The sequence below is a fragment of the Borostomias antarcticus genome (assembly GCF_949987555.1).
Source record: "Borostomias antarcticus genome assembly, chromosome: 23".
Classification (NCBI taxonomy): Eukaryota; Metazoa; Chordata; class Actinopteri; order Stomiiformes; family Stomiidae; genus Borostomias; species Borostomias antarcticus.
In genome coordinates, this window is record NC_140256.1 from 2796612 (window position 1) to 2938005 (window position 141394).

Genomic DNA, 141394 nt, shown 5'->3' on the forward strand with positions numbered 1-141394 from the left:
GATCCCACATGTTTGCACACTTATACATCTGAACTAGCTGTTTACACCTGGCATTAAAATGCATCTCATATCCAGATTGTATCTAGATATGGTTTAACCTGATTACAGTACATTTACATCGGTGTATTATCATATCTCGATAAAATCTAAATGTGAGACACATTTTAGTGCGAGGTGTAAATGTGTCTCTAGTGAAATCCCATTGAGATCAGATCTGTCGAGCTCAAACAACCGAACGCCACATTGGTTTATCATTGCTGTATGTGGATTGAAAACGTATTTGCATTTACACTTGTGTTCAATGTGGTCATGTGTCCCTGATCACCTCCGAAGGTGGTTTGGCTAATCAGATCACAATCCGTCTTCAAAATGTTTTTGAGTGCGTTTACACCTGTAGCCTACTTTAATGTGGTTTAGCACTATCTGCTTGCAATATCACCTAAAACACATTTTAATGCCAGGTGTAAATGTCAAATGTGTCAAATGGGTAAACGTGAACAAACATTTGGCAGCCTAAACTTCCTGTCACAAATCGGATTAGGCTGTTTTAAGAAATGTTTAGGTTTACAGAACTGAAACATCGCCTTCAAATTGTTCTGCGCAAAGTGCTACCTATGATATGCTATGTGACTTTGACCTGTCATGTTGAATTTTAAAGCTCAACGAGATAACTTTTTTACAGTTTAATATTCGCCTTTACTTGCTATTAGTTATGAATTGGCCATAGCAAGACCCCCAAAATCATTTTCGTGACATGAGACTGCATGAGACCCTGTGAATGTATTATTTTATAATTTGGGTGTACTGGCTAGTACACTGGCGGGAAATCTCGTGGTGGAAACGGAAGTGACGTGTTTTGCGTGTCAAAATATCAGGAAGACAACAAACACTTCGCCCCGCGAATTTATCTACATGCACATAAAAGAAAGAAGACCGGTATTTACCTGCATTGAAGCCATCCTTCCAGAAAGTCCATTGAAGTAGCTACAATCTTCCAATCTAGTGTGTCATTACAGCGAGTGAGTGGGGATTGTGGAATGTGTGGTTCTTAAAACGCAGTGCCGATTTCATCACGACCAGAGGGGGCGCCAAAGTGCCGAGTGATCTCATGCAGCTTTAATGTTTTCACCGCAGGAATGCTGAAGTGCGCATATAAGCCTAATTGACATTATGTTCATCAGTTTGGTGGTGAATGCCCACCCTTTACCATGAACCATGCGCAGGTGAATGAGCTTCTTTAATTAGGCCTACTGTAGCCTAGGCTATATCAATTTACCTCCACGAATCATTATTTCACATTTATTGTGTTGTTGGCATCGATAATGACTATGTTCATTATAAGACAGAGGCACAAGTAGTCTTTTTCTATTGTAAGGACTTTGTTTTTCAATAACCTTCAGGGGAAATGAGGACAGATATTAAAAGCATGTCCCTCTCCCCCGTCGTGCCCGGGTTGTTCCTCTGGATCCAAGCCGGCGCAGTCAGGTTGAAGGTTGATATTTGCTGCTGGTGGCCCGTGTGACACGGCTGAACCTCGGCCGCTTTTGGTAATAAAGATCAGAGCGAAAATAGTAGCGACTCTTTTGGTAATGCTCTCTGTGTGAACCTGTTGAGCAGGGACAGCGCAACCAGAGGACATCGAGCAAGAGGTTCTTTAATGTAGCCTAGCCTATAGACGCCTACTCATCCACTGGATATGGAACAAGATATGGATTAAAAGAGTCACATTGAACAATTAGCCTAATTCAATTTTGAAGCCAAGTCCATTTTATTTATATTCCATATAGACCTATTATATAGGCTAAAGGTATATATATGGAATGCGTCCAGCAGTCTACGGTTAGCCCACCTAGAGTTGGGGAAGGAAAGGAATAACAATAGGATTGTCCTTGTTTTTGTAGTCTGATCTCAATAGGAGTGAAGTTTATTCGTTTTCGAATCGCTAGTACTACCATAAGGGATTTCACATTTTCAAATGTAAAAGTAAATAGTCTACTGCTAATATGTTGGTCAGATTATTCTTAGTTTATGATGGCCCCGGTTTTTAATAACCACAAACTCATCGAATTCATCTGGATATGAGATTAGTCTGCTCCAGTTTGTGAAAAGTGTCTTAGCGTTAGCCTAATGTAAGTAAATCATCGATTTGGTTTACAATAAACACATCGTGGTGAATGTTTACGAATCTCTTTTGTTGTTATCTAACATACTGGGGAAAAGGTGTAACCGTAAAATGCCTTATTCGGTGACAGAAGCAACTCCCGCTTTCATCTTCCACCTGTCTGGTCCTCACATGCGCAGGGCGTGGTGTGACGCGCAGGAGTCCCCGACGCTGATTGGTTGGGGAGGACGATCCCTTTTGCCACTCCATTACATCCGTTAGGCTATATAACCTCCTGCTTGTTCTAACAGGGAAAAGGGACTTTTTGGAACTGACTATTCTACTAAATTATTCTGCAACTCGTATCTGGTAAGATTGCATTTCTATATTTGTATGGCTGTGTCTGAAAACAAATAATTATCATTCTGTACATGTCCATTTGTTTCAATATTGTTAAGTTTTGTGAGGTTTTTTATAGTTCTTATTATTATCATCATCATCATCATCATCATCATTTAACCTTCATTTCACCCAGGGAGCCTATTGAGACCAAAGTCTCATTGCCAGTGTTGCCCTGGTTACAAAGCAAAGCATAGGCCTATACAAAAACATCATGTCAATACAAAATAAATATTTAAAAAGCATACATTTACACATTAAAACAGACGAAACTGATAAACAATGTTCACACACTCTCCGTCAGCAACTGAACAGAAATACATAGTAATGCAGTTCCTCTAAATCGTCTTGCCTATAGGCGACAGAGTTATCGTTCCGCTGTTGCATCATATCTGCATAGTGGACAGGGATGGCATGTACAGTACTGTGTGTTTACGTAATACTAGTGTGTGATCCTGACTACTAGTGTGTGATCCTGACCAATAGTGTGTGTTCTTGTGTGTTCTTGACTACTAGTGTGTGTTCTTTACTACTAGTGTGTGTTCTTGACTACTAGTGTGTGTTCTTGTGTGTTCTTGACTATTAGTGTGTGTTCTTGTGTGTTCTTGACTACTAGTGTGTGTTCTTGTGTGTTCTTGTTTGTTCTTGACTAATAGTGTGTGTTCTTGTGTGTTCTTGACTACTAGTGTGTGTTCTTGTTTGTTCTTGACTACTAGTGTGTGTTCTTGTGTGTTCTTGACTACTAGTGTGTTCTTGTGTGTTCCTGACTACTAGTGTGTGTTCTTGACTACTAGTGTGTGTTCTTAAGTGAGCTCTAATCAGTCCCTGTGCTTGTGGGTCCTGTAGATGAAGACTCAGGGAACTCTTCACGTGGCCACCCCAGTGAGGGAGAGCCTTGCCCTGACCAAAGTGGCCGGCACCTCTATCTACCTGAAGCTGGACTCATCCCAGCCCACAGGCTCCTTCAAGATCAGAGGGATCGGACACCTTTGCAAGACAGTGAGTGGACGAGCAAGGATAAGAGAGCGGGGTTGGAGGGTATCTGAATTAAAACGGGCGGACAGGGTGACTTTGCTTGTTCTCTATGTGACTGATTATGTTTGTGATTATGGTTTTGCGTCTATTGCATGTCTACTGTATGTCTACTGTATGTTACGTCCACTGTATTATGTCCATTATGTCTATGCTACGCACAGCTTGGAGATCCCTAAAAATTATTTCACTGCATGTCATACCTTGTATCTCTATGCATGTGACGAATAAATTAACTTGAACTTGAACTTGTTTTTTAGGGGTCCTGTAGTAGTAATAGGGTCAGAGGGAGGCAGAGGGAGCGGGGGAGGGGCTATCCCAGTATGTTCCAAATAGAACCAGATCAGACTAGTTTGAGGGGGCCGTTCCCCTGTCTGGTCTACTGGGCACGGAGATCTCCTGGTGGGTCTATTTATGAGGGGACCAGTGGTGTGGGGGTCCGGTGAGTCACATGCTGTTTGTTTTCTTGCAGTGGGCTGAGAGAGGCTGTGAGAGATTCGTCTGCTGCTCAGGTGAGCAGCCAATCAGAGAGACTTTGAAGACTTTTTGAAGACAATACTCAAATACATCCTGTATACGCATTTAGTCATAGCACACGCATAATGATGTTATGCAACCTGACAATTTTGCTTTTGAACAACATGGGATCAAATCTCAAGCACTTTCCAGGCTGGAATGTTTCGTTTGGGGCTGTGTTTGCAAGCTAATGATGACGTGTTCAATGTTTTTGTCACGCAGGTGGAAATGCTGGAATGGCAGCTGCCTATTCTGCCCGTCAGCTTGGAGTACCTGCCACCATCGTAGTGCCCAGTGTTACCCCTAATGCAACAGTGGAGAGGCTAAAAGACGAGGGGGCCAACGTGATCATCCATGGCAAGGTCAGCTTGTTGATTAGATATTATTTATTTGGGGGCAATTAACCAACAGTATTATACATACAAAATGATGCAAAACACAGCACAGGTACATGGCATCACATTAATTCAAACAAGGAGGTAGAAACATTGGGTCACTCATGCTTACGAGTCAATGGACAGAAAAATCGACTATGCCATTCGGTGCATTTGAAATACATACTGTACCTAGTTTTAATGAAAATTTAAATCTATTTCAGGCGCTTAATGAAAGTATTGAGTACGGCCAGCAGCTGGTGGCAAACAACTCCGGATGGATTTTCATCTCCCCCTTTGATGACCCTCTCATCTGGTGAGTGTTTGTACTGTATCCTGTCCTGACTGTCACTGAAACACTGATAGCATATCAGCTCACTTTTATTGTCACATCTTGTACTCTGGGGCGTGTGTTCTAGCCAGAATGAGAAAGTCTTGAGTCTGTCCGAGAAGAGACATTGTAAAATACAGTAGGTGATAAGATAGACTACGTGTTATATCACAGGAAGTTCAACTTGGAGATTACTTTTGCTGTACAACATTGCTTGTTATGCAAATTTCAGATAATGAAGTGCGTGCGTATGAGGTCGCAGTGATAACTCAGTCAAGTAAAGGATATCTTGGCGCCATTTTGTGTTAGTGAAGGAGGAGAGATTTCAGACAGGCTATTTTAATCCCTCCCTGAGGCTTAGAGTCACAGCCAAGCACCAATTACACAAATCAGCTCGATACGCATACTTGCTATAAGCGCTATTATGAATGACTTAACAGCCTGGTTTAAAGCACGTTTATCTCTATTCATAACACAGTTCACAATAAATACTTGAAAGTACAACATATCCTTCGGGATTCCACTATAATCATGGTGTCAAGGCTCAGGGCTTCATGAACTCACTTGCTGTGTGTGTGCGTGTGTGTGCGTGTGTGTGTGTGTGTGTGTGTGTGTGTGTGTGTGTGTGTGTGTGTGTGTGTGTGTGCGTGTGTGTGTGTGTGTGTGTGTGTAGGGAGGGTCACACGTCTCTAGTGAGGGAGCTGGAGTCCGAGCTGAGGGAGAAGCCCGGGGCGGTGGTGCTGTCGGTGGGGGGCGGCGGCCTCCTGAACGGCGTGGTCGAGGGTCTGCGCCGCGCCGGCTGGGAGGACGTCCCCATCGTCGCCATGGAAACCGTGGGCGCGCACAGCCTCAACGCCGCCATGAAGGCCGGGAAGCTGGTCACGTTGCCCAAGATCACCAGGTCAGAGGTCGCCGGGATTCTCCCTTCAACCCCCGAATGACCGGAAGCACCGCACACGCCGAGATTTTTTTTTTTTTTCTTGAATTCCCATAATATTCCCGTGATATTCCCACAGCAACAGCGAAGTGACATCATCACTTTTCCTCTCTGCAGTATTGCCACAACCTTGGGTCTGACAAGAGTGTCGGCGCAGACGCTGAAACTGGTCGGCGAACACACCGTTTATTCGGAGCTGGTGACCGACCAGGAGGCTGTGAAAGCTGTCGAACGCTTCGTTGGTGAGTAGCCTTTCACACACACGACAGAGGGTCGCCCAGATCAGACGCGTCCACAGGCGTCCCCCTCGTCCGAGCTGACCCCCCTCCCCCTCTCTCTCCTCCACCCGCAGATGACGAGAAGATCCTGGTGGAGCCGGCGTGTGGCGCCGCCCTGGCGGCCGTGTACTGTAACCTCATCAGCCGGCTGCAGAAGGAGGACAAGCTGGCGAAGGACCTGGGCCCCGTGGTCATCGTGGTCTGTGGCGGCAACAACATCAGCATGGACCAGCTATGGAGGCTGAAAAAGCAGCTGGGCATGTCCAGCTAGGCGGACGACTGTGGACCCTGCTCGCCTTCTCCAACCCTCCATTCCTCTAGCACCCTGAGGGGTCTTCTTCTAGCTCCTTACCCAGCTGTGATGTCTGCGAAGACATCAGGACAGGAGTCATGGACCCCCTGGGGCCAAATCATTCCAGAATGTGCCAGACTGTTCCAGACAACAGACTCCTGAACTCTGAGGCTTTCTGAGTGACTGTGGTGGAACAGCCTGTGGATGTATTGATAGCCTTAATATAGACGCTGCTCTGGCAGTAGTAGTAGTTTTTGAAAAGACGTTAATAAGTGATTTATGTCTTTGTGGAAATGAAATAGAGGTGTAAAGTTGTTTGTTTTTAGCTTGTTTTATGTTCATGTAAAAATATACCATTGGCGGTATTTTATTTACCCGCTTTTGTACTGTACCATATGATCTGTGTTTATAGAATAAATTATATTTATTTTCCTTGACTAAATTATTTTTATTTTCCTTGACTGTCAATCCACATCACATTGGAACATAATAGCTCCTGGTAACTTCTCAAAGGGGTAATTAATCGAAAATCCAGTCAGAAAATCTGTTAAATCATCATAATTCGTTTCTGTATCAAACACACAATTTACCTCTATTATGGGGGGATTTAGTCATATCTGGTGGCAGGCAGTTAAAAACAAAAACCAGAAAAGTGCTTTCATGATGCAGCAATACTCCACAGTAAGCAGGTCTACAGATGTTCTGCTGTTGCCACTAAAACCCCAGTAAACTGTCCAGCCAAGCATACACATTATTGAAAGTTGGTTCAAATCTCTGAAGTTATTACATTTACAAGGTCATTCAACCAATTAGAATGGAGTTCTTCTGTAATGTACTGAACAGAAGGCAGAGTATAAAACAACCTCATGGTTAACTGTTTGAATGATAAGAATTCAACGGCAGTTTCTAATACCATTGGTTTTAGAGACTTCATTTTTATTTTCAAGTAGGTAAGTATTTTCCGTTCAGTGCCTGTTTCAGGTGATATTGTGGGACAAAGTCTCCCTCTCACTGCTTCACTATCTACAGTACAATACAGCGTCAAATATGATGCAACACAAACCATGTTCCTGCCTGAAGTATCCCAATCGTTGAACCCTTTTGTGACATAACTGTTGACCCCAACAGTGTTGAGCTGGTGCTTTTCCCATCACAATAAAGCGTTGTGTTTGGAAGTAAACAACAGCTCTTGTTTTCCTCATCTTATCTGAGTCGGTGCCAAAGATGAGGAGCCGTGTCAATAGGTCAATGTCAACATAGGGGGACGCTGAACATCTTAGACGCACAAACATACTTTACTTCAGCCATATAATTGGCTGGTTGTTGAGGGCTGTGACCCATTTTTGCACTCTGATTGGCTGACAGGTCATTAACACGGAGAAGCCATTCTCTGGAAGAGATTAGTCAGCAAAGGCCCACTGACAGCGCCTTTAAAGAGATTAGTCAGCAAAGGCCCACTGACAGCGCCTTTAATGACACCATGGACAATCCCCAGCAAAGGCCCACTGACAACGCCTTTAAAGACACCATGGACAATCCCCAAGCACAGAATTCCCCACATGGCTGCCCAGTATAAACGTAGCCTGGTCTTATATACCTGTAAAGCAAGCAAGAGAGACACAAGGTCCTTTTATGTGTGTAGCAGGTTACTGTGGATGTTCTACCAGTCTGTGGTAGCAGAACACTGTTCTTTCCTGTGGCCTGCTGGAGAGGCAACACCAGGGCTGCGTTCAAATTCAGCGAACATAGAGAACGTTTGCGAACGTTAGCGAACTATTTTACAACGTTTGCTAACAGAAGCTAACAGTCTGGAGAGGTAGTTCGCCAGTAACGGAACGAGGATCACAATGGACCCAGGCTTACTGGAGATGTGCTCCCATGGGGATTGTTGCGTTTATGCCTAATACATCCATGGTTTATGCGAACTATTTGGGACGTTCATTAAAAGCCGTTCAAATGTGACCGTTTGGAGAAAACACGTTTGCGACGAACGTTCGCCTCTGTTATCTGAATTTGAACGCAGCCCTGGGCTGGGGACACAAACAAGCTGGTGAGGAGGGCCGGCTCTGTTGTGGGTCAACAACTGGACAGCCTGGAGGCTGTGGTGGAGAGGAGGATGAGGGTGGAGAGGAGGATGAGGGACAAACTGAAGTCTGTCCTGGACGACCCCTCCCATCCCCTCCATGATGAGCTGTGGCGGATGGGGAGCACCTTCAGCCACAGGCTCCTCCCACCCACAGGCTCCTCCCACCCAGGTGCAACACGGAGCGGTTCAGGTGATCCTTTGTGTCAGCGGCCATCAGACTCTATAACTGAGTGTTCCTGTGTGTTGTGAATGTGTGTATGTACATTTAAGTATGATTATACAAATATCTATAGACTGTATATATATATATAGTGTATACTGTATGTATGCATGTATGTATCCTATATCTAAGGTTATAGTATTTTTTTGTTCTTGTAATTTTCCTTGTAATTTAATTGTATCTATTATGTATACAGTATTATATATATATATTCTCTATCTATTCCGCTGTACTTTTTCCACTGCTGAAACCCCAAATTCCCCCCTCTGGGATTAAAGTATCTTATCATGTTGTCTTATCATGTTGTTTAGTGGGGAGTATGTGTGTGTGTGTGTGTGTGTGTGTGTGTGTGTGTGTGTGGGAGGGTAAATCCAGCTGGAACTGGCCTGGCCCGGCACACGCTGCCCCGAGGTGTCAGGTTCTGTGATGCAACACGTCTAGGGGTCTTACATAAAGAAGCGTGTCCCTGGGAGGGAAGCCAGCGTCATTCACCGTGATCAACCTCCAGAGCACAAGCAAGCATCCGCTGAAACCCTGCACCCCCGCGCTGTCCTCCGATCACCCAGGTGATCAACCGGTGCCTCTAGTCAAGCCATACCCCCCCCCCCCCCTTGTACACAAGACTGCTGTAATTACAATCCCTCTAAAAAAAAGCCTAGCCTCGATCCAGACGTTTGGGCAAATGACAAGCTCCAACCTCCCCTTTCTCTTCGATGTGTTGGGGAAAACAGTTGCAGCGCAGCTCCAAGAACGTCTCGGCCTCAATAACCTCTTTGAAGACGGCTAGGATGAACCTGGCTTGACCCCCGGTTCAGGCGTGGAAAACAACAATCATGAGTTTGATGGAACTATAGAGATGGAGGATGGCAGGGTGCCAGCCTGGACTTTTGGACTGCCCCTACACCATCCCAGAGTCCGTTGACCCCCCCCCACCTCTCCGTTTTGTTTGTTTGTTTTGTTTTCATGTTTGTGTTATGTCTGTGTCTTATTTATTTTCTGTCAGATTCTGGTATTGTCTGTATTGTACTGTTCGGTTGTGTTTATTGTGATCTTAACAGAAAATTAAATATTTGGATCACAAAAAAAACAACCTCTGAGAAGAAATTCCAGTCTGGTTTCCGACCGGCCCACAACACTGAAATGGCACAAGGGTCACAAATGACCTTCTGATGGTGGCTGATGCTGGTTCCAACCTGCCTCCAGCCTGGTTCATACACTCAGTGTACACACAGACACTGCTGCGTTCAAATGAGTCACTCAAATAGATCGAGTCCTTGTGGTTTCAACTCTCCAACTGGGGAAATGGGAGAGGCAAGCACACCCGAAACACACAATGACTAGCAAAAATGTGTGTGACCAAAATAACATTGGTGACATGCGAAGGGATGTTGGTTAAAATAAAAGAATCAAAACCTGTAAAAATGTGATCAAACAGAAAAATGTACAAGACAATCAGCTACACACACATCACGCTTACATCAAGACATTTTTTTATTGTGACAGAAATCTCAAATGCCATCTCATTGTTTACCTCTGTATAATCCATTTTAGATGTGTTAATTGTGATGTGCAGAGGTAAGACAGTAAAAGTTAAGTTAATGCAACCATAAATAATTGTAATAAATATCAAGTAAATGTACATCACGCATGTTCTCATTGCAACACGTCTTTGTATGGATATGTCCTTTTATGATCTCCTCTACTCCTCCAAAAGAGGCAGGAACAGAGAGAGAGAGAGCGAGAGCATCCTTGTTAGCAGCGGTATACCCCTTAAAAAAAACAAAAACTCAACTAAATTGGCAAGCAGTTCAACCATTCCATCAATCTCAAATGTTTCGGTGGCTTTTGTTGTGTTCTTCAAGTCCCATCCAAGTAAAATGGCTGTTTCACTCACACAAGAAAATAGGTTTCACCATGAGTCAGAGATACAGTAGAATCCATCTGAGTTACAAGACATAAAGGTGATGTATTACTAGTCATTTCAAATCTTGTAAAAAATAAAAAATAAAAAAACAGCAAACTGGATATCCAATTGAGAATATCTTAGTTTGTGCGTTTTTTAATATTTTTCTTGGAAGATTAGTGCAGAACAAAACAAAACAATCCTTGGGTGAAATGAAATAGCAATTTAAAAAAACTGCCATCAAATATAACTCAGAATTCTATTTACATTTTTTGTGTCTTTGCACAGCTTTAACATTTTGGTTATGGGCAAAATAAACAAACAAAAATACAGCAGATCCTGCTCTTTCATGACAGGAAACCTATAAAAGGCAGAACTAAAGTGAATCGGACCCCCTGTTGTGTGGTATGTTTGTACGCGTGTGTGTGTGTGTGTGTGGTAGGGGGGATTCGTTGCACATTCAGTAGCAGTAGCACAAGCTGCGTGGGAGAGCGTTTCCCTCCCGTTTCACAAACCAACACGGCTTTCTCAAACCCAAAATGCCGGAGAGAGCAGATCTGGCAACCCGGCAGATCTGGCAACCCGGCAGGCCACACCTGACGACCAGGTAGAGCTAGTCTGGAAGCCAAGCTTCAGTCAACCTTGACCTTAGCATGCTGCCACGGCGACTGCAGTCTTTTTCAAAATAAAAAAAAAAGAGAGAAAATAACTTCACTTAATAGATTATTATTACTTTTTACATGACTTACATACCCTCTTTATAGACTTGAATAAAATATATTCAGTGTTTATATAGGCAGACAAGTTAATCTTGTCCATTCGCAGTCCATCTTTATAGGCAGCCACTACATAATGTCCTATACAGCACTTGTTCACATGTTTTGCCTGCTGAGAGCTGAAATTGGCAGCATCATCATGTTCCTCTCGGATACGAGGTGGACGTCCATCTAAGACCTCAGATAAACACATTCTCAGCCCACAATACCCAGGGGTCTCCTTTTCACACGTGGTGGGCCTCTCTCCTCTAGGAGGATGAGGCGCTCATGGTAAAGGCATGGTTCAGATCATCTCCTTAAGCAGGGGGGGTGGGAGGGAAGCAGACTGGAGACAGCCCGCTGAAAAAGATGGAGGTTTAGGGGTGAAAAGCAGATGACGAAATATGGGTCGGACTACTTTCACTTTCAGTATGTGCCGTCATTGTTCCCTCACACTGTGTGTGTGGTGTCACATCAATGCCACTCCAAAACTCAGTGCAACCAGAACAGACACCGTCATCAGTGTCGAGACAAGTGGGCGTAACCCCCCCCTCCCCCCCGCCCTAAATTAGCGCTAGCACTGAAAACATGAGGCAAACTCACTCATGAAATGCTCAACCTGCTCACAATGTAAATAAAACGAGGTACTCAACGCAAAACAGAAAATAAACCCCAATAACAAAAACCGTCTTGGGAGTAGTCTTGCCGGGGGGGGGGGGGGTCCCAGTCCCAGTGAGAGGTCCGGGAGAGGGGAGACGGAGGTGGTTTTGGGGGGGGGGGGGGGGGGGGGGTAAGGACATGACTTGATGATGAATAAATATGGAGTTTTGGAGCTGCAGACTCCCAAGCGGAGGTGAGCGTTGGCGCCCCCTAGCCGCTGAGCGGGTCCTCGCGGTAGTGGATGGCGTAGCGAAGCTTCTCCAGCATGGCGTCCAGGGAGGAGTACTGGGGCAGCTTCACCATGAACATGCACGTCTCCACGCGGATGTAGCGGGAGTCTGGTGAACCTGGCGAGCACACGGGTAGGGAGGCACATTGAGGAACTGGTTTAAGCCACGGAACTGGCCTAAGCTGGTTTGAACGTTTACTGGAAAATGTGTGTGTGTGTGTGGGGGGGGGGGCACAGCACTTAACAGCCCCCTGCCCCAAGCGTTGCAGCATGTGTGGAACAGGAGCAAACTGCGTACGTGTGTGTTGGTGTGTCAATTGCTGTGTGACTAATAAACGGATTTCATTTACGTTTAATTTCATTCACTTCCCCTTTCTCAGTGTTTCGTAACTATGAAACAGGGCTGCACATTTATGGGAATTAGTGGGAATACACTGGAAAACTGAATTTATTCCTGTCATTCCCATCACATTTCCAGTTTATTCGTGTGAATTCCCATTCATTCCCATAGGCTCTTTACTGTATCTCACCATGAAACAACTGACTTATTTACAGGCCAAGAAATGTAAAAACAGAAAACAAAATGTTGAATTAATGTCTGCCCAAGGTTGAGAAACAACACGAGCGAGGATGATAATCACCGTCAGTTTCTGTATCAACGGAAAACAACAAACAACAACCCTGGGCAAACAACAACAAAAGACAAACAACCCTGGGTGGCTCAGATACTTATCTGTCGCCCCCACACCGCGCTCGCACACACACACACACACACACACACACACACACACACACACACACACACACACACACACACACACACACACACACTCAAGCATCCCGTGTACCTGCGGCGCCGTCCGGGGGGGCGATCTTCATGGGGTAGGGGGGCACGTGCGCGGTGTCCGGCCCCCCGTCCTTGCAGGGGCAGGTGAAGGGGATGCGCTCCTGGTTGCAGGAGAACTTGATGAACTTGCAGAGCTCCTCCTGGGTGAACATCTCCAGGGCCGTCCAGAAGAACTCGATGTGCTGGTCCGTCTCCATCAGACCCACCTGGTACATGGTGTGGGCCTGCGGAGGGAACCGGGCCCAGAAGAGTGGGTGAAACCGGGCTTCACACTAGGAACTTCATTCCTCTAGACTGGGCTTCACTCTGGGACTAACTAGAGATTCATTCCTCTATGGGATTCACTCTGGGACTAACTAGAGATTCATTCCTCTATGAGCTTCACTCTGGGACTAACTAGAGATTCATTCCTCTATGGGCCTCACTCTGGGACTAACTAGAGATTCATTCCTCTATGAGCTTCACTCTGGGACTAACTAGAGATTCATTCCTCTATGGGCTTCACTCTGGGACTAACTAGAGATTCATTCCTCTATGGGCGTCACTCTGGGACTAACTAGAGATTCATTCCTCTAGACTGGGATTCACTCTGGGACTAACTAGAGATTCATTCCTCTATGGGCGTCACTCTGGGACTAACTAGAGATTCATTCCTCTAAGGGCGTCACTCTGGGACTAACTAGAGATTCATTCCTCTAGACTGGGCTTCACTCTGGGACTAACTAGAGATTCATTCCTCTAGACTGGGCCTCACTCTGGGACTAACTAGAGATTCATTCCTCTAGACTGGGCTTCACTCTGGGACTAACTAGAGATTCATTCCTCTAGACTGGGCTTCACTCTGGGACTAACTAGAGATTCATTCCTCTAGACTGGGCCTCACTCTGGGACTAACTAGAGATTCATTCCTCTAGACTGGGCCTCACTCTGGGACTAACTAGAGATTCATTCCTCTAGACTGGGCCTCACTCTGGGACTAACTAGAGATTCATTCCTCTATGGGCGTCACTCTGGGACTAACTAGAGATTCATTCCTCTATGGGCTTCACACTGGGACTAACTAGAGATTCATTCCTCTAGACTGGGCCTCACTCTGGGACTAACTAGAGATTCATTCCTCTATGGGCTTCACACTGGGACTAACTAGAGATTCATTCCTCTATGAGCTTCACTCTGGGACTAACTAGAGATTCATTCCCCTAGACTGGGCCTCACTCTGGGACTAACTAGAGATTCATTCCTCTAGACTGGGCCTCACTCTGGGACTAACTAGAGATTCATTCCTCTATGGGCCTCACTCTGGGACTAACTAGAGATTCATTCCTCTATGGGCGTCACTCTGGGACTAACTAGAGATTCATTCCTCTATGGGCTTCACTCTGGGACTAACTAGAGATTCATTCCTCTAGACTGGGCCTCACTCTGGGACTAACTAGAGATTCATTCCTCTATGGGCTTCACTCTGGGACTAACTAGAGATTCATTCCTCTATGGGCGTCACACTGGGACTAACTAGAGATTCATTCCTCTATGGGCGTCACACTGGGACTAACTAGAGATTCATTCCTCTATGGGCGTCACTCTGGGACTAACTAGAGATTCATTCCTCTATGGGCGTCACTCTGGGACTAACTAGAGATTCATTCCTCTATGGGCTTCACTCTGGGACTAACTAGAGATTCATTCCTCTATGGGCGTCACTCTGGGACTAACTAGAGATTCATTCCTCTAGACTGGGCCTCACTCTGGGACTAACTAGAGATTCATTCCTCTATGGGCCTCACTCTGGGACTAACTAGAGATTCATTCCTCTATGGGCCTCACTCTGGGACTAACTAGAGATTCATTCCCCTAGACTGGGCCTCACTCTGGGACTAACTAGAGATTCATTCCTCTAGACTGGGCTTCACTCTGGGACTAACTAGAGATTCATTCCCCTAGACTGGGCTTCACTCTGGGACTAACTAGAGATTCATTCCTCTAGACTGGGCTTCACTCTGGGACTAACTAGAGATTCATTCCTCTAGACTGGGGTTCACTCTGGGACTAACTAGAGATTCATTCCTCTATGGGCCTCACTCTGGGACTAACTAGAGATTCATTCCTCTATGGGCGTCACTCTGGGACTAACTAGAGATTCATTCCTCTAGACTGGGCCTCACTCTGGGACTAACTAGAGATTCATTCCTCTAGACTGGGATTCACTCTGGGACTAACTAGAGATTCATTCCTCTATGGGCCTCACTCTGGGACTAACTAGAGATTCATTCCTCTAGACTGAGCCTCACTCTGGGACTAACTAGAGATTCATTCCTCTATGGGCTTCACTCTGGGACTAACTAGAGATTCATTCCTCTAGACTGGGCCTCACTCTGGGACTAACTAGAGATTCATTCCTCTATGGGCGTCACTCTGGGACTAACTAGAGATTCATTCCTCTATGGGCTTCACTCTGGGACTAACTAGAGATTCATTCCTCTAGACTGGGCTTCACTCTGGGACTAACTAGAGATTCATTCCTCTATGGGCCTCACTCTGGGACTAACTAGAGATTCATTCCTCTATGGGCGTCACTCTGGGACTAACTAGAGATTCATTCCTCTATGGGCTTCACTCTGGGACTAACTAGAGATTCATTCCTCTAGACTGGGCCTCACTCTGGGACTAACTAGAGATTCATTCCTCTAGACTGGGCCTCACTCTGGGACTAACTAGAGATTCATTCCTCTATGGGCCTCACTCTGGGACTAACTAGAGATTCATTCCTCTAGACTGGGCCTCACTCTGGGACTAACTAGAGATTCATTCCTCTAGACTGGGCCTCACTCTGGGACTAACTAGAGATTCATTCCTCTATGGGCTTCACTCTGGGACTAACTAGAGACTCAGTCCCCTCGGCAAAGACAAATAGCACTGATTCGCAGTTGCTTCTTTGTAGTAAGTGTTGACCGTAAAACACAAAGTCTCCAACAAACACCTATTATAACAGCTGGGAGCCATGAAAGAGCTGTACAAACAAACGCTGGTCTATAACATGCAATACGTCACAAATTGCTAAATGTAACAAAACTGGAGAGACACACTCTCTTTCGGAGACACCTTGAACGTACTACTGACAACCACAGATGTCGCTGTGGTGTTACTATGGTGAACTTACATTGTATTACAACGTAGTCCGTCTTAAAGGTGCTCAGTTCGATTTTTTTCGGCCACTAGATGGGGCAGTGGTGCAGCGTATCAGATATAAACAAGTGGGCGTTTTCACTCCATAGGTGCCGTTCAGGGGGTGGGGCTCAGCGCCGGGCTGGCTTCACTCATGATAAAAATAAATTCTGCATTTTCTCCACAGGCACGACACCGTTGGCTATATTTTCTGTACAGATAGTTATGACTCCCCTGGACCTATTTATTGCATATATTGGATTTTATTTTTTTAATTTATTTTTTTACAAAAAGTGCAGTAAATCGACCAGAGCACCTTTAAGGTTGAAGAGTTGCATTAATGAGAATTACCTTGAGGAACTCCAGGTTGATATAGGGCAGGTAAGGTTGTAGAGTTGCATTAGTGTGAGTTACCTTGAGGAACTCCAGGTTGATGTAGGGCAGGCCGCAGGTGCGCAGCTCCACCTCTAGGGGGCTGAGCATGGTAAGCAGCTGCAGGGGGATGATGGAGCCCAGCCCCGCCCTCACCGCCGTCATGCACTCTGCGTTCTCCAGCTCCCTCAGACGCAGACCGCGCACCGCCCGGGCGTACACATCCTTATTCTCCCAGCTGGACACACACACACACGCACACACACGCACACGCACACACACACAGCCGCACACGCGCACACATGCACGCACGCACGCACGCACGCACGCACGCACACACACACACCCGTCAGTCGGTGTGTACACCAGAACTCATGAACGGAGGACGTCACAGGCGGTCCGTAGACAGGGTTGAAAGAAACACGACGGTGTGTGTGTGTGTGTGTACCTGACGCTGAGGTTCCGCCCCCCCTGGCATAGCTCCACCTCCTCCCCCGTCATGGTGATGTAGGTGAAGGTGCAGCAGGGCCGGCTTGGCGAATCAGGACTCTCTCCTGAGGTGTGCTGGGAGGAGATCTCCACACACAAGCCCTCCAGCTCCGCCTCCTCGCTCACCTGGGAGGCAGAGGTCAGGGGTCATCTCAGGGTCGGGAGGGGGGGGGGGCAAACAGGGGAGGGGAGGGGTGTGGAGAACGGTGCACCTCGCGTTCGTGTGATGGTGGGGTGGCGGAGTTAAGTGACATTTTTGGCGGGGTGGGGGTCCCTCTCTAACTACATGCCTGTGTGTCTGGGGGGGGTCTTACGTTCTCGAACTTCTTGACGTAGTTGTAGGTGAGCAGGTCGGCCTCCTGGAGGTCCTGCTCCGGGTCCAGCGCCTTGCCCACCAGGCCCTTCCAGAAGGAGCCCAGCAGGTCCAGGGGCAGCGGCACGTCCGCCCGGATGGCGATGCCCAGCAGCTGGCCGAAGAAGTGCAGCAGCTGCTCCTCGGCGTAGCTGATTGGACAGGGGGTCAGGATGTACTTCCCCTAGGGAGCACAACAAAAACAACATCAACAACTCGGTCATCTTTCATGGCCGCCACCGCCGACCGGCCGAGTTCTCTGCATCCTCTACGTTCAGAGCGTTGGAAACAGCCCCGTTCGTTTTCGTTCTCTCTCTCTCTCTCTCTCTCCCTCTCTCTCCCTCTCTCTCTCCCTCCCTCTCGCCTCCGAAAGTCTGGAGACGTCTCCGTTGAAAATCGTGGCTGGAACAGCGCTGAAAACCCACGCTACCAATCAGAGCCACTGCCTACATCTCCAATAGGGAGAAGGACCCGCCTTCCTGGAAATGATGTCCTCCAAACAAACTGGAGTGGAGAATCAAAACAAAACATTCACCGCCTCATTAGAAAGGACCGCCCTAAAGACTCTGAGGTCTTTTTTTCAATCTCTCAGATTGTTTCCACCCACTTTTAGCGACAAAACCCGGACGAATGTCTTCGGTCCCTAGCTGAGCGCGGCGTTTAGACACCGGCCCGTGAGTCCGTCTCCCTCGTTACCCCGGGGCAGACAGGCGGTGGAGAGACGGGCGGGCGTACCTTGTTGCGATTGGCCGCGGCGCTGGGGCAGGGCAGCAGCAGGGAGAGGGCGGAGCTCTGGAGTTCCTTACACACCTGCCACAGGAAGTGTCTGAACGAGCCACCTGGGGAGGACGCAGAGACGAAACCTGGTCTTACAAAACACAACATTCGGCTTCGGGTGGAAATAATAAAGGAGAATTTAGGATGTGTGTTTGGGGGAGGGAGGTGGGGGGGGGGGTACTAACTGGTGCCGTGGACCTCCTCCCCAGTGAAGCGGATGTTGAAGGCGTAGGTGGGGTCGCCCCCGCTGGCGAGCTTCACACACAGCTGGGACGACGGCACGCACGACAGCTGGCGCGCCGCCTGGCAGAAGTAGGTGTTCTCTGACGAGCGGATCTCTCCTAGAGGGGGGGGGGGGGGGGGGGCGGGGGGCACACACACAAAAAGAGGACACAGGAAACATACATTAATACACTTGACCCTGAAGTTAAGTAAGTAAGTTGAGAACTAAAGTTTCTCGGGCCTAGTGGCCCATAGGGCAGGAGCCAATCTCCTGTTTCTGTAGCGTGAGGCAGCTTGATGTACAAGTGCCCCCCCTGGACATGACGCTAGTATGTCACAGGGACTTACCCCCAATCCAACCCTTGATGCTGAGTGCCAAGCAGGGAGGCATCGGGTACCATTTTTATAGTATCGTTTTATGGTATGACTCGGCCAGGGATCGAACCCCCAACCTCCCAGTCTCAGGGCGGACACTTTAACCCTGGCCACTTCAGCTGACCCTGAAGTTGTATGGAAATAAATATCGACAGACGTATGGGGCATCGCACGCAGAGCTCAGGGCCTAAGGCGCGCCTACCTCCGACTATCTCCAGGGGGTCAAGGGTGATCTCGGGGGCGGCGTGGTCGGCCGTGCGCTGCACGGTGGCGTTCAGCACCCGGTTCATCACGGTCACCTTGGTGTCGTAGTAGACCAGGCCTGTACAGGGTGGAGGAAGGGGGTCAGGGGGAGGAGAGATGAGCAGGACTTTAGTTTTCATACAGTTACTACGCCCCACTTTAGCGACCCATGTGAGTTTTCTAACAGGTCAGCGCACTGATACAGCCCTCTGTAATGACCCATATACTGAGCACTAGGGCTGGGTTTAACAAATCGATTCGATTCTGAGTCGATTCTGAATCAAATGATTCAGAATCGATTCATGAATCCCAAAATCTATCTTTTATTTAATGAATGAATGAATAAATGAAGGTATGAATAGTTCATTAATTCATTCAATGATTCATTCATTCATTCATTTTTGGAAATCAGTATCGATACCCAGCCCTAGTATTGATGTGTTGCATAACTTGGCAGTCATGTAATTAAGGTTACAGCTAAAAAGAACAGGTTTTAGTAACACTAACCGAATCGATATCGAATCGAATCGTGATAATCGATTCTGAACCTTGTGAATCGGAATCGAATCGATTCTTGGAATTCGATGTGATACCCAGCCCTACTGAGCACGCTAACTGTGTGTGTTAGGGTTGCACATTTCAAGGAATTTCATTAATCCATAACTGTTAACCTTAACAAACAATAGTTGACTCATTGATAAGAACGTCCCACACTGGACTGCGCTTTGCTCGCTTCATTTTTGTGTCTTTCTTCCGCTGTGTCGTTGAAATTTCCCGGCATCCCAATTAGCCTTCACTACATGGCGGGGCGCCCTCATGTGCAGTCAGACCTTAAATCATGATTACATTTCACACAACTCCCGTTGATAACGTTCATTCAAAAAAAAAAAGAAGCTTGATTCCATTAATAAACAATTAATTGAGTAACCAAATTTTACTCAAGTAAATTCTTATCGGCAATTAACCGATAGTCGGTTAACTGTTAACATCCCTAGTGTGTCTTGAAGATGGGAGGCCCGTCTGTGGACCACTGCCCGTCCGTAACCCCCCTAATCAGGGCTGAGATGTGTCTGTGTCCGTGTCTGACCTTTGGCCTGGCAGAGCAGCGCGGCGATGCTGTTCTGGAAGGCGTGCGTCTGCCTCAGCTCCACCAGGGGGAGGAACAGGGTCTCCAGCGTGTTGTTCAGCGACTGCAGCAGGGCGAAGCGCAGCCGTAGACTCTCCACAGGCACGTCTGCGCAGGGGACACATCAGAGGGGGCAAATGAGTGTACACACACACGCGCACGCACGCACACACGCACGCACGCACACACACACACACACACACACAGTTGTCTGCCTGGGCTTAACCCTAAACCTAACCTTTTACCCCTAACCCTAATCATATCCCCTGTAAACTAAAATGAAAACCAAACGTTAAACCTAACCGTAAACATAACCTTTGACCCCTAACCCTAATTGTAACCCAAGCCCTAAACCCAAGCCCTAAACATTTGACCTAATTGTAACCCAAGCCCTAAACCCAAGCCCTAAACATTTGACCCTAAAATTAACCCTGCATTTGTGAACTCCATCCTTGTGTCCGCACAAGTGAGCATTTTTTTAGTTTTGACATTTGGTCCACTCCCGACAAGTATAGTACATGCATGCCTACACACCCACACACCCACACACACACACACACCCCCTCACACACACACACACACACACACATCTTGACAATGTTACCGCTACATATTTATTTTCGCAGACTCAAAGCCGCTCTCTCACACTCCTGCGCACGCGGCGGACGACCGCTCTTCCGGCGGGCTACGTACTGAGCAGACAGGTCACGCGGGGGTCGGCCGCGTCGCTGGGCTCCAGGTACACCTCGTGGGGGTGCAGTCTGGCGGGCGTGATGGCCAGGTGGCGACACAGTCGGTTGATGTACTGGACCAGGGCTACGTCCATCTCCAGACTCCACTTCCTGCAGGCTTTCTGCGCGTGCCGGGTGTCTATACAGGTACACCTGGACACACGGGTTGTCGGGGAGAAGAGAGACATTTTGTAGACATTTTGAGACAAACTAACGCCGTAAGATTTTAGGCGCTCATGAAATTCATCGGAGGTATCTGTGATAAGATGATGTCCAGGCTGGTCCACTCTGTTTCTGTTGGGCCAACTGGATCGCTGTTGACTCACTTGTATGATTACAGCATTGTCATGTCCTGAGCCTGGCTACAAACGTCATTATTAGTTGATGCAGATGGACAGGGTGTTCCTTGTCCTAGATGCAGTCATGAGTTCTGCATGCTCCGCTAGGAATGTTGACAACTTGTAGCTGGGTGTGGGGAAGAGGGGGAGGGCGGGGGGGGATTGGAGACGAAAGGCTCACCTTTCAAAGTGGAGGTCGTAACCGCAGGCTAGAATGGCTCTCCACACGCTACGGATGTCCTGCTTAGCACGGTCCACTGCAAACTTGTGGAAGCCTTCCAATGTCAGGTACTTCTCCTCTTGAACTGTGAAACAGTTACACAAGAGATCTAGATAAATACAATATCTCTTGTGTATATATGCACATACATGTATGTATGTGGATATATACACATATGTGGACATTTTTAAGGGACTGCTTAAGACCCACCTGTTCAAGCAGGCTTTTGGCCAGCTGTAACCGACTGTGTGTCGTTTTTACTCACTGTTTTCTAACTTCTAACTCTTTTTTGACCTGTGAAGCACTTTGTGACTCTGTGCTGTGAAAAGTGCTATATAAATAAAGTTTTACTTACTTAATTACTTATATATAAAGTATAATATTGCCAGAGTGCAAATTGAGCCGCACCTTCAAGCTTCTTGGCGGGAGATTTCTCTGTGTCTTTTTCATCAGGTCTGGTCTTCTCAGGAGACTTGGGCTTCAGGACGCTCTTCTTCTCGCTCAGCGCAGTCCTGGTAGGGACACGGGATTGGGGATGTTTGACATTTAGGCCGGATTCATAGTCGACGCAAACTACATAAGGGCAAGCTTCGTAAGGCCACGCAAGATCTCGTTGTCATGCCGAGATTTGTCACTTGACGCAAGCAATAGTGCAATTCCTTGCGTTTCTACAAAACAAAACACAGAACGCACGCTCTCGAGTCATGTTGGAGCTTGCGTTCACAACGTAGCTTGCGTTGTTTACGTCAACTATGAATCAGGCCTTATCCTCTTACCAATATTGACTCTTTTTGGTGTTTATTACTCACGTGTACTGGATTGTAATGTAATGATAGCTCCAATATATAAGAGGTTAATATGAGTGAATATTTCATTAAGAAGTTAAGTGTGGGAAGCAACCACAGGTTGGACCACCAACCACAAAAAACGATTTGAATGTCTTTGGCGAAAGCTGAGCCTGTTCTGGATAGTGAGTAGGTCGGGTTGACAGAAGAATGAGGAGGTGTTGGACGCTCCTCACCTGACACTGTTGAGGACGGACTTCTCCTTGGTTGGAGGCTTGGTGATGGGTCTCTTGGTGCTCACCACCTTGCCCTGGTGCTGCTCCTTGCCTGCCTTGCTGTACTTGTTCTTGTTGGGCTTGGGGGCGCCATATTTACGGAGAATCTGGAAAACATAATGTTGTTTTTTTTGCTATCTGTGTAATCTAACAGAGTTGTGGTCTTAAGAAACTTGTGTGTGTGTGTGTGTGTGTGGGGGGGGGGTTGTACCTGTGTGTGTGTGTGTGGGGGGGGGGGGGGATTGTACCTGTGTAAGGTGTGTGTGCGTGTGTGTGGAGGGGGGGGGGGGTTGTACCTGTGTAAGCTGTGTGTGTGTGTGGGAGGGGGTTGTACCTGTGTAAGCTGTGTGTGTGTGTTTGGGGGGGGGGGGGGGTTGTACCTGTGTAAGCTGTGTGTGTGGGGGAGGGGGGGGTTACCTGTGTAAGCTGGTCCTCCAGAACCTTCTTGGGGGGCCTCACGTTGGTGAAGAAGACGTGCAGCAGGTTGCCGGGCGTCTGCGAGTTGATCTGCTCCTTGCTGAGGTAAATGTCTGACACTTTGACAGGCTTGGCCGGCGTGAGACTCAGCATCTGCTCCGAGTGGACGCAGCTCTTGAAGATGTCTGTCAGCACGTCCCGCGCGCCCTGCACCAGCTTCTCCCCTGGGAACACGGAACCCCGGGCTTTAGTTCCTACTATCTCTCAACTTCAGTTCCTCTCAGTTCAGTTCAGAGGATCAGAGGGCAGTCAATTTAACGCGTATTAAATCAATGAATTATGCAAAAATGAACGCTACAGAGAGCAGGCAGCACATAATAAGTAGGCTCAGTCTAACTCAGACAAATTGACAAAATCGGTCGCAAAATGAATTGCTATGGACTGCAGGTCAATTGCTATGGTAGAAGACAGCAGATTACATACTCCAACGCAGCTACAAGCTGCCGTCAAGAGGCGCAATAGTTTTGAAAATCCACAGACGTATTGGCTCAGATTGGTTAATAGCCTTACACATAAGATATTATAAATAATAATTTAAAGCAATATTGACTTCTAAAACCACCTTTTGTAATGACTATTCAATTTACTCAGCTTTACTCATCTGCCACAATAATGTAATCTCTTTTAATTTAAATATATTTATTTGGAGGCTTATCCCAGCAAAAAATGATATATGCGATTAATTAGATTCATTAATTACAGATCATGTAATTACTTAGATAATTATTTAAATCCACTGACAGCCCATAGTAAAGACCTGGGGGAAAATAGACAACATAATGAACAAGCACACAGAGTGAGCCACCAACCTCTGATGGACTTATCCAGGAAGTAGTCCTCGAGGGCGGAGCTTCCTTGTGTATCAAAGAGGGATTGGTTGACACTGGAGGCTGTGAGGATCTCCTCATTGGTCAGCTCCATCAGCTCCTCCTCCCCCTCCAGGCTGGACAAGCCAATCAGATCGCTGCTGTTGAAAAGGCTGGCGCGGATCTTCTCCACTTTTGCCCGAGCGCGGACCTTATTTTCGGGGTACAAGCAACAACGAAAAAGACGTGACTCTGGGTCAATAATAGCTCAAGAGACGACACTAACACTTTCATGAGAACTCCATATCAACAACCATTAAAGCATTGCGTTATCTTTGAACGACACGATGATCTAACCCACCTCTATGACGGCGTAACCTTTGATTGGCCGCGACGCGACGGCGTTGCTGTCCAGGGAGGTGACGGTGTACATGGAGCCTCCGTCCGACACCGAGGCCGAGTCTGCGCTGTCCACCGGCTCCCCCAGGCTGCCCAGACTACCCAGGCTGCCCGTGCTACACAGGGAGATGTCCAGGCTCTCCTGGCTGGACACGGTGTGGGGGTCCGGCGGGCCCTGCTGCTGGGGGGAGGGGACCGCGTTGGCCGCCGCCGCCACGGGGGTGAGGGGCGGGGCAGCCGGCATCTCCTGGTCCACGGACAGCTCGCTGGCGGTGCGGGACACGCCCTGGGAAGAGCTGCAGATGGAGGTCTGGCTGGTGGAGGCCGAGGCGCTCACGCTCATGGCCGGGGTCACGCTGCTGGAGCTGTCGGGGCTGTCGTGGCACCCGCCGTTGGGGAAGGGGCGCTCGGGCTCGCGGGGCGCCTTCCCGTCCGGCGGGGCGGCGCCGCCCTTGGGCTTCTTGGGGTCCTCCTCCTGCAGGGGGATGAAGATCTCGTCTTTGAAGAGGCCGCCGTGGGCGTTGCACGCCCGGCGGATGGCGCCGCGCACCGCCGCCTCCTCCAGGTGCGTGGGGATGCCGGAGAGCACCAGCAGGCGGCTGTGGGCGGTGGGGCCCACCAGGGCCTGGCAGGCGTCGGTCACCGCGTCGCTGGTCACCCCCAGGCCCTGCGGGTCCTTGTTGGCCAGGTGGCGCAGGATCATGAGGAGGGTGAGACCGCGGTGGAACCACAGCATGTCCTCGGGCTTGCTGCCCGCCATGTTGAGCAGGGCGCTGTCGCTCTCGGACAGGCGGGCTCCGCCTCCGCCGCCGCCGCCGGAGCACCGCTTGCCCGAGACCGCCGCCACGGCCGCCGCCGCCGCGCGCTCACGCTTCATCTTCACCTTCTTGCGCTTGGAGAGCAGGCTGGGGCTCTGGGGGGTCTGGCCCGGCGAGGAAGACGAGGAGGAGGAGGAGTCGCTGAGGTTGGGGGCGCTGGTGGACGAGAGGGCGCCCACGCCCGAGCCGCCCACGTTGAGGGGGAGGGTGACCTCGGCCACGGCCAGGCACACCTCCATCAGCGCGTGGAAGTAGGTGGAGAAGCGGCTCTGGTCGGCGGCCAGGGCCAGGGCCACGCCCCCGGAGGAGGAGCCCCCGGTGCCGGCGCCTGCGGCCGCCCACCCCTGGGTCTCGCGGTCGTAGAGCTTGCGTAGCTCGGTCTGCAGGGCCATGAGGACGGCCAGGCAGGGGTTGAGCAGCAGGGCGATGGAGCTGGACAGGCCCGCCGGACTCTTGCGCTGCTCAAGATGGTGGATCTTGCGGAACAGCTCAGCCAGGAGGTGGAAGGTGAGCTCCTTGATGCAGGGGGCCAGATCTGTGGTCCAGAGCAGACCTCCTGGACCAGAACGGACCACAGAGAGTGTGTTAGATATATTAGACACTATATCACAGCGATGGATAGACATGTCTGAGGTAGGGCTGGGTATCGAGTCTAATTTCAAGAATCGATTCGATTCCGATTCACAAGGTTCAGAATCGATTATCACGAATCGATTCGATTCGATTCAATATCGATTCGGTTAGTGTTACTAAAACCTGTTTTTCAGCTGTAACCTTAATTACATGACGGCCAAGTTATGCAACACATCAATACTAGGGCTGGGTATCGATATTGATTTCCAAAAATGAATGAATGAATGAATCATTGAATGAATGAATGAATGAACTATTCATACCTTCATTTATTCATTCCTTCATTAAATAAAAGATCGATTTTGGGATTCATGAATCGATTCGGAATCATTTGATTCAGAATCGATTAATCGATTTTTTAAACCCAGCCCTAGTTTGAGGTGTGATACAGTACGTGAAACAGACAAGTGTAGCGTAGAGATGTGGTGTGAACATTTGATATGAGGTGTGAACATTTCACATCACGATTATAGTGACCCAAATTATCACAGTTATCAATATTATCGCGGTATTGTAAAAAAATACTGATAAACACACTGAAATCATTTCAAGTTAGATATTGAAAACCACTAATAAAATTAGCAGCACTATGCACTTTTTTTTTGCATAAACATTAAAATAGCGCGTCTTGGAGACTGCTGCTAACTTTGGTTGATGACAGTATTTACTGTGAGTTTTTCAGCGCAGAATTCAAACACGCTTTTAATTATCATTTTATCACAATTAATACAATCAAATGTTGTCCCGGTTTATGATCATAGCGGTTACCGCTGCGCCCCTAGCGTAGCGCCACCTACCCAGCAGCTCCACCACCTGCAGCAGCACGGACGAGGGCACGGTGTGGAGCTCCTCCTCCGAGCGCTCGCTGCTCTCGCCCAGCGTCCAGGTCAGCAGCTGCTCGGCGAACGCCACGGCCAGAGGGAACTCCAGCGGCAGGGAGTGCAACACCAGCACCGCGCCAGGAGGGGGCGACACCCCTGAGTGAGAGGAGAGCGGAACGAGGAAACAAAGTCCCATTTTGGTTCACATAATTGGTCATAGTGTTCACCTATTCAACGATGTATGCCAAACAAATTACAAAATTCTACTTTTGTTGTAATCTTATATCAAAGTATATCATTTCTTACTTCCTGGAAAACGGTAGGTCACGTGCAGTGACGACAACAGGTACTTTAGATTTTAGGCCAATAATCTTACGACATCCACCCGTCAATCAACGCTATCCTTCTATCGAATCTGTCTAAAGTTCTTAAAACCCGTCCACTTGTTCCAATCAAATTCCTCTAAACATATGTCCCACCCTCATAGCTTGTTTGCGTCGGAAATATGTCAAACTAAGTTGGAAGTTGGATGATCTCAAACGTCCGTTTAAGTGCGACTTTAATGTTTAAACATTTAAACTTAATTTTTTGTTTAAACATTAAACATTGTTTAATGTTTTGTCTGTTTGTTTCCTCAGGTCCACAGTGAGAGGACATCCTCACCTAGTTTGATGTGTATTTTGTCGGTGGGGATGATGACCGAGGGGTACTGGTTGGTGGTGGGGGGCAGGGTGAGGCCCGTGTTGGAGGGGGAGGCGTCCAGGGGGTAGCACACCGCCTCCATCAGGTTCAGCTGGCCGTTCCTTCGCACCTTGTGCCCAAGGCCGTACACCATGACCCGCGCCCACGGCGCCTTGTACAGGCTGGAACTAACGGAGGAGAGGAGAGAGAGCGCGAACGAGTGTGACAATGGCTCCAAAAATATCAACGGTGAGACATTTCCTGTTTGGTTTATCGGGAGAGAAAAGCAGCTGTAGAGACTTCGCCTCGAAGGGGGATGAGTCGTATTCAAACAAGCAGTTCCATGAATGAGTGACGCGCGTATAAAAATAATAACTCGCTTTATTGCCTTGAAATCATACATGAATCACTACGGCTACTGCCGTTGAAAATCTGTTTGCTCCCACCCATAAAGCTCATTTCCTGTTCCTTATATACCAAACATAGGACATCCATCCCAAACACAAGGGCAATAGGTGACATTTCAAATTAGGATGAAATTAGAAGCATGAGCAAATAGTAGGCCTAATCATCATATCAATAATCCGTCAAATCATTCATAATAGAAATTCATACATACTAGAAATGCATAATTAGTAATCAAATCAATAAATTCATAATCATATGCCACAATGCAATCAGTCAATATATGATAACTCAAAATGTATATCAGAAAATGAACATGAATATCATGCATGCCTAAATGTTTGACAGCAGCGCTAGGTGAACTCACTCTTTGCGGCAGCCCAGCTGACTCTCCTTGCAGGAGACGATCACGAACGCGGCGCCGGGGAAGTTGACGTCCATGCTGACCTTTGACTCCGACACCGGGAACTCCTCCGACGTGAACTGCTCTGGCGCGTTCTACACGACGGAACGAGACATGAGGTCACGATTAACCACTTTGCGAAGCGAGAGATTTTAGCAAATGGGGGAGATTATGCTGGACTATAGGACTATTGCCCCGTCACTCCGAGGCCCCTGCGGTCGATCGACACGGTCACGGCTCTTCTCTGTCCTGGCCCCGCAGTGGTGGAACGAACTGCCCACTGACGTCAGGACAGCAGACTCAATGCCCATCTTTCGTCACAGGCTCAAAACTCACCTCTTCAAGAAGTACAACAACAATCCTCCCTCTTAAGCACCTATTGTATTTTAGATTGCTATTCTTGCAGTTCTAGTTTATGCTCTTAGTCACTTGTTTTTAGAGAGAAGATGCACTTGTGAGTTCTGGTGAGTAGTAGTACATTGGCTTTTCCTACGTTAAATGCAATTATTGTGAGTCGCTTTGGATAAAAGCATCTGCTAATTAATGACTATAATGTAACGTAATGACTGCAAGGCGCCGGATGTGTCCGGTGGGCCGCGCTGACCTGTAGGAAGCAGCAGATCTGCTTGGTGAGGTCCAGCAGGCTCTCCTCCCCCTGGTGAAGGGCCCGGGTGATGGCCACGGTCAGCCACTCGCGGATGGGCTGGGCGTTCCCCTGGTAGAACAGGTCCGTGGGCGAACAGCTCTGGCCCTGCAGGTTGTGGAGGAGAGACTGGGCCAGCAGGATGGAGCTGGAGCTGATGGTGCCATCTAGAGGACGAACGAGGGAATGACATCCGACAGGATGGATTATTAGTGACGGGAGTACTGCGTCACGTCCATTCGTCACGATCCGGTTCGGAGGGAAATGTGCTGACCGGGAAGAGGCGGAGCTAGCAGCTGATTGGACAGCAGCTGCAGGTGCTCCAGGGTGATGTCCCGAATGGCTGGGATGTGGAAGAGACGGGTGAAGGTGTGGGGGCTCTTGGGGGCGAAGATGTTGAGGAGGGCCATGCGGCAGTAGAGCCGTGCCAGGGCGCTCTCACAGCGCAGGAGTTCCCTGAAACACAGCAGGGGGGGAGGGTGCTCTTACAGAGAATGGCCGGGTTTCACGATAAAGAACCTTCTTAAGGAACCCTTCTTAAGCAACCCTTTGTATGGGAGTTAAGAAGTACTTTGGAGTTAAGTGCTTCTTAACTCGTTCGGGAAACTAGGCCAATGTGTGTTCTTTTCTCTTCAAGAAGTACTCCAACAATCCTCCCTCCTAAGCACTATTTTATTGTATTGTGTTGTGTTGTACTTTAGATTGCTATTCTTGCACTTTGCCTTCAGCACTAGATTATGCTCTTAGTCACTTGTTTTAGAAAGAAGATGCACTTGTGAGTTCCGGCAAGTAGTAGTACATTGGCTTTTCCTACGTTAAATGCAATTATTGTTAGTCGCTTTGGATAAACATGTCTGCTAAATGACTGTAATGTAATGTAATGTAATGTAATGTAATGTAATATGTGTGTGTGTGTGGTTTGTCGGGCGGTGTTACCTGTGTATCTGGATGTTGCTGCTGTCTAGAGAGACCAGCCCGTTGGCGGCGGTCCTACGGGATCCGGCAGGTGGTCTCTCCAGCATCTCGATGGGATACCAGTATCGGACCAACACACCCTCGCTGCGCAGGTACGTCTCCACCTGGACCAGCTCGTTCACCTGGACACACACAAACAGGGAGGCGCGTCAGCAGCCGGAAACTACGGTCGCGTGACGTCGGAGAGCGAACGGTCGTGTGACGTCAGAGAACAAACAGTCGCGTGACGTCGGAGAGCGAACGGTCGCGTGACGTCGGAGAGCGAACGGTCGCGTGACGTCAGAGAGCGAACGGTCGCGTGACGTCGGAGAGCGAACGTCCTCCACTCACAGAGTCCACGTCCAGGACGACCCCGTGGAGGCCGAAGGTCTTCAGCATGCCCCGGATGGCGAACTTGGGCAGCGCCGTGCCCCCTGTGGTGCTGTTGGTGTTGTTGCTGTCAGGGCAGCGGATGACCACGGTCAAACCTGGACAGAAGACAGTGATGAAGATCACGCGGTTTTTAACAAAGTATTTTTGAGAAGCTCGCTGCATAATTGTGCATATTGACTCCGGCGACGGTAGTGAATGGAAGAGCAGGATACCTTTGCGGACTTTGTCGATGGTGAACTTGTTGGCTTCGTCCTTGATGTCCTCGATGGTGGGGAGGTAAAGGTCACGGGGAATGCCGCCATTTTCTTCATACAAGAACTCCACCGTCTGTCGGGCGATGTCAACCATGCCTACAGAAATACCAAAACAACCGTTTTGTTCAACGTCCATCCTTCCAGATTATAGTTTTTGAATGGTAAAATGAACTGCACTTATATAGCGCTTTTATCCAAAGCGCTTTACAATGAAGTCCTCTCATTCACCCATTCACACACACATTCACACCCCAATGGCGGCAGTTGCCATGCAAGGTGCTAACCTGCTCATTGGGAGCAATTTGAGGTTCAGTGTCTTGCCCAAGGACACTTTAACAGGTAGTCAGGAGGAGGCGAGATTCGAACCGCCGACCCTACGATCATTGGACGACCTGCTCTACCTCCTGAGCTATACAGCCGCCCCAACATACGTTGTTTGAGGTTTAAACTTTGTGTGTGAGGAGAACAGACACAAGAGACTGGATAACGGAACAGAACGGTCAAACTGACCCAGTTGCAGGGCGCCCTTGATCTGGTCCAGGCCGGACTTCCTCTCTGCCTCGTTCCGGAAGCGCCGGCGGATAGTGGGGAACACCTTGGTCTCCCAGGCCTTCACCAGCAGAGCATAGTGGTCCTCCTACAGACACGCACAGGTTGATGGGATACCAACAGAGAACCAACAGAGAACCAACAGAGAACCAACACAGAACACTAAACATATACGGAAAAAAAAAAAGTCCATTTGGTGTTTGTAAAGTTCCATAGTAGGTTCAGGTTCAGGTGACTTTATTTATACGCGTAGGTAGATTTGTTTTGCAGCAAAAGAGTCCGTCATCGTACATTTCACACATTTCGAAACAACAGATAGTAAACAAACATAAAACATAAAAAGTTCTCAAGGCTCCTCTCTCTCCCTAATCGCTCAACCTAAGGGGGGGAGAGAGAGGAGAGGAGGGGGATAGTAGGACCTCAAACCCCCGAGCTGAACCCTGCGCTCACCCTGGGGACGTCGTCGTCGTCTTCGTCGTCGCTCTCGTCGTCGGCGATGGGCGGGGGGTGGGGGTCGGGCCCCGAGGTGACCAGGGTCTCGTAGCTCAGCTCCACCTTGTAGTGGCAGGATGAGTCGCTGTTGTACTCTGTCCCGACAGGGGAGGACAAACAACAAAGCCAGTTCTTACAAACGTTACCAACTGGGACACACACAGACCCACACACACACCACACACAGACCCACACACACAGCGGGGAGGGAGAGCGTTAACCGTACGGGAAATACACGACAGAGGAGTGAATAACAACACACAACTACGACAACACAACACTAGAGACTGAGAGACATAAAGGGAAGCAGCTGTAGGCTGTGAGAGGCCCCTTCTTCTCTCAGCGATGGTTAAGAGTGGATGGAAGGTTCTAGAAATAGATACATACGTTGCTGGGCCACCGCGACGGCGGCGATCCGGCAGGGAGGCCCGTGGGAGCCCGAGTCGGACGCCACGCTTGCGCCGGCGTCGTTGTCGCTGTCGGACGCCATGGCGAAGGGGAGGGCCTCGAAGTTGGCGCTGATCTCCTCCGCCAGGTCGACGCACAGGTCGGCGGCGTTGCGGTGCGCCTGGCCCTCCGCGTACGCGAACGGCCGGCAGCCGAAGTTGGCGCGGATCTTGGTGTTCTGAAAGAAATACAAAAATAAAAAAGTGACCCCCCCCCCCACGTTATAGTTATAATTTCGGGTGTTTTCTCAACCTGTTGTAGAAACAACAACAACAACCAACAACCACAACAACCACAACAACAACCACAACAACCACAACAACAACAACAACAACAACCACCACAACAACCACCACCACCACCACCACCACCACAACAACAGTAGAATGACAGGAGCCCACCTTCTTCTGAATATGCACCAGAGGCCACATGCCCCCCGCGACGTCCTCCAGGAAGGGGCTGAGCCGCTGGCCGCAGTAGGTGAAGTAGACCCGCCCCTTAGGGGCCTGGCCAGGGGGAGGAGGCGTGCCTTCAGATCGCTCCCAGCCAATCCCAGCCACATCCCCTGTGGACAGGAAGAGAGCAGGGGGGCGCCGTAAGAGATACTCCGGCGTGCTCTCAACAATCTCCCTATTTCATTTAATTTAATTTCAATCCTTTATTTATCGTAAAGCACTGAGGTTTCCCTCGTTTACAGTGTTGACGAGTTCAAACAGATACACAAATAACAACAGAACGAATGCATTTAATAGCCTGGTTCCGAAACAGCCAGAAAAAAATGTCTAATGGAAGAACAGGAAGCAGGTGGTCTCGTGAACCCGGATCTGAGGTCGGTTTCCTGTCTCACCAGGAAGTAGCGCCACGTCGAGTCTCACGCTCTTCCACTGCAGCAGACTGGAGCCGTTATAGTGCACCGCCCTCCCGTTACTGACAGAGGGACCGGGAAAGACAGAGGACGGAGACGAGGAGGACAGGACGAAGGACAAGAGACAGAGAGATGGGGAGAGGTCAGCCAGAGACAGGGCAGAGGGAAACCTGGAAAGAGAGGACGTCTCCCAGCTGGGCGAACACGTACTTGTGGAAGAGGCAGGTGCCGACGGGGTTGGTCCAGGCCCCGTCTCTCTTCTCCGCCTCTGTGGCGAATCCGAAAGACACGATAGGACCGCTGTCGTCCTCAGAGTCTCCGTAGGAGACGACCTCGATCTCCCAGTAAAAGGAAGGAGCCTTGTGGGAGTAGGGTGAGAGAGCGCTTTAACATGGATGACGGTCGGTTTGGCGTTGTACCCTTTTAGCTTTACTTTCGTTTGAATCACACGTCTTAATAAAAGATTAATTCAACGCATCATGTTAAAGTCGCACAGAAACGAGAGATCATCTAACTTCCGTAGTTTGACGTATTTCCGACGCAAACAAGCTATGAGGGTGGGACATATGTTTAGAGGAATTTGATTGGAACATTGACAAGTGGGCGGGTTTTAAGAACTTTAGACAGATTCGATCGAAGGATACCGTTGATTGACGGGTGGATGTCGTGAGATTATTGGCCTAAAATATAAGGTACCTGTTGTCATCATTGCACGTGACCTACCGTTTTCCAGGAAGTAAGAAATTATATACTTTGATATAAGATTACAACAAAAGTAGAATTTTTTAATTTTTTTGGGCATACATCATTGAATAGGTGAACACTATGACCAATTATGTGAACCAAAATGGGACAGAATGCTTTTTTCATTTCAGTGCGACTTTAAGTTTGTTTCTGAGTTTCTGAGTGGCGATGGCGGTGACGGTGGAGCCCACCTGAACAGGCACGGGTGAGGTGGCGTAGATGAAGGTTCCCCTGGGGAGCCCCCCTCCAGCGCTGGGGTCGGCCTGGAAGGTCACGGAGGTCAGACGGGAGGAGAACATGCAGGCGCGCACCGGAGGGAACATTCTGGATGGACACCAGGTGATCTCCTTGGGCTGAGAGGAGGGAGGGGGGGGGGGCAGAGGGTTAGGACTTCCAACATCACAGGCATCTCCGAATCCCTTCCGACCCCTAGTCGACGGCCGCGCCTGGTTTCGGGAGAGGATGGGTGAGGATGAGGAGCGCGGGTCCACCCACCTGGCGCCGGTCCGTCTGAAGGGGAGGGGGCGGCGGGCGGGCGCAGTCTCGGTAGAGCATCCGGACCCTCTCACACTGGGCCTCCACCATGCCCAGGCGCTCACCTGCACCACAACCACAACACCAAGAAGAACAATCCATTCCATTCCCATTCACAAGGTTCAGAATCGATTATCACGATTCGATTCGATTCAATATCGATTCGGTTAGTGTTACTAAAACTTTTTATTTATTTTTATGGAACCTTAATTACATGACTGCCAAGTTATGCAACACATCAATACTAGGGCTGGGTATCGATACTGATTTCAAAAAGGCGCTATATCAATGTAATTTATTATTATTATTAGAGAGGCAGAGTGGCCTACGCCACTGGGAGAGGCTGGGAGAGAGGCTGGGAGAGAGGCTGGGAGAGAGAGGCTGGGAGAGAGAGGCTAGAAGAGAGAGGCTGGGAGAGAGGCTGGGAGAGAGAGGCTGGGAGAGAGAGGCTGGGAGAGAGAGGCTGGGAGAGAGAGGCTGGGAGAGAGAGGCTGGGAGAGAGAGGCTAGGAGAGAGAGGCTGGGAGAGAGAGGCTGGGAGAGAGGCTAGGAGAGAGAGGCTCGGAGAGAGAGGCTGGGAGAGAGAGGCTGGGAGAGAGAGGCTGGGAGAGAGAGGCTGGGAGAGAGGGGCTGGGAGAGAGGCTGGGAGAGAGAGGCTGGGAGAGAGAGGCTGGGGGAGAGAGGCTGGGAGAGAGGCTGGGAGAGAGGGGCTGGGAGAGAGGGGCTGGGAGAGAGGGGCTGGGAGAGAGAGGCTGGGAGAGAGGGGCTGGGAGAGAGAGGCTGGGAGAGAGAGGCTGGGAGAGAGGCTGGGAGAGAGAGGCTGGGAGAGAGAGGCTGGGAGAGAGAGGCTGGGAGAGAGAGGCTGGGAGAGAGAGGCTCACCAGGGCTGCACTCCTGGGCCACGAGGTTGAGCACCTCCACGGCGGCGGGGCACTGCTGGATGAACTCCTCGCAGAACGAGCTGTCCTCCAGCAGCTGAGCCATCACCAGACACGCCCTGCACAGAAACACACAGGCTACATGCTAACACGGACTAGCGTGAAGGAATAACACATACGATACACATACACGTTTAGAGACACCGGAAAACTAGTGCTGTCAATCGGTTAAAATATGTCATCGAGTTAATCACAATACTAGTATTTACTTGTATTTGGGGGAGGGGCGATAAAACAATGAGCCATACACGTATGTGTGATGTTAGAATAAAGAAATGCATGACAAAGTGGTTAGAACTATCAAAAGAGTACCCCCATCGGCCATAAGCCAGGCTGGACCTGGCCTGGTTTTTACCCAGCTTGCATCGGTGTAAAGACAGTAGCCAACATCACTGCAACGTGCACACAACTTCGGTTTTATCTCAACTTTGCAAGCGCGACGGCGCTAGAACTTGACGATATTCCCGTTCTCGGTAGTTATTCACCTGGTTCTGATTTCAGCCAGCAGGCGGACGGCAGCCATGACCGGACTGGAGCCGTCCCCGGATGCAGGGAGGGAGGTGTGGATGGAGAGACTGCCCTCTTGTGGCAGCAGCATGGACTGCACCGCCTGCACCACCTTCTCTGTGATGGACAGCTTGTAGAGCGGCAGGGCCTGGGAGAGACGCGCGGAGAGACACAGAGAGAGAGGAGCGCGTGAGGAGAGCCACGCCGCCATTATCAAAGCCCCGGGGCGGAGCTTAGGTTCAGCTAGACGTCGGCGACGCCCCTCACCTCAGAGCGTGGCGTGCAGAGGCGGGAGATGGGCACGGTTAGGATGTCGGAGGCCTTGCAGGCTCTCCTGTACTCGCAGGAGGGGAACTTCACCGTGGCGATGCCCTCCTGCTCGTTGATGGACATGACCACGCCCACGCTGCCCAGCACTCCTTTACCCACCACCTGGGGGCGCCAGAGGGAGCGTGAGAAGCATGACTTCCAGCACTGAGGCAAGGCAAGATTATTTGTATACAGTAGCACATTTCAGCAACAAGGCAATTCAAAGTGCTTTACATGAGACATTAAAAGCATCAGGACAAAGTGCAACACATAAAAGGTCATATAAAACGAAATATAAAAAAAAGGACATTTAAAACAAAATGCAGGAAAAATAAAATACAGGAATAAAAGTTACAGCGCAGTGTATGAATAAATAATTATTTAATTTAATAAAAAGCAGCGGCAAAAAGAAAAACCCTAAGTCCCACTTGGGGCTGTCTAGCGCATTTTACAGCGGCGGCGTGGTCGACGTCAGCCGGCTCCGTGCTCACCTGGACCTCGGAGCCGATCTTGATGGTCTCCTTGAAGCCGCCGAGGGCGCAGAGGGCGGCCACGGCCTGCCGGCCGATGGCCTGGAGCTTGGCCAGCTTCCTGCCGCTGCTGCTGCCGTTCTCCAGGATGCTCTCGGCGTACTTGCCCAGCTGGGGGATGAACATGAGCGCCCGCGACAGCACCTGACGCACGCACCGCAACCGGGGTTAAGATCCCAGATCTCGTTGTTAAATAAGAATAATCAATTTTATTTGTAACCCACTTTTCATTTAAAAATCTCAGAGTGCTACAGGGTTTAAAAGCATAGCATAACAAAACACAACTCAACAAAAAGAACACAGTTTTAACAGGGAAAGGCCTTTTTAAACGGTCGGTTTTTAGGCCTGCTTTAGAGTCCAGGCTCTGAGCCACCCTCAGCTGGGTGGGGGGGGTGGGGGGTGGGGGGGGTGGGGGGGGGGGGGGGGCTGGGCACCCCCCATGGTGCACAGCCTGGTGCTGGGAAACCGTCTTCTTGAAACCGTCTTCTTCACGCTGAATATCGTCGTCGGCATCGTTATGGTGAACAAAGCGGTGGTCTGGCGGGGGGGGGGGGGGGTCTCCCTTACCTTCTCGGCGGTACTCGTCCAGATCTGGGCCGTGTTGGACTCGGGCGCCGTGAGGAGGCTGTGCAGCAGGGCGATGACCTCGGCCGCCATGCTGTTGGCGACGTGGCCGCTGATGAAGGGCCTGATGGGGTCGGACCTGAGCAGAGGACAGAGAGAGAGACACAACGTCCTCGCGTCTGATTCACTTGGACTTAGGGATGTTAATAGTTAATCGACTATCGATTAATTGCCGTTAAGAATTTACTTGAGTAAGATTTGGTTACTCGATTAATTGCTTGTTAATGGAACAGAACTTTTTTTTTGGAACAAACGTTATCAACGGGAGTTGCGTGAAATGTAATCATGATTTAGGGTCTGACTGCACATGAGGGCGCCACGCCATGTAGTGGAGGCTAATTGGGATGCCGGGAAATTTCAACGACTGCCAAAGCGCAGTCTGGCGCGGGACGTTCTTATCAATTAATCGACTATCGTCTGTTAAGGTTAACAGTTATCGATTAATGAAACTCCTTGAAATTTGCAACCCTACTTGGACTGATTCAGAGGATGTCGAATTCAATAGTTTTCTTTGATACGTGCATTTTTTAACACAGCTCCTATGAAGCAATAAACTAATGAAGGATGTATAATACTGTAGTATCTACAGTTTAGCTAGGCCTGTAGGAGGGACATGAGGGGGAAGCGTTACCTCGCTAGCTCAGAGTTCCTGTCTCGACAAGCGGCCGTCTGAGCGGTCTTCTTCTTGTCTCCGGTGGTGACTCCCCCGGCGGCCTCCGGTGCCAGAGCCTCCACGGGAGGACCCACGCTCACGATCAGCCCGGACTGGGCCCACTTATTGGCTTTCCTGAGGGCGGCGGACGCCTCCTCGGTGATGACCTCACAGCAGCCACTCTGGCGTGGGAAGGAGGAGGAGTGGTTGAGTCAACAGGCCTAACAGGAATAGCCCTGCTGTTATCATCGGTGTTCTGACCCTAACACTTGAAACGGGCTCTGACCTTGGTCATGTCTCGGTCCATCTTCACCACCTTCTCCATGTTGGCGCCGGTACCGAGACGGAAGGGCCGTCCCTCTGAGCTGCTGCAGGTCAGCGGGGGGAGGAAGAGTGCCGGTGTCAAAAGGAAACATCCGGAAAGATTGACCCCCCAAAAGGAGGCGAGAAGGTGTGGAAGACAACGCGGTTGAGCCTTACCTGAGCAGCGGCTGTAGCACCTCGTGAGAGGACTGGTCCTCCCTCTTGTGGATGAAGATGGACAGCTTGCCGTCCACCGCCTCGCCCTCCTCGCCGGCTTCCTTGTCCGACTTCAGGGAGCCTTTGGGGCTGGCGCGCGCCAGGCCGGTGTCCGGCTCGGACGAGCTGGGGGACAGCAGGGTCTGGCAGCCTGGGACAGACACCAACGGGGGTGGGGGGGGGTTAACCAGAGTGCCAAAATGGGGGGGGCGCAGATCTCATGACCTCAGTGGTAGAGAGAGAGTCCAATGATCGTAGGGTCTAGGGGGAGTCTGGAGAGACTAGGGGGAGTCTGGAGAGACTAGGGGGAGTCTGGAGAGACTAGGGGGAGTCTGGAGAGAGACTAGGGGGAGTCTGGAGAGAGACTAGAGGGAGTCTGGAGAGAGACTAGGGGGAGTCTGGAGAGACTAGGGGGAGTCTGGAGAGAGACTAGGGGGAGTCTGGAGAGAGACTAGGGGGAGTCTGGAGAGAGACTAGGGGGAGTCTGGAGAGACTAGGGGGAGTCTGGAGAGAGACTAGGGGGAGTCTGGAGAGACTAGAGGGAGTCTGGAGAGACTAGGGGGAGTCTGGAGAGAGACTAGGGGGAGTCTGGAGAGACTAGGGGGAGTCTGGAGAGAGACTAGGGGGAGTCTGGAGAGTGTCCAGGAATTTACATCCAAACACCTTAAGCCTTTGTCTTTGTAATTTATCACCTCCCCCCAAGTCCCCTGCAAAACCCCAGTTTCAGTCTAATGTAAAACACCAACTCTCCCCCCTTTTGTAATTGTAAACACACTCTGCATAGCTCTGCCTCGCTCTTTTGTCCAAGTCAGAAAGGCCACACCTTGTCCTTCCTGCCCTGATTCAGACCTTTTGTTTTCTTTGTTTTCTCATGTCACATGTCTTTACTCTTGGCCACGCCTGCCATTCATGTACAATGCAGTAGCCAATCACATCCTGGAAACACTGTACCTTTGTTTGGACTGTACATAAGCCACAGCCAGAAGTGACTGACTTCACTTCTCTGACTTAACCACCCTTGCTGTGTTTTGCAGGAAGTCCTTGCGCAAGTATTGTGTTTCACAATAAATCAGACTTAACCTTTTGAGCGAATCTTGGTAAATCATTTTTACTAGAACAGTAATTTCCATAACAATTTGGCGACGGGGATGGGATCGGCTACTGTGAGGTTCGCCTGGAGTGAACAACGAAGGAAGCCAGACGTGCGGAGCAGTAGCGAGCTCTGGAAAATCTTCTCTCTTTGCGCCTATTGCATTGGTTCGGAGAAGTCCGCCTCGTTTGGTTTCACTCGGCTAAACTCACGGTACGTTGAAAAACGAATCCTTTTATGCTTGGTATTTGCCTTGGTTTCGTTTCAGATTGTGTTGTGGGTCTGGCGTATTGTTGAAAGCAAACTCCCCGGGGAAGGTGGTGGCGATAAGGCGTTGGTTTTAACAATGGCAATTTAGGATTGGTGATATTGCATTGTTCTCTGACTTCGTCCTTGTTTAGGCTACCGGGGGTTCTCTTCAGAAGAGGTGTAATTTTGGAATTGGGACTCGTTCCCTTACAGTTGATGTAGACTACAGTTTAGATTGTTTGTCGGCTCGGCTGTAGTTAAGAAGTGAGAGTGCACTTCTAGGATAACGTTTTGGGTTGCTTTAGTTCGATGTTCCAGAATTAGCACAGAAGGGAACCTGTTGAAGTTCGCAGATAGTGCGATTTCCACAGAATTGAAGTTCGCAGATAGTGCGATTTCCACAGGGTTGAAGTTCGCAGTGAGTGCGATTTCCACAGGGTTGAAGTTCGCAGTGAGTGCGATTTCCAAATGGGTTGAAGTTCGCAGTGAGTGCGATTTCCAAATGGGTTGAAGTTCGCAGTGAGTGCGATTACCAGCTAATCTCCGGAGTGTCTGTTTTTTGTCCCCGAACGGGGTTGTGTTGTCTTTATGTTTGTCTAAGCGCTATTTTTCGCCGGCTCAGTGGGATTTTTGATTGCATTTTTGAGCCTCGGCTCTTGATTGTATGTTTGTTACGCGCGCCATGGATCCAGGTAAAGTATTTTAAAGTATTTTTTGTACACTGTTAAATCGTAACTGCTAGATTTCCAGTAGGCTAGCTGGTTGCCTAGGAGACGCAGGAAAACACTGTCCCGGTGATCCCGCCCAAGCCAGAGGGACAACAAAGGACCAGTTGCTGGGTGAGTTAATTAGAATTTTAATGTGTCTTTGTTTCTTTCGAAATTGTATTCTTTCCCGCCGTGAGTTAACCATAAGGTTTCCTTTCATTGCTGTTTTGGGGTTTTGGGCTGCGTCGTGGTTATTTAGGGATTTGTTTCTTTAAATTTCCCCGCGCTGCCAAAGACAACTTCCGGGTCATACATGCAACATTTTGGGATCACCACTAGGTGTCCCTGTAACCCCGGCTACTAAAATATGCTAGAGGAGGTCACAGAATTCTACTGCTAAACGTGTCTAGCCTGAGGAGATTGTTGCGCTCAAGCATTATTCTGCGAGCGTTTGTTGGCAGATTTTCGTTATGTGCTAAAGCATTTTCGATTTCTTACATCCACATCTGACATTTTTTAGTGTTAAATTCTAAGATTCTAAGCAGCTAGAGGTGGTTGAGATGTCTAGGTTAAGGGAAAAGCCTGTTAATACTATAGACTGGTCTGTTTTTAAGATTTGGGAGAGAGTAGCACGAGAGCGGGTTTTTAGGTCAGGAAGGAAAGATAAGGAGATTCAGCAAACAGTCTCTCCGCCATTTCCCCAGCAGAATAACTCTGATTTAAAATTAGATTCCCCCCCCCCCTCGACTCGTTGCTCCGTGCTCACACCCAACCAGGCTGTTCTTCCCCATCTTCATGCTCCCGCCATTAGCCACGCCCCTTCTCTCATTTCTCCGCTTTCTACGAGGTATAAGGAAGATTTGGCTAGAGCTATATCTGAGGCTAAGGTTAATTTGGAACAACTGCAAATGGCTAGAGATAGTCTGGAGGGACCGCAAATACACGCGCCTCTGATACGCTGCCCAAACCCTGTTCCTCGCCCTTCACAAATAAATTATGCAGCTGGTTATGCGGCCTGGACTCCAGAGATTACGGTTTACAGACCCTGGCGCTCTGATGAACTACGTGAAATAGCTAAAACCTTGCCCGATCCAACCAAAGACATTGACGAGTTTGAAAATCTTTTTAACAGTTTAGTTCGTATGTATGAGCCTCACGCAGAGGAAATCGCCATGATCATGAGACAGTGCCTTGGGCTAAAATGGGTGGATGTGAAACATCCGTTTGACATTACATTGCCTTTTAATCATGCCGATTTTTCTGACCAAAACACTGCGCTGTTGAACAGAATCAAAACTCGATTCCCTAAAAAGATGGATTGGGACCGTATCACATATTGCAAACAAAATTCCGATCAACAGTTCGAGAAATTTTGGGAACGACTAGAATCAGTTTTCGCCGCACACAGTGGCATGGACAAAGCGAACGCCGATTATAAAAAGATTTTGAAACAACAATTGATGAATAACTCTCTCTCCTCTTTGTCCGACCAAGTTAGGTTGATGTGCCACACCTGGGAATCGACTTCTCTCGAAGAAGTTGTTGATCATTTCCGCTATGCGGAGCGTCTTCGTGATCACATTGAAGAGAGGGAGTTTTTTGATTAGTTAATTGTAAATGAAGCCAGTTCATTTTAGTGTCATTTTCTTTGCCTCATCTCTATTTTTATCCTGACTTCAGGAAATTTTTGCTTTCACCCTTAGGGGGTGTTGTTTTGTTGAGGCGAGAATATGGTTATTTTATTTTCATAAAATCGTGAGAGAAATGCTAGAGCCAAACCCAATTGCCTTGATCATGACTGGGGACTGGGCGTATTGAAGTCATTCTAACGCTGCCCCTGATGTCACTGTAGGCTACTGCAGACTGGCTCTAAATGACACTTGAACAGTCACCCTGTTTAAGTTTTCCTGACAGAATAACAACATTTTTTTCCCCAAAGCAGGAGCTTGCGCTTAACCATGTTTCTGAGTATCTCCTACAGACTGTTGAATAACCGTTCCTGACCAAAGAAGGGAACAGGGAGACCAGACCAGAGGACTCTCTTTTGCTCTTCTGTTTTGTCTCTGTTTGTCTCTCTCATCTGTGGATCCACAGACGGAGCACTTCATCAGCCTGTCCTGGAGGCGGGAGCGCCGAGGTGAGCCCTCCAGCAGCACGACCCGGGCCAGCCCTACGTGGAGCAGTACAGGGATGGACCGGGTTCAGTTCAAGAGCCTACATTTCTGACCTACAAGCATCTGCTCCACCTGCGGAGAAAAAGAAATGAAGGACTAAGTGCACATTTCCACCACCAAACTAACCTGTATCTAGGGCCTAATGACAAACCTGTACTACCTCGTTCATGTTTTCATTATGCTTTCAAACTAGCCCACGGGCCAGATCATGTTTCAAAAACAGGGGTGGCGGAGGATGTTAACAGATGTCTCCAACAGAGTGAGGACCGCCATTTCCTGAGGCTAAGGAGGGGTTCCTGCATCACATCTCTCCTGGGGGTTGGGTCCTGATCCGCGACCTGGGGCCGTCCCCACGCAGACGGCCGCCAGAATAGCTGAGAGAACTTCGACGCCGTTGCGTCCCAAACCAAGGAGCAGATGAGCAGCCTGAGAACAGGCCAGAAAACATGGAAGAGAAGAGATGTAGCGGGGTGAACCTACCCGTCAAAGAGATGTAGCGGGGTGAACCTACCCGTCAAAGAGATGTAGCGGGGTGAACCTACCCGTCAAAGAGATGTAGCGGGGTGAACCTACCCGTCAAAGAGATGTAGCGGGGTGAACCTACCCGTCAAAGATGGAACAATCAGGACCATGGCATTCTGGCCTGTGTGGAATAGCTGTCAAAAGTAGCAGAGGACGGTCCACCAGGGGATCGCAAACACCAGGAGATCAGAATGCAGCTGAACCAGAGGGCTCAGAGGCCAAAACCATGGGCCATCACACTGTCCTCTCCTCTGACGAGGAATCGGAGGAAAAATGACCTTGCTGGTCACCTCCTCACAAGATGCACCACACACGCACACACACCTGCACACACTAACATTGAACATAACTGATTTCAAGCAACGTGACATCGAAGTTGCGATCTAGAAGAGAAGACGCCTTGCATTCCCCAATGACATTCTATTGCCCAAAAGAGAAGTGCCACCTAAATGACTGTTGGGATACACTGTGAACAAGAGTGACCTTGACAGTCACCGCCACACTCTCCCCTCCTCTGATGAGCAATCGGAGACTGACCTTGCCGGTCACCTCCTCACAAGAGTGAATGAACTTTGAAATAATCTGAAAAATATCATATTTGTTTACAAGAGTTGCAATGATTGAAACATGAGTTGATAAATAAGTTTGGGTTTTTCCTCTAAATTGACCAAGAGGTTTTTTGCCCCTCTTACACTGGTAACCATTTTATCTTTTTTTTGCCTTGTTAAATCAAGTTTGTTTTTTGGTGAATGGTTGTCCACTCTTAGACTATAAATAGTATATAATCATGTCATTTTTTTATCTTGTTTCCTGTCAAATTTCTGAAGCAAGGGGTTTTAGGTGTGTGATTTTGCACGTTGAGAGGAAATAATTAAAGTTTCCACCTAGTTGAGAGATTATTTCCTTTCCACATGTATAGCATAGCTGCTGTGTTTGGATTTTATATTTTATTTTTGTGTGCCTGTTCAGGCACAAATGAGGGATTGTCCAGGAATTTACATCCAAACACCTTAAGCCTTTGTCTTTGTAATTTATCACCTCCCCCCAAGTCCCCTGCAAAACCCCAGTTTCAGTCTAATGTAAAACACCAACTCTCCCCCCTTTTGTAATTGTAAACACACTCTGCATAGCTCTGCCTCGCTCTTTTGTCCAAGTCAGAAAGGCCACACCTTGTCCTTCCTGCCCTGATTCAGACCTTTTGTTTTCTTTGTTTTCTCATGTCACATGTCTTTACTCTTGGCCACGCCTGCCATTCATGTACAATGCAGTAGCCAATCACATCCTGGAAACACTGTACCTTTGTTTGGACTGTACATAAGCCACAGCCAGAAGTGACTGACTTCACTTCTCTGACTTAACCACCCTTGCTGTGTTTTGCAGGAAGTCCTTGCGCAAGTATTGTGTTTCACAATAAATCAGACTTAACCTTTTGAGCGAATCTTGGTAAATCATTTTTACTAGAACAGTAATTTCCATAACAAGAGAGACTAGGGGGAGTCTGGAGAGAGACTAGGGGGAGTCTGGAGAGACTAGAGGGAGTCTGGAGAGACTAGGGGGAGTCTGGAGAGAGACTAGAGGGAGTCTGGAGAGACTAGGGAGAGTCTGGAGAGACTAGGGAGATCCTACCTGGCACTACGTAGTCGGCCAGCTTGGCCAGCAGCAGGGCGGCGATGCGGGAGGCGGGGTCGCTGGCGTCCTGCTGCTCTGCGTCCAGCGCGTTGATGGAGTAGCTCCAGGAGGGCAGCGCCACGTTGCCGCAGTCCTCCACGCTCATGAGGGGCAGGGCGGCGCGGCACAGCTGCAGGATGATCAGCACCAGCTTGGGGGACGGACGCTGGTCCAGCAGCAGTGACAGGAGCTTGGAAACGCAGGCCGGCTGGCTCAGGATGGCCTTCCCGATGTGGCTCCTGGACAAGCAGGCCGATTAAAACAACACGGTGAATCTGACTACGGTCATGATCGCTTTCTATAACAAAGATTTAGATTTATTTATTTGTACTTTTGTATAACAACGATAACAACAGAAAGTTAAGAGATGTGCAGGTGAACATCTAGAAAACCCCAAAGGGCTTATAAAATCCATGTCACCTCCAAATCATTGGTACGTAATCATAAGTAAAATAAATTACTGAAAATAAAACGGCACCAAAAAAAATAAAATAAATAAATAAATAAATAAATAAATAAAATAATAAAAATAATAAAAATTAAAAAAATATATATATATATATAAAAAATATAAAAAAAAATAAAACAAAAAACAAAACAGAAAAAGAAAAAGACATTCAGAACAAACATTCAGCAGACAAAAAATGGAGTAGACAAACAGTCAGGCTGGGGATTCGCTGCCCTTCAGTATGCCTAGCGTGTTGTTTTTTTACCTGGAAAGGTCGTGTTTTTTTACCTGGAAAGGTCGTTGAGCAGACTGAGAACGTCCTGTAGGGCGTCGTTGCCTGCGGCCTGATTCCCACAGCACTCCGTGGCTCGCGCCAGGTGATTGGTCAGAAGGCTGGACACCTGCCGCGCCAGCCCAGAATGCACTGCGTCTGTCGAGCCGCCTGGGGGAAAGGAGAGGTCACCGTAGCAGTCAGGATCAGTATCAATCCTGCAGACTGCCATGAGTAATTGGCGTCATTTGTGGCGAAACCTAGTTCTGGAATGCAATGAAACCGTTAAGCTCAAGTTAATAGCACTCAATCAATGTCCGCGGTCGGAATACCTCACTCATCTCCACATGTTCGAAACTTGCCTAACTTTTACCTCGAGCAATTCTCCTGCGTCTTGCCTTCACTCTGGTATTAAGACCTACAAAATATGTGTTTTGGAGAAGAGAAATATATGACGATTGATCTGATTTATGACATAATCTTCAAAGCCTAAACGGTATCAGAACAACATCAACATAACCGATCATGTTCCCGCTTATGTGAGTAATCTATTCTAAACTATTAGCTATTAATAGCCTTCCTAAAAACTATTCTACCCTTCCACCCACCTAAAACACAACCCCCCCTCTGTGAACCTGCATACCTTCCACCTTCTCCCACTCGATGCAGCGGTTGGCCAGCACCTGGAAGGCGGCCCAGGCCATGGTGGCCACCTTCTGCTTCTTGGTCTGCTTCTCGTTGGAGCTGCAGTCCCTCTGGCCGCTGAGGCTGCAGAGTCGGTCCATGAGCTGGACCAGGCCGCTCCGTACCAGGCACTGCTCCTCACTCCTGGGGGGACGCAGGGAGACATGGGGGGGGTTAGAGGAGCCGGTCTGGGTGTGGTCGTCAGGATTAACCTGACAGATCACGTTTCTCCCATAGTCTGTCCCAAGTCTGGAACGAACTGCCCGCTGACGTCAGGACGGCAGAGTCGCTGCCCATCTTTCGTCGCAGGCTCAAAACTCATCTCTTCAAGAAGTACTACAACCATCCACCCTCTTAAGCACCTATTGTATTTAAGATTGCTATTCTTGCACTTTGCCTTCAGCACTAGAAGATGCTCTTAGTCACTTGTTGTAGAGAGAAGATGCACTTGTGAGTTCTGGTAAGTAGTAGTACATTGGCTTTTCCTACGTTAAATGCAATTATTGTTAGTCGCTTTGGATAAAAGCGTCTGCTAAATGACTGTAATGTAATGTAATGTGTAATGACGAATGTTGTCGTTCAGCTCCAGGAGAGAGGTTGGTCTTGCCTGGTGTAGGGGATTGTGCAGAGCATGCCGATGCTGTTGGAGCACGCGATGGGGTAGCGAGCACATAGTGAGACCACAGACGTCATGGTCTCTCCAAAGGCCTCCTGCACCTGCTCCACCATCCCCCCACAGGTCAGCTCCTCGATCCTGCACACACACGCATACACACACACACGCACATACACGCACGCACACGCACGCGCGCGCACGCAGGCACGCACGCACACGCACACACGCACGCACGCAGGCACACACACACACACGCGCACACACACGCACACACACACACGCACACACACACACACACACATTAAGAAAGCTTAACATTGTGTCCGAAATCGCTCTAATCTTGTAAGAAGGCGCTTATTCATTCAGATGGACTGTGCACGCGCGCTGTGATGACCGGTCAAGCCTCCTGCCCTCACCTGGGCCCTCCCTGCAGCACCATGGTAACAGGGCCCACCAGGTGCGTGACTCCGCCCACCCGGACCGCGGCGGTGAGCAGCTCCCTCATGTGGACCAGGGCCTGCTTCCTGGTCCTGCTCCGCCTCCACCTGGTCTGGGCTGCAGACAGGAAGCTGCTGCTGGACACCTGGGCGAAGGAGACAAGAGGCACTCGGACGTCACCAAGGAGGGACAAAATGATGTCCCATCGGTCAAAACGGAAAAGGGACGTCACAGTGGTGGTGCGTTACTGTGTGCTCGGTGCAGTATGCTTGTGTGTGTTTGTGTGTGTGTGTGTGTGTGTGTGTGTGAGTTGTGTGCTTACAGTCTGATCGGGTGTCGTCCCTATGAAGGCAAAAAGCTGTCCCAGGAGCACGCTGTAGGTCGGCTTGTCCCGGCTGTCCTCAATGGCCAGCGACTGCAGCAGGGTGAAGGAGCTGCTACGGTGACTGGTGGGGTGGTGGCGCCTCCTGCAGGACAGGAGTACAGTTGCATACACTCCGCTCACTCATCATCACTCCCTTCCATGACCTCGCGGCCCCCTGCGACCGTTCCGGCGAAGCGCAGTCAGGACAAACCTTTGGGCGGCGTGCGTGAACTCCAGGTCCTGGCTGGCGATCATTTCCAGGTCAGAGGGCGCGGACATGCTGCGCAGGAAGACGGGCTGCTTGACCGAGGGGACCACCCCCTTGGTGTCCGACACGGACTTAGAGGCTGAAAGGACAACGTGAAACGACAACATCAGCCTCCGCTCTGCGTTCGGAAGCAGAGTCGGGTTTCCTGTAGGGCTGGGTATCGATTCGAATTTCAAGAGTCGATTCGATTCGGATTCACAAGGTTCAGAATCGATTATCACGATTCAATTCGATTCGATTCAATATCGATTCGGTTAGTGTTACTAAAACCTTTTTTTTTTTTTGCTGTAACCTTAATTACATGACTGCCAAGTTAGGCAACACATCAATACTGCTGGGTATCGATACTGATTTCCAAAAATGAATGAATGAATGAATCATTGAATGAATGAATGAACTATTCATTCCTTCATTTATTCATTCATTCATTAAATAAAAGATCGATTTTGGGATTCATGAATCGATTCAGAATCAGTTGATTCAGATTTTAAACCCAGCCCTAGTTTCCTGGGTGGGGTGGGGTGGTGGGGGGGTTGGAGGTGGGGGGCGCAGGGTTTTTACCAGGGGTTCCGGCGGGGGTAGAGGTCAGGCTCCGGCAGTGGGGCGCGATGGTGACGTGGAGCAGCAGCTCCGTGCGGTTCATCAGGCTCTTCACCAGGGCTTTGGTTTTGGCCAGCGGGGCGGCGCTCTTCACATGGATGGAGTTCACCTCCTGGAAGAACTTCTCCCTGTGGGGCATCATCGGGAGGATTGATATGATTCATATTATGAAGTCGGCCCCGTCGGGAGGTACTTCCTTCAGTCTAAGGAATTTAAATCCTTGGCTCTTGGCATTTGTACTTCGACCTGTAATTGTTTTTAATTATTATTATTATTATTATTGTATATTGTATTTGTTCTGTTGTTATTTGTATATCTGTGTGAACTTGTCAACACTGTAAATGAGGGAAACCTCAGTGCTTTACGAGTATAAATAACGGTTTCAAATGAAATGAAAGTTCCCGAAGTATAAATACTGTCACAGCGATGACAGTCTACATATAGTATATATAGTCTATATAGTCTACAGTAGGAGAAATGCACTGAGAGCCCAGCCTGCTACATCTGCTCAAATACGCCACCTGGTGGTGGTGCATCACTAAAACGAAATAACACCCATCTGAAATCCCACAAGATTTCCAATGGGATTTCCCTGCCAAATACCCCGATGGTGAAATGCTGCAGCATGGGAAATTTCTAACTTCCAAAATCTGTAGGTGTTTACGTCTTCGTTTTTACCTCAGTGAGAGGACGACGTTTTCCAGATCGTTGCAGTCCAGCGGGACCTCCTTCAGCGAACACAGCAACTCCAGTTCCTTCACTTTGTTCTGGTTTGCAAACACACAAACAAACAAACAAACACACATACAAGCTAGCGTGAGTTGTGAAAGTGTTGTAGGTTTGAGGGGACGTCTCAGAAGGACGAGAACGGTTCGGGTGAGAACCGGTTCAGCTGTCTACCTCGAAGAAGTGGTAATCGTGGAAGAAAGGAGCGTTGTTCTCCAGCTTCCCCTGCTGGGCCTCCTCCACCTCGTTCTGCCACTTCTGCTCCAGCTCCGCCACGCTCTGGGAGTCAGAGACAGAGTCAGACATCCGTACACACACACAGCTCTGGGCACCAACGACAGATTCAGACATCCGTACACGTACGTACGCACGCACGCACGCACGCACGCACACACGCACACACGCACACACACACACACACACACACACACACGCACACACGCACACACACACACACACACACAGCTCTGGGCACCAACGACAGAGTCAGACCTCCGTACACACACACACACACACCTCTGGGCACCAACAACAGAGTCAGACATCCATCCGTCCGTCCGTACGCTCGCACACACACACACACACACACACACACACACACACACACACACACACACACACACACACACACACACACACACACACACACACACACACACACACACACACACACACACACACACACACACACACACACACACACACACACACACACACACACACACACACACACACACACACACACACACACACACACACACGATGAGGGACAAACGGGCTTTTACCAAACGCACTACGGCCCCGCTGTACCTGCAGCTGGCGCTCCATGGCGTTGATCTTCTTGTAGGTCTCGGCCATGATCTTACACAGCAGGTCGTACTCCTCGGCGTGCTCCTCGCGGTACTGGAAGTTGACCAGCGACTGCAGGGCGTCCACCAGCGTCAGGTGCTTTATAACGCACGACACTATCACCTCCTCCATGACGTCCGGCCTGATCACCTCCCTGTGGGGGAACACACAGGAGAGAGAGGGGGGGAGAGGACAGTATGACGTCAAGACTGGTTATAGTTAGGGATATTAACAGTTAATCGACTATCGATTAATTGTCGATAAGAATATACTCGAGTAAGATTCGGTGACTCGATTAACTGCTTGTTAATGGAACAGAACTGTTTTTTACATTATCAACGGGAGTGAAATGTAATCATGATTTAGGGTCTGACTGCACATGAGGGCGCCACGCCATGTAGTGAAGGCTAATTGGGATGGTGGGAAATTTCAACGACACAGCGGAAGAAAGACACAAAAATGAAGCGAGCAAAGTGCAGTCCAGCGCGGGACGTTCTTATCAATTAATCGACTATTGTTTGTTAAGGTTAACAGTTAGCGATTAATGAAATTCTTTGAAATTTGCAACCCTAGTTATAATAGGATGCGGTCTTACTTGATGCTGGGACGAAACTGCGGCCTCGCCCTGCCAGACACCTCTCGTACGCGGCCCATAATGCCCGGCGGCAGGCGGATGCGAGGCAGGTCGAAGTAGGCCCCGGGCATGAGGCCCGGCGGGGGGATGAGCACGTCGGAGGGGTAGGTGAACTCCCGGTCCTCCTCGATGGTGAGGGGCAGGGGCGAGGGGCTGGGGGTCAGAGCCGGGGAGAGGGCGCCGTTCGCCTCCACCTGCCATTGGCACCTGAGGAAATCACCAAGCCGTGAAGGGTCAGCTGTGAGGTCGAGTACACGCCGCCTGCCGACGAGGTCATGTTATTGCGTATGCGGAGGTGCAAAGGTGATCTGTGTTCCACTACAGCCCACGGCGTGAGACTGTACTACTTCCTGTGTCACGGTGTGAGACTGTAAGCTGAATCCCAAATCGCGCACTTAGGCGAAAGTGCAGAGCACTCGCGACCTTGTGGCCTTACATGCGCGTTCCCGCTAAGTCCACAAGGGCTCAGGGTAGTTCCAAAACGGAATTGCTAGGTCCACAAGTGCGCCACGCCGCCATTTTGCGCACTGTAACTGCACTTACCGAAAGTCCGCAATTTCACGGACTTAGGAGCAGAAAATACCCACAGCCCACCGCGTCTCATGTGACAGTGCTTGAGTGCATCCGAGTCATGATCCGAGTGCATCACACATAAATGATGACATTTGCAGATAACACAACATTTATCTTGAAATCCACATGCTGCAAACATATCCCACCCAACCTAATTTTTAAATTATTATTAAATTAAAACAGACGTCAATCGGTCAATTTGCAGAGCTGAAGGGAGCGTCAGAGCAGCCTCTGCGTCGGAGGAACGCGGCAGCCAATGAAGACGAAGTGGGAGGGGCATTGAGCGAAACTGGGAGTGCTGTCCCATTTAATTCACGGCCCTGCACCCTTTGGCCCTTCCAGCTGACGTCAATTAAGTGCTCAGGCCTCAGGCCACAAGTGCGAGGGGCCGCAAGTGCGGTTTGCGCACTCAGATTGGGATTCAGCTAGACTGTACCACTTCCTGTGTCACGGTGTGAGACTGTACTACTTCCTGTGTCACGGTGTGAGACTGTACTACTTCCTGTGTCACGGTGTGAGACTGTACTACTTCCAGTGTCACGGTGTGAGACCTTCCTGTGTCACGGTGTGAGACTGTACTACTTCCTGTGTCACGCTGTGAGACTGTACTACTTCCTGTGTCATTGTGTGAGACTGTACTACTTCCTGTGTTGCAGCGTACGCTCTATCCAATCAATAACCTGCTTTGTGCTATTCTGCTATTTTGCCGCGTCACCTTTGGAGCAGCTTGGAGCAGAGAAGGTCTTGGCAGGCCTCCTCCTCCCTGGTCACCTCGGGGCCGTTGTAGAGGATGCGGAGCATGGAGCAGGCCAGCACCGACAGACCCAGCGCCAGGTCAGCCAGGAAGGGAAGACCCCCGGAGACATCCTCGGACGACTCCTGGAGGGGAGAAGTCATACGGGAAGATTTACATCTCAGTGGCCAGCGAGCCCATCAGTGAGTTATCATGCAGAAAATGACTAGGAGATGTGTGGAGAGTGTGTGTGTGTGTGTGTGTGTGTGTGTGTGTGTGTGTGTGTGTCGTGTTGAACTTTCGACCCTGTTGGTTCGCCATTGTTGATGACGTATCACCATTGTTGATGACGTGTAAATGATGGGTTAGCCAATCAGATTCTAGAAATGTCATATCCGGGCCTAACTCTGAATATAAGAGCGGTGCACAAAAGAGGGAGTCCACTTCTTGGGTGAATCCATATTTTTGTGTTCCATTCAAGAGCCCAGTTGCAACTGTATGTATTTTTGGAATAAAGAACCAGTCTTTGAACTGTCGGATCGAACCTCGGCAAAACTTTTAACTCTTTATTCATTTCTAGATATCCAAATTAAATCTTAGCATTCACAATGTGTGTGTGACAGTGTTTTGAAGAGTGTGTGTGTGTCTAGCGGACCTACCTGAGCTCTGACTGTGCAGGAGAAGCCCCACATGGCTTTGTCGGGGGTGTTGTGCTCCCGTCCGCTTCTCATCTCGAACGAGAACGTCACCGTGTCACCTTCGACCTGGACCGCAGAGCGGAGAGAGTTACTCTTTGGGCATGAACGTCCGGTTGCTTTGAGAGCGTGAACTGCGGCGTCGGCGCCGAAACACTCGAGCGGGGCCCTCTCACCTTGACCAGGTCTTTGGGCCACCCCGTCCCCAGGACACTGCGACTGCCGTAGCCCAGGGTGTTCCCGCCGTACTCGGTCACCTTGCGGCTGTTGGTGTTGGGCCCGGCGTAGATCACCAACTGGGACATCGGAGACAAAATACCACAGCACAGGGAAGAATTTTTACAGCTCACTTTTCTGGCCCCCGGGTGATTACTGTTTTTTTGCTTCCCTCTGGAATATGTAGGGGTGGGACGTCTGCCCACCTCCCTTGTTCTCTGTAAAGCGCATTGTGTTGCCTCTGGGTATGAAATGCGCTATACAAATAAAGCTTTGATTGATTGATTGATTGATTGAGCTCTTCACAGGGACTTTCTGCACCACATGATCATTATTCCCTCTGGAATATGTAGGGGTGGGACCTATGCCCCCCCCCCCCCATTGCTCTCTGTAAAGCGCATTGTGTTGCCTCTGTGTATGAAATGCGCTATACAAATAAAGTTTGATTTGATTTGTCAAAGGCACTGAATGGGTGAGGGGGGGGGGGGGGGGGTTGCTACCTTGTCGTAGTCGTACTGGGAGGAGCAGCGGGAGTCGAAGCGCAGGTACAGGCAGCGAGCCCCGGGGATGTGGACCGTCTCCTTGAACTTATAGTTGTCTCGCACAGGGTGGACCGTCTCCACCGTCTTCCCAGCAGCCCACGGGGCAGGGATCTTCAGCCCCGTGAGGAAGCCGGGCTCCTCCCGCTCGTCAAGGATCCGGAAGCTGGGCGGAGACCGGAGGAAGAGGTGAAAGGTCAGAGAGAGGTCATGAGAACGAGCCTCAGGCCGCCGCTGCGACAGAAACATAGTGGATTCTGGGACATCCTTAAGCCTAGTTTATACTCAGAGCCTTTTACACACTATGAACTAGGCCTCACCTGTCGTCAGAAGCAGCAGAGGACTTTGACCCCTGACCCAGGGATCCGGCCCCTAGTGGCGACCCCTCGGTGAAGAGGGGAGATTGGGTCTTCAGAAGCAGAGCAGTCTGGGAAATGATCAGGAGTTAACCATGTGTAAAATATGTAACTCGCTGCAATCGTCCTCATCAACTATCAGCGTTCACTTATTTACAAATCACAAATCAATCAGTTAGAAATCAATTCCTCATCGTTAAGCGATGCTAAACTGAGACAGCGCCCCCACCTGGCTGGTGTAGAGGACCAGCTGGACCAGCTGGGGCATGAGGGCGTCGGCCAGGGTGAGGGTCTGCAGGTTGGGGTGCATCAGGGAGGTGAGCAGCACGGGCAGTAAGTGCCCCAGCATAGTGGCCTTGGTCACCTGCTCCAAGCCTTTCAGCCTGGGGGACAGAAAACAGCAGAAGGATGATTACCAGCTTGTGTTAAAGGTGCAGTGTGTAGAATGTAGTGGCATCTAGCAGTGAGGTGTTAAAGGTGCACTGTGTAGAATGTAGTGGCATCTAGCAGTGAGGTTGCAGACTGCTACCAACGGAATACCCCCCCCCCCCCCACCACCACCTCTCCTAGCTACGGTGGCCTGTGCGGGCTTGTAAGGTGCCAGTAGCTAATTCCAGAAAACGTGTCCTCTCTAGAGCCGTTTGTCCCTTCTGGGCTACTGTAGAAACGTGGCAGCGCAACATGGCAGCCTCCACAGAAGAGGACCCACTCGCTATGTAGATATAAAGGGCTCATTCTGAGCGAAAACAACACAGCAATGATCATTTTCATGGGATTATACACTGCTTTTTATGAATATTACATTCCATTTCTGCCAAGTCCGCTGCGCTACACACCACTACATTCTACACAGTGCGCCTTTAAGAGTCCTAAAGGTCATAAAGGTCAAATGCACACGGGGCGACGGGTCGAGGGGTCACACCTGGTCTCCCGGTCGGTGATGCCGCTGTTGATGAGGCCGGTGGTGACCTGTTGAAGGGTCTCCAGGACCTCGTCGCAGCCCACCAGGATCTTGGTGGCCAGGGACAGGATGCTAGTCTGCAGCTCCTGGGAACCGCACAGAGAGACAGACCACGCTTCCGTAACAGTGCCTGAGTTATCATTTCATCAAAGCACACATTGTCCAGTAACTGTTAAATGGTAAATGGACTACACTTATATAGCGCTTTTCCACCTTAGCGGCACTCAAAGCGCTTTACAATGGCCTCTCATTCACCCATTCACACACACGCTCACACACCAATGGCGGTAGCTGCTATGCAAGGTGCTAACCTGCTCATTGGGAGCAATTTTGGGGTTAGGTGTCTTGCTCAAGGACACTTCGACATGTGGACAGTCGGAGCTGGGATTCGAACCACTGACCCTTCGATCACTGAACGACCCGCTCTACCAACTGAGCTACAGCCGTCCAGTAACTGTAGCTTGTGCTGGGGGGGGGGGGAATAAATCCCCACATTTACACAGCAAACGAAATGCGACAGGAGTGATTAACGAGAGACGGGAAATTTTAGCTGATAACCATCATGGCGATATCAAAGACATGAAAGCACCGTCGGCATTAAATAAGCCCACACACTCTCACAACACAGAGATTAACGGGAGACGGATTATATTAGTCGACGCCACCAGATCGGTATCAAAGACGAGAAAGCGCCGCGACATCGTTCCACTGGAGAAAGAACCGGGACGAACGCTACGCTGTGTCCTCGTGGGTGCCCCGTTGCTCTCGCTACCGCGTCCCGTCTTCGTCGCACGGAGAGACGGACGGACAGACTGACAGACAGCCTCCACATGGACAGACAGCGGTAGGGGTATTGAAAAGGGGGTGTATTACCTGTACCTTCATTGTTTCGCCCTGTAGGGAGTTGTCGCTGTCGTCGTTGTCGTCGGGCCGGATCAGAACGGTGTTGCTGAGCAGGTGGTTCTGAACAGCCATGAGGTAGCGCAGGCTTGGGGACGCCACCTGTCACGGGGGAGGGGAGCCACCAGACGCTGTGACACACGCTAATGTACAGGAACTATGACAGCGGGCGACCGGGCCGAACAGAGCAATGAGAATAAATGAGCCTGTATGCTGATAATGCGTTCGTATTGTACTATGATGCACGCACTGGCACAGTGGAGAGAAGCTTCTGGAAGTCGTCTCTGGCGACGGTCTGACATTTAGTGATGAGGAGGCAGGATTCGCGGACGATGGTCTTCAGGATGCAGTGCAGAAGCTCATCACTCAGTCTGCAGAGCGACACACGGAACAAACACAACATACTTTCTCCAGTCCGGTATGAACGTTTGAAATTATGTGAGCTTTTTTAATTGACTAAAAGAGATGGCTAAACTCTACCTGTAGTGGTCATCATCCTCACTCCCGAAGCGGTTTTTCTGCAGCTGGTCAGCAAGGTTGGTGAGAATAACATCGCGGAGCTTAGACAAGCCGCTGTTTCTCTCTCCTAAGAACCACACACACACACAGATACACACACGGCTCGTGAAGCAAGACACTACAGTACTGGTGTTAAAGACGCAGAGCTGTGAGTAGTTGAGCGGGTACATCAGTGAGCATTTCACCTTCCGTCAGAACTAGCTTCAGCAGTTTGTTGAGTTCGGACTCGCCCTGGTACAAGGTGTTCAGGCCCGAGCTTCAGAGGGAGAGAGAGACACAGACAGCCATGTCAAAAACACTTCGTAAAAGACCGGACAGTTGCGACCCACTCTAGGATGCTTTAGATTGCCTTCAACACTAGATTATGTTCTTAGTCACTTGTTTTAGAAAGGAGATGCACTTGTGAGTTCTGGCAAGTAGTAGTACATTAGCTTTTCCTACGTTAAATGCAATTATTGTTAGTCGCTTTGGATAAAAGCGTCTGCTAAATGACTGTAATGTAATGTAATGTAAACAAGGCTGTCGTGTACCTTTGGGTTCTCTGATGACATGGTTGACGCCGAGCCCGTTTGATATTACTGGCTCTGCGTACAGGATGTGCTTACCTGATAGCCATGCACACCTCCCCCTGGATCTCTGCTCCAATCTGATCCACCGGAGCCATGAGCAGCTGCCACAGCAGCAGCCCTGCACGCCGCACGCTCTCCCTGTTCTTCTCCGACTGGGGGTTGAAGAACCTGAACACCACCTGAACAAAACACAAAAGCGAGTTGAGTCAAAAGCGCTCGGCGGCGATCTCGGGGGAGGTGGGGGAGGGGGTTCGTCGCCGTGGCTCGGGTCGCGCCCCCACCTGGAAGACCACCAGGATGCAGCGGATGATGCAGGTGTCCCCGTTGACCATGGCCTTCTCCATGATGTCGCAGATGCTGCTGAAGTGGCGGGCCTCGATGGGGTGCTGCTTGGCCAGCAGGGCGCCCAGGGGCAGGCCGCCGCCGCTGGCCGCCAGCAGGTTGAGCTGGTGGATGCACATGGCGCCCACGTGGTGCAGCAGCTGGTTGATCACCTCGCCGGTGTCCACGGTCTCCTCTGTGGAGACAACAGATGGGATTGTGTTTTTTTTACAACGGAGAACGCAGCGATGATTTATATTTTCGTGGTCGGTTGTTTCGGAGTGAGGCTTCTAAACACCTAGAAATACCTGCATTTGTGAGTTCTGGCAAGTAGTAGTACATTGGCTTTTCCTACGTTAAATGCAATTATTATTAGTCGCTTTGGATAAAAGCGTCTGCTAAATGACTAATGGAATGTAACGTAAACCAGGCCGTCGTGTTGTGTACCTTTGGGTTCTCTGATCACATGGCTGACACCGAGCCTATGGCACACGTGATGGAAGGCTTGGTTGCCGGGGTTACACCACTGGTCCATGTAGTCGCTGGAGCAGGTCCAGATCAGGTTGTTGAGGGCGTCATAGCAGGCGCCTACAGACACCCACGCCAGAGGAAGCAGGGCACACCACAGTCAAAGCTCTTCACAGAGGGAGATGTATCACACTTTCGCCCCAATCCAAGAGAACGCTGCGGTCATTCGATCAAAGCAGAGTGAGTGTTAAAATGGGAGCTTACCCAGGCCGGCCACCTGCGCCCCCCGTCCCAGAGAGCTGCCAGGGGCATCGATGAGGTCTGCACGGCTGCTGAACTGACCGTCGGCCAGATTGAACACCAGGCTGGAGGAGAGGACTGGCGCGGAGAAAGGGAGGCAGTATCAGTAAAACGCTCCACCGGGCGGTATGAATCGGTGCACAAACAAACAAACAAACAAACAAACAAACAAACAAACAAACAAACAAACAAACAAACAAACAAACAAACAAACAAACAAACAAACAATGAATGAATGAATGAATGAATGAATGAATGAATGAATGAATGAATGAATGAATGAATGAATGAATGAATGAATGAATGATTTGGTTTATTTCGGACATTCTTAATGGACCATAAAAAAGCTGTTTCAAATTAGGTACAGCAAAGAAAAACAAAACAAGAACAAAAACAGCACAACAACAACAACAACAAATAAAACAACAACAAAAAAAACCATATCAAATGCATTTCACCAGACGGTACGGTATGTCGGCGAGCGTGAACATGCCCTCTCTTACTCTTGAGAGAGGAGAGGCCGCTGGTGCCGCCGAACAGCGAGCGCGTGGCCGAGCTTCCCGACACGCCGGGCGGGGACGCCAGCATCACCAGGTAGGTCCCGCACACGTACATGGGCGTCTTGCGCAGGATCTTCAGAGGGAGGCCGCAGCTGGTGTTGACGGCTGCGGAGGACAAGGCAGAAACGATGAGTCTACCGATACGCTTGGGAATTAGCGATTAGCTATACATGCTATGATGCAGTTCTTTGGTAACAATGTACACTGTCTGTCCCTATTCAAATAACCTTTTTTATGATATTTTTTCGGGCATTTCTGCTTTATTAGGACAGGAGAGTGGAAGGGAGGGAGGGAGGGAGAGAGAGAGAGAGAGAGAGAGAGAGAGACAGAGAGAGAGAGAGAGAGAGAGAGAGAGAGAGAGACAGACAGACATGCAGCAAAGGGCGTGGGCCGGATTCAAACCCACGCCGCTGCGGTAAGGACTAGCCTTTACATGGTACGCACCCCAACCCATTGAGCTACCGGGGCGCCACTCTATTCAAATAAACTTTAATGAAATAATGGAGCTGATGGCACGGGTCGCGCGACCCTGCCGCCCGCCTGCTGTGTGTGAACGGGGGAGGAGTTACCGGACTGCTCCTCCTTGACGGTGTTGGTGATGGCGGAGCCGGTGAGGGCGGCCAGGGTGGCGGAGTGGGAGGCGCGGAAGCGGGACATGCGGCTGAGCAGCAGCTCGTTCAGACACTTGGAAGACTCGCCCTCCTTCCTGGTCAGGATCACCCTCTCCTGGAGGACGTCGGCCACGCACAGCCCCGTCTCTGTCTGCACCGTGGGGGGGGACGGGACGGGAGGACAGGGGGGGGGGGAGGATGAATGAAAAATCACGAGTGGTCGATTCAAGCTGGTTTCAAACAGAGACAATAGATTTATTCTGATGATACGTTTTTGCAAAGCCGACTCTGAAAACAGGAAGTGCTTGAGAAAGGAAGTGACATGCAGTTTCAGGATGAAGAGAACAGGGAAGTGATGTCCCACAGAAACAATTTGTAGTTTTAACAGACTGATTCTAGGGGAACGGACTACAAAGTTAGAACAGTCAGGTAGGAAAACGGAAAAGAACAAATTGATGTAGGTAACATTAGTGAGACTGAAATTTCATTTCGAGTCGGGTGAGAGGGGGGGGACAAGGGGAAGGACAATGCTGAAGACCACTGAGAAGCTAGGGGGGGGTGGGGATGGATGGGTTCTGCTTACCGACAGCTGAAAGACATCCATGAAGACCGAGTGGCCTTTCTGGGTCTTCTCGTTGAGGCTGGCTGGGGACCACACCCAGTACAGGTAGGTCCCATCAGAGCACAGGTGCAGAGTGGTCATACTGCTGCCCACTGGGAAATGGTGGACTGGCATGGGCACGATCTGGCACACCTGACGGGGGGCGGCACAGAGGTCAAAGAGCATCAGAATCATCGCCGCGCGTGATTTTCGCCGTCAGTGCGGCGGGGTTATGAGCACACCCTCTCCCTCGGAGAGCAGGGGGGAGAGGGTTTGCTCGTAGGGGGGTCTGGACGAGGGCGTACCTGGAGGGTGAAGGGGTCGATGACGTGGCACAGCTGATGGGGCTTGGCGTCGAAGGAGGCGGGCCGGTGGAGGAGGCGCCCGCCGCCGAACACCACCCAGCCTGGCTCCAGGTCCTCGTTCCGACAGTAGACGAACCCCCTGGGACAAACACACACACGTTCCCGTCATCTCCGGCCAGCGCTCCGCCTCAGAGCCCGATAGTCAGGGGGGGTATTAGAGGGTAGGTGGGGGGGGGGGGGGGGGGTAGAGGACAGGAGCAGACCGAGGGTCCCCAGGGAGGGAGAGGGGCGAGGGACCGGGGGTATTTATAGAGCAGAACCCTCCCTCCCTCTCTCCTCTGAGTGCTGCAGATAGGGGTGTCGGGTTACCTCAGCGTCCCGTGCAAACCCGAGCCCAGCTTGCTGATCCCTCTCCCGAAGGAGTTGGTGGTGTAGAGGTAGAGGCCGTCGGTGGCCAGGCAGCGTCCCAGGTCTGTGTCTGCAACACGGGGAGGCAGAAGGGAAAGAGATGTGACCGAGGGACAGGCAGGAAATTAAGGAAGGGGGGAGATGGGTATAACGGCAGAGAGGACACAAAGAAGGATAGAGACATAGAACAGATACTGTAGATGTTCATCGGTTCGATTTGACGGCGCGATATCCTCCATGCTGTGGTTTCAGAGGGAACAGTCCGACAGATTCACGGACGCTTAACTTGTCAGTATTTGTCGTGTTTCTTTCTATTTGACTATACGGTGAAGACTTAAGAGGAAAGAGTTTGGATTGATCAAAATCACAACTTTTCATGACCTCCGCCCGAGGATTACGCAAAAAACGACCAGACTGCTTTTCATGAAACTCTGTGGAGGGGTGTAGCATGGGCCAATTAAGAACCCATTCAATTTTGGCACACAGGGCCACGAAATGCATTCTGGGATGGAGGTCTGTGCTGTCTAAGCACCATTTCTAGTTGGCTCATGTTTCAAAAAAAAAACATGGAACCCACATCATTAGTGAATAGTCAGAGGAGAACATGATCGAGCCAAACAGCAGAAATGACGAGGCAAAACGGCCTGCTCCTTCTGGCTGAGCCTGACTGCAGCGTTAGTTGATAGGTCTGTGGAATTGGCACCACAACCCAATTCAATCCACATATTCATATTGACTCTCCTCTGGCCACCTGTAGGGGGCGCCAAAGTCTACAGTGGTCTGATCGCCTTACATGGCTCTCTCCAAGGTCAGAAAATTGATTAGAGAAAGCAAGACATCACCACCACCCCCCCCCCCCCCCTCAAACCTCCTCCTAGTCACAGCAACTCTCCCCTCCCACACAGACCTCTGTCTTCACCTCCCTCGGATGAGACGGGAAGAACATCTGCAGGGTCTCCATGGCTCTCTCTCTCTCCCTCTCTGCTGGATTTGCTAACCGGCTCAAACAAATGATTGATTGATCTAATAAAACATGCATGGTCTCGTACAGAGAGCCACTACGATGGCCGTCGGCTGTTTAGTTCTCTAACTCATCATAAGACACGGTTGTCAATTTTTTTTTTTTTTTAAACTGTTGATAGGCCTGCTTCAGTGTATGTTTGCTCTTTGGTCCACGACACAAACACACACACACACACACACATGCACACACGGACACACACACATGCACACACACACATGCACACACGGACACACACACATGCACACACACACATGCACACACGGACACACACGGACACACAAACACATGCACACACACAAGCACACACACACACACACACACACACCAAATGTAACGAGACTTACCTTTGCTCTCCGCCCCTCCAGAAGTGCTGTCAGGTGTAGGCAGCATGTCCTCGAAGCCCCAGGACACGCTGTGTTTGCCCCCGAGCAGGCAGGACGGGGACCCTGGCCCCCCCTCCAGAACCAAGAGTCTGGGGGAGAGAGACAGGAAGAGAAGGGACAGGTCACACGCAGGGTTAAGCTGCTCCACCAATCACATCAGTGTATTCCAAGGAGGTTCTACTAGTAACCAATCATGTGAGCATACCTATAGAGCACGTCGGCCACAGGGAGTTGGCCCAAGTCTGTCTGTTTCTGCAGCAGGTGAACCGTGTGGATGAAGGTTTTTAGAGACCCCCTGGAAACATAATTCAATATCAGGATGACACATAGGCACAGTCAAATGCTAAACAACTCCCGTCATGTCAACGTTACAAAGCTGATATGCGGTCGTGTCATAACTGCTTCAGGCTAAAGTGAGGGTGTTCCAAACATCGCATTGCAATCGATGCGTGTTGGTGACGAGAAACGTCGCCGGTTCAAACTGCTTGTGTATGCGCTATTGGTTATTCATGTGAGTCATGGTGGTTGATATTCAGTCTCGGACCATTGTCTGACTCCGCCCACAGCGTGATTCAAACACCTGATGACCTCACCAATGGATGTCGTCACATAAGAACGTGACTGTCCCTCGAGTGAAGTACCTAGGACTGGAATGATTTAGTACTGATAAGATACTGTAAGGACATGCGATTGCAAGAACTCCAATGTACCTGTACCCGTACTTGTTACACATGGTGAATAAACTTTTTTTTATATTTTATATTAACCTTATATCACACACACACGCAAAAATGGGAGAGAGAGAGAGGATAGCTCTTTAACTAGCCACTCCTGTGAGTGGAAAAGCAACAGGACTGGATGGTTCCGCAGAACAAAGGCCTCTCATCTACACAAAGAGGGGAGGGTTCTGGTTTTGACAAGTCAAGCTCAGTTGTCACCACCAGAAGCCAGACTTCTTCCAGCCACTGGGGGAAAAAGGCAAAAAGGCTTTAAAATGCTTTTTTTTTGTGAGTCACGGACCCACACACGCAAGACCCAAATGTTATCATTACTGAAAGACGCTTGAATACATCATGTTGAAAAGGGTTGTGCTCAGTTGGCTGAACGAAAGAAGCTAGTCCTGCTGTAAAAGGGCTCAACAAAACATTTAGGACATACTGTAGCAAATAGGAAGTGAAAAAAGGAGGTTCGCCTGTTTAGAGGAGAGGTCTTGAACAAAGCAGGACTGGTCTTCCCCCAAAACCGTGCCATTCCGAAGCAGCGCCAGGATATTGTCGCAATTCAATTCGATTGCTTGGCCATGTTGGATACATTGGATAAATGGTAAATGGTAAATGGACTGCACTTATATAGCGCTTTTCCACCTTAGCGGCACTCAAAGCGCTTTACAATGGCCTCTCATTCACCCAATCACACACACATTCACACACCAATGGCGGCAGCTGCCATGCTAGATGCTAACCTGCTCATTGGGAGCAATTTGGGGTTAGGTGTCTTGCTCAAGGACACGTCGACATGTGGACAGTCGGAGCTGGGATTCGAACCGCTGACCCTTCGATCATTGAACGACCCGCTCTACCAACTGAGCTACAGCCGCCCCCGGATAGCTTATAATCGATCATGTTCTCCTATAAAAGCTGAATGCCTTACATAGTTTATAGGGTAATAGTAAGTAGCCTTTGAGAACAGATGGTTCTAGAGCCTGGTAGCCCATAGGGATTCCTGATTCATTAGCGTGGGGATGCAGAAGTACACCCCCTGGACATGTCGTAGGGACCCTCCCCCAATCCAACCCTTGATGCTGAGTGCCAAGCAGGGAGGCATTGGGTACCATTTTTATAGTCTTCGGTACGACTCGGCCGGGGATCAAACCTCCAACCTCCCACTCTCCGGGCGGACACTCTAACCACAAGGCCACTGAGCTGGTCTAGTTTATAGGGAGCAATGTGTTAATGGCATTAATATAGCCGAATGTCTTTAATTATTTAAAGAGAGCGTTAATACCTTTAATCGTTTGATCAAGCGTTGGATAGTCCTGTAAATTGCGTATTCCTTCAATGTGCAGCATCGAGTAGCCTACCTCATGCTGAAAATGCTTGTTTCCTATTGTAAGAATCAAGAATATTTGAAGGAATAGAGAGAATGCCTATTTTCTACAGCATGTATATTTTGATGATCTGTGCACTTTTAGACACATCAGTTATGAGAACGAACCCAGCGATTTCCCTTGGTGGTTATTTCTGCAGTGCAATTCACACCCACAACTATTACACTATTTCTGTCTGTCCAACATTTTGACAGTTTGCTGCTGAGTCACAAAAGCTTGCTCTCACAAAATTATAATCACAATTCTTTCCTTTAGGCCTATTTCCCTGTTCCATCGTCAAAAGTTTAATTATCCTTCTTCTTTAGAACACGAGTCAGAACAGATTTTGCTTTCATAAACAAACGCTGTAAATAGACTTCCCTTGCCAGAGGCAAAAAAAATCTAACTAATTATTATTCTGTTTTGTTTACAGTACTATGAATTGTTTATAGTGTGATGCAAATGTGTGTGCTTGTCAATTGTGTATTTGTTTAAATAGCCTATTATTAGATATTATATATCTCATAATAATATTATATAATAATAGATATTCAATATCTGTGAAAGCCCCTGATTTTTTGTGTTTTATGGTAGGCTGTTGCAGCGATTCATTCCAAGTAGGCTTTTGCCGACACAAAAGACAATGGAAATATATCTCTAAATATATCTAATGCGAGGACAAACACATCTGTTGTCTTTACAGTACATACATGCACACGTATTACATGTATTAACAGGGAAAATTTGAATTAGAAAATCATTTGACTGGCCACCATGACACACATCGTACAGGCTATTTGGTTCTAATAAAAAGTGTCAATCCTTTAATAACAGGCTGTTTTCATTTAGTAAATTGTTTGATTCAAACAATTTCATTTAAAGGTGCTCTGTTCGATTTACTGCACTTTCTGTAAAAATAAAAATAAAAATCCAATATATGCAATAAATAGGTCCAGGGGAGTCATAACTATCTGTACAGAAAATATAACGGTGTCGTGCCTGTGGAGCAAATGCTGAATGTATTTTTATCATGAGCGAAGCCGGCCCGGCGCTGAGCCCCACCCCCTGAACGGCACCGTATGGAGTGAAAACGCCCACTTGTTTATATCTGATGCGCTGCACCACTGCCCCATCTAGTGGCCGAAAGAAGAAAAGAGAAATCGAACTGAGCACCTTTAAGTTTTCTGTAAAATCATTCATATGTCAAAAGCATGGCGCGGGAATGACAGTCTCGGGAATAACAGGGTCGCGGCTTTGACCCTAAACAAGGCTGACTACCAACTATCTAACTTCTTTAAACAATTAGGCTAGTTAACTCTTGATTTTCTGGTTTATCGATTAAGCAGTCACACTAGATTTAGAATATTGTTGTTATTGTGCTTCAAATTGCCAGAGAACAATCTAAATCATTTAGTGGTGCGCTTTTATGTTTGAGACAAAGTTAAGAGTGTTACTTAGTTAAGAGTGAAAGTTAGGAGTGTGATCTCACCTAGCGCAGGCGAGAGCCACCAGGGCGGCAGCAGCGTTCTTCCTCTGCCTGTGTGCGTGCTGCAGCATCGGGGTCTGTCCCTGGGCTTGGGCTGCCTGCTGGCCCCCCTCCTCCAGCCAGGAGCAGAGCAGGCCCTCCAGGCCGTTGAGGCAGTCGGCGGGCTCCTTGCTGAGGCTGAGGGGCTGGCAGTCCCGCAGGCAGGCCAGCAGCACCTCCGCCGTGACCCCGCAGAGCGCGGGGTCGCTGCGCGTCTGGGACTGCAGCAGGGGGAACACCAGCAGCAGGCCCACGCGCGAGGTGAACGGCGCCTGTTCGGGCTGCTGGAGCAGACCCTGTCGCTTGAGCAGGGCCAGGGCCTCCTCGTCGGCGCCCCCGGCCCCCTCGCGCTCCTGCTGCTCCTCCAGGGCCAGCTGCCTCTGCGCTCCCCACAGGCCGCGCAGCGCGTTCAGGCGGTACTCGAGCAGGCGCGCGTACGCGTTGCTCTGGTTACCGCAGACGGCGCGGAGACGCTCGGCCAGCTCCGCCGGGTTCTTCGTCTCGAACGTGAGGATCTGGAGGAGAGAAGCAGGGAAGACACAAATGAGCCTTGAGGAGTCTGTGGCATGCAGGTCGAAGCCCAGGATGGCAGAGACATCCTCCTCATGATGACGGCATCCGCTAGAGTGAACTGTGGATGTATAATCATCATGTAGCTTTGGTCTGGTCTGGCTACCTCCAAATCAAATTTCCTTCAATAGAGCACTGATGCACTCTGAGATAATGTGCTAAATTGAATATGAAGGAGAAAGAAAGGAGTTTGAGTCTTTAATGGCTCTGATAAAGCCTACAGTAAAGAAATGTATACATTCAGGTTAGAAAGTTTTCCTTAGCTTGGAACCATGCTGAATATTGCTTTATTTCACTTCACCGATATTAAGCTTTAGCTTGGATGTGCTCAGAATGAGAAGAACTAGGAACTCTCAAAAAATACAGTAGGATATACTGTAGGGTGTGTTATGTGTGCTAGTCTGGGTTTTATTAGCTGCAAGTGTCCCAATTCCATTTGTTTCAATAACACCCCTGAAAATTATCAAAGGGCTCTAACAATTTCAAGAAATCAAAAGCATGATCAGACTGACTATTGTATCATAATAATCGGTATGGGCCGATCGATCAACCTGCGATGGAAATTGTAGATTTTCGTTCTAAAAATGAGATTTTGATCGCGGATATTCCTTTAAAATGTTTTATACAGAGAACCAATCTATGATGCAAAAATCTAGCCAATCAAATGCATCATAACATGGAAGTTAAATGTAAAATTCCCATTTCCTTCTTCCAGTAAGTATTAGCCAACCCAACAAACTACTATTCCATATTTAGTGACCAATAATGAGCCCTAGTAACCATTCTAGCTGGGCAAGTTGACTTTGCTACCTAGTAGCTAGCCATTGATATATTGTAGCCTCCATTGATTCGTGAATGAGTCCATGTAGCCTTTCCCATTCAACATATCAACTGACCAGTTGACTAATCGAATTAGACACAAACTAGTTATGCTAGTGTAACCGAGTGAAACAGAGTCCTCATGAGTCCTGAGTAGATAGTGAGTTGTTGGTTAAACTCACTCCCCCAGTATGAATACTGTCCACCTGTGCTGATGAAGAGCTATCTTTTCATCAGCGTAGCTGGTTAAAACTGTGTCTGTCCCACGAGAGAGCTGGGTTCGAAACCCCCCATCCTGGACACGCCAAAACACCTGCAATCCCAAGTAAATGCTACAAAAACGTGTTTGATATGTTAGGCTGCAAGAAAACAGATTGACCCATCAATAATTTGAATTATAATTAAAGAAAACATTACATTTTCTAAAATAATTTGTAGGCATAATACGACAAAACTGAGTGGCTAGTAGAATAGTGGGACTCTGAGGGAATAGAACATTGTGCATCATCTGCACTTAGGCAACATTTTAGGTATTGATTACAATGTGCAGCCCAAGATTCATGGACGAGGAGGAATCCATTACGCCATTTGGAAGGCACAATTTGTATTGATTCCATTTCAGATATGCTACTAACGTTACGGTAACATTCATTAATTGGAGGCTGGGATGGTGCACCAGTTCTCTCCACCTTGCTCTGCAGAAAGGCTGCTGCTGTGGATATAAATAGCCAGCATCTAAACACCTCTGGCATGATGGGTTACTGGACGATGGCCTAATCAATCTTAAGGTAGGATGCACTGAAGATGATGCTCTCTCCCATACAGAGTTACAGTATGTAGAGGATAACTCACCAGACTACCCCATGATCCCATCATAATTAGTTTGCCACTTTTAACTCAGCATATGCTGAGAGGGGCAGTAATGACAGCATAACCAGAGACCCACTGGAGATGCTCCAGTTACAACCCCCCCCCCACACACACACACACTGCTTGTCCCATGCCCAATCCAAGAATGACTATTTGATATTAAACTGTCTCCCATTAAGTTTTATAGGCCTGATATCACTCTCCATCATCCATTCCTCCTCCCATGCTACTTATGAGCACAACATACCACTATAAATGCTAGTACATCCATTGCCTAACCAGCCTCCCAAAAGATGCTGGCCCAGGCCAGGCTTAAAATGACCATGTCATCCTGTTCAGACACACACAACTGAGCCAGGCTTCTTCTAGGCTATAACATAGTAGCTACTATGCAGTAGAGTAGTACTATGCTGTTTGCTCTGTGTCTTGAGGACATTAACATTACAAATGAAGGTAGTACGCTTGGTAGCCATCTAGATAACTAGTAGATCATGTTTGCTACAGTAACATTACATACTGTAACGTTAGCTATCTTAGCCAAGCTACTGTATCACATTAGCTACAGTACAGTAGCTAGCTAGCGTTAGCCTAGATGCTCAAACCTAGCTAACTAAGCATTTGACAGCTAGCATGGCATACCTAGCTAAAGTGACCATGGCTGTCCTTATCAGAGACACTGCCCTGGACATATATCTCTGGTCAGTAACAGCAGGTTACAGCTGGGTTACAGCTAGCTAGCTAGGCTAATAACCTTAGCTTCTTGACCCACCTCCTGCTCAACATCCCCCTGCTCCGACACCCCCATCTCACTGGGCAGCTCGGCCAGATCCGTGACCCGAATGAGTCCATCGTGGAGGAAGATCGTCTCTTCCTTCACAGAGAGCCACTGGGACGAGTCCCCCGGCCCGGAGCCCATCTCTCTCTCTCTCTCCTCCGGGGAAAAGAACGTGACGAGAGGGGTCGCACATTAATAAATGTCTAACTCCGAAATGACAGAAACGCCCTTGCCAGCCGGTCACTTAGCCAAACGACATTCTGATGACTCAGATGACTCAGATGTCCGAAAAGATGGTCTTCTGGGTGGCCGGCTCTCTTCTGAGTGTAGCTGGTGCTGTTGACAGGCTAGCAAGCTAGGCTAGGCTAACTTAGCTTAGCTCGTCAACCCAGCTATCTTCTGGGTGTAGCTGGTGCTGTTGACAGGCTGGCTAGCTAGGCTAGGCTAACTTAGCTACCGCGAGCTCGTCAACCGTCTTTCATCAGAGTGGGCGTGACACCGTCTGTAAACTCGTTTGAACACTATAGTTTGGTTCGTGACTGTCTTTCCCAGCTGGAGACGGTGGGTGAGAGGCAGCAAATGGAGTTGGAAATGGTTTAAAGACGAGTCCAAGATGGTCCAACCCTGTTTCTCAGTGGCTGGATGAGATAATAGAAACCCCACAGCTGTCAGTGAGACGCCATGTTTCCAAGGCCTGTTCCCGGCATACAGTGCGCTTCACAGCAGCCTGCCTGTCAAATTAATGTGAAATAATTGAGAAATAGCACGAGTTTAAAGGTTCACTGCGTTATTTTTTTGTTATCATACAACCAACATACAGCACGTTTTTATACATTTATTTATTTATCTTTCTCAAATCTATTATGTGTGTCCTACTCACTGGTCGGTACAGGTACAGTATGGGCGCCTCCTTGTGAATATTTTAGGGATGCCCTTGTGAATATTTTAGGGATGCTCTCTTGGCCTACAAAATGCAGACACCCAAGAATATACAGTACTGTATAAGCAAACAAATACGCTTTTTATTTTTCATATATTCCATTTCTTTATTGTTGGAATTAAGAAGTATGGATACACCAGGTCAGTGTAATTATATTAAATAGAAATAATAGATTTACTCAATCAAAATACAATATTTTCACGTTCAAAACTCAACTATTGTATTTTTAGTTTGCTATTCTTCACTTTGCCTTCAGAACTAGATTATTAGATTGTCTTAGTAACTTGTTTTAGAAAGGAGATGCTCTTGTGAGTTCTGGCAAGTACAGTATACAGTAGGCCTAGTAGGCCTACAGTGACTTTTCCTACGTTAAATGCAACTATTGTAAGTTGCTTTGGATAAAAGTGTATGTTACAGTTACCCTCTGACTGTCAGTCCACCTGCCTAACTAAGCTACCACTGTTTGCTGCGTGTACTTTGACACAAAAATAAATGCAAATGATATATTGCACCTTAAAATCTGTATTAGCCTATTATGTCATGTTTTCTGAGCTGTGAGCTAATATCAAGCAGAGAGATATGACTTTCTTTTTCGGGCAACAATCCTCAGACATTGCTTGTAGAGGTGAAAAGGAGTTCCTCTTTTTGAGTCTTTGTTTGTAGTACTCTGTGCCTTGATTCTTCCTTTCTCTCCTATGTTCGTCAGGGCTTGAAGTAGATCAGTAGCTTTAGAAAAGCTACAGCTACAGCAAGGGTTAAAGAAAGATATTTCAGTAAAACCATGAGTTATACATATAATGTAATAATGAAATGTAACCTTATAAAATATATAAATCACTTGCATATCAAAAGGGCTGGTACAGTGTTCAAACATACAGTAACATGTCAAGTCTAACCTGTTTCTTTTGTGACAGTTTTCCACACTTGGCGATTTAAAGCAGGAAAGAGACACAAATTCCACCAGTAGGGATTTGAAAATGCTGTGCATCTTAAAGTGTCTCATCTGATCAGCCAGCCTGCATAAATTATGGGAGTGGACAGAAAACTAGTCAGAGTGAGTACTGTGTGTGTGTGTGTGTGTGTGTGTGTGTGTGTGTGTGTGTGTGTGTGTGTGTAATAAACTGTGGTAACCTACTGTACACAACATGTTTATCTCAATTCATCAGTATATCTCAAATGTAATGTTAAGACCAGGTCTGGTGGAGTTCTAGTGTAGTGTAGCGTGTCTTACCTCTGGGTACAATCACAATGGTACACAGTCTTTATTTCCATGTTCTGAAGATCATATTTCTTCTTCAGGGGGGGGATTTTGTATTTACATTCATCCAAATGCTTGAGTGTTCCACAAAGAAGTACATCATCTGCTGTACCAAGAACAAACAGAAAATTCATGACTTCACAATATAAATGACTAAAATCAAGTCTGTTTACTTGATTCTATCCATTAGCAAAAAGGCTATTTCCATACTACTGCTTTCTTGTAAAGATAGGAGCCAGACATTTCATTTGGATGATGCTAAGTTGTTGTGATTGTAGGAGCCCAGGTATGAGCTGGGTCAGGAAAGGGCTGACCTGCCCCTAACGCCATAGCTGCAGCAGCTGCAAATGTCATTTCATTCCTGTCATCACATGTTATATGATGTAATATGAGCCTTTTCAGACCCCGTGCCTTTTCTTACTATCATGCCTAAAAATGTTTTCCTCAGACAGATTTCCCTCAAAGGTTCAAGCCTTACATTTGTCAATGAAATGTGGTTTCAGAAGTCTCACAGAAATGAGGACTTTATTTGATTTGCCGTTCAACAGTGCTCCATAATGAAAGCAGCAAACCTTTTGAATCCACATGCTATGGATTGCATGATGCATTTTGATTGGTTAACGGCTGGCGTTAACCAATCATGCAGGCTGATAGCTGACCAGAAAAGAGTTGCATACAGTAGCTTCTATTAAAGTTTAAGTTTACTATTTTGGACCTTAGACCCTATTCACGGTCTGTCTACCACCTGACACAGAGACCATAATTTCACAGGTTGTTCTAGTACTGAGCTTGCTACAGTGTTTCTACAGACTCTCACCGGTCTATAAAGTCAATGGGACAATCGTAAATGTACGATAAAATGACGATAAATGTGCTTTTCAGAGATGGAAAAAGGACATAAGCTTTCCCCTGGCTCAAGCCATGCTAAGCACGTAAAAATATTCAGATTGCGATACATTTCACAAGAGAGCATACTTAGATACTTGCTTCCCGTCTCGGAAAAGCACATTTATTGTAGTTTTACCAACGCATTTACAATTTCCCCATTGTACTTCCATTGTAGCCCAGTGAGAGCCTGCAGAAAAACAGCAACAAGCTAAGTATTGGAACGATCAGTTAAATTATGGTCTCTATAGTACAGTATGTGTCAGGTTCATGGTAGCCAGATAGGGAACTTATCCTTTAAGACACACTGACTCTACCTGGCATGATAGACTCCTCTGCCTTGATGTCGGTCTTCACCCAGGTTGAAGACAAGTTCCTTTGTTGGAGAGGATCGCCACCCTCAGTGGGGGAAGCAGTTTGTGATAGAGGCTTGGTCCAGGGGTTTGTGGAGGGGAAAGTCTCAAAGAAGGCTGATAAGTTCATCTCAGTTGGCGGTATTGTTGTGTTATTTGAGGGTATGATACTTTGAGTTTGTGCTCCGGTCTTCTGGAATGGTAAAACCGCGTTAGTTGATGAGGTGGTTGGTAATTTGTGAGTTTTCTCCTCCCAACATGCTTTGCGGCGTTTCCCTTCCCGGGGCAGTTGAAAGGTGTCCCCTCTTGGGAGGGCCTTGTGTCCGCATTGGAGATGTTTCTTCGGAGCCTTTGTCAGTTTATGCCCTTCTGGGGTTCTAGTTGTGGTCATTAAAGTTGTGGTTGCCTGTGGTTGAGATGTGGCCTTCAAAGTTGCAAGAGCTTTTCTCACTGCTGTTGATGTCTTCTTCTGTGGTTGTGTGGTTGCCCGTAGTCGTGTCTGTGAAGGATATGCTCTTGATTCAGTCCTAGGCCTCTTCTTCTGCTTGATTGCTTTTGTCTTTTTGTCTAGCTCTGTGGTTGTGTTTCTATTAGAAGCGATCGTCAGTGTTGTGTGTGGGTGTTTCTGTGCTTGTGATGCATGCCTCTGTATTAGTGATGCATTTGTCTGCATTGAGGGTGCGGTTGTCCGCGCTGTAGATGTAGTCGTACGTGCTCGGGGTGTGTTTATTTGAGTTGGGGCCGTTTTTCTGCCCATTTTGCATCCTTTCCGATTTTTTAGTTTAAGCTGGAAAGTGTCTCCCCTAGGTGAGTCTCTAAGGACGCAGCGTCCAGAGGGAGCCGAGGGCTTTGGTCGACCTTTAGGGGGTTTCATTTCTGAGCTGGGTGAAGGTGTTACTGGTAAACGGTGTCTTCCAGCGCCGGCTGACTTGTGAGGATCACCGTGTTTACCCGTAACGCGGGTGATGTTGAACACCGAGGGTTTTTGGAAGACGGCATACGGGGCCACCTCGGATACCTTGCACCTACGCAGAAAGTAAACAAATTAGACAACCTGGGTCTGCCAAGAAATAGAACAAGCTTTCATAAGCTAGTGCCACAGTTTCTCTGTGTTTTCACAACTTCGTAAATATTGATGTTTTTGGAAATGTTTATGTAGGAAGCAGGAACGTTTGCCGTTTCTATTTTGGGTCATATATTCTGTCATTGCATACAGTAATACCACAATACCTCCATACTGTATGTTTATTTTGTTAAACATACAGTGTCACAGTGTAAGTTCAATGGTACACAGAAATGTATGTCATGTTAATTTAATATATTTATTTCCAGATGTACACCTGTACCCTCAATGGCCATTATACAGTACATCCTTCATCCTCTACGATTTCATAACAGATTTGCTTCTAAGAAGCTTGTGGGTGCGACAGCCAACCATGCCCAAGGATACTGTACAGAGATACAAACTGTATGCCAACATAATCATTTATCTCTCAGCGAGGAAAGGGCAATTGTTCACGACCTGACAGTGTCATCTTTGTGGAAACAGGGTGTGGTGCTGTTGCTTCAGGGAACTGAGAAGGAACCGGCCGAGCAGACATGTCATCACAAGCTTCTTAGTGGAAACTAGCTGCTGCTATCTTTATTGCCTATCATACTGGGGGCCCTAACTGGCACTCTTAAAAATGTACTTAGGGCATACATTTTAGGAAAAATGGTGACATCTGCACAGTTTGGAATTTTCCTCAGGGGGAAGGAAGGTGTGTGAATATTTTAATGATTTAGCTAAGGTGTCATTCTCAGGCCATTCAATATTTCACTATAGGCCTGCATAAGGGCATTGATTGATTGATTGATTGATTGATGTGCTATGTGGCTGAGACCAGTTCAATTAATAGCTCTGATTGTCACATCTCACATTGATATCAACAAATGTACTGTATCAGCCATTGTGACATGACAATGTCAATAAATATATGAAATTATTATGAAAAAAATAAATATATGAAATTATATGCATTTGAGAGAAGGTCATGACTGTTAATGACAACGACAAACTATTTCGGAGTCAATGACACCTCCAATAACATTGAGAGTTTTTGTGTTGTTCATATAAGGGATTAAGCACACACCGAGTTCCATACAAATCACATACATGGACACACACACACACACACATACACACACACATTACATTACAGTCATTTAGCAGACACTTTTGTCCAAAGCAACTTACAATAACGCACGCACACACACACACACACACACACACACACACACACACACACACAACCTAATCGTTATCAAATACAATTCTACTGGGTAACTCACGTTCCCCACCAATACAGCTCAATGCAGTGCCGCCTCTCTGTGAGCCTAAAACAGGGCACTCTGAGAATGTTGAAGAAGCTGTAACCAACCATATTGGAGATGGTATCATTCACAAGCAGAAGGCACCGTCGAAACCTGAGGGGAGGAATACAATTACTTTGGCATAGTCTCTTTTCAGAACTTGACTTGATCAATATTGGATCTGCCGTGGGTCTGCCTGGCACTCAGGGGTGAAGGAATGAGTAGATGAAACGTGCATCTTTCTGCCGTCTATAACAACTCGGAGATGAGAGCCGGCAGAGCTGAGAGCTCTCTTGAATCTCTAAGGATTTTACTTGAATGCTGAATAAAAAAAGTCTTCCTAGACTGTTAAACAAATATTGTGATCACGTCAACATGGCTTATGGAACTCAACCAAACATTCCTGAAATGAAAACACGCTTGAGTGGGCAGGTGTGCTTAGAGCAACTGATATTTGTTTTTAGAATATTTTTTAATACAAAGTACACAGTGAACCTGTGGTCCCCCACCGATGATGTCATCACCATGTAGCGTTGTTGAACGCGTAGGTGATAAGGGCTTTTCTGGTTGAGATTTATTTATAGAGCCAGCATATTAGGGCCATCATATTTTTGTCTGTTCCCAAATGTCAGCATTTATCATGTCAGTAGTGAATTAAAATATCAGTGATTAAAATAGGTAATATAAAAAAAAATCAAGCGATATAACTTTCTGTAGGACAAAAAGTACATAAGACAATGTAAAAAAAAACTAAAAGGCTATGCAATAAGATGGTAAGATAATCTACTGTTCATCTGGTCTATGCCTCCCTCTGCTGTCAATATAGTGTTACTGCGCCATATGGGTCTGCCCAATGCATTCTATACTACAGGGTCCAACTAAGAGTAAGCACAAAAAGAGCAACTAAACACCTCAAGCTCTGGATTCTGTGGATTTAGAAAGTAGTCAGCCTCCTGAGTAGACTATAGTTTTACTGAGACACCAAGCATAATGTATTTATGTACAAAGCAAAATGTACTTGGCAATGGGAAAAAAATAATTGTGGAGATTGCCCCCACCCATCTGGTATATGTGCCAGACGCACGAATGTACAGCGGTCGATCTACCCCTGCCTTCATCGTTGCCGTGGGACAATTATAAAAAAGTAATTTCTCCTCGAACTTGCCAGACACAACTTCAGTTGTAGATATTTTGCCCATGCCAGTCAGAGATGAGAGGAGACAGTTATGAGAAGCTTGGAGAGTTTTAATTTTGCTGCTGCCAAGAGTTTCCCTCGCGGGGATAGGAATCATCCTCAGAGTGCCTCGCTGGTACGTTCTGACTCACCTTCGGTCACAGTCACAATGTGAGACCGTATAGAAGTTGGTGTTGAACACTCCGTAGTTCACTCTGAAAGCAGGAATGATGTTTATGCAGTGGTCATGCTCACGGCAGCAACGGTCTGCTCGCTCAAACATTCCTGTTGGAGGAACATAGAGAGAGAATAATCCGCTCTTCGGATTCATTCAATCTTGTACTGTAATCTACTCTTGACTGAGTCTACGGGGCCTCTACCTGACACGCCCCCAATCTTCCTAAGTGTTCAGACTGATAGAACCACCATGAGACATGCTTTACTGATCTACAGTATAAATCCCAAACTTGATACCCAATGTAGCCAAAGGGTTCCATTTTACGCGCATGATTTTACGCACGAGTCTCTCTAGTTAACATTCGGTCGTTCAAGAAAAAAAAACAACAACACTGAAATGTATCGTATGTAGTGATATTATAGCTTATGATCACTCACCTAGATGTTCATAATCAATAGCGTTGCTTCCAGTGCCACACCACAGTGTGCCAGGAAATACCAAAGCGCGTTTCCTACGGGATTTTATTTCCAAATGTCGATGGTGCCCAGACTCAGACTGGTCACTTTCTGTAAAGTTCAGTCCATCTGAGGGATGTAGTGTGCACGGGCCGTGCGGAGTCAACAGAATGTTGATATTAAAAAATGAGATTTCCGCATTGCTCTCAAAGGGTGCTTCGTCGCAAAGTGATAAATAGGTCCCGGTGACGACTGGATCGTTGTCAATTACGCACTTTACAAGCTGCTTGTTCTCCGACGACCAAATGGTCAAATATAATAGTAATGAATAGCTCCCGTCCTGCGCATTTCCTAAGAATGTGAGGCGCGTGTGTCCCACTCCAATGGAGGTTGTCTTGTGGCAAAAGTGAGAGCTCTTCGTATCCGATTCTGTTAAAATCCTTACAGCAAGTATATTTGACAAACTGATCAAATACAAGGCAAAGATAACATGTGAAAGACTTCTGTTTCGCATCTCAGAACGCGAGGCAAAGGTCAAGTGAGTCAATCGACTAAGTAGCTTAGCAAAAACCTACGAATTTAAATAGCCAAATTGGGACCAAATTACTGTTCAAATTAGTCTCGGAAAATGTCTGAGGATATAAGCACTCTTGTCTATAACTGTACTCTTGTCTAATAACATGTATCACTGATGGAAGACCCCGGACTCAAGAAAAATATAGTTTGGCTGTAGTTTGTGCGTGAAGTCAAATGAAGTTTGAGAGAAATATGACACTTTAACGCGGGGTACAGTAGGTGACTACACGCCTCTACAAACCCCAAAGGGCATATTGTGTGTGTGTGTGTGTGTGTGTGTGTGTGTGTGTGTGTGTGCGCCTGCTGGGTTTATACTGTATAATAACTACCCTGTTCATACAGGCAACACCACTTCAATTTTAGAAATTACCCACATTTCGTTCTATGGATTTCCCCCCTCCGCAAAATCATAATATTCCTTATTGTGCCGGGAGGAGGTGCCTATTGCAAACAAATAGTATACATCTTGCAATACTGAAATAGCCTACATTTGGCATCAATGAGAGGTAGAATACAGTGCTGAAAGATAGGATACCATGCACACAAAAAAACACATCAGACTTGATTGATCTATGAACATGTGTTTTTTCTTACAAACTTGCCACAAGGCACCATGAAGGGAAATTATTTTAATTAGGCCTACAATGGTTTGTGGGGCATGTTGCATCAAATCCCTGGTTGCACACAAGAGATAACCAGCTCCCATATTTGACAGTTTCCATGGGCTTTTATTGTTCTGTGTAAACTCATTGTAAAATCTTTACATGCAAATCCATTTGCAAACATACATGTATAACTTATCTTATCTCCAGTGCATGCACTAGCTATTTACAAATACATATATAAGGTCAACAAATCATTCCATTAAATAGACAGCTATGATTCCAGGATCAAAGATACTGATCAAAAATAATCCAACTAATGAGGATGAGGGATCTGGTGATCTACACTGGTTGATCTGGTGATCTACACTGGTTGATCTGGTGAGCTACACTGGTTGATCTGGTGAGCTACACTGGTTGATCAGGTGATCTACACTGGTTGATCTGGTGATCTACACTGGTTGATCTGGTGATCTACACTGGTTGATCTGGTGATCTACACTGGTTTCCAGAACAGGTAGAAAACCAGTGGAACAAGTGCATAATGCAACAAATAGATGTCTAGCTTGCAGCCACTGGCAGAGTGGATATACTGTACTTCACTGTACTGCACTGTACAGATAGGAACTCTGGCAAATGCCTGTGTAAATGAGGAGATGCTCTCGGTGAACATGCCTCCCCCAAAAGCATGAGAGCACTCTCCATATAGGTAACATGTGAGAATTCATTGACAAAATCCTTTGTCTACATTGTCTAATCGAACATCATTTGGCCTACAAGTCATCTGCTCTCATCCCTGCCACCACAGGGATGCCCTGAAGAAAGACCAAAGTATGCATGTTGCTACATCACTTAATAAAAAAACATGACCAATCTGGATATTCATGCAGCATAGATACACTTGTGTTGTGGACTTAGTGTAAAAAGGGATTTAGGTACACATTAAGGGGGGGAATTGTAAACATGAAATAGCTTTTGGGCTTAAAAAGTCAATGTACAGTATATATATATATATATATATATATATATATATATATATATATATATCATTAATCACAAGACAATCTCATGCATAGATTTTCATTTTGGGCAACTTGCAAACAGTTGTATTAACGGAAGTCATTCCATTGTATATGGTGTGCTTTCCTTGAATCATGGTAATTGGTCACCAGCCATACACCAAGCTTTTGAATGATTGGTGCAGCAAAAAGGGGTGTGGCAGAATGGGAGGAGTCTGTGTTTCCAGAGAGGGGTATGTACAGCAGGAGCGGAGGCGGGGCCTGTGTGACTGCGAGGCACAGAGAACAGGGGTCACGAGCACGGTGCATGCAAAGCAGCCCCTACTGATGACCGAGCCTATCAGCATCGTCGTCTTATTAAGTGCGTCTCAAGTATGAACCAGAGATCTGGTCACGTGCTTTCAATACAAAACAGGTTTGCAGTAGAAAACCTCTGAAGTCTCAACACTAACATGAATGTGTGTAGAAGTACATCTGCCATAAGGGAAAGAAAACGAGTTCTCTCCTCTCAAATGTAAACATTAAAGACGTAAAAGTAAAATAAATTAACTGGAAGATACATTTTTCTGTCCAGTCTTTCACATCACAAGTTCACAATTTTCCTACAACCTCTAATATCACAACTTGAATAATTATACAAAAACATGAATCAATCTATCATATGTGCTATTCTTTAAATTTTTTAAAGTGATCTTCAACTTAATAATTAACAATACACAAAGATTGTGTTGGCTCGCAATTTTATTTTGTAACTGATGAGATGATAAAATGCTTACTCTTGCCTTAAGTCTGTCAAAATTTGTGAATTATCATGTTCTATCTCGTAGTCCAGATTATTTAAACCTCTATTCTAACATAAACAACGCAGCAGTGTGTAAACATTTCCTCCTGACAATGTTCATTAATAAACTTTGGGCACAGTTGAAGTATCTTGAAAGTGCTGTGCGTCCTGTTTTTATGTCTGTGGTTTTGCATGCTCATACAAGTCGTAATAAATCAAGGATTACAATCTGCAAATCTAATGAGTGTAACAGTGTAACTCAGACTGCTGTTTAAAGATCACAGAATGTCATAATCTATTGCTATTTCTTGATCTGTGCCAGTGCATTCCAAAATTGAGTTATGCCAAGTTCAACAGGTACAGTAACACCACTGACAGACTTGATCAGCTCAGTGAAAGTGAACACTATAGCCTACCACTTCAATGGTGCTTTTTTTGTTTCTTTTACAGATTTGACCTTACATTGATAAATGCTTAAATTGTTGTTTTTTAAGTATCGACGTAAAGTAATGTATCTATTAAGGGACACCCAGGGGCAGATAAGTCTCAGTTAAGTGAGAGATACGAGAAGGGGGGGGGGGCTGACACTTGGGAGAACAGGGGAGGATGGAGGGCAGGTTGCATGTGTCTGGTGCAGTAGAGGGCAGTTAGGAGCAGCAGGGGGTGATGGGACATTTCTACAGGATTTGAAGGTACAGCGGAAGGGAGGGTTGAGAGGAGACGGGGTCAAAGCGCGGGGGAGAGGCCTTAGCTCATGCAGTTTAAGGGCTAGTCACTGGAGATGTGATTCCCATTCAACAGCGTGTGCCAGCGCTCGATCTTCTTGTCCTTGTTCTTCAGGCACTCGTACCAATGCTTCAGACGCTCCCCTTTGGCAGTGATGCCTAGCTGGCACCCGCCTACAGGAGACAGAGAGGGTCAGGTCAAGGGTCAGGGGAGAATTCAAATAGTTCACCAGAGATCCACTTCACGAGATCTTGCGCAGATCCTTCACAGGACTTACCAATGTAATCATTGGATTTCCCAATATCATAGTCCCACACAGAGATGTCTAAAGTCTTCTTGGCCAGTTCGGCATGTTTGATCTCATAACCAAATTCCTGTAACGCAAGAAATGAATCCTCATTGTCTACCATTTCCTCTGAGAATTAATGAAAATGACCCTATGTTTTTGTTGTTTACAGGTGGAAAAGCGCTATATAAGTGCAGTCCATTTAAGTAAGTGCAGTACAAATGTATTGACACAGACTCCATAATTGTATCTGATTTGTAATGCAAAGGAATGACTGACCTCGTTGAACTCTGGGTTTAGGGTCTTCTTCTTGATCTGGGTCTTGTTCTTGGCCTTCTTTCCCATGTCAGGTCTCAGGCAGCTGAAGACACAAGGAGAATCAAACCTTTATGCTGTCATCCTACATTTAGGGCTTTTAACCCCCCCCTCCCCCCTCTCCTGAGCGGTAGCAATGCTGCTATGGACCGACTCCTTTTCATTTATATTCCTCTGAACTGACAGTTTAAAATAAATCCATGTAAACAGTGGAAAAACATAACTAATACTTGCGAAATACAAGTAAATAATACTTTTTAAAAACTGAAAGATGAGAGTGAAACTCACTTTTTTAGATATTTTTCAGGCATTTCTGCTTTATTAGGACAGGACACGGACAGACAGGAAAGGCGGGAGAGAGAGAGAGAGAGAGAGAGAGGGGAAGACATGCAGCAAAGGGCGTGGGCCGGATTCGAACCCACGCCACTGCGGTAAGGACTAGCCTTTACATGGTACGCGCCCCAACCCATTGAGCTACCGGGGTGCCCCACTGAAACTCACATTTTGACAAACGGGTCGGAGTAGCCGTTGGCGTCCATGGCGGCCAGGTGCACGCAGCGGACCACGCCCACAATGAGGCGGCTCTGCTGGGTGCTGTACATGAGGGAGATCAGGATCCGGCCGCGCTCCTCCGCCTCAGAGCCATCCTTCCCCGGCTAGGGGGGCGGGGGGGGAGGGGGACAATAGATTCGATTGTCCGTCAACAATTGTGTGTGTGTGTGTGTATGTGTTTGTGTCTGTGTTTTTTGCTTCCCTCTGGAATATGTAGCGGTGGGACCTATGCCCACCCTCCCACTGCTCTCTGTGAAGCGCATTGTGTTGCCTCTGTGTATGAAATGCGCTATATAAATAAAGTTTGATTTGATTTGTGTGTGTGTGTGTGTGTGTGTGTGTGTGTGTGTGTGTGTGTGTGTGTGTGTGTGTGTGCGCGCGTTATTGTAAGTTGTTGAACACGATGATCTGTAATTTCATAGAAAATCTACTTGGCCCAATGTGGCGCATTACCTCATCCTCGTAGAGCGAAATGCCCCTGGCTCCTCCAGCTGTAGCGCCCTTCTTCGTCTGCGGGAACGGAGACAATGACAGCGAAGATCAATCACCGAACCAAAACAGATGGTGTCATCTGGCGTGTGTACAGTGTGCTGATTTACTCACAGGGACCACTCTCTCTAGACAAATGCTGAAATTTTTCTTCTGGTTCATCTTCAGTTTCTTCAGCGCCACTCTGGTTTCCCCGATAAACTCGTTATGTCCAAACTTGTCCTCGTCACACACGGAGAGCCTGTACGTCCGACCGAGACAGACGGTCAGTCATCAAGAATCATGTAAGACAAAGTAAAAGCTGTGGTCAAAAGGGAAAATAAGCCCCCCCCCACACTATTTTTAGGTTGTTGTTGTTTTTATACTGTTGTTGTTTTTTGTCATGCAGTGTTGTCTGTTATACGCTCCTATGCAATGATGGCACCGAATTTCTGGTTAACACTGTGTGGTGTCGTACTCTGTATAAAATGAAGTTAAAAAACCCCAATAAAACTATTAAAAATAATAATAATTAAAAAATAAGGAAAAATACGACTAAAAGACTGCTGGATTGCATTATTGCATGGTACTGTTTGAATGGGCTTCCCAGCCAGAGGGGTGAACCTGAGGGTCTTGCGCTGCATGTCCTCGTCTGTGAGTCCGTGGTAGACCAGGGTCTCGTTCCAGGTAGGGTTGCGGGTGTTTCGCAGGGTCTTGGTGCGTAGTTTGTTGGACTGTAGGACAAGAGAACCAAGAAAGATACATCATCATTCATCATTTATGCCACAAGATGGCAGACTTGAACCTGTTTTAAACAAGCTAAAAACACTATTATTCCCTTTTGGAACACGGATAGACGACTAAATAGAACTCATTCATATAGCCTACTGTACGCTAACTTCAAACTATGTGTCGGGGGGAAAAAAGTGGATTGCATCACCTTACTGGCCCCTGGCAGAAGATGGAGCTTCACATAGGGGTCGGCTAGTCCGTTTGAGTCCATGGGCTTCAGTCCCTGGGGAGAGAGACACAGACTCAGCCGAGACAACTGGGATTCTCTCTACAGGCTGTAAAACCCAACTGCGGAGGCAGTAGCTTTTACACACTGAAGTCACTTGAGCGTTATGGTGTGTTGGGGCAGCAGCAGTCTTGGGGGAGTACCTTGCCTCGGACGATGGTGCAGTGGAGGCTGTTGTTTTCTTGCTCGTAAAGCAGGGTGAACTCCAGAGCCCCCAGCGTGGCTGGAACAGACCCATGTTAGTCACCCAACCAGGCTACAGGAAGCATGCCTTCACTAGGACACAGAGACTAGCAGTGGACGCCGTGAGAAATAAGGTGTGAACGGGGCTTGTGGGAAGCATGTCCTTTGGGAGAAATGGACGGATTATCAGAAATGATTGAGACAATCTTCATTATGGCAGTGAGCAGACCAGGAACCAAAGATCAGGAAAATATGAACGACGGGTAGAGAAACCATACTAACGACATGTTGAAATTTGAGTACATGCTTGTATGAAACACACACTGCAGGAAATGAGGATCTCATGAAACCACAGAAGAAGAACAAGGAGACAAGACACATCTCTGAGGAATACGTTCAAGAAACGAGGCATCGGGTAAAGAGACCAAAATACCACACTAAACCCACAAAGGGGCGATGAGATCATTTTGCACGAATATTTCATTTTTAAACCTTGTAGTACATTGACTACCTACTTTAAATGCAAGTATTGTAAGTCGCTTTGGATAAAAGCGTCCGCTAAATGACTGTAATATACTGTATACCTCTGATGATATTCAATATGTATTGTCTACATTAATGGTGCGTTCGTTTATAACTGGGAGGTGGCAAATTGCGACTTGCTACTAGGAATGATTAAATAAAACGCCGCATGAACTCACACTTCCTCGTCGCAAATTCGGATATGTTTCTCAGCCCCCAGTTGCCGGCTGACGTCAATATCATATCATATCATCATTCGCTATAGCTCGAATGCACACAGGTCGGAGGTAGGTATTTTGCCACTTGCGACTTGTCACCTCCGACCACAAACGAACGCACCATAAGATCCCAACAGCTCCAAACAGCATAATGCTGAGTGAGGCTGGAGAGGTAACCTCCATGGTGCAGCGGCCCTGTTCTCTGAAACCTCTCCCAGCCCAACTGACCCCGCCCGGTCTCACTGCAGGCATCACACAAAACACACACACCGAGCGGGGAAAACAGAACATCACTTTGGGCAAGAAAATACAATCTAATCGAATGTAATCTTTCCAGTAGAATCAACATTTATCATCTACAATACCTCGATACAGACACGCGCCTATGAGATGCAACCTATAAGGAACAGAACTTTGCTCAGCCCACAGACCAAACCAGGCCATGTAGGAGAGGATTTAGGAACAACGGAGATCCGGTTAGCACCAGCGGAGGTATTGAGACCGTTCTGCAGCGCAGCACCTGACTGGCCTCACACACATCCGGGTCCAGAGAGAACTGGCACAATAAAGACGATTCTATTTCTGACATTCCCTCTCAAACACCAGGGAGCGGTTTAAACACAGGGGGAATCTAGACGCCATCAACGCTGCCACATCCCGATTCATTTGTCCTGCTCTGAATTCCCAGACCTCCATAAAGTAAATTAACACCCCGTTCCCCTGGGAAAGAAGAGAGGCTGCTTAGCGCTGCCCGGAGGAACACCAACGACTGGCATGACACCATTCTGATCACTAAAGGGGGACATACACAAAAAACATCATTTCATCTCCTCTCCCCCCTTCGCCTCCATGGCTTTGATTCGCACGCTTGGCCTGTACCATTTATCATCTCCAACTAAAGTTCTAAGTCTTCTCCTAGGAAGATACATGTCATTTGTCATTGCATGTAGACAACTTGTTGAGTTACAGTAATGCCAGGCCCACTGACTCAAAAGAAGAAATCAAACATGAAGATGGATGGCAACTAAGCCAGATTTAGACTCACAAACAGGAACTCTGAACATTTAGAATAGCTATAGTGGGGAAGGATATTTCAGGTAAAAATAAAATAAAATAAAATAAAATAAAATAAAATAAAATAAAATAAAATAAAATAAAATAAAATAAAATAAAATAAAATAAAATAAAATAAAATAAAATAAAATAAAATAAAATAAAATAAAATAAAATAAAATAAAATAAAATAAAATAAAATAAAATAAAATAAAATAAAATAAAATAAAATAAAATAAAATATACATGGCAGGCCAGTGGAGCTACTCAACTTACTGGACTCATCAGAGTCGTAGCTGTTGGCCTCGTCATCGTCCTCGGCTGGAGGGGCTTGGTGTCGGGTCGGAGGGGGGTTTTGGGCAGCAGGCTGTCTCCTCTCCTCCCGCACTGCAGGAGGCGCCCTCTGCTCTGCTGGAGCTACACTAGCGGAGTAGCCACCAGCCTCTGCCTCCACCGGAGCTGCAAAAACACGCATGTTTGTTGAGCAACAGTTTGAAGCCTACACAGTCAGAACAGATACAATCAATGTCCAAAATACGTAGAGCCGTCAAATGACAGGTTAAAGGTCGGGTAGGTAATTTGGCTCTGAAACACTTTTTGTTATATTTTCTTCAATGCTCTTTACAGCCCTTCTGTGGCAGTTGCAGGACTGTAATAAGTATGTCCAATCATTTCGAGGTACCACCTTGAAATGATTAGATGGCCTACCTGCCTGTCAACCTACCTACCTGCCTAGCGAGTGTCATTTGTTTCCCCCCAGTTTGAAGGAGTGGCTTTGGAGGGAGGCCTGAAGTAAGGGGCGGGGATTTTGTCAGTTAGATTTTCAAAATCTAGCCTATCCTTCTTGTTGTGTTTTTTTTTCCAAAATCGCCTACTCCACCTTTAATATTATTCTTTTGCATTCTTCCAATATAAGAGAATGCCGTGTTGACCTCATTTACAATAAACCCTTTGCAAGTTGTGCACACCACATTTTAAAATAATTCATAAACAATGGACAGGGTTGCCCAAAATGAGGTGTACAGTATGTCCAGGTTCACCCTCACCCTGCTGGGCCATGGTGGCTGATGACCCTGGTGGAGGTCTGGAGCTCTGGACGGGCACTGTCTTCTTCAGAACCACGGGGCTCTGGGCCCCTCCCTCGGTGTAACCAGGACCAGCCCCGCCCGCGCCAATGGATGGTTTAGGGGCCACAGGTGGGTAGCCAGAGCGCCCCTGCTGTGGCTCTGGTCCCACAAGCCAAGCATGGACAGACACACACACACACACACACACACACACACACACACACACACACACACACACACAGGTGCATCATTTCCAGTCTACACTGCAGTGGAATCAGTTATAGTCCTACTCCCTAGTCTCTATCCTTTTGATGTTACAGCTTTTTCATTGCAAAGGCATTGACCTACATACAGTACAATAAGCTGTGGCAGGCAACCTTGATCCTTTTATGTAGTCTGTTTTTCTTCCTTCTGTCTTCAGTGGGGAACATCATATACAGTAGTAGCGGTAATTACACTGTGAGTGGGAGCCCTGTGACCTCCGATGCCAGGACCATTGATATATGTTGCTTAATGGTCCGGTATTGAAGAATCAATGGCCAGAGAGCACAATAGATGCTGGAAATGAATTGCAGATCAAACTCAACATTTATTCAGTATAACAGCATATGGATCCGGGTCAGTCCCAGAGAAACGCCTTGGCAGTCAACGTTACCTGATCAGACAACATGGTGTTCAGTTTGTCTCACCTTTATAGTCGGTGGTCTATACCTATACATAGTTTCAGTCCAGTGGCTAGAGTTCTCTCCAACTATGACCTTATACCTCAGTGGGCAGTGAGCTTCTTATGGATGTACAATTAATGTCCTCCAGACACCTGACCACAACCAGCTAAGGCATGTATATGTTCTTGTGCGGAGAATAGCTTAGGCACTGGAGACAGAAAAACCTCTTATCACCCATGAGGCCCCAGTGTTATTGTAGGGCTAGTGGGTATTGTGAGGAATGTTAGACCTAGGGTGGCTTAGGCGGGCGTTACATGTGGGGTGGGGGGGTTTCTGGCGCGATGGGTTTTGAGAGAAAGAGTGAATGGACACGCGCCATCAAACACGAGGAAATGGAATGGAAGGAATGGAAGGAAATGTCTTCGTCAAGACATTTTGCGGAAAAAGACTCTGAAAGAGGAGTTTCGCCTTTCAACGTCACAAACTTTTATTATGTACCTACGCCTTTTAACACCTCAGAACATCGGCACCCAGGAGCGGGCTGGCCTATCGGAGCGGCGGTACCGTATCGTACCGAACCTGGACCGCGGTACCGTACCGGCGGGTTCTGAATGAGCCGGTCCAGGAGGAACAAGATCGAGCTGCCTAGTGGTGAGCGGGCTTAACCGACCCCCCTAGATAGGATAGTTTCTACTCACCCAGGTAATCTAGCTCCCGTCTCTTCCCACTTGATACAACACGTAGGGAGAGGCACTCACATACAGCCTTGCTAGGCCTTTAGGATTTAATATCACAAGCCGAGACCGGCATAATGGCGTGACACCCAGCATGCACTTTTCCTAGCTGTGTACCCTATTCTAGGCACTGGAGCACTTTGTGGGCACTCCCATTTAAAGAAGTAGAGGGAGCTTTGATGCCACAGGAACAAGCAATGGCAGGTTGTGGTTGTGCAAGGACTTTAGATACGCTGCTCTGGTTAACTTTGAACCCTGGCCTCATCTCTAACCATCTAGGCACTCACATCAGGCCGAAGTCGCATTCAAATATAGATTAGAATAGAATATACTTTATTGTCCCCTCAGGAAAATTTGTCTTAGACTCGTCCAAGACAAATGTGTCCATGATAAGACCCATGAGCCTTTGCTCCTACCTCTGGCCTGGGCCTGGGCTGCTGTCTCTGCTGCTGCTGCGCTGGGCTCGGGGGCCGGAGGGCCCTTGGGGTCCGGGGCCTTCTGGGAACTGGTTTCTCTGGATTTAGATATGGGCATGGGCGACGGCAGGAACTGCTTGGGGAAGCCTTTGAAGAACCAGGCGCCAGAGCGTTTCCACACCTAAAGGGAAAAGAAAAATCCAAAAACACACGTCTGTAAACTTCTATATTGGAAATTCCTCCTGCTCCCCCCCCCCCCCCCCCCTTGTAAATACTGGCTATGCCTCGCTGGCTCACTATGAAGCGTGTGCTACACAGCCTGTTACAGTACAGCTCCTCACCTCTCGCTGTTCGCTGCAGATCTTGCAGAGCCACACTGAGCGCGGCCGGCTGTTGCTCTGCACTCCGCACTTGGTGCACATGTGCTGCAGGAGAGGGGAGAAGAACGGAGATTTACACGCAGTCTTTGCCCCCCCCCCTCCATGCAGTTTTTGCCCCCCCCCCCCCCTTCCATGCAGTCTTTGGCCCCCTCCCCCCTCCTTTCCATGCAGTCTTTGGGGTCCCCCCCCCTTTTCCATGCAGTCTTTGGGGTCCCCCCCTTTTCCATGCAGTCTTTGGCCCCCTCCCTCCCCCTTTTCCATGCAGTCTTTGGGGTCACGCCCCCTCCTTTCCATGCAGTCTTTGGGGTCACCCCCCCCCCCTCTCCATGCAGTCTTTGGGGTCCCCCCGCCCCTCCTTTCCATGCAGTCTTTGGCCACCCCCCCCCCTCCTTTCCATGCAGTCTTTGGCCACCCCCCCCCCCCTCCTTTCCATGCAGTCTTTGCCCCCCCCCCCTCCCTCCCTCCCTCCGCAATCTTTGAGTAGTGTGAGCTATTCCGGAGATGGAGACACGTCATACCTTTTTGCAGTCCTCGCACACCACCGAGCTGACCCCCGGGACCCCCAGCTGCTCCCCACACAGCAGGCAGCGGGAGACGCCGTCGCCGCACACCGTCTTCTTCATGTCATCCAGGCGGTTCACCAGGCGCCTGGCGGGGGACAAGGGGACAGAGCAACGTCTCACGCTGTCCTTCGCTAATGCCGGTCCGGTCGTTACAGCCGGGCGGGGTCGCTCGTCTGAACGTCTAACAGCCTGTGGGCACGGTAGGCGCTCGTCTTTTCATTTTTGTGACATGAGACCCTGTGGATTTATTATTTTAGAATTTTGCGGGAAATATTGTGGTGGAAAGGGAAGTGACGCGGTTTGCGTGTCATGATATAAGGAAGACAAAAAACACATAAACGAAAGACTACCGGTATTTACCTGCATTGAAGCCATCTTCCAGAAAGTAGCTACAATCTTCCAATCCAGTCTGCGCAACGCGCTTTTATCATCATTTTCCCCCCATCATTACATCAACTGAGTGCGGGATTGTGGGAAGTGTGGTTCTTAAAACGCAGTGCCAATTTTATCACGACCAGAGGGGGCGCCAAAGTGCCGAGTTATCTCATGTCGCTTTAAATGAGACTAGCGGTTTACTGCAGAAACGGCACATTCGCCCATGCTGTCCCACGTTCTCACCCGATTCTCTCCTGCTCCATGGCCTCCATCTTCTCAGCCCGAGCGATCACATTGTTGATGATCTCCTTCTCCTCGTCCGTCAGGTCCGGGCCGGGACCAGGGCCCGGCTGCATGGTCCAGTTGCCCCTGACAAAGACAAAGGGTTCAACCGTATGGGGGACGAAGGACTGCTGACCTCAACATGCATTTAACTGACTGGGTGCGGTCACGCACGTAGAGCACATACATGCAAACGAAAAAAAACAACCAGTCGATACAGAGGGAGAAGGAACGTGGGGAGAAATGACCGAACGGTTGAGCGCACGTCGTGCAAAACACACCCGTCTTTAATTGTGCTCTTAAACAAGCGCACAACCTCACGGTCATACACAAATGAAACCACATGCAGCTTCACACACTACTGCAATCTAAATCAAATGTAAATCCAATCACACGACACGACGGTAGATCTACACACTGCAGGGAGGGGATATGAGATAAGAGCGTTCATACTCACTGCTCCTTATCGCTGGGACACAGAGCAGAGATTGGAGGGAGGGAGGAAGAAAAGGAGAGCAGCTAGAGGTTAGTGTCTGGAGAGACATGGAGGGGTTACTAACGCCGTACAGCAGCTGCGCTCGGCGATTACGGCACGGTGCTCAGTTTTACCCAGCCTGCCCGGCGATTACGGCACAGTGCTCAGTTTTACCCAGCGTACCCTGGTGTGCCGCCACCCGTGCTTACTTGGCATGCATGCTCCTCTGCCTGTCATTGGTCACCCAGCGGTCCGAGCTTCCGCCAATCACGGTGTCCGTCATAGCCGCGGCACTGATGCACTCTGCAAGTGGACACAGACACACACATACGCAAACACACACACACACACACAAACACACGCACACACACACACACAGATATAAACTCAGGATGAGGGAGTAGATATTTGCATGCAACCTTCATCGTCTTGTTCATATCAGCATTTTTTAATTCCTCTAATTAATAACATGTAGATGATTGGATTAGATTGTTATAGATTAGATTATCATTTTGTTATCCCGAGATTTGATAACATTGTTACGACGTCAATCCTAGCAGCAAAGCATCAATGTTTCCCTTAAATTGAGAGTGTCATTTTTCCTTTTATCTCATGTGCTATTGCTGCCTTGTTATCAGCAAAGCCCTCTGGTCCAAGTTTGTGAGCCAAGATAGTGCCGGTCTCACACACTCTCACTCTGACTGATGTCAGGGACTGATATACGTAAATACATAACAATATCAACAACAATAAGCAGTGCAATGACACACAGTTCATTCCTAGGTTACGATTTGACTTAAACAACAAAGACACCGACATGATCTGAAGAGGAGTACCTGTGTGGGTGTCCGCTGAGGGCGTGGGGGTGCTCGTGTCCTTGACGTACAGCAGGAGAGGTGTGGATCGTCACCGAGCCGCTGACCGGATTGATCCCTGGGTTAGAAGAGCAGGGTGGGTCAGAGTGGGCCGCTGTCCACAGACGACTTTTTCCACAGAGTCTCGGTGTCCGAGGCGGACAAAAGTGGGGAACTGAGACGGGACCCGATGTGGTAGAGAGAGATATAGAGGAAGAGAGGTAGGCAGGAAGAGAAAGGGTGAGAGAGGAAGGGAAGAGTAAGGAAGGCGGAAAAAGGGAAAATCAATATATCTCATTTGTCTCCAGTTTGCTGCAAGCGATCACTCCAGAGAACTCCACACCAGCACTGCAGGAAATAGGCTGGAAGGAGTGGAGGAAGAGAGAGAGAGAGAGAGAGAGAGGGCGGAAAAGAGAGAGAAATTCAACTCAGCAGCCTCGTCATACTGACTAGGCTTGACTCTCGTGACTGTCTTTTCAGTAACAAACCATCTAGCCAACTGTCCATAACACTAGCCATCACATGTCAAATTACTGGTCTTGTCTATGTTATCGTATCCTTAGCAGCTCACAAAATCCCAACACAGCAGTTGTTGTGGGTTATTATATTACAGTTATTTTTTCTGTCACCTGTCACAAGATGCATGGTGCATCTAGCTTTCATAGTCTCTTTCCCCTCTACAGCACCCTGAGGGCACAACACTATACGTGCCGTAGCTTGTATAGCTTGTAAGCCTCACAACCACCATTCTCCCTCACTGCACAAAATGAATCCTTCCTCCTTTGTTAAGAATGGTTGTCCTGAGGAGGTCGATGGAGACAGAGATAGAGAGATATATTAGAGAGACACTCCATGGACCCCTGCATACGCTGCTCTTACCTAGAAAAAAAGGAGCTTTAACACTGCAGACAGAGACTGCTGCGTCACAAGGCCGGCTTGTGAGAAAGCAAACACCTTTACTACGAAGGGGGGTGTGATTAGCAGGGGTATTCATACTGTGTTCATTCACAGAGAGGATGATAGAAACTCGACAGAGCAGACACTAGGAGATCCATCCTCGCCTGCCTCATATTCTCAATGGACATGACGTCGAGTCGCCTCTCAATTAATCTGCGTCATCTACGACAGTCACTCAGTGCAGCCGTCAACTTGTTAGCCTTTAGTTGACATGAAGTAACGAGTCAGTCAGCTTGTGAATTTGGTTGAATTTTGAACAACAGCTGGCATTTTCTCCTGCATTTTTCAAAACGCTGTGAAGCCTGAGTGAGGAGAGTTTGAGAGGCAACGGTGCGCGGGTGCCTGGGGAGGCGACCGTGCAAAAACAAGCACACCCAACAGTGTGAAACGGTGCCAGGACAGAAGAATGAAAGGGTCTCGGGGAGATGGGGATGGAGAGATTGCGGGAGATTGGAGGAAACAAGAGCGCCAGCATCGATTCAACAGTCATCATCCTCAACATCATCACTCATTCTCACAGCGGGGTGTACTCTGTATGGCGTTCCAGGTGGGGGTGGAAAGGACCAATTTAGAAAGCTTCAACTCACTCGAGGGCCACCGTAGTCAATACCCGTCTGCTAGCACACCAGCCCACTGAGCAAAGACACGTCTAAAACACGTCTTTTAGACGTCTTTTTTTGTCTTTTTCGGACGTCCAAAGACATCCAATTAGGAGCCAGAATGAATGTTTTTTTTTTACGTTCAGATATTGAACCCGTTTTGCACGTCCACAGACGTCTTAGAGGGGTCCAAGCCAGACGTTTGAATATTGAGGGGTCCAGCAGACGTACAAATGGGGTTCTGGACCGACGGACGTTATTAAGACATGATCTGAACGTCTCCCTGACGTTGCGTGTTTGCTGGGTAGCACACCAGGGCTGCGTTCAAATTCAGCTCACAGAGGCGAACGTTCGTCGCGAACATGTTTTCTCCAAACGGTCACATTTGAACGGCTGAACGTTTCAAATAGTTCGCATAAACCATGGATGTATTTGGCATAAACGCAACAATCCCCATGGGAGCACATCTCCAGTAAGCCTGGGTCCATTGTGATCCTCGTTCTGTTACTGGCGAACTACCTCTCCAGACTGTTAGCAAACGTTTGCGGCGAACACAAAGCTAACGGAAAATAGTTCGCAAACGTTCGCTACCCAGCAAACACGCAACGTCAGGGAGACGTTCAGATCATGTCTTAATAACGTCCGTTGGTCCTGAACCCTGTTTGTACGTCTGCTGGACCCCTCAATATTCAAACGTCTGGCTTGGACCCCTCTAAGACGTCTGTGGACGTGCAGAACGGGTTCAATATCTGAACGTAAAAAAAAAAAAGTTCATTCTGGCTCCTAATTGGATGTCTTTGGACGTCCGAAAAAGACTAAAAATACATCTAAAAGACGTCTTTTAGACGTGTCTTTGCTCAGTGGGTATGTTCGCTGAATTTGAACGCAGCCCTGGTAGGCTACACATCCCCTGCAGCTCTGCCACAAAAACATATCTACATGAGCGTGACTTTCCCTACTGTAGCCCAAATAATTCACATTAAAGTCCTAGTACTTTAGTATTTACAGACCTGTTTACCTCGATCTAGTATTTGCTATTACAGTGTCTGCAAGAGACTTACTGCAGATTTGCCTATTTGAAACCAGTCCTCGTAACTCACAGATACCTATTCAATTCAATTCAGCTTTTTTTCTCTTTGCATAGGTATGTCTGTGGTTCCCATAACTTTACAAAATGTAGTCACCTTGGTAAACTAATTGCTTAAGTCATTTTTTTTAAGAAAATGTTTTTTTTTTTTTTGCCTTAGTCAGCTCTTCGTGATGCTCTCTACCTCTGGTGAAATTGGCAACATCCTAAATTGAAAAGATCAGGCTGTTTTTGTGCGTGGCTGGAAGCCAGTCGCACAGCTAGTATAGCGTTTGTCGGGTTATCACTCCCTCCCTCCCTCCCTTTCTCTCGACAATGTTGGCCTGCATCTCTCTGTTGGCACCACAAGAGGCAATAGTCCCAGCACACCAAAATCAAGAAGGACACCAAAATCAACCCACCAATCTTCACTGCACAAGTAGAGTAGTGGTCAGAGCATTGGACTCCCACCCGGGAGACCGGGGTTCAAGACCCGGTGGGGATGACGTTTCATTATTCTATTCTATTCCTAAGTCACAAGACAATGTAACTTCAATTGTACAAGCTTTCAAGATGGCAGCTGCCTCAAGAAGGAAGAAATACTTGAAGATAAATGAAGTTATTTCCATAATTCCAGACTCATCCCCTATTGGTATAGAAATAACATATACTCTATATTTGGTTCAGTTTATTCTGTTTCCTGAAAAACGTGAAAATAGGACTTTGTCAATTAGTTTAGCAAGGTGACGATGTGTAAACCTTACAAAAGGGAAAGAATCGTGTAAGAGTGGGAAGGAGCACCCGTATACTGACTAGATGAAACAGGAGAGAAGAGGTTAGGTGACCACAGAGCAAGGAGCATTGATGTTGGATTGATCCAGGGTGATCGCTTACGGAAGCGGCAGGGTTCAGCGGGAAGGGAACAGAAAAGACACTGATTCCCAGTGGTGAGAAATTCATTTTAAGGACAACATGTGAGCTTAACCAAGAAACCTGATTCAAGTACCAGAAAATACCACAACATTAATAATACACGCACATTTAAATAACAGTGAAACCAGAACGAGAAGAAATTACTTTGTTCTTAAATAAAGTTGATGTCCCAAAGTCCCCAGCACAATGGACATCTGGACATCTGTCCACACTCCTCTCCCAGTGGACCTACTCTCCTCCATCCATCTGTTATGGAACCAACACCGATATCATGACGATTGTTCCTTTAGGTTTATAGTAGAGCTGGTTTTGTCTTCCTGTTACACCTTTTCTATAATGGGGATGAATAATTGCTGGATTCCGTAGGCTAATGCAATTCTGGAGTAAGAATTCTGCGGATCTCAGAGGGAAATCTATAAAGTGGGTTAATGAGATTCTGATCAATGCACCATTGGTTTCACTTTAATTTAATCATTCATCAGGGGCGGCATTTCCATTGAGATTCCCAGGACTGAAATGTCTTTCCTGGGCATAATTGGACTTCAAGCCTGGTCTGGCTCCAGGACAATGCTGCAGCCACCACCCTCCCGAAGGCATCGCCATTGACTGTTGTACAGTCCCTAGGGGCTGGTGGGTGTTTTCTCGAGACCGTGATGACCACATGACTGCCAATTAAAGGAATATGTGGGGTTGCCAGTCCTCTGCTAAGAGTATTTCTAGATTTTACGGCAGGGAGGCCAGCCAAGAAAGGGTGTGGTGGACTAAGGATGCATCGATCCGGTCAGAGGAGTCACAGACCTGTCTGGAGATGACTCCCAGAACGCATCCTTACACACCGCCTAGAGAATGGTCCTTTCTTGATATCCTGATTATTTATGGAACAAATGGCTGTTTTCATAAATTCTTCAGCGCATGGGATCTTGAGTTCAGGCAGCAAGCTGAGACAGCACGTCATCAGGTGGCTTGTGGATTAACCAGCTGGCACATCCAAGCACATACAAGGAAGTGTGTTTAAGCTGGCCTGACCTTCACTCCTCGTCTTCTCTGCTGCTGTTATCGCCATCTGTGTGATGTGACAGGGCCGTGCTGGCCATCTGTAGGTTCTGGAGAATCACAGAACGGCCGCCGGTGATAACGGCCGTCGGCCGCCTGGTGGCTGTGGTACCGTCGACCCCCCCCCCCCCCCCACCCCGGCTGGGTCAGGCTCCAGGGCCGTTTTTTCATCCCAGCACGTCCCTGTGTAATGATGTTGCTGCCAGCCCCCCCACCACCCCAGACTCTACCCCCGTTGGCTCTGTTGTGTGTTGCATGTCCTGTATGGTGCTCCCTGCCGAAACGCAGTTATGTAATGCGGCCATGCATTTATTTTATTTACATTAGACAAATAGGGCCACTCAGAGAAGAGCTATCACTGAATAAATTGTTGAACTAAATACACAAGTTTTCCTGACTGAATCGAGATAATGGTCATCTTATCAAACGTTATATTACAATAAAGTATGAGTACCTATTTGAGTCTTACCAGCTGGTTTGTAGCTTGCTGTGTGTTTGGGGTGTGGCTGCACAATAGGTATGGGCCTATGGGAGACCATGGGAGAGAATGAAATAAACAATCTGCCATACATCAGTGAGATAAATATTTACATCCACCATAATTCGGCTGTATAACGCTGGCTGACTCCTCCAGCGTGCATGGAGATCTCTGAGGCCCACGACAGCAACTTTACAGGACTAATCAACCTGACTTATGGACTGGATAGCACTTTGATTAGACTGTACTGTGATTGACTTCTTTTATTAACCGTTTTTAATATACTGTGTGAGTAGCAGTATTTTTTTAGTTATTTGTATATTGTGTCCACCCTATTTATCCTCTATTTATTATGTATTCTTATTCTGCATATTTGATTAACCTTACTCTCTTAATCTGCTGTGAAACAGAAATTTCCCCATGGGGATAAATAAAGAGCTATCTATCTATCTATCTATCTATCTATCTATCTATCTATCTATCTATCTGTCTATCTATCTATCTATCTATCTATCTATCTATCTATATATCTATCTATCTATCTATCTATCTATCTATGACTTCAGAGAGACATTATTGCACTTGCATTCACTACATATGGAATGTGATAGATTTTACTAGTATTTTCTAGTATATTTAAGTATTTTCTGAAACGGGGTTAAAGGACTGGCTTCAATATTGTAGAGACAAAGGGTGATGGTTTGGCGTCTCAGTAAGTGATATTATATGTTTGAGAACATCTTATCTGTTGGCTAGAAGCCTTCTCAGTGATGTGTGCTCATACTACTAGATGTGTGACGCTCAAAAGGGGGGTGAAGATAACCTGGTGGTGTGGGCATCTTACGACCACGAGACGAAGGGGAGTGAGAAGGGAACTTAAGATGGTGATAAGAATGTGTCTCTTTGTTGAGAGTGTCTCCTTTGTGAAAGCTAGCTGCTGTGTCGAGGAGCTGAGCTGTAACTTTACTTGATTAGGCAATAAAAATCTATAAGACAAAGTAGAGCTCCATCCCGTGTTGGATCTTCATTCATCCAGAGATCTTCAGTGTAATTGGCTGAAGCAGAGTTAATTTTATTGTTGGTAAAGTTCTGCGGCCAATACAATTCCCAACAAAAACCAACAAATGTTGCTGTTGTTTCAAGATTTCAGATTCAGGCTCAGAAAACCTTACGCCCCCTAGAGGTGTCGTTTAGCACGTTCACTCTCATACCCGTAAAGCTAAATCTTTCTCAGATCAAGTGAGCATTGTACTATTTTCAACCACCATTCAATTTTACAACCTTTTCATAGGGGCCAACGATGATACATCACAAGCAACAAATGTGCCTTCAACCTCATCAGCTGGAAACACCACACTGAGTATCCTATAGCATGGGTTCCCAAACTTCATCAATGTGGGCCTCCCCTCTGAAAACAATGACACACCCGCGCCCCCCCAACCCTGCTAATTTGTCCATTATGCAAGGCAGCGTTAGCTAGCCTATAACGTTAGACAGCTAAGTTAGTTCGGTGGCACCAGCTGCTAGTTAACGTTATGATGTTTTCATGCCTGCGGGGAGAGTCTCTCTCTGCACTATCCACAAATTTAGTATACATCTCTCCCATTATTTATTTCCATCTTCTGATCTTTAAAATCACGTTTCATTCATAAAAACCATAGACATTTAAAAAATAAAAAACATGTTTTTCCTTTTTTTTTTCTTTTTTTCTAATCATCCCTCTGCGCCTCCCCTGAATTTCTTTGGGGCCCCCCAGGGGAGGCCCGCCTCACAGTTTGGGAATGCCAGTCCTATTGGATTACGGTGGAGAGGCAACATGTCTTGATTGAGTTGTCTATTGAATCGACCAGGCACGTTTCCAGCCCGTAGAAGAGGGAGGTAAGATGGAGAGATAGCAACCCTGGGACCCGGAGTTGGACAGGATTGTAAAGCGCTGCGCCAAGACGCCCTACACTGCAGGGGGAAAACATCGCTCAGCATTTCTTAATTATTTACAACCCCCACTCCCTCGCCAATCTCTCCTCCGCCTCTCTCCGGCCCATCTTTTGAGGCCTTACTGTGCACTTTAGTTATTCACTGGTCAATCTGCAGGCTCTAAGATATTATGTGTCTGGACACGGAGTGTGGACTCTGGGGGGGTGGGGGTGGTTGGTGGGGGGGGGGGTACAGGGGGCTTGACAGACAGGGGTGGGAGAAGTCGGGGGGGGCTTCACAGCCGGGTCTGTTGGCACACGCCGTGACGTGAGAAGACAGGGTGGTATTTAAGTGGGGGTGGTCTTACGTCAACGGCCGACGTGCATGACTTCGCTCTGTTTTCAGTCGTATCTACAAACGGGGTTGGCGGGGACCATCTGCGCGGCCATCTGCGAGGAACAGAGGGCACTTCCTCTCTCCTCGTATGCGAGAGGGCAGACTGCCGTCTCATGGCCGTCGCCGCTTCCTCCCCGGGAGGCGCGGATCCGGGTCCAGCCCGGTCTGGCGAAAAACAAACAAACAGGAAAGACCCGCCTGTGGCCGGCAAGCCCTCGTGCTGTTGCTACCCAGCTGCCATGGCAACCCCAGAGAAGATGAGACTGGAGAGAGTGCTGTCTCACACACACATAAATGCATAGAAGCATGCTCTCACACACGCCGTGTAAACATTACACATACATGTGCAGTACCAGTAGCCCATGCATGGAATAATCAGGAACGATCGAATCCATCATCCACACAAAACAACTCCCTCCTACGTTCTCTGTAGCATAAGGAAAAACAGAATTCACAATGTATTTGTGTTCCAATGACTAGTGCCAGCTCTGACGGGCGGCGTGTGCAGAACGCCATTCATCACAGAGAAGCCTACAGCTCCGATCTGCCTGCTTCTGTCGCGGACCGGCTTTCAGTCCTTCATTAGCTTCCAGTGCACAGCCCAGTGACTCATCCCAACCTCGCCCTGCAGGTGAGAACAGGGACACTGAAACGAAGCCGTCGACGCCGCCGCCACCACCAGTTGTTCTCTCATCCTTTTCTCACTCCTTCATTTCATCTCGGAGAGACAAACGATATTAGACCAGGGGCATTACATCAGGCCATTCGGCCTCTCTTGTCAAAATATCTCGGTGTGTATTGTTAGCCACGAGTCCTGAAATACAACTATCGATTTGTTTTTCGATCATCTGTGTGTGAGGTCTTGAAGATGGGGAGGAATAGAAGTGGGTTGGGTTTTTTTCGGGCCCGCCCCCTCAGGGTCGTTGGGATTAATAACCCCCCCGCTGTGCTACTAGACATCAGCCTGGAGGATCTGGCACCCTTCTGCTGCTGGCTATCTGACACTCCCTATGGCCCCAAAAACTAACTGGAGGGAACAATCCCCCGCCCCCCCCCCCCCCCAAGTGTTTTGATCAGATCTATGTTCGCACACAAAGAGCCCCTCCCACTCCAAAAACACACTATAAATAGTCCTATAACCGGACAATTCTGGGAGGAGGGGCACGTAACGTGGGGTCGGACAAGTTCGTAAGATCTCAGGGCGGTTCTGGTTCTGAACTCCACGCACGGATCTCTTGTCTACAAGACAACACAGCCACAGAGAGGTCTGGTAAAAGTGTCGCACGCGTGCTTTGAAGAGGCAGATAAAAACACATGAGAAATACTGAACAACGTGTTTTGGGCTTTCATCTCCCAAAGATGTGGAGTCATGTACATTTATCAACTGTGTCCATGGTAACAGGGAGATCAGAAGAAGAAAATCAGATTGATTAAGCCCTGTGTGTGTGTGTGTGTGTGTGTGTGTGTGTGTGTGTGTGTGTGTGTGTGTGTGTGTGCGTGCGTGCACGTGTGTGCGTGCAAAATACCTATACTGGCATTTAACTAAAATCATGCCTCCAGCTTGATGGACTTCCTGCCGTCCTATAAATGGCACCAGATAGGAACCAGGAAGACAATCTCTGGGGAGGGCGTGGGGTTTGAAAACAAACCTATGCTATGGGAATAACACATCACTGCCTTGTATCCTCCAGGCTTAAATTATGCAGTTAGCGTGCAGGGCAGGGCACTTATCGAGCTCTTTCCACTATCTTTTTCCCACCTCCTCCACAAACCTCCTATCTTCTGCCTTCATCTGACTATTCTCAGAGGCTGACCATTTAACGCCCAGTCCGCCCATTTCTTCACAGAGATGGTCACATGTTTCTTGTCTTTCATCCTCTTTCTTCCCATTCTCTTTCTCTCTTCCCATTCTCTTTCTCTCTTTATCTGCAGAGATGCACGGTGTGTGGTGGGGAGAGGCAGAGAGAGAGAGAGAGAGAGAGAGAGAGAGAGAGAGACCGTGCATGGGAGTTGTCCAATCATGGTGGTTTCTCATGTGAGAGGAGGCAGCTGCAGATATCGCAAATCGTTCATTCAGTCTTTTTCTCCCCTCCCCCATTCAATCCCCGTGCCTATGGAGTCTATGGGAAGTACGGGGGGGGGGCTGGTGGTAGTGGGGAACGAGGCAAAGCGACGACAGCCCACTACTACTGGGGTGGGTGGGTCCATGCTTGGCTTTGGTGGTAGCATGGTTGTAGTTGAATAGACCCACTGCAATTCACATATCCCATCGGGGTGGATGTTGAGACATCGCCTGGCCAATGATTAAAACTGTAGAGGGTCTGCCCTGACTGAGGACAAAAACGCACATCATACCTTTTCATCTCACTGTGCTCTGATGGAATATCAAGTTGTTCCTCTAAAATCCTACAGCAACGCCCAGAGACCGCAGCCACACCATATGACTTACCCGGGATGTGTCGTGTAGGCCTACAGTTAAGGGCTGTATTATCAGGTTTTACCATCATTGGTCATTAGCACAGCATTATAATCATTAACTAAATGAATAAGGAACGTAGTGAATAGCTGAAATAATGATGTGCCTATCCTACAGCATTGAATCTGCATTCTAGCCTAATCAAGCAACCTGTGATTTCGGCCTCCAAAAAATGACATAAATCGTTAACAATTAGGCCTATATGGCATGCATGCATACAATTACCGTTGATGGAATTTTACTAATTCAAGCTGAACGTAAAATACAATTCACTCAATAGTCACTGCTTGGTTCTGGGTTTGCCGTAGCCATAACACCGTTTTCCATAACTTCTAAAGACAATTACATCTGAATAGCCTACTCAATTTTATAATTCATATTATGCGATGCACTCAGTTTCTTAAACGGGTTTAATATGTGGATTATTATTTCTTTCTTATTTTTTTATTATCTCACGTGTATCAGTTAAATCAGGCATTCATTTAGACAAATTTATTTTGCAAATAACATATACTGCAATATGAGAATATTCAGAGGCGGTCGGAAAACCATCTTACCTGAAACGCCAGTCCGCTCTCGGGGCTGTCAGGGAATGACGCGGACTAATTTTTTGCACTGCACTCACTAACCACGAAACGGGTCCATTGCGCATGAAGCACTAGGTCTCACAGAATCCCGTTCGCCGTGAGGAGATTACCCTTTATCTATGAACAACACCTACTTGCCATAAATTCTCCACACTTTACGCTCTCCTCATCGTCTCATTTGCAGGGAATAGCAAGCCCTTGGTACCCTGGGAAGGAAACCCCTGCATCCTCAGAGATGTCCCAAGTGGCCTTTCATCACCTGGATCTTATTGAATTCTCTGTATTGGATTGTTTAAATATTGACAGTGAATACGCCTCATCTTGAGAGATTGTGCCTAGTGCCTCCCATTGCACCTCTCACAAGAAAAGTAAGCCTTTGGGCATGCTCTGCAATCTAAAACACATCTTTTCATATAATTTGACAGTTTGGTACTGAATTCTCCAAAGCATTAAATCAATAATATCTTCCAACTTTCTTGTTTGGATCCATCCCATTTAAAAACAAAAGATCTCCTGTCCTGCGCACAATGAACACATGTGTGGATAGATGTCGCCATCTAGCGGACAGAATATTCATTACAAGCAACTCGGGCTCAGGAGAGAAGTTGTTTTGATTAGTCACGTGATAGCCCAGTCAGCTGATTCTGCATTCTGTCAAAGCAAAAATGGCGGCGCACTTATCTTATGGCAGAGTAAACCTAGGCATTTTGAGAGAAGCCTTACGAAAGGAGCTCCGGGAGTTTTTGGACAAATGTGCAGGAAGCAAGGTGAGGCCTTTGAGCTAATATTTTTCTTTACCATATTGTAAATCATGTAGCTTGCATGTGTCCTGACAGCTAGCCCAAGCATCTAGCGACGCTAGCACAGCTACGCATACACTTCCTGACAAGGTGTTAAATACCTTTTCTTTTACAGGCAATTGTGTGGGATGAGTACTTGACTGGCCCATTTGGATTAATAGCACAATATTCGTTGCTGAAGGTAAGATTCATGTAAAAAAATAAAAATAAAAGGGACATATACCACATCATCCTAGCACTCTTGTGTTCCCTATTCAAATTTGGCCTCAGGAGTCAATACAGACATTGCTGCTGGCCAGTTCATAACTGCATTAATGACAATCCTTTTCTTTTTCAGGAACATGAAGTGGAGAAAATGTTCACCCTTAAAGGGGACCGTCTCCCTGCAGCTGATGTGAAAAACATCATATTTTTTGTCCGTCCTAAACTGGAGTTAATGGATATTATTGCTGAGAATGTCAGGTTGGTTTACCTATGTTTAACTGTTGGGTTAAACCGGTGGTGTTGGTTTAAAGATGTATTAGTAGATATTGCCTGGAGGGCTTTCACTATCCGTCACCACTCAGGCTCTTAATGTGTGTCCACGCAGTGAGGATAAGATGCATTCGTCACGTGACTACCACATCCTGTTTGTCCCGCGGCGGAGCATGCTGTGTGAGCAGCGTCTGAAGGAGCAGGGGGTCCTCGGTTCCTTCATCAACATCGACGAGTACATCCTCGACCTCATCCCGTATGATGGAGACCTGCTCTCCATGGAGTCTGAGGGTGCATTCAGGGTATGTATTACCATCGATGTACACTCACATGGCTGCAGGCACATTCACACTAATTCACCTCTGTTTCATACAAGGAATGCTATCTGGAGAGTGACCAGACAAGCCTTTACCATACTGCCAAGGGCCTCATGACACTACAGGCCCTGTATGGCACCATCCCCCAGATCTTTGGGAAAGGGGAATGTGCACGGGTGAGTTGGGAGGGATCAGTAAGATCTACGCTTTTCATTCAAATCCCACCATGACAGTTATGTCACAATACATGTTTAAAGTCGCACTGAAACAGACGTTTGAGATCATCTAACTTCCGTAGTTTGACGTATTTCCGACGCAAACAAGCTATGAGGGTGGGACATATGTTTAGAGGAATTTGATTGGAACATTGACAAGTGGACGGGTTTTAAGAACTTTAGAGAGATTCGATAGAAGGATAGCGTTGATTGACGGGTGGATGTCGTGAGATTATTGGCTTAAAGTCATTGCACGTGACCTACCGTTTTCCAGGAAGTAAGAAATTATATACTTTGATATAAGATTACAACAAAAGTAGAATTTTGTAATTTTTTGGGCATACATCGTTGAATAGGTGAACACTATGACCAATTATGTGAACCAAAATGGGACAGAATGCTTTTTTCATTTCAGTGCGACTTATTTAAAAAAATATATATTTTTATTTTAATTAAGTAGATTTTAATTTAAAATCTACTCACATTTGCAGCATGTAGCCAACATGATGCTGAGGATGAAGAGGGAGTTCGCAGGCAGCCAGACTCAGATTCTGCCCGTGTTTGATACGCTGCTCCTCCTGGACCGAAACGTAGACCTGCTGACCCCGCTGGCGACCCAGCTGACCTATGAGGGTCTCATCGATGAGGTCTACGGGATCACCAACGGTAAGAGCGAGGGTGCCGGGGTTTCTCAACGCGGGGCGTGACACCCGTGGGTGTCGTGCCGTGACGCAAGTCCTGAGTTTCACTTATAAAATCAGTCTAACAGTCAAGAACAAAAATGATTTTCAATCAGTTCTAACCAAAATGGATGAACTCTCATGTTTTCCTTGGAAGCTGACAAAAAATTGATTTTTTGAAAGCCAATACTTTCGGTTATCGCAAACGAGCTTGCTCACCTTGACCGTCAGCACATGTCGGAGGCTAGCCAGATGACAGGTAAATATATGGAAACGTTTCTTCAGAAAACAAACAACGTTTCAGCTACCTCAAGTATGGTACAGTAGTGAAGTGGTGCTGCTATGTGCCTCCCACCTGCCTGACCTGTAGGGAGAAGTTGGCTAGCGCATGTATCTGATTTAGCCTACTGAATAAAAAAACAAATTCATTTGAACGTTGTGATCACTATCATCTTAACATAATATTATTAATCGTCTAATAATTATAATAATAAATTGCTATACTAGGCCAGAGCCTATCATGCTGTTATGCTGAATGTCAGGGCATAAATATATGGTGCTGAGAGTGAAAACTACGAATTTTAGGGATGCCGTAGATGAAAAAATAGATATATAGGATGCCCTGAGCCTGTAAAGTTTGAGAGCCACTGTGCTACGCTACCCTGACCATGGTAAGGCCATGCACAGTAGCAGTTTACCCTGCCCATGTAAAATACCACGGATGAAACCACAGCGCTGAGCTACAAACTAATATACCTTACAATTTAGATATGAAGCATTATACAGTATGTGTGCTTTGTCCTAATGTTTATTGGTTTTGTGACGACCGGAATGTTGTCAAATGCAGGTTACGCGAAGCTGCCTCGGGAGAAGTTTGCCCAGAAGAAGCAGGGTGAGGGGGGTAAGGACCTGCCCACGGAGCACAAGATGCAGCTCAACTCTGCTGAAGAGCTCTACGCTGAGATCCGGGACAAGAACTTCAACGCTGTCGGAGCTGCGCTCAGCAAGAAGGCCAAGATCATCTCTGCTGCTTTTGAGGTAGACCTCATCCCAACGCTTCTCCTCTACCCCTGCTGTGAACACTGCACCCTGTAGCCTCGGGTGGGTGGATGGGTGGGTGGATGGATGGGTGGATGGATGGATGGATGGATGGATGGATGGATGGATGGATGGGTGGATGGATGGATGGATGGAGGGATCAATCGATCGATCGATCGATCGATTGATTGATCGATCGATGGGGGACTTGAATGATCCCAAGGGGAAGTTCCTTTGTTATGTAATAGAGAAATTCAAATCTATTAGGGGGGGTGGTGGGCCAGGGACCGTGTGTTTAATGTGATTGTAATCCCTGTGTTTAATGTGATTGTAATCCCTGTGTTTAATGTGATTATAATCCCTGTGTTTAATGTGATTGTAATCCCTGTGTTTAATGTGATTGTAATCCCTGTGGTAATTTGTGGCTACTGTCACTCCTGAATCTTGATTGATCTGGCCTTCAAAAGCTTACAGCTATCTAAGATAATATCCTAATGAATTGATCATGAAACTTATGCCGGGCTCACACTACAGGATATTTAAAATCCTAACCAATTTCAAAATCGTGTTACATCGCGCACATAAGGAGAATCTTAACAGATATTCTTCTTGCGCATCTCATACGAGCACACACAGCAAGATTTGAAAATATCACACTACAGGGTCTTATCATACCGAGGGAGCAACGAACCACTGGTCTCGCCGTCTCACTTCGGGACGTAATAATCTTAAATATCAAACATGTTTGATATTATCGGGGCCGCCCCGATGGGTCTGCGAGCCGATCGGGAGGTATAAGATTGGATCTGTAAACCCCTCACATCCCCCTCCGATTGTCGGGAGGGGTGAATCGGGGATAAATCGGCCCAAAAATCCTGTAGTCTGAGCCCGGCATTAGTTACCACAAAATAAACCTCACATCTCAAAAAGGGAAGAACCTTTCCACTACAGTTGCATTTAGGTTTTCTAGAATATTCCGAGTGGTTTTTAACATATTCTGAGATAGTTAGAGATATTTTGTCAGTCTGAAATATTAACCCAGTTAGTCAGAGATATTTTGGGAGCATGTCCTCAAAACCTTATTTCTGTGGGTGCTATGTGATAATTAGACACTTGCTCAGGAACAAAATGTGGGTGTTATAATGGACATGATTCCACATGTCTGTCTTGCCCAGACCTGTCTGAATTAAAGTACAATTCCATCAATCAGAATTTTTATCACATGTATTAGATCATCTTTTGTTTTCTTTTTCAGGAGCGTCACAATGCCAAAACAGTCGGAGAGATAAAGCAGTTTGTGTCCCAGTTACCACATATGCAAGCTGCACGGAGCTCACTGGCAAACCACACCTCCATAGCTGAACTCATCAAGAACATCACCAGTATGAAAAAGAACCTTTTCACTTTTTATAGTCACTCCTCATCTTGATACACCCGTGATTGTTGGGGCGGCTTTGGCTCAGGAGGTAGAGCGGGGTGTCCGACGACCGCAGGGTCGGCGGTTCGAATCCCGCCTCCTCCTATCCACATGTCGAAGTGTCCTTGGACAAGACACTGAACCCCAAATTACTCCCAATGAGCAGACTAGTACCTTGCATGGCAGCTGCTCTACAGTATATAAATGCAGTCCATTTACCATTTTACCATCTTGATAGGCAGTGGAACTAGAATGTGGCCAACTTTCTCACAATAGGATGCAACTAAATGGATGCAGCTAAATGTTTCATTCTCCTCTCTGATTCAGCTTCTGAGGCCTTCTTCGATAAGCTGACAGTGGAGCAGGAGTTTATGACTGGAGTTGACACAGACAAGGTATAATAGGTTTAAATAATGTAATGGCTCGGGCTGAAAATTCTTATTAATAAGCAATTCTTTCTATGCCCCTGTGGTGACGCCATATTGCTAGAGAGGCTTTTTAACAGTTTTTTCTCCTTCCGTTGTTGAGGTAAACACATACATAGAGGACTGCATTGCCCAAAAGGATCCGCTGATTAAAATCCTACGTCTGGTTTGTATGCAATCTGTCTGCAACAATGGCCTCAAGCAGAAGGTGTTGGATTACTACAAGAGGGAGATCCTGCAGGTAAAACTGATGTGGCTTTGGTGTAATATGTGCTTGCTTGATTCACAATGCTCATGTGCAAACTTGCCCCACATTTGCTAAAAGTCTTTTCCGTTTTCAAAAGACCTATGGATATGAACACATGCTCACACTTAACAACCTGGAGAAGACTGGTCTTCTGAAACCCCAGACAGGCGCTAGGAACAACTACCCCACCATACGGAAGACACTGAAGCTTTGGATGGAAGATGCCAATGAACAGGTAGGGTCTAAGATGGACATGTGAAGGCTAGGGCTGGGTTTAAAAAATCGATTCATCGATTCTGAATCAAATGATTCAGAATCGATTCATGAATCCCAAAATCGATCTTTTATTTAACGAATGAATGAATAAATGAAGGAATGAATAGTTCATTCATTCATTCATTTTTGGAAATCAGTATCGATACCCAGCCCTAGTATTGATGTGTTGCATAACTTGGCAGTCATGTAATTAAGGTTACAGCTAAAAAAATAAAAAAAAATAAAAAAGGTTTTAGTAACACTAACCGAATCGATATTGAATCAATGATGATCGTGATAATCGATTCCGAACCTTGTGAATCGGAATCGAATCGATTCTTGAAATTCGACTCGATACCCAGCCCTACTGAAGGCAGTGCGATGGAGGGGAGGGGATAGTCATGGTTTTGGGGGGAGAGTCAGGCTCTATTGCTGTTTTAACAAGAGGCCCCCGCTCCTGTGTTCTCACCCCCAGAACCCCAACGACATATCCTACGTGTACAGCGGCTATGCCCCCCTCAGTATCCGACTGACCCAGGTCTTGGCCAGGCCCGGTTGGCGCAGTATCGAGGAGGTTCTGAAGATGCTCCCGGGCCCACACTTTGAGGAAAGGCAACAGCTCCCCGCTGGCCTCCATAAGAAACGTAAGGGAGAGACGTAAGGAGAGACGTAAGGAGAGACGGGCCTAGAGAACGCCCTCTTGCTTAGTGGGCTGAGCTCTATTGAGAATCAGCATGAATGAGCACCTGTGTGCTGGATGGAGATAAGCGCTGGTTTTGTTCCTCCTATGTCAGAGGCCTTAGACCAGCAGTTGATTTATCTCACGCTGAGAACAAAACAACGTGTCACCATCTGTGTGGAAGTTCAGGAGTGAAAGAGAGAGAGAGTGTGTGTGTGGGGGGCGGGCGGGGCAGGGGGGCACTGCTATAATCTGTCGAAGGCGAGCCAATGATCAATGTTTGTGTATTTCTCTCATATCAGCCAGTGTGATTCTGGTTATCCATCAACACTGATGAGAAAAAAAGGATTCCAGCTGAGACTCATTTGTCATTCACGCCGCTCCGTGTGCTAATTAGAGTTGTCAGTTGGGGCATTCGGAAGTTGACTTGTTTGTACATGTCTGCCATGTCTCGGTTCTCAAAAGGTGATAATAGAACTCTCTTACTGTTCCACAGGCCAGCAGGGGGAGAACAGGACTACCCTGGTGTTCTTTCTGGGAGGGGTTACGTACGCCGAGATCGCAGCGCTGCGCTTCCTGTCTCAGATGGAGGACGGTGGCACCGAATACGTCATCGCTACCACCAAGCTCATCAATGGCACCAGCTGGATCAAATCACTCATGGACCGTCCGGAGGTCCAGAGCACCTGACGGGGTCGGGGAACAGATACACACCTGGACACATCAAACAGTCTGACCAAAATACCTTGTCCTTTGTTTTTTAATGTCCATATTTCGTTGCTCTGCAGGTGTCTGATTGAAGTCTAAAACTGTCAGCTGGAGCAAGAGTGAGCTCCTCACTTTCCCCTGTTAACTTGCGTTGCTCAGTCTTCTCCTTTTGTAATGCAAGGGCTTCTGATAGTACTTACTAATATTACTGTTCTTGAAGGTAAAATGACGTGTGTATTATACTTCTTTGTCATTACAGTTTAAATATTTGTTGTTTTTTTCCAGTGGCTTTGCTATATTGTTTTCATCTGTACTATAATGTTTATCTCTGTGCCTCATTTGTGGTAAAAAATATTGATTAAAAAATTGCACAGTTCCAGAGTAAAGATCATGGCCATCTGATATTTCTCCTCTCTCTCCCCACAAATCAAATCCCCACAAAGTGGTAATGAACCCACAGTCCTGCATACAGTAGTTCACTTCTTTAAATGACTTACAACTTGACTCTCGCCTTACAAAAAACCCCAACAACTTTATATTATAGTGAATATAGTGAATTGTTTATGCACATTTTGTAGATGAACAGTATGAGCCCATATTGCGGGTGGAAAGAAGTGGAAGGTGAGTAGAATACAGTCAGCCGCCAGCAGCTCTCCAGAGAAGCAATTACCCCCCTAACAGGCTCCCCGATCAGCCGATAATGGCCCTCTGCTGTCTGGATCTTATCCCATAATAACAGCCAATGATTTGACAGCGCAGGACGCTGATTGAATTAGGATGCCATTTGCTCCATGTTCCGGTAGAGGATAAGAGCGTTGGACTTGGGAGTTTGATGTTCGTTCTGGTCGATGACTTGGTGTGCGGAGAGCTGCGGACACCGCGCTCTTTAGCCAGCGGGAGACGCATCCTAATGACAGTGATCGGAGATTGAGTGTATCCTTCTGCAGGACTCAATGAAGACGGAAGAAATAACGGCAACATATTCAGAGATATTATTCGACTTCTGGGCTATTTGGTATTTGTTCTGTTTTCTTTTTAGGGGCTAATAGTCTACAGGCTACACAGCAGAATTTCGCAGCTCCCTGAGAGCAGGTGCATGTGGCTTTACTGTCCATTAGGCAAAACCCAGGGGGTTCCGGGCTCTTAGTCAATTGAATTGCTCTTCGCTTTAGGTGGACTTGAGGCAAACATCAGCAACTTGTAGCCTACCCTGGCAACAACCAGAACTCCTTCCACTGATCTGCACGCAATTTGAAAATATTGGCTAATCTATACAAATCAAGAGGGTAAGAATTGAAATTCCTTGTGTATTATGGAGGTTATAATTATCCTTTTTGTATTCAATTTTGATTAACAAAAGTAACAAATTTAAACCTATGGCATATACAAACCAACACAAATGCTACCTTATAAACATGTGCCTTAATGATAAAAACACTATTGAATATGCATTTTGTGCGATACTTCTGAAGTGCTTTGATGGTTGATGACCATGACGGATCAATATGGCAAAAGCATTCAGAGCCATTTGTAAATAAATAATTAATCACTGTTGGCAATTCTTTGCTAATGTACTGTCTAGGATAATAATTAATTAGGTTATTTCTTCACTTTTTCAAGCTGTGTCTGTGTGAGAATGTGAAAGATAGCTACGTGAGATCCTCTAATTTATATTACTATTATTATTATTGTGATTAGGCTATTATTATTATTATTATTATTATTATTATTGTTGTTGTTAGGCTATTGAGCAGTTCTCATTAAATAAACAGTTTGCAACAAACTCTTCAGGGTGTGATTGCTGAACATACAGTCAAGGAAAAACTACAAAGTCCGGGGACATCATGGGACACCTTGTGAGCGACCATGGTCAACGTCGGAGGATCAAGGTTTCCGAGGACCTCTCCACGATACAGCCCTTGTTCATCCGCTTCCTTGGAACTTGCAAAGAACTTCTCAGATTTGTTCTATTTAGCTACACTGTCTTGTTCGGCAGTTTGCTCATTGCTCGCTGGACCACGTATTTGGTGATAGGGCTGCGGAAATAAGGATGTAGATGCAGTGGGCCCTTATTATAAAGGCAGCTAACTTATAGCTCCTAAATAGTATTCAGAAGTTGTTATCGGCCTACTGACAATAGACTAATGTTACACACATAGGCTATTGCATGACATAATGCAATAGATGGTGTGTGTGTGTGTGTCTGTGCCTGTTGCGCTTATAGGCCCACTTGTTTTCTCAATTCTCATGTGTAGCCTACTTTGAAAAGAAGTAGCCTTAATGTGCGTTGTGAACAGTCCTTTTTTTGATTAGCTACCTGCATCATCTGTACTCGTGAATATTCAAAGCAATGGTTTACGTGTGATTTAATAAATTAAAGGCCTACATTTCTGACGTTATGTGTTTATTCCTACTGAACTAGGCCTGCGTGCTGCGTAAGTGCAGCGCAGCAGGCTCGTGAGGAGCGCTCGAGACAGCAGCAGGGAGAGGAAGTAGCGACAGTAAGGGTGCGTTCGTTTCTAACTGGGAGGTGGCAAATTGCGACTTGCTACTAGGAATGATTAAATAAAACACCTCATGAACTCGCACTTCCTCGTCGCAAATTCGGATATGTTTCTCAGCCCCCAGTTGCTCGAATGCACTAGATATAACTAGGTAACTGTGATATAATGGTATATAGATATAACTAGGTAACTGTGATATAATGGTATATAGATATAACTAGGTAACTGATATAATGGTATATAGATATAACTAGGTAACTGTGATATAATGGTATATAGATATAACTAGGTAACTAGGTAACTGTGATATAATGGTATATAGATATAACTAGGTAACTGTGATATGATGGTATATAGATATAACTAGGTAACTGTGATATAATGGTATATAGATATAACTAGGTAACTGTGATATAATGGTATATAGATATAACTAGGTAACTGTGATATAATGGTATATAGATATAACTAGGTAACTGTGATATAATGGTATATAGCTCGAATGCACACAGGTCGGAAGTAGGTATTTTGCCACTTGCCACCTCCGACCACAAACGAACGCATCATAACGAGGTAACGTTACCACGGTGCAACACCGGCAGGAGTCGACTGGCTAGTTGAGTAGTGTTAGCCTGGTGTTGAGTAGTGTTAGCCTGGTGTTATCTTAATCTGATAGCAAATCTACATCCGCAAGTCGCTTGCGGCAGGAAATCCTTCTCCACTGGGCGCTTCTCTCTCTTCTGTCTCTGGGTTAGCTAGCTATCTCGTCCACAGGCCCAAGCATGTTCACTCTCCCTGAAATCACGGTCCTTTTAGCCGTGTTATCCGCCCAAGCTTCGGGTTACTTCGTGCACATAGACGCTCACGCAGAAGAGTGCTTCTTTGAACGGGTCAAGTCGGGCACCAAAATGGGCCTCATGTTCGAGGTGGCCGAGGGGGGTTTCCTGGACATCGACGTGGAGGTAAGGACCAACTATGACGATAGATAGGTTGCTAGCATATTGAGTGTCAAAGAAGGTAACTTCAATAGCAAATAAACTAGTCTTGACATCTGTTTAATACAATACTAGCTAATATTAGGCCTAAGCGAATTCGTCACCGACCTCAAGGAGAGTAGTTTTAGCTAGCTGGTAGTTAATAGCATGAGTAGCAAGCACTACCTTGTTAGCCAACTACTAGCTAAATAACGTTACTCAAACAAAACGAATGGTCTTTCTCTTATAAGTGAGCCTAAGCTGCAGCGATCTAATTTAGCAGGTAAAGTTGGCACTACTTGACTAGTTATCCTCTTATGTAGGTAGCTACCGCTAGCTAACGTTAGCTAGTTGCAAACAGCTAACCAGTGGCAGTAACGTTATTGCCATGCAGAACTATAGGCTCTGTGCACCAGCTCCACTACTTCCTGAAAGTCACTTGGCATCTTTATTTCCTGTCCTATATGATTGGATTAAGTGATTAATCAGGTGTGCGCTGGGTCTGCCGCACACCTGATTAATTAAGTAATCCAATCATATAGAACTGGAAATAAAGATGCCAAGTGACTTTCAGGAAGTAGTGGAGCTGGTGCACAGAGCCTATTCCAGACTATCCTTTGGCCAATAGCTAGTGTAACTCCGATGGGCGGCACATGCATGCAATAATCAGTGAATTGGGCAATGTGAGAATTAACGTTAGTAACCTGCCTGCTCGGGAGGTAGAGCGGCCGGCTGGGGATCGCAATGTCCCTGGTTCGATCCCAGCACCCGGCATTGTGCGGAAGTGTCCTTGAGCAAGAGATTGAACCCCCAAATCACTCACGTACGGCATGGTGGCACAGTACCTAGTACTGTCGCCTCACAGGAAGAAGGTTTCCGGGCCTTTCAGGTAGAGTTTGCATGTTCTCCCCGTGTTCGCAAAGGTTCGCTTGGTCCCTGACCAAGACTGAGCAGTGTTGACAGCTTCAAGACTCAATATCTGTTTATTGCCATGTATATGGTTCACACATACTAGGAATTTGACTAGGGTTAAGGCATACGTAGTTGTAGACACAGGACAGGGTGCAGGACAGTGCAAAACATGACAGTGCAAAACAGTGCAACAAAATACAGTGCAACGTACAAATTACAATATACTGTAAAAAAAATAAATAAAGGGGGAGTATCCAAGCCTTGTTGATGAGTCTGATGGCCGTGTGAAAGAAGCTGTTTTTGTGGCAAGTGGACCTGGTCCTGATGGACCGCAGTCTCCTGCCAGAGGGGCGTGGATCAAAGAGACCATTTCCAGGATGGGAGGGGTCGGCTGCGATCTTATTGGCCTGTTTGAGGGTCCTGGAGGCGTGCAGGACCTGTAGGGATGTCTGTCCTTGTCTGTTGCGGCTGAGAACCAGATAGTGATGGAGGAGGTGAGGATGGATTCGATGACAGAGGTGTAGAAGAGTACCATCCTTGCCTTTGGCATGTTGAATTTGTTCAGCTGTCTCAGGAAGTCCATCCTCTGCTGTGCTTTTTTGGTGAGGGAGCTGATGTGCAGCTCCCACTTGAGGTCCTGGGAGATTGTGGTGCCCAGGAAGCAGAAGGAGTCCACAGTGGTCACTGGGGTGTCATTCATAGCCCTTTTCCACCAAAGGAACTCTGGTTCGTGAACCGGTTCGTTTCAAAATTCCTGGAACCTTGGTTATGTCCAGAGAACGGGCCCGCGTTTCGACCAGTTTTGAGCCGAACCGTTGTACGCCAGCCCACGCCCATGATGTCGGCACGGTTCGCACTGAAAAACCTACTATTTTGTGGTGCCGGTTCGGAACCAGCTTTCGGGTTCCCGAACTCATTTCTTTTTGGTCGAAATGCTCTGAACCATTCAAAATTAGGTTTGCGAACCGGCACCGATCCAGTTCCCTCTTGATGGAAAAGGCCTATCAGTGTGATGGGAAGGGGGGCTGGATTCTTACTAAAGTCTACAATCATCCCCACTGTCTTGAGAGTGTTGAGCTCCACATTGTTTTGTCGATCATGTCGCTATATCTGGCCACTTTCCAGACCCCCTTGGCGATGCCGACTTAATTAGTCAAAAGCGACTAGTGACAAATGTAACGAGTTTTTCTCAATGATTGTGTTGACAGAGCTCTGCAAAAGCATCTAATATATATTCCGTTCCGCGGTTCACGCTGCAACCGAGTTCACGCGAGCCGAGTAGCCTACAGCGAGGGCTGCCTTCTTCTCCTCCTCCTCACCACTCACAGTGACAGCCCTGAAGCGGCCAGTCTGACTAGATGGCAGCCTTGCGGTAAATATGTAAATAGTTTGTAGGTCTACATTCATTAGGCCACTGCATATCTGTAAAAAAGAAAAGAAAAAAGCAAGAGTTATAGTTATATGGCAAGAAAACAATAAGTTTGTAAATATGTAAATAGTGAGATTGTACTACCTGGTCAACCTTTTCTATTAAATTTGCCTCTTTTGGGAGAGCCAACAGTTACTTCCATTACAGAGGAGTTGGCAACACTGAGCATGAGCACTTGGACTTGGTCCCTGGGCACCATGATCAATGGCTGCCCACTGCTCCTGGCTGCCCCTGGAGGAGGACAGCTTGGATGGGAGAAATGCAGGGAACAATTTCCACTGGCGACCACTGAAAATTGCATGTGGGTCCTGTGTGCCGTGTCACCACTCACTGTGTGTACAGTAATTGTGCGTCACTGCGTGGCCGAATAAAGAACCCACCTCTCCCACCAGCCCTGTAATTTTGTTTAGTGGTAATGGCGTTTAACAGTACTTATAGTGTCCCGCCTGTATGCCTTCAAAACTACTAATGGTGTAATGAATAAATAATGTTTTCCTTTTGCAGATCAAAGGCCCAGATGGGAATCAGATTTACAAAGGAGACCGGGAGTCCAGTGGGAAGTACGCTGTCTCTGCCAGTATGGACGGGACATACAAGTTCTGCTTCAGCAATAAGATGTCCACCATGACGCCTAAGATCGTCATGTTCACCATCGACATCGGAGAGGCCCCGAAGGGGGATGGCATGGAGACAGAAGGTAGGTTCCCATCTGGATTATGAGGAGCAAGGCCAGTGTGTGATCGTGCAATTGCGGGATCACCCACGGTGTGGAATAAATTAATAATCCAATCTTGATATCCTTGAAGAAAAACTGTGATATATATATATATTTATTTAACATGCTTGGAGAGGGAAAGTACAGTGATAGCAAAGTTTCTCTCTGACCAGGGTAGTCCCAGTCAGATACATCACAATTAGAAAATCAGAAAGGCTGGTTCCTGAGGAAATGAGCGTGTGTTGCTTTGGTTCCTCCAGAAAGCAGAACAGAAACAAGGCCGCAGAACCTTGTCAAAGGCAAAGACAAACTAGCTGGGGCACATACATAGCTCATGCCTATTCCTATTTAAAAGCAAGAATAGGCCATATTTAATCTTTCTCGAAGCAAGCATAAGCAATAACATTGTAGATATTTTACGTCAGATGAGCACTGACTCTTTTCTACTCATACTTTTAAAACTGTTGTTTCAAATTCCTTCATATTCCTTGCCTGTATTGTGTACGCCTCGCTCCTCTCACTCTGCTCCCATCCCCATCAGGCGGTGGAGACTCATGGGACGGTAGGTCAACAGAACTGCATGGGGTTCGAAATGATCCTTCATTAGCAGCATCCTCTAACGACTTGTGACCCCCAAGCACTGACCGGTGTTGTGATTGAAAAATAAATACAGCCAATTCAACTGCAAAGTTTCCCGTTTGATTATTTGCAAGTTGTGTTGTTTTGTGCGTTTTATCTAATGGACACTAACAGTTGCCTGGCAGTCTTAAAATGTACATATGCGCCCAGCCTTTTCCATACGAGTAGCCTTCAAAGAGTGATTTTAGTCTGTCATATTATGGGTCGTTTAACACCCTTAAGTTAAAAAGTAAGACTGTCCTAATTGTTGTTTTTACCCACAGCTCACCAAAACAAGTTGGAGGAGATGATTAACGAGTTGGCGGTTTCTATGACGGCCGTAAAGCATGAGCAGGAGTACATGGAGGTCCGGGAGAGGATACACAGAGCAAGTATGGCCACCACTCTTGGGCCTATACAGTTCACACTATTTTTGCAGTGAATTATACAATGTCATTACATTTGCATAATAATGTTAGTAATAATGATAGTTGCTGTATTGCTTTAACGAGTACAACAATCATGTGAATCGTTCCTACACATTCGCAGTACTCGTCTGATGTCTTTTCTTGTCTCCCCCCCACAGTCAATGACAACACAAACAGCCGAGTAGTGCTTTGGTCTTTTTTTGAAGCTCTTGTGCTGGTAGCAATGACCCTTGGGCAGATCTACTACCTGAAAAGATTTTTCGAAGTGCGAAGAGTTGTTTAAAACGGTTCATTCAATTTGAGTGATTTGCCATTCACTGGAACCATCTGCTGAACCATATTTCAACTTTGGGATCAAGCAACCTTTTTTTAATTTAAAGGAAAACTCTTGGTATTGACTCCTCATATGTTGACACAATTATTACTATTAAGGGTTTGCTACTTTTTTGATCATGGAAGGACTCATTACGTCCCACAGCCAGTGCCAAAAGGCAGAAGGATGATATGTTGTCCTTTACCTTGCCAGGGACAGGAATAAGCAGATCCCAAAGTAGCACTGGGAACGATGTCATCCTTTAAAAAAAAAGTTTGATCAAATGTTTTGTTTGAGTAAATCTTCAGCTTGCACTAGATGTTTTGGGTTGTACAAATAAAACAATTATTTAACACCTCCTGTGCCAATCAATCACTGTAATATGCACAATTTAAAATATTTTCTACAGACTTTTTCTAGTTTGTATGGTGACATTCAAATGTTGTTTTCTCTAATTTGAGCAAGAGGGGGGTGACGTGATTTTGTATCGCTGTACACAGCATGGGGCTCGAACTTTGTAAAGCAAACTTGTAATAAAGATCTGTATAAGCCGGTTCTATTGATGACAATAAAAATATCTTTTTGGAGATGGATTACTCGTTGGTGACTGTTGCTGGGCTGGGTCTAGTCCGAAAAGCCAGTAGTAGGGTCGGTATAGGGTATACCCCATGGATGTATTAATAGAACTGTATACCCGGTATACCCTTCTAGCTCCATGGTCCTGATGAGCTCAGCCATTCTGATTGGACAGTATGAGCTCAGCCATTCTGATTGGACAGTATGAGCTCAGCCATTCTGATTGGACAGTATGAGCTCAGCCATTCTGATTGGACAGTAGCACGTCTCCCGTCTCTGTCCCTTTTTGATGACGCACCAGTTGTGTTGTTGGTTGAACGTGAGCCGGTGATGGCATCGGGTAAGACGATTATCCAACTAATTTGATATTTATTTGTGATTATTGTCAAATGTTGGTTACATGCCGTTGTCACGTACAGTAGAGTGAACACATATATTTATTATTAGCCAGCTAGGTTGCTTTGAGCTCGTTAGGAAGACACTCTATTGCTAGCTAGCTAACGTTAGCTAACCAGCATCTACTGTACTGTTACTGTACTTGCTAGACTAACGTTAAGATAGCTAAAGTACAAGACGAGCTACTAGTGAGCTGTATTGCTGTTGGCCAACGCTAGTTCTCTTGCTACGAACATTTTTGCTGAGATAAAATGCACCCCTCACTGTCTCTACATAAACATTAACACATTTTCTGATATATGGCTTGACCCAAGAGGATGATCTCAGTCTTCTGGTCATTGTGGTGGATGTGAATCCCATATGGTGGGGCCAGCAAGCTCAACGGGATCCTCAGGTAACTAACTCATATGTTCTTGTCTCACCTCGTTCGTCTTTAATGGTGTAACGTTAGCTATGATTAGCAGACTGTGTATTTGTGTAATGTCAGAATCATGCCTGATTGACCCCTTCCTTCAGTTCACCCTATCCAAGTGTCTGGATGCTGTCATGGTGATGGGCAACTCCCACTTGGTTATGACCAGGACCAACAAGTTAGCTATCATTGCTAGCCATTGTCAGGAAAGGTAACCAATTCAGTCAATTATCTTTCAGAAAAAGTCTTGAATAACTGTATTCTCAAATAATTAATTAGTGTTCATCTGTTCCCTCCTTTGTCACATATCCACAGTCACTTTCTGTACCCCAGCAAGCATTGGAAGGCGGGGGAGGGCTCTGGTGATGATGTGGTATCCACTAGTGGGGATGGCAAATATGAGCTCTTAACGGTTGCCAATGATCTCATTGCTGAAGAGATGAAGAATCTCATGTCAAGAAGTGAGTATAGTGTGCATTTATTCGGTGAAATCAAACCATATCTATAGTGAGTGTTGTTCTGCCCTCTTTCAAATCCTAGTAACTTGTGTCTTTCACAGCTGAAGTGCAGGGACACCAGACAGATACTTTATTAGCTGGGACACTGGCCAAAGGTCTGTGCTGTATCCTTTACCCAACAGAGTTTAAATGACCGTATAGCATAAATTATTGTTTGCATTAGATTTAGCACCGTTTTGTGGTTGTTGTTTTTTAACCTTCAACATTTAGATATCCACAGGGTCACAAAGGAGCTTGAAGGTAGATGATCAAAAAGATTTGTTTTCATATACTGATGTTTAAAAAATATCTATCCATATATATATTATTATCTCTCTCTTTCTCTCTCTCTCTCTCTCTCTCTCTCTCTCTCTCTCTCTACATATATATATATACAATACAATAACTTATTATTTTAATGTTAAAATGTTGGACTTTTTTCAGCTGGGCAAGATATGAAATCGAGGATATTGGTGAGTCCTTATCAAAGTCTGGTTTCATGAGGGTAGCGGACTCTTGATTAAAGTGCATCAAATAATATTAGATTTTTGTCTATGCTGAACAGGTAATCAAAGCAGCAGAGGACTGTGCCCTGCAGTATATGAACTTCATGAATGTGATCTTTGCTGCACAGAAGCAGGTATAACGAGCGTGATCTTGATCAGGTTACTGAGCGTCGCTTTGCCCTGAGTGTTGTATTGATTAATTTGAGATTGATATTAAGTATTGAGAATGTGCTTTCTATTCCATCTTTATTTCAGAATATCCTCATAGACGCCTGTGTGTTGGATTCAGAATCAGGTCTTCTTCAACAGGTACATTTAAGTGAGTATTTCCCTAAAATTGGACACTTTTTATTTACTTATTTCACAGCTGTCTGTCTCCTCAGGCTTGTGACATAACTGGGGGATTGTATCTGAAGATACCGCAGATGACTGCTCTGGCGCAGTACCTTTTGGTGAGGACGGACGCGAGTAAAAAGATTGCTTTAGCTTTCGTTTATGTTCTAGTATGTATTTATCAAATAGTGATGATGATCGTGATATTTCTTGTTTTCTTGACAGTGGGTATTCCTTCCAGACTCTGAACAACGCGCTCAGCTGGTCCTGCCACCACCTGTGCATGTAGATTACAGAGCTGCATGCTTTTGCCACAGAAACCTCATTGAGATCGGTTATGTCTGCTCAGTGTGTTTATCAAGTGAGTTTGTCTTACCTAAACATAATATAAATCATATGATATAATTTTTTAAAATTAATTTGCTATTAGTTGAGTAGAATGCAACATGCACACTTACTTTTGTGGTGCAGGGAATCAATCAATTCCAAAGAAAAAACTCAACTCCCGCACACCATTCACCTATTCATATATCAGGGGTGGGAATTGACTTTTTTCTGTGGAATTGATTAGTCAAAGCCAAACCATTGCTTAGATAACTTGATGATGTGCGTGAGCTGTATACTCCTATTAAGGATTGTGTTTAAATACAGTAGACAGTGATGTTTTTTTTTTTTAATCAATCCCCTCCTCTATATTTTCTTGAAGTATTCTGCAACTTCAGTCCCATCTGCACAACCTGCGAGTGAGTATTAACACTAGGCTGTGCACGGAAAGATCAATAGAAATGTCTTTTGCAAATGTGTTAACTCACTCTGAAACTCATTTTCCTTGTAGGACTGCCTTTAAAATTCCATTGCCTCAGATGGTGAAGGCAAAAAAGAAGAAGCTGAAGCCAGCCATGTGAAAAGGAATTGATATTCCGATTGTAATTGTTAGTAGTACTTGGAAGGTTGTATTAAAAGGTTTCAATTTGCAGATAATGTTTATCTGTATGTGCCTCACATAGTATTTCAGATATTGTAGAATTCACCAGCAAAGACTTGAACAGTATGCCAGTCAGTTGAATACAAAAAAATACTTGTGGTGCAGTGTTATGATGTAATAAATAAAATCATCGTAATATTTGTTAGAATAACAGCAAAAGGGTCACATTTTTATCAAACAAATTGTATCATTTCTATGTGCCTGTTTTTGAAACTTGTAAATAGTATTTTTTCCATTAATAAAATTGCTTCAACATGACTGTGTATGTATTTTCCAATTGCAAGAATAACATTTACTGTAACATATTTGATACCATTTATCTTCCAGACTGTGAAGTACAATTTCTTTTTTTATTTAATAAAGGTAGAAGGTTAAATGTGTCTCTCCCGTTTTCCTTCGTAGGGATCATTAGCATCTATGAAAATCTAATTAACTTTAAAAAAAAAAAAAATAATAAAAAAAATCAGCATGTAGTGAAATCATGGCGCAAATGCATTTTGTTGATAATGCGGAAGTTCAAACATTTATTTTCCGGAGTCATGAGTTGACCCCGTTCCCGGCTCAAGAAACAGCTGATCAACACGCAGGAACTAGCAGGAACCAGTCGGGTAGGTTGGAGCTGAAACTTGAAAGTTAGCAGTTGGATATCTTGACGGGTAGGAAAGGTTATATATTACAGTTTATTAAAAGTGCTATTATGATATAAATATATAGCTATAATATAGGCTACCGTTTGTCTCACGTTTTTTGTTTGAGCTGATTCAACAATCCCCAGACTTGGCTAGCGTGGTTAGCTAGCTAACTTAGCTCACTGACTTAAGAAGTTGTACCTGTACACAAATAAGCTAAGGTTAGTTAGGAATGACTTTATAACTAGCATTCAAGCCAATTATCGTTAGTTAATTGGTTAACAAGGTTAGTTAGTTAGCCATGGTTAGTTACGTATCAGAGAGACTTATTTTGTATGATTAAAGTTACCTAACAAGCTAGAAAAAAACAAAACATCCATTGACATTACAGCTCATTACAGCTCACTTATCTGGCCCCCGGGTGAAACTGTTTTTCTGCTTCCCTCTGGAATATGTAGGGGTGGGTCGTATGCCCACCTCCCTTGTTCTCTGTAAAGAGCATTGTGTTGCCTCTGGGTATGAAATGCGCTATATAGATAAAGCTTTGATTGATTGATTGATTGAACTCTTCACAGGGACTTTCTGCACCACATTATCATTATACATGGTTTGTATATTTGATAATATGAAGCATCTAGCCCATGTTTACAGCTCTGTATATGTTCTTATCCAATAGACACATTTTCCAGGAGCTTGCTCAATCGTCTCATTGAGAGGGGTCAGGGAAGAATTTTTACAGCTGACTTATCTGGCCCCCGGGTGAAACAGTTTTTTTGCTTCCCTCTGGAATATGTAGGGGTGGGACCTATGCCCACCCTCCCACTGCTCTCTGTAAAGCGCATTGTGTTGCCTCTGGGTATGAAATGCGCTATAAAAATAAAGCTTTGATTGATTGATTGATTGCCTGTTGATACAGACTTCATAGGACTAATTGATTTATGTTCTGTGTTTTATGATTTTGTATAAAATGCATACTGCGTATGGATGCATTTAGATGTATATCTATTTTTTTTCAGTGGCTATTGCTGTAAAAGAATTGGCCTTTTGTGTTGACGGTGGTTTTGATTGACAGAACAGACATAAACATCGATATCATAAGGAATTTAACATTTTTTTACACTTTTTTTAGGCAGCCACTCGTGCCAGTCAAAGGTTGTTCTTATGCATGTAATTCAATCTATTGGTGACACGTGTTTGTTTTGTCAACAGGTAGGGAGGAAGTGATTTGAACTATGTCGGAGGAGCAGCAGAGAGGTATCAGGGTCACTCAAGCAGAACTGCTCTGCAAGGATGGCTGTGGTTACTATGGCAACCCTGCATGGCAGGGGTTTTGTTCGAAGTGCTGGAGAGAACGGAACCGCAAAGCAGAAACCTATCGACAAGACAGTGGGCAAAGGTTTGTTGTGAAGTAGCAATTTCTTAGTGCTACTTAGATTTGGAAAAGTAGAGTCTGCACACCGGAAATATGCTCCCAGGATTATTATTATTATTTTTAAATATATTTTATTTTCTGGTGTGCAGACTCGTGAGTTTGTTTTTCTATCTAGTTCCCAGTGTTAAACGTTTTGGATGTGCGTGTTTAAGTCCAGCATAATGCAGTAGGCCTACAGACTTGAAGCATTTCTGTGACTTTATTTATTTTACTACTTAAATGCCAGCTGAAACGGACGTTTGAGATCATCTAATTTCCATAGTTTGATGTATTTCCGACTCAAACAAACTGGGAAGTGTAATATTACTCTGCTAGCTAGTCAGTTGAATTTGCAAAAGTTGCCATTTTAATTAGTCTACATGTTTCTCCCTCTTGTCAGCCATCACTCTGATGGAGAATCGCCCCTTACCTTCTCCAAATTTGAGGAGAAGAAGAGTATTGAGAAGGGTCGGCGCGTTAACACGATGAGGCGGCTCTTCTGGGGCGGACCATCGCCTCCCAAACGCCACGGTGCCTATCTGCTTGACCTTTGAATTTCCGCCCGACTAGCATATCACAAGAGCCTCTCCATGATTGTGGAATCCTTCTTCTTGTACTGCACAATCAAATGACAGTTAAATAACAAAAATAACGTACTAGTTTGCCAACATGAGAAAGGCTATTGCTATCTGGTTCCCTCTCATTTCTGTTGCAGAGTTACCAGAAGCTCAGGCGGCGGCCTTAAAGGATTACCAGGGCCTTGAGCGAGGGGACTTCACCAGCTTCCTAAAGCTGCTCCGGAACCCTTCCTCCCAGAGCCTGCAGTCTCGCTGCACTGCCTTCCTCAACACCGTGGAGGCTTACCATGTAATTTCCTTCTCTGTGATTAACATCTTCACCCTAAACTCTTGAGAATACTCTCATTCTTTCTAATGTTACATTACATTGCTTTTATGTTCTGCAAAAGTAGTAGAGTATTATACTCTCGTCCAGGGGTGAAAATTAACTTTTTGGCTCATGGTGAGTCACCTGCCAAGGGGACTGTAGATGAAAAAATCTACCGGCCAAGTATATATTTTTTTCAGATAGCCTTCCGAAATCTAGTCGGCAATTGGAAATTTTACCTGCATTTGGCCGGTGACAGGTGTTAATTTTCAGCCCTGCTGTCGTCTCTGCATGGCGAGTTTGTCCCTTTCCTTTCCTGCCTGTATTGTGTCTCAGCCTCTGTTTGTCTTGACAGGACTTACCCGTGCAGAAGCAGTCCGACCTTGTGCAAGACTTTTACGTGAACATAGCTGAGCATTTCAGCAGTGAGTAACTACACCAACACAGCACATCTGTGGGATTCTTATTGAATGTGAGCTGATTATACATTTATCACACAGTTTGACACTGAATTAGAACTCTGTTCCTTACTAAATTTTGGTACAGTAGGTCTTTCTGAGACTCAAGTCTCTCAGATGATGGAGCACATAGAGAAGCTTATCATGACCCGCCTGCACAAATGGGTCTTCTGCCATGACAGCTGCGATGATGAGCAGAAAGACTTGTCACTCCAGAGGAGGATACGGTCAGTAAATATAACATTGATCTTAAATCAGTCTACTATTCATCACCAACCTCTCTCCTCTGTGTCCACAGCACACTCCTCTATTCCTACTACCTCCCTGGATCACTGTTGATATTTTGGTCTTATACCCTGTTAAGTGTGCTGTTGTGGTTTAAGCATACAGGTGCATCCCAGAATTGGAATATTGCGGAAAGTTTATTATTTTCCGAATTTAATTCAAAAAGTGAAACTTTCATATTATAGATTTATTACACATGTAGGGAAATATTTCAAGGCTGATTGCCTCCATGCCACACTCCATGTTGATGGCAGTAATTTATGCAAAAGGAGCCCTGACCAAGTATTGAGTGTATAAATGAACATACTGTGCAATCATGAAGATTAAAACAAAAAAGGCTTGAAATATTTCACTTTGTGTAATGGATCTAGAATACATGAAAGTTTCCCTTTTTGAATTAAATTACGGAAAATAATGAGCTTTCCACAATATTCTGAGATGCACCTGTATGCTGTTTTGTTGCAGTAAATCATGCCTGTTGTATGTATTAATGGCTCAAAAACATGTCAATGTTATTTGATTATATTACGCCTAATAACGAATGTAATGTATATTGAGTGAGCTGTCCATTTGTATGATATTATTTGAATACACTGTAAATGTAATGTTTGATAGGTCGTTCAACTGGGTTACACCCCAGATGCTGAAAGTGCCATTTCCTGATGACAAGGCTGAGATTACTGGTGACCCCTTCCTGCCTGCTATAACAGGTGACTGAATTGTACAAATTTCACCTCTCGGTGAGGTAATCAAATTAATAAAATGACTGCTTCATTGCTGATTCCAGAACTATTTCCTTGCATTGATGTTGGATATATTCTTGTGTAGTCATCCTGTTTTCTAACCTTTGTTTTACGTGCCACATTCCCAGCCATAATTGAGATGGATGCCAAACGAGCACCACAGGACAAGCTTTCTTGTGTATCCAAGTGTAGTCAGAACATCTTCCAGGCCCTCTCCACCTCCAGCAGTGAACCTGCCAACGCTGACGACTTCCTGTCAGGTCTGATTTACGTGGTGTTAAAAGCCAACCCACCCCGACTTCACTCCAACATGCAGTATGTGATCCGCTTCGGCCTGCCTCATAGCCTAATGGCAGGAGAGAGCGGATACTACTTTACCAATCTGGTAAGTTCAAATTGCCCACACAAATGCACTTAATGGAGAAGTATACAGTGGCACATATGAGCATTTAATTGTACATGTTACCTACTGTTTATCTTTGTACGTGACAAATAAACATCCTTGAATTGTGGACAGTCCCAGATGAAATCAATATATTAATTCAGTCTTTTTATGCATATTCTCTCCCTCTTCCCAAACTGCAGTCTTGCGCTGTGGCCTTCATTGATAAGTTAAATGGACCAGCACTTAATCTCAGTCCAGAGGAGTTTGAGGGGTATATGCAGGGACGCCAGCCTCCCTCAATACTCAAGGGAGGGAAAGAGAGGCAAAAGATCGCCCAGGCAACACATTACCAAGTAGAGGAGCTGAGTCATCGACAGGAGAAGGTCGACCAAGGAATGAACGCCCTCAAGGAACAGCTTCAGCAGTGGGTCCAGTCTGTCCAGACACAAGTAGATGAAGCGACAGCTCGGTCTGCTTTGACATACAAAGAAATTAAAGCCCAGTCAGAGCTGGTGCGAAGTCCGCTTACCTCAGCCCAGTCTGAAGTGGTGCAGGAGGACGTCAGAGATGAGTCGATGCTGGTTCTGGAGGATCATGAGTCTAATAAGGTCTGTCCAACCGAGGCAGAGTGTTAACCACAGTCCACCCTGGTCCTACTGGTTGCTCTGCAGTGACAGGCGGGTGGATAACAGCTGTTGGTGGTTGCAAAAAAAGTGTTCTGCTTCTCTAAGAGTAAAAGCAGCTAGCAAAAACGGCAAAGGAACAGTACCAAATAGCACAAATGATTTATTCAACGGGATCCTCAAAGATGAGATCTCAACATTCCTCAATGCCAAGTTTGCACATCTAAAGACACAACCCATGGCAAGCTCTTGACTTGAAACCATAGCTAACACTCAAGGGACATAATGCAGTCTCAAATTTGGTTCCACAGGTCACAAGGGGCTGTCGACTGTTTACATTTTTGACCTTGTTCAGGTTTTGAAGGTTCTCTACATTAATTGTATGTATTCACCTCGTTAACTAGAGAAATATGCACTCTTACTGTATGCTGTCTCATCAAAGGATCTACTACACATTGATGTTGATGGATGTTGTTTAGAAGCTAAAGATACCAGGACAACAGAGCTACAAGTTTTAAATAATCAGTGGGGACATACTTTGGTAGTTGTCAATCTGGGAATGGTGATTTACTGGTATGATTAAGTGAAGTCAAGATGAACATTAAAGTGCCTTCGTAGTCTACCTATTGTGACATTGTAATAAAGGTGAATAAGATAATATGTGAATTTCTGTCTGATCCCAGTTTTAACACCTGGTGTTTTAGACTACTCTGATTGTATAACCTGTTACTTTCCAACAGTTATGAGACTGTGTTCTACCTGTTATGTTTTGTTAGTAATTATATAATGTGATGTAATGTGATATGTTTTTATTAACTCAGTGACTTGTTTGGTTTGTTGTTCACTTTAAGTGTTCAAGAATCTAATTTCCATTTAAAAGTAAGGCCCTTTATTAAAGAACTATCTCATTCAATTGCTCAAAAGTATGTAATAGTGCTGGTTTTGGTTTCTTTTTCATGTATTAGGAAGAGGAATAAGCCATGAATGAGAACCAGGCAGCACAATCATGAAGCATATTTTACTACTGTAGATAGATAGGTACTAATGACGCTGAAGCAGATACAGAATCGGAAATGCCTTCCCAATCAACGTTTTCAACTTCTATCTTGCGCGATTCTAGGAACATCCATGGAGCTATTATAAAATGAAAACATCGCTATGAGCATTTTTACACCGCTTTACGACATTTGACCCCGTTTGTCACTCGTAGTAAAAGTAGCCATGAAGATGACAGAGGAAAACAACGTGGGGAATTCCATAATAACAATGGAAGATGTTCAAAATCTTGTAAAAAAGAAAGACGGACTTGAGGAGCAAATCAAAGCTTACTATGACGTTTTGGAAGATGTAAGTTGCTAACTAGATTTATGGCTAAACCGTATCTACCAGGTAGCCGAAAGTGCTAGCTAGCTAACGTCAGATTCGTGTTAGCAAGTGATAGCCTCTGTTACTGTGTTATGCTAATAGTGAGCTTGGGGGTAGAACTGGTGGCTAGGTGCTGTACTTGAATAATATTTTATACGAGGCTCTATTTGATGCCTTTAATCTAATATTATACCGAGAAAAACAAGACTTTCGAATCTGCAGTGCCCACTCCAAAGTTCACTGATTCTTATTATAGGAGTGTAACGAATTGAAAATTCAGTCTGATATCAGGCTACAACGGTGACTTAATGTAGTTGTAACAAATGCGTGTTTGTTGTCATTTAAGATGCAAGAGTCCTTTTATCTTATCATAATATATCTTATATTATATCAACAGTGGAACAGGGCGACGTAGCATTATGTAATATCATTGAGCCCTGAATTAGGGTTGTGGCTAGATGGGATACAGCTACGGCCTGTGTAGAAGGCTAATTCCCATACATGCAGAGACCTGTCAAACCATAACCCTAAACTTAACTTAACCATAAACTTTGCCCTAAATGGCTTCTGGGTTTATGGGAACTAGCCTTTACCTTCCTTCTACACCTACCGTAGCTGTACCCCTTCTAGCCACTACCCTGATTTAGGTTTGTGCCTGTGTATAAAAATTCACAACCAATGCTCCTTTTGTCTACCAGCAAGGCGTTGGAGTGGAGGGTCCTCTGGTTGATGTGGAGGGCTACCCTCGCGCAGATGTTAATGTGTACCAGATCAGAACTGCAAGGCACAGCATTTCTTGTAAGAATTGTGTACCAGACCATTGTTCATTATTTTAAAATTATAATTAGTTGCAATTTGATAAACAATACCTACCATAGATTGTGCTACAATTTTGCTTTGTATACCTTCCTCTAGGGGTGGGTGATATAAGCTGAAATTCACATCATGATTTTTTCCACTGCATCTGAACTGGGACAGGCCTGCAGAATGATCACAAGGCCATCATGGTGGAGATAGAAGAAGCCCTACACAGGCTGCATGCACGGGAGAAGGCCAAGCGTGAGCAGGACGAGGCAGAGGCCCAGGCTGAGTCGATGGAGCAGGAAGTCTCCCTGCCCCCTGCTTTTGCTCGTGTGGATGCCGTGACACAAGGCTCCCCTGCCTGCCGAGCTGTGAGGGACCAGTCTCTTTACGATATTACAGTATCTACCGGGGATAATGGCTCCAGTCTGCTTATTGACTAGGCTTTAGCTCAAAGCTAGATGCACTTAAGAAACATGTGATGCCGTCAAAGTGACCTTTTGTGCGCAAAAAAACAACTTGTGACACATGTTTCTTTCCATAGGGCCTGCGCCTTGGTGATGAAATCATCGAGTTTGGATCCGTTAACACAGGGAATTTCCAGAATCTTCAGAATATCGCGTCTGTGGTTCAGCATAGTGAAGGGGTATGCTAGTGTTAATTGTGCCTCACGGCCACAAGGGCTGAATCATCTTGCAATTTCAAGAACTTGAACTTGAAAGTGAAACAAACATCCTTTTTTCTGGCCTGACATTCCTTCTCTTGTAGAAACCATTAAGCATTGCAGTGATTAGAAATGGCCAGCGAACCCAGATGAGCCTGACCCCACAGCGTTGGTCAGGGAGAGGGCTATTGGGGTAAGTGCTACTCTTCAGGTTTTCTCATATAGCAGTTTATTTTGATTCTAGTTATTCGAATCTTTCCAACTGTACTGCTCATTTCTATGCTGATGATACCGTACTATATACAACAGCACCCACTACTAGTGAAGCCCTCCTGCTACTTCAATCAGCGTTCAGTTCCATTTAGCACTCGTTAGCAAATCGGAAACTGGTTCTAAATGCCAGGAAAACTAAATTCATGATCTTCTCCATCAAGAGCCCTGATCCGTCGCAGATGGCTGAAGATGTTAAATTTGATATGATGGAATTGGGAGATGCTGTTTTTCGCATTGCAGGCCTTAAACTCTGAAACTCCTTTCAGAAATAAAACAATCTCCCATCCCTCATTCCCCTGACAATTATTAACTGATACCTATGGGACTATAGTTTGTAAATGCCATTGATGCTAGTCATTTCCTTACTGTACTTTAATAATTATTGTACTCTGTATCCTTGTACTTTGTCACTACTTTGTATTTTTCGTACTCTGCTACTGTATTACTGTAATCGTTGGTTGTAAGTTTGTTGTCATTGCCTGTACGCTATCACTGTTCTTGTATTTTTCTATATGTTGTTTGTAAGCAGGGCACATCTGTAAAAGAGACCTGGTCTCTGTATGTTCGGATCTCTATTCATTTGTAGGTTTCAATTCTCTAAATCCTGTTTTTCTACAGCTGCAACATTGTGCCCACCCCCAGGTGATAAGGACTGGATCAGCAGCAGGATCATACCAACCTGTACTTGCCATGTTAAGCCACTGGGTGGTTACAAATTCATGGCATGTTTCAGCTGTCTACAGACGTTAAATAAAATAATCCAAAAGACTTAATCTGTTTTTTTCAGAAGCATTGCTTGAGATGATTTTGTGGAGCTGTATTAATGAGCTTCATTAAAATGTATTTAAATAAAGTTATTCTGATCTGGTCAGTGGTCGATCCCTTTTCCTCCACAAGGCTTTGATCCGCCCCCTCCTCATCGTGTCCAGGCAACGGGACGCCCTAGTGTTTTAGTTGTCCTGACCTATTCGTGTGTTTAGTGAGCTAGTGAGCTAACTTGTTTAGATTTTAATTACAACGTAGTTACAACGGTTCATAGAAACACACATCTCTTGGTTTCTTTTGCAAGTTTCATATTCGCTGTGATGCGCTGGCTGAAACGGTCCATTCTGGTTGTATGGCCTGTTAGCGGTAGCTAACGTTATCTCGTAGCCAGTGTGCTTGAGATATTTCCTATTTCCTATACTTCCTATACTTCCTATTTCCTACGAGGTGGGTGTAAGCATCATTTTTCTGGAAGTACGGTGTGTGTAGTGAGTTATGTCTGGTACTGAAACTGAGAGTCTCCCAGAGGAGCAGCAACCAGACCAGGATGGAGAGGACCTGAGCAAAAAAGACAAGATGGAAAGTAAAGAGCATGAAGAAACCAGGTGTGATGGAGGTGTGAGTGGAGAACGTGGACCAGATGAGACAGATGACCAGTCTCACTTGCCTGGGGATCCAGCTGACTCGCAAGTCTATACTGCCACCTACAGGAACTTGTTACCCAAGCAGCGGTCCTCTCATGTTAACACCCATGCTTTGGTAAATTAATCCTACTATATTATGTTATCTAGTCCAAATCTTAGCGAAGATACCTGGCAAAAGTAGGCTACACAATTGTTTTCAATATTGAAAACAAGAGACACGCACACATTTGATTCTTTGTAAATCTGTATCGTATGTGTTTACCAATACATCCATGGTGTTTACAGACACTGGAGTGGGTGTTTGGGATGAACCCTGGCCTCCCTGTCTTCAGTCTGCAAGACCAGGATGAGCTGGTGATCCTCTATGGTGGCGCCCATGTTGCTGTCATGTATGATCACACCTCAAACTCTCAGCACCACCTTCAGGTAACAATACCGTGCAGTGTGAGTATGGGAATACAAAACCGTCACAGATACAACTTATATTATTTGATCACTCCACAGGGCCACAGCAGTCCCATTTCGTGTATGTGTGTGAGCGAAGACAGGCGATGGCTGGTGACTGCGGATGGAGGACAGGAAAGTCTGGTGATCATTTGGGACTCCTACTCTCGGTAACAATTTATAATATACGTCAAAGTTTCAAAGGATTTTGGTACAGTGATTCAAGAGTCTGACATAGCGACTTTTTTGCCCATGTCCCAGGATACCTGTGCGCACATTATTCGACTGTCACCCTGAGGGGGGTGTTACAGCTTTGGCACTGTCAAAAGACTCAAAACACCTGGTGACAGTTGGCACTGGAGAGGTCCAGGTAAGCCTCTGAGGACACTAGAAAACCTCTTAATGTTCAACAGATTATTTCAGGAGATTCAATTCAGTTGGATTTTTATTTTATTCTCCCTCTTTTGTTTTCTTTTTTTTTTTTTTTTACACAGCGAGTTTGTGTTTGGGATTGGACAAATGAGACAGAGGATCCATTGTGTGTTTCTAAACTCAACCCAGAGCATGGATTTCAGGTAGGATTATTATGTTTAAGATTAAGTTACAAAACAGTAAAGTAGTAATAATTGAAAAACAGCCTGGATAGTTCAGCAGCAGTTCGACATACTGTACAGTAGTATGTACTGTATATAGTGAGTCAGAGTCTAATGAGTTTGTTGACTAATATCACAAAACAGTCCTTCAATATCAAAGCATTTTTTAAAATGTGTATACTGTAGATGCATTGAGGATTGGGGTGGTGTATTTTCAAAACAGAGTCGAATCAGTTGATATATAGATAGTTATGTAAGTGGGTTTGTTGACTAACCTATTTGAGCAAAATGCCACTATAGTAGGTTCTTGGTGGAATTTACATTAGACTGTTACAAATGTTCTCAAGGGAAACATGTCAATGTCTGATGTCATTGACCTTCTGGAACATGTGACATTTTAATATCTTTTCAGAACCACATCATTTTCAACCCAAATGACAGCACTCAGCTGCTAAGCAACAGTGAGCACCAAGTTCTGTTTTACTCCAGGGCAAGTACCACAATTTAATTTATTTGGTGATTCTGCAGTTTGTGTCTTTTTGATCTTTATTTGATTGTCAAATAATACCTCTATATTTTATCTTAAATATCTCTATATTTTATTTTATTTTTTAGAACAAGGAAAACCTGGATCACATTGCCCCTGAACTCTTGGACAAGGTAAAGACACTGATTACTTATCTCTGATCATGTCAGTTAGCTGTCAGAACTGCCTCTTTTACCTAATTTCCTCTTCACATTATATAATGATTTCAGCTTTGACTTTCGTTTCTCAGACTTTCAACAAGGTTGTGGGTGCAATCAGCCAGTCTGTGTTCCACTGGAAGGGGCTCCAGGCCCTCTCAGCCACCTCCGCTGGTAACCTGGTGCTGTGGGACTCTGCTATAGGCAGACCCCTCGTCAGGAAAGCCATTAAGGTCATCCCCCTTCAAAAAGAAGCCATCACTGTACTCACGTTGACTGGCAGGTGAATCTTCATGCATAGTACAAGTCTGACCCCGTCACCAATGTTGAAGTATCTTAGGTGTTTGTGGGTGTAGTTGACAACCTTTGGTTCCATATGGTCTTTGATTCCTTAGCTTCATCGTGACCGGAGACACTCTGGGCCGTGTGACATTCTATGACGAAAACTTCAAACTCGTCAGTTGGTTCAGCGAATTCAACCTTGACCCAATATCATCCATCTCCTTCACGAAAGAGTTGCCGCCCGACAGCAGTCAAGGATATATGGATAACTGCACTCTGGAGGCTACACCATTTGTAACTGGGTGAGAGGCAGTGTCATGTCTATATGCTACAGTATCCATCTTTCCCACACCAACCCTGCCCCTTTCTTCCCTGTAGGAACTTTGTTCTGTCAACGATCACCTCCACAGTGGTACATGTGAACGCACAGGGTGGGATGCCGAAAACGCTGCTACAAGAGCATGTTGAGTCACTACATGCTGTGGCTTGTCATCCCAAGCAGCCAATTATAGCCATGGGTAGTCACAGTGGCATATTGAAGCTGTGGGACTATGAACACAAGCTGCTGGTCTGCAGCAGGGTCTTTCAGAAGGAGAGACAGATCCAATGCATCACATATGACCCCCAAGGTGAGCCAGCAAGGGTTTTTGTCTGTGTAATTTGTCATATTGTTAGTATATCCTATTATCGTCATACAGAAAATATACAAATACCCTTACAAAGAAACATGTCACAAGTTATTATTATTTAATCAATGCTGTTGGAATTAAATGCCACGTCAATGTTGCTGCACAGAACTTTAAACTTTACCTCTAGTTCTGCTTTTGGTGTTCGTGAGACAAAAAGGATCCCCAGAAAGTACTGTATAATGTCATCCCACACGCATGCCAAGGTGCATCAGGTTTATGTGTACAGTACCACATCATTCAACCTCATTAGAAATCAATTCACTCTGATGCCACGTCCCAGTCACGAATGAGCAGGAGTCTTTGGTGTAAATATGACAAGTCTGCGGCAACAAAAAACAACGGACATCCAATCTGTTTCAAATTTGTAATAAAACATGTGACTGAACAGGGTGAGAAAGTACATTTGGACTGTTGATTTTGCTTGAATAAAGCTGATATTTTAATTTCGGACCATAGGTGCGAGGTTAGAATATACCAAATCATCTTGTAAATCCTCCACTGTTTTTTGTTGTTGTTGTTGACAGGATTCTACTTGGCTGTTGGCTTTGCCAGCGGTGCCGTCCATGTACTGGATGCATGCACACTGCAGAGTGAGGCAGAGGACTGCTTCAAGTACAGCCAAGACTGCATCACTCACATCTGCTTCTCCCCAGACTCCCTCTACATGGCCACAGCAGTGAGCAAACCAATCAGGAGAAGTGGAAGGGTTTAGCCCTCTGTATTTATTGGTTTGACGCCTAGTGAAAGATGAAAGGGAATAATGGTTCTGCAATTCTGTTCCTGTTCTCCCTGTTCTGGCCCATGCCCCATCATTGTCAGGATGCTGGAAAAGCAGTGATGGTGTTCCACTTGCATATTGGTGAGAGCTCACAGTGCTGGAAGTATCTAGGGAGACATTACTCCCACTATAAGCCCATCAAGGACCTCCTGTTTGGGGTGTACTTGGACAGCACCCGACCGAGACTGCTCTCCCTGGGCATGGACCGCAGACTGGTGAGCTCCCACCTTCAAATTAGGAGGGCTCTGGTTTACTTTCATCTAGTGCTCTTGGTTTCTCTCTTTCTTTCTCTCAGTCATTCTCTCTCTCTCTCTCTCTCTTCCTCCTTCTTATGGCCCAGGTTGAGTATGACTTGGAGAGCAGCAGTGAGGATAAGCTGCTCGTCCTAAGCTCAGAGCGCATAGAGCAGAGCGCCGTGCCCACCTGCATGACCTGGTACCCCCCCCTCACCACAGAGGACTTCCTCCTCACCGCCTCAGACCTGTACAAGATGAAGATGTTCAACAGCACCACCAAGATGTGCAGGTCAGGGCCAAAATATTATCACCTGATTCTTCCCGTTACCTAAGACTATCTCTTTGTCTAATACACTTTTAATCTTTTTATTGTCATCTTTGCAAAACATATAATTTAACTGGATGACTGATTTTACATTACATTGCAGAAAGACTCTCCTAGGCCCCACATATGGTTCTCCAGTTGAGAAGATGGTCAATCTTCCCATGTCTCAGGAGCAGGATCCTAGCTCTCGTTACCTGGCTTACATAACAAAAAACAAGGTATTCTTTTTAAATCCTAATATCATCATCAATATCTGAAATAAATGAAATATTCCAGGCCCCAAATTTTTGGAGCAAAAAAATATTAAATTGGAGCAATGGTTACCATATTACACAGAAGACTTCTTATACAATCCAATATATACAATACAATGCTGTTATACTCCGATTCATGTCGTGCCTAACAACACCCCCTAGCTGTGGCAATATTCATGGATATCACAGGCTCTTGTGCCATATCGCTTTAACATAAATGTCCCTGGAGAGATGATAATCACTTGAAGTAAGGTTATGTAAACAATGCAAAAATGTCATAGTACAGTATATCACTAATATCTGCACTTCATGACACTTGGATGCTTGCTCTATTCTGCAAGTTAGTATTTTTGCTCCTACATGACCCATTTTGCTCCCGCAAATTCTTGCTCTACGAGTCAGTGTCTGTAAGTATGTACTCTACATAAATCTAATTATGAACAGTCATTATTCATTTTCTTATATTCTTCTAAAAGGTGGGTGTCCAGATTCTACCCCTGGACGGAAACCCCCACAAGTCTTCTGCTCTGCTCTGCCACCCGACAGGCGTGTCTGCTTTGGCCTGCTCGTATGACGGCCGATTTGTTTTCACTGCTGGGGGGTCTGACTGCACTGTCCTGTCCTGGGAGATTAGTCTGAAGTAAGAAGACCATTGTGTGAAGGTTAAATGCCAAGTGCAAATATGTTGTAATGCTTTTTGCCCCTTTTTACAGCCTCTACATTATTTTCTTCTTTAGTGCATTAGAAGCAGCTGCTGCCCTCGGGGGAAAAGACCTCACTCCCTTCTACAGTCTCCTGGAGGGCGGGAGAGACGGGGAACTCTTTCAGGTATGTAAAATGGATGTTGCTTATGACAAAAAAAAAAGAGTGGTTATGCTGTATTTTTATATTGACATATGGACAACATCTGTTTTTTTCCTCTTAGGAAATGGAGGATTATTTCTATTACTGTCAACTACGTAACCAAGGCATTGACTCCATGGAAACCCGACAGGTGTCCACTCGAATCCCTCTGGCAGAGGTGTCCTTTGTCATGAGGGCTCTAGGCTTCTTTCCCACTGAGCAAGAGGTACACATGTTGAAAGATCGACAGCTTTTGACCCTTCTCAGAGACCCTAACCTTTTACAGCACAATACATTTACACGTTATGCACGACACGTTTTATTTGCACGGGTATTATTGACTCCTGTAATCGACTAATCTCATGGCCCTATCTCAAGCTGGAGGACATGCAGAACGAGGTCAAGTTCAGTAGATATGCTGAGACTGGAAAATATGTGGCCGACATAGACCTGGAGGAGTTCATTAGGCTCTACATCAACCACCGGCCAGCGTTTGGCATCTCCAGGGAGGAGCTTCTCAGCGCGTTCCAGGTTCTGGGTGACCCATCTGAGACAGGAGAACCTGTGGTGAAGAGGGAGGAGCTGCTGGAGCTGCTCCAGGCCAGAGGTGTGTTCAAGCGTATCGTGTGCCTGCCTGCATGTTGGTTTGTTCCTTGTCTCTATTACAGAAAAACTGAAAAAGTTTGTTTGTCCTTTCATTCTTTTGTTTTACATCAAATTACATCTTTAAAAATGTGTTTTCATCAGGGGAACATATGACTGAGGATGAGTTGGCTGAAAGTTTCACCACTCTCCTGGGCCTCAATTCAGAAGGAGGAAGATCAGAGCATGGAACCTTTGAATGTGAGGGTATGTATCATTCTCAAAGTAATGATACAGCTCAATGAATTGTCTTGAATGTGATAATGAACAATGCCTTTGTACAATACAATGATTTGTGTGCGTGTGTGTGTGTCTTCTGGCAGATTCAGGACACTTACTGGAGTGTGAGATCCCAGAGATGATATCCATGGGCACATTTTCAGATATACTGGGTTTCCCCATTTCCAGTGAGGAAATGTCTCCTGCTTCACATGACGGCATTTCATCACCCTCTGGGTCTGTCGTTCCTTAGGATGGACACACGATATGTCTATTGAGTAATGTGGTTGACAGTTCATACAATGTGTCTATAATATTGAATCCCTAAGCAGGATACAGAATATAACAATGAGAATGTGACGCCATTCAACTTGATGTTTCTTTTTTTTTTTATATATATATAGGATTTGTTAAACAAGAACAAAAACACATTGAAACACTATCTGGTTGAGTCCAATATAAATTGAGTTATGAATAATTGTGCTGTGATCTGAGCTGTTGTTTTATGAGACTTTTTATTCAGATGTTATTTTAGTCTGTTAGTGATTAGGCCTACTATTATTGTATATAGTGAAATAAAAAATATTAGTTTTCTCACATTGGCATGTATTTTGAGTGAACAATTCATAAAATTTGCCTCTGGTAATATAAACATGTTGCCCTTATTCTCTGGTTGAAAATGCACTATGACGAATTTCATTGTATAGCCAACAACTTAGTGAATGTTATTGTTATAACAACATATTGACTGACAGAAATAGGCCAGGCTAAATACTGCTGCTGTGTACACTTTCAGGCACGGAATCCCATGCACGAACCAAGGCAAGGCAAGGCAAGTTTATTTATATAGCACATTTCAGCCACAGGGCAATTCAAGGTGCTTTACATGAGACATTAAAAGCATTAAAACAAAAAGCAAGACATTATAGACATTTAAAACAAAAGGCAGGACACATTAAAAGCATTAAAACAAAAAGCAAGTCATTATAGACATTTAAACAAAAAGCAGGACAAATAGAATACAGGAATAAAAGTTACAGTGCAGTATACTGATAAACATAGCTCCTCTTAGAAAGCAGTGGCAAAAAGAAAAGTCTTCAAGCTTGTTTTAAAAGGGAGGTTCCTGGGTTATTCTGAGCGGAGGGTGTTGCTCTGACTCCAGCCAATCATGCTTCTTGAACCGTCGAAACAACAGCAAAGCAAAAGTTCCTTTGAAACTGTAGCTAGCAGCCTAGCACTAGGCAGTAGACTAGCTAACTGGCTAGCTAGCCAGACAGGTTGAACGGTAACTAATCTTGGAGGGGGAGCGAAAGTAAGACATGAGTTCGTTTGAAAGATAACGATAGTCGGTTAGCTAGGTAGGTAGGTATGTAGTTGGTCTGTAGGTTAGTTGTGCTATTGTGTCACTGTTTGGTAGCTAGCGTCTCTAAAGATAGCTAGTAGATGCTAAGTTATACTGGCTGGGCATCTAGATACGAGCTGACCTGTTAGCTAGCTTAGCATTTAGCCAGCTGTTATGGCTACGAGAGAGTTACGACAGTATCGGCGTCCCCCAGCGAGTGTGAAGCAGGAGCAGGACGATGACTCGGACGTGGAGGAATCCCATCTGGGATTGAAGAAGTCTGATGGATCACAGATCATCCACAGTGGTCACTTCATGGTGTCTTCTCCGCATATTGAACACCCACCCAAGAAAGGCTACGACTTTGACACAGTCAACAAACAGACCTGTCAAACGTATCATTTTGGGAAAACAAGCACATCCCACCTCTCCATAGACGCGTCCCTGACCAAGCTGTTCGAGTGTATGACCCTTGCATACAGGTAAAGTGAGGATAGCCAGGGCTACCTAGCCGGCTAGCTGTGGGATTGTCTTCATGTTTCATTTAGCTAGTAGCCAGCTAGCTAGGAAAAAGGTTTTGTCTTTCATAGCTGGCCAATTCACTGCCCTTTCCCCATTTAACTCAACTTTAACTGGTCAGCTACAAAGAAATGGTTCCCATCCGATCAAAGATCTGTTGGTAGGCAGCTAACGTTAGCCAGCTAGTTTACGTTAATTTAGTTTATAAAGCATGTCTGCACTTCCACTGATTTAGGCGTGTTGTGCTCTAAAAGTAATGGCTTATTTGCACCTGGGTTCATAAGCTATTCTCAGGGCACCGTGTCCTAGTGCATATTCACTGTACGTCACTATTCTGATAGGTTTGCGGAATGTAGACCTGTCTAATGAGATAAGGGGTTCCGTTTTCTCACCCAGTTACACGCTCAAAGTGTGTGTTTGAGAGTGTGGTGGTGGTGAGGGGGGTTATGGGTGTAGCTGGCTGTCACGAGTTTCAACTTTCCGACATTTGCTGAATGCATTGAAAGTCGAAGACGACCCACTAGAACAGGGCTATCCTGTCCAGCTGCCTTCTTCATGTTTCGCATGGCTCGCCTTGTGCTGTGAGATGGTGCAAAGCCAGCTGCTAAACCGAGTGAAGTTCCATCTTACATTGTGGGAAGTTCTTAACTGGAAGCAACTCTTGGGTGAAGTTCTATTTTTAGAATAGAAAATGTACACACAACCCTCTCTCATTGTCCCTAAACTAACCCAATAGTATATTGACCATGGCACTCACTTAAATGCAATGACACAGCACAAAAAAAATCTTCCACCACCAGTGCCATCACTCCCAGCAGAGCATGGCTTTGCTGTTGGGTTGGGCCTGTGGGGGGCCCTAACTAGTGTCCTTAAATGCACCTGACATCACCGAGGGAGAGGTTACAGTCTGGCACACCCTCACAGGGATCATCCAGGCAGAGGCTATGCTTAGGATATTGCGCCAAGTAGATATTTTCACCAGATTGTGACCTCACGTCAAAGCTGTCATCAGAACTCTGACTGAACGCATTTGTTCAAAGTTTTCAATTTCCCTAAATCCCCAGGAGATGAGAGCTGTATTCTATGGGTATGCTGACTAATATCTTGTGAATCCTTGTCTCTCTCCCCACTGCCTCTCTTGTGTTGTGTAGTTTCCAATATCCGTGGTGGCCTACTTATTCAAATAGTCACTTTGTCTGTGATGCATGTTTTATATCAGTCGTTTCAGAGCGTGAAAGTCTGCTGTCAGGACAGCTATGTCCATTTAAGTTGAGCTCTCTGCCTTTTGTCTGACCAGGGGTCAAGTGCACCGTTGTTGTATGATGACTGCATCAACCACTAACTCGTCATATCAGCCTCCCCCACTGTATCTACATACAGGGGGAGGGTGAACATGTTCCTCCCATTAGAGCTGGTCGTTAAAAAGGTTTGTGTTCTTTCTCTCTTTTCAGCGGCAAGTTAGTATCTCCCAAATGGAAGAATTTCAAAGGCCTGAAGCTGCTGTGGAGAGACAAGATTCGTCTCAACAATGCTATCTGGAGGGCCTGGTATATGCAATGTAAGGTGTATATGCAATGTAAGGACTTCCATACCTAGTCAGCGTTACTACGAGTTCGATCAGAACCCTGAAAAACAATGAAACATCTGGTGAGATCAGATGTGAGTCTGAGCATGTGAGTAACGTGGATGGCGTTCTCGTCTCCTAACGGTAGATCTTGATTTTCTTGAATTACAGATGTGGAAAAAAGGGAGAACCCTGTCTGTCATTTTGTCACTCCTCTCGATGGGAGTATTGACATGGAGGACCATCGTCCTGCAGAGGTAAGATTATGATATGTATTATTATTCTATTATTATATATTATTATATTATATTACTGAGAGGTATGAGCAACACTACCATGCTGCTGCTGCTCTCTAGTAACCTTCTTCTCTGTAATCATTTTTTCTTGTGAACCTTTATATCTGTCACCCAAATAAAGAATGAATCTGTAATCGGTGTGCGGCTTCCATCCTATTCTAAAATATGACAGTTCATTTACCCAGCACCCGTTGATGTGCGTATTGTATAGAATTCTTCAAACGTTTATATCTCCCTCTCATGTCCCTTTTTCATTGCCCGCCATATGTTTTCCTCATGTGTGTTCTACACCTGGTAAATGTTAAATGGACTGCACTTATATAGCGCTTTTATCCAAAGCGCGTTACAATGAAGGCCTGTCATCTCTCATCCATCTCACCCATTCACACACACATTCACACACCAATGGCGGCAGCTGCCATGCAAGGTGCTAGCCTGCTCATTGGGAGCAATTTGGGGTTCAGTGTCTTGCCCAAGGACACTTCGACATGTGGACAGGAGGAGGCGGGGTTCGAACCGCCGACCCTACGAACATCGGACGACCCGCTCTACCACTGAGCCACAGCCGCCCACCTACCTCCCATCTCTCTCCTTTCTCTCTGTGTCCTTCCTCTCTTCCTCCTTGTACTCAACAATCACTCATGCTCTGTGAACCTCTCCCCTTCGTACGCCTCTCTTCCCATAGGTAATAGCCACAGAGGGGAAATATTGGAAAAGAAGAATTGAAATAGTCATAAGAGAGTATCACAAATGGAGGACATATTTCAAGAAAAGGGTATTGTTGTTTTCAGTTTTCAATATTGTGATATTCTTTCTTTGTTTCTTATATAATTAACTTCTCACAGGACTCTCTGTTAACATGTGACATTCTGATCCCCAATGTTGCTCGTAAGATAACTGGCCTTAAAAACAATTTAGTTTACTTGAAGTTGTCAGTCTCTTCAATTGAGGGATGATGGCAACCGTTTGATATCTCCGGCTCTTCTTAGAACAGGTGCCAGTGTGTGGATGGTTAATTATCGTGTATATAATTGACTTGCTTTTTGTCACAGTTACAGAAGCATAAGGATGATGATCTCTCAAGTCTTCTCAAGGTATGCACAACTAATGACGCTATATCAATTAATGGTTAGCAAGCAATGACTGTTTACAAATGTAACGCTTGCATTGATGCATTTGCTGCACCTTCAGGACATGTATAATAATGTTCTGTTTTGTGTGTTTTCTCATGCATTGTTGGCGATGTATTTTGCTGCGGCCCCTTCCTATTGTGCACACACAAACTGAAGCTTCATATTTGTGTGGAGGCAGCTTCTCTCACAGACTAACATATCATATGTAACCAAATAGGTTTTTAATTGGAGGGTGGAAATTGTAGTTGAAGTGTACTCCAACAAACTAGATCATGTTGGGTCCGATATTTGATTAGTTGTCCCTCACCCAATTAAATAGAGGGGGTGGGGGGGTATACATTCGTTTCCTGTACATTAGTGTGTGGTGTACATTAGTGTGTGAGTGAATGTGTCCGTTACACATGAACCTGAGCCCACCACCGGGGGTGCTCACCACAATTCATTTTTCCCATTGTCAAGTACAGTACATTTTAAAGCAGAGATTGATTGTATCTACAGTACTGTAAGCTTACTATAGCACATATATAACAAGCAATATGGTGTGGTATGTTGCAAAGCATCGTCTTCCACCAACCACCAGGGACACCATTGTCCACATAGCATTTTAAAAATTCAGAGCTTTGTATACAGGCAGGGATGCATTATAATAAGTTCAGGATAACTTGCCACAAGCGCTATAAAAGTCTCTCCATTTTCTCAGCTGAAGCTTTCACAGGGGAAACAAGAGTTTGTTATTACACACATACATTACATTAGTCATTTAGAAGACGCTTTTATCCAAAGAGACTAACAATAATTGCATTTAACGTAGGAAAAGCCAATGTACTACTGCTTGCCAGAACTCACAAGTGCATCTTCTTTCTAAAACAAGTGACTAAGAGCATAATCTAGTGCTGAAGGCAAAGTGCAAGAATAGCAATCTAAAGTACAGTGCAATACAATACAATAGAATAAAATACAATAAGTGCTTAGGAGGGAGGATTGTTGTAGTACTTCTTGAAGAGATGAGCGACTCTGCTGTCCTGACATCACTGGGCAGTTCATTCCACCACTGCGGGGCCAGGACAGAGAAGAGCCGTGACCGTGTCGATCGACCGCAGGGGCCTCGGAGTGACGGGGCAACCAGTCACCCCGAGATACCAGAGCGTAGCGGTCTACCTTCTCCCGATTGGCCAACGGAACACGAAATTCGCCTTGAATTTGCTACTACTCAAAATAAGGCTAGCTAGATTCTGTAGGCCGAGAGGAATCCAATGATGTCCACCTCTTGACATTTGGTTGATTTTACTGACCACTAGATCGACAAGACGACCAATTACATTCAACGACCGTCAATGATGTCCGACATGCATCATGGGTGGGGGATGACAGCTTCACAGTGTGCTCATTTAACTTTAACGTTTTTTTTTTTTTTATGTTGCATTGAGTTAATGCTGTGTTGAGTTGAGTTAATGCTGTGTTGAGTTTGCGCTGCATGCTGGTGTTACTAACAGCCTGGCTTGTTGCATTTTGAACACTCCCAAGGGGCCCGAGGAGCAGTTCTCCCTGTTTGGGGAGGTCTTTCCAGACACCCTCCGTGTCTCCCTCTGTCAGGACGAGGAGCTGGCCGGGCGGCGCGTGGCGCGGAAGAGCCGCGACTCGCCCGTCCCCATGGAGATGGACCCGCTCTTTGACATGGACGTGCTGATGTCCGAGTTTTCGGACACTCTCTTCTCCACACTGGCCTCACACCAACCCATAGCCTGGCCCAACCCCCGGGAGATCG

The 141394-nt window shown here is 46.3% G+C and overlaps 11 protein-coding genes across 12 annotated transcripts in view; 8 read left to right on the top strand and 3 right to left on the bottom strand.

Annotated features, from left to right (window-relative positions):
* Positions 1-3346: 3346 nt before the first annotated feature.
* LOC311324978 (L-serine dehydratase/L-threonine deaminase-like) lies at positions 3347-6239 on the top strand (the record flags this gene model as incomplete). Its single annotated transcript, XM_084457598.1, has 7 exons — positions 3347-3499; positions 4005-4044; positions 4271-4410; positions 4647-4738; positions 5427-5654; positions 5808-5932; positions 6043-6239. The coding sequence occupies 7 exons, from the start codon at positions 3347-3349 to the stop codon at positions 6237-6239; spliced, it is 975 nt and encodes a 324-aa protein (XP_084313724.1).
* A 5855-nt stretch (positions 6240-12094) lies between these two features.
* hectd4 (HECT domain E3 ubiquitin protein ligase 4) lies at positions 12095-67959 on the bottom strand (the record flags this gene model as incomplete). The annotated part of the gene is made up of 76 exons (XM_084457528.1): positions 12095-12231; positions 12962-13184; positions 16537-16732; positions 16943-17109; positions 17298-17519; positions 18071-18174; positions 18298-18453; positions 18912-19031; positions 20040-20186; positions 20772-20962; positions 21329-21452; positions 21776-21879; positions 22389-22534; positions 22845-23068; positions 23714-23921; positions 24072-25483; positions 26358-26537; positions 27045-27250; positions 27835-27965; positions 28475-28680; positions 28788-28969; positions 29450-29610; positions 29819-29955; positions 30073-30210; positions 30625-30751; positions 31114-31250; positions 31543-31780; positions 32004-32167; positions 32450-32529; positions 32678-32826; positions 33403-33564; positions 33707-33810; positions 34626-34741; positions 35168-35337; positions 35457-35621; positions 35990-36172; positions 36596-36731; positions 37284-37486; positions 37591-37672; positions 37785-37974; positions 44192-44472; positions 44970-45123; positions 45596-45780; positions 46244-46390; positions 46669-46835; positions 47013-47157; positions 47266-47401; positions 47884-48050; positions 48601-48689; positions 48823-48927; positions 49459-49651; positions 50093-50338; positions 51420-51583; positions 52097-52201; positions 52309-52428; positions 52849-53053; positions 53208-53314; positions 53473-53626; positions 54166-54290; positions 55078-55206; positions 55355-55475; positions 55585-55690; positions 55809-55879; positions 56229-56371; positions 56474-56709; positions 56961-57101; positions 57246-57359; positions 57785-57946; positions 58411-58603; positions 59036-59206; positions 59359-59497; positions 59728-59836; positions 61135-61262; positions 61379-61468; positions 64749-65299; positions 67813-67959. The coding sequence occupies 76 exons, from the start codon at positions 67957-67959 to the stop codon at positions 12095-12097; spliced, it is 13374 nt and encodes a 4457-aa protein (XP_084313654.1).
* A 3672-nt stretch (positions 67960-71631) lies between these two features.
* LOC311324809 (phospholipase A2 isozymes PA3A/PA3B/PA5-like) lies at positions 71632-77957 on the bottom strand (the record flags this gene model as incomplete). Its single annotated transcript, XM_084457403.1, has 6 exons — positions 71632-71723; positions 72206-72279; positions 73586-73720; positions 74933-75065; positions 75396-75542; positions 77936-77957. 6 exons carry the CDS (start codon positions 77955-77957, stop codon positions 71632-71634), a joined length of 603 nt encoding a protein of 200 aa, XP_084313529.1.
* Positions 77958-79159: 1202 nt separating this feature from the next.
* rph3ab (rabphilin 3A homolog (mouse), b) lies at positions 79160-88972 on the bottom strand (the record flags this gene model as incomplete). The annotated part of the gene is made up of 17 exons (XM_084457276.1): positions 79160-79290; positions 79395-79491; positions 79683-79764; positions 80220-80374; positions 80724-80780; positions 80874-81000; positions 81363-81472; positions 81679-81753; positions 81900-81979; positions 84009-84191; positions 84779-84958; positions 86615-86795; positions 86956-87039; positions 87513-87642; positions 88176-88301; positions 88672-88683; positions 88899-88972. The coding sequence occupies 17 exons, from the start codon at positions 88970-88972 to the stop codon at positions 79160-79162; spliced, it is 1884 nt and encodes a 627-aa protein (XP_084313402.1).
* An 11695-nt stretch (positions 88973-100667) lies between these two features.
* Positions 100668-107540, top strand: vps33a (VPS33A core subunit of CORVET and HOPS complexes; the record flags this gene model as incomplete). Its single annotated transcript, XM_084457115.1, has 13 exons — positions 100668-100769; positions 100918-100983; positions 101140-101264; positions 101392-101578; positions 101653-101769; positions 102300-102474; positions 103336-103526; positions 104782-104908; positions 105271-105338; positions 105472-105609; positions 105713-105850; positions 106346-106514; positions 107046-107540. The coding sequence occupies 13 exons, from the start codon at positions 100668-100670 to the stop codon at positions 107237-107239; spliced, it is 1797 nt and encodes a 598-aa protein (XP_084313241.1). The 3' UTR covers positions 107240-107540.
* A 2668-nt stretch (positions 107541-110208) lies between these two features.
* Positions 110209-115737, top strand: LOC311324715 (transmembrane emp24 domain-containing protein 2-like). The gene is made up of 4 exons (XM_084457277.1): positions 110209-110723; positions 113581-113773; positions 114694-114801; positions 114996-115737. The coding sequence occupies exons 1-4, from the start codon at positions 110544-110546 to the stop codon at positions 115118-115120; spliced, it is 606 nt and encodes a 201-aa protein (XP_084313403.1). The 5' UTR covers positions 110209-110543; the 3' UTR covers positions 115121-115737.
* A 288-nt stretch (positions 115738-116025) lies between these two features.
* gtf2h3 (general transcription factor IIH, polypeptide 3) lies at positions 116026-119079 on the top strand. The gene is made up of 13 exons (XM_084456938.1): positions 116026-116066; positions 116437-116516; positions 116639-116745; positions 116850-116995; positions 117094-117156; positions 117263-117292; positions 117476-117504; positions 117597-117671; positions 117793-117846; positions 117921-117989; positions 118096-118231; positions 118577-118613; positions 118706-119079. The coding sequence occupies exons 1-13, from the start codon at positions 116057-116059 to the stop codon at positions 118773-118775; spliced, it is 906 nt and encodes a 301-aa protein (XP_084313064.1). The 5' UTR covers positions 116026-116056; the 3' UTR covers positions 118776-119079.
* A 342-nt stretch (positions 119080-119421) lies between these two features.
* On the top strand, positions 119422-125006 carry LOC311325080 (rab5 GDP/GTP exchange factor-like). Its single transcript, XM_084457730.1, has 9 exons — positions 119422-119463; positions 120694-120880; positions 121296-121426; positions 121611-121762; positions 122136-122205; positions 122327-122465; positions 123139-123233; positions 123395-123651; positions 123852-125006. The coding sequence occupies exons 2-9, from the start codon at positions 120717-120719 to the stop codon at positions 124284-124286; spliced, it is 1443 nt and encodes a 480-aa protein (XP_084313856.1). The 5' UTR covers positions 119422-119463; positions 120694-120716; the 3' UTR covers positions 124287-125006.
* A 485-nt stretch (positions 125007-125491) lies between these two features.
* psmd9 (proteasome 26S subunit, non-ATPase 9) lies at positions 125492-128134 on the top strand. The gene is made up of 6 exons (XM_084457556.1): positions 125492-125621; positions 126338-126437; positions 126618-126811; positions 126985-127086; positions 127209-127297; positions 127996-128134. The coding sequence occupies exons 1-6, from the start codon at positions 125496-125498 to the stop codon at positions 128021-128023; spliced, it is 639 nt and encodes a 212-aa protein (XP_084313682.1). The 5' UTR covers positions 125492-125495; the 3' UTR covers positions 128024-128134.
* A 503-nt stretch (positions 128135-128637) lies between these two features.
* Positions 128638-135028, top strand: cfap251 (cilia and flagella associated protein 251; the record flags this gene model as incomplete). The annotated part of the gene is made up of 20 exons (XM_084457404.1): positions 128638-128901; positions 129072-129212; positions 129291-129400; positions 129492-129600; positions 129725-129805; positions 130236-130313; positions 130439-130483; positions 130600-130790; positions 130903-131091; positions 131168-131418; positions 132003-132154; positions 132298-132471; positions 132597-132781; positions 132921-133035; positions 133548-133711; positions 133809-133899; positions 133997-134140; positions 134293-134521; positions 134662-134763; positions 134880-135028. 20 exons carry the CDS (start codon positions 128638-128640, stop codon positions 135026-135028), a joined length of 2964 nt encoding a protein of 987 aa, XP_084313530.1.
* A 1088-nt stretch (positions 135029-136116) lies between these two features.
* Positions 136117-141394, top strand: part of mlxip (MLX interacting protein) — a 14096-nt gene continuing 8818 nt past the window's right edge. The window contains exons 1-6 of one of the 2 annotated variants that reach the window (XM_084456928.1): positions 136117-136599; positions 138088-138194; positions 138372-138457; positions 139182-139271; positions 139549-139590; positions 141154-141394. In XM_084456928.1, coding sequence (XP_084313054.1) covers positions 136292-136599; positions 138088-138194; positions 138372-138457; positions 139182-139271; positions 139549-139590; positions 141154-141394 — 874 coding nt within the window. In that variant the 5' untranslated portion in view covers positions 136117-136291. The remainder of the gene's footprint in view (positions 136600-138087; positions 138195-138371; positions 138458-139181; positions 139272-139548; positions 139591-141153) is intronic. The other variant, XM_084456929.1, reaches the window with a different exon arrangement.

Excerpts from the sequence above, each read along its gene's own strand:
- LOC311324715 (XM_084457277.1), top strand. The coding sequence starts at position 110,544 with ATGTTCACTCTCCCTGAAATCACGGTCCTTTTAGCCGTGTTATCCGCC. Across the intron at positions 113,774-114,693 it reads GGATGGCATGGAGACAGAAG|CTCACCAAAACAAGTTGGAG; the intron begins GTAGGTTCCCAT and ends TTTTACCCACAG. Across the intron at positions 114,802-114,995 it reads GGAGAGGATACACAGAGCAA|TCAATGACAACACAAACAGC; the intron begins GTATGGCCACCA and ends TCCCCCCCACAG.
- psmd9 (XM_084457556.1), top strand. The coding sequence starts at position 125,496 with ATGAAGATGACAGAGGAAAACAACGTGGGGAATTCCATAATAACAATG. Across the intron at positions 126,812-126,984 it reads GCTCCCCTGCCTGCCGAGCT|GGCCTGCGCCTTGGTGATGA; the intron begins GTGAGGGACCAG and ends TTCTTTCCATAG. Across the intron at positions 127,087-127,208 it reads TGGTTCAGCATAGTGAAGGG|AAACCATTAAGCATTGCAGT; the intron begins GTATGCTAGTGT and ends CTTCTCTTGTAG.
- LOC311325080 (XM_084457730.1), top strand. The coding sequence starts at position 120,717 with ATGTCGGAGGAGCAGCAGAGAGGTATCAGGGTCACTCAAGCAGAACTG. Across the intron at positions 122,466-123,138 it reads TCACTCCAGAGGAGGATACG|GTCGTTCAACTGGGTTACAC; the intron begins GTCAGTAAATAT and ends AATGTTTGATAG. Across the intron at positions 123,234-123,394 it reads CTTCCTGCCTGCTATAACAG|CCATAATTGAGATGGATGCC; the intron begins GTGACTGAATTG and ends CCACATTCCCAG.
- gtf2h3 (XM_084456938.1), top strand. Across the intron at positions 116,746-116,849 it reads GCTAGCCATTGTCAGGAAAG|TCACTTTCTGTACCCCAGCA; the intron begins GTAACCAATTCA and ends ACATATCCACAG. Across the intron at positions 117,293-117,475 it reads GGTCACAAAGGAGCTTGAAG|CTGGGCAAGATATGAAATCG; the intron begins GTAGATGATCAA and ends GACTTTTTTCAG.